A 124,705-nucleotide genomic window follows, 5' to 3' on the forward strand; every position below is an offset into this window, starting at 1 on the left:
GTTTTTGTTTGGGTTTTGTTTAGTTTAATTGTAAAAAATGTTCTTCTTCAGCTTTTTACTTTGAAACATTTTGAACCTATAGAAAAGTTGAATGACTTAGTACATTGAACACCCATGTATTCTTCACTTACATTCACCAATTGTTAACATTTTGCCATATTCATTTTTATATCTCTCTATGTGTGGAATGTATGTACACTTCTTTTTCTCTTTTCTCTTTTTGGTTAAATCTTTTGAGACTTCATAATTCTTCACCTCTGAATACATCAGCATGTATCTCCCAGGATGAAATGAAGAATATTTGCCCATGATATCACAGTGTACTCATCACAATAAATAGTTTAGCATTAAGTGAAAGAAGCCAGCCACAAGAGGTTACAAATGTATGATTTCATTTATATGGTAAGCCCAAAATATACAAACCCTTTGAGACAGAAAGGAGATTAGTGGTTATCGGAATCTGAAGGGAGAGGAATGAAAGGGTGTACTAACAGGTATGGGGTTTCTTTTGGGGATGATGAAAATGTTCTAGGATTAGTAGTGATGGTTGATGGATTTATAAATCTACTGAAAACCACTAAATTCAATACTTTAAAGGTGACTTTTATGGTGTATGAATTACAAAGGTCAATAAAAAAGGTAACTAACAAAAAAATAGTTTAGCATTGATTCAATATAGCTATCTAAAATAGGGTCCGTATTAAAAATTTTTCAATTATTATAATAATGCCATATATATGTATATATGTTTTAAACCCAGGATCCAATTGTATATCATTTTTATGGTTTTGATTCCTTTATTTAAAAAAAGATTTATTTATTAGAGAGAGAGTGCACACAAGCAGTAGGGGCAGAGGGAGAGGAAGAGTGAATCTGAAGCAGACTCTGAACTGAGCATGGAGCCTGACTTGGGGCTCAATCACAGGACCCTGAGATCACAACCTGAGCTGAAACCAAGAATCCAGGGCTTAACCGACTGCGCCCCCCAGTTGCCCCTTGATTCTTTTAAACTAGAACAGTTCCACTGCCTTTTCCCCCCCAGAAAATTTCTCAATTTCTTTTGATTATCCCCTCATGATTAGATTTAGGTTAAATGTTTTCATCAGGAATACAATATAGGTGAAGTTGATTCCTTCTCAGTGTATCACATCAACAGACATATTGTATCACCGATTATAAGTGATGTTAATTTTAATTACTTGGTGCAATAGTTTTCTGTTGCTGTGTGACAGATTACCACAAACTTCAGCAAGTTGAAACACTACCCATTTATTGTATCACAGTTCTGTAGGTCAGAAGTCTGAGTAGGCTCAGATGGGCTCTCTCTGTTCAGGGTTTTACCAGGCCAAAATCAAAGTGTTGGTCAGGCAGGCTCTTATTGGAGGCTCTAGGGAAGAATCTGTTCCTAAACCATTCAGGTTGTGGACAGGATCCTTGTGGCTGTAGGGCTGAAGTCATTGTTCCTTGGCTGGTTGTTAGCCAGGCACCACTGTTCCTAGAGGCATCCCCATTGCTTCTCATAGTGACCCCCCCCCATGTTCAAACCAGCAACCAGCATGTTGAATCCTTCTCATACTTTGAATCTCTCTGACTTCTACTCTGCCACCAGAGAAAACTCTCTGCTTTTAAAGGGTTTATCCAGATAATTTACTTTTTGATTGACTCAAAATCAACTGATTATTAGCCTTTATTACATCTGTAAAAATTTTTCCATGTAGCATAATCATGGGTATAATATATTTATAGTTGAAGGATTAGGGCAGGACAATTTGGGGCACCATTTTAGAATTTTGCCTACCGCATTTGGTGGTATCTACTAAATTTCTCCACTGTAAGGGTATCTTTTTCACATTGTGATTAATAAATAATCTGTTGGGGGCGCCTGGGTGGCTCAGTTGGTTAAGCGACTGCCTTCGGCTCAGGTCATGATCCTGGAGTCCCGGGATCGAGTCCCGCATCGGGCTCCCTGCTCAGCAGGGAGTCTGCTTCTCCCTCTGACCCTCTTCCCTCTCGTGCTCTCTATCTCTCATTCTCTCTCAAATAAATAAATAAAATCTTTAAAAATAAATAAATAAAATAAATAAATAATCTGTTGGATAAGATTGAATTTCTGTTCTCCAGCTATCTTTTTTCTTGTGGCTTTAATGATCTATTATAATTGTTGCTGTAATCAGTTATTATAAAGATGGTTGCAAAATGATTTGGTAGTTCTGTCTTTTCTTCTGTTTTTATTAGTTGGCATTCACCAGAATAGAGGAGTTCTCCCTTTCCTTCCACCTGTACCCTCCCTTTTTCTATCCCCTTTTTAGGAGGAAGTAACACTGTAGATTTATGCATTCTTTTTTTAAATTCTTTTTAAAAATTCAGCATGTCATAATCTATTGCTGAACATGATTTTTATTATATTGTGTTTTTTGTTTGTTTTTTAGCAAAGTCTACCCCCAACATGGGGCTCGAACTCAGGACCTGAGATCAAGAGTTACATGCTCAACTGACTGAGCCAGCCAGGCGCCCCTTGTTATGTTGTTAATATACCAGCTTAGTTTTGGAGGGAAAAATTGTTGAAATTAGAAGCAAGAATAATTTTTTTCTTTGTCATTAAAAACATAACATAAATTTTATCATCTTAACCATTTTTAAGTGTACAGTTTAGTAGTGTTAGGTATATCCACATTGTTGTACAAAAGATCTCTAGAACTTTCTCATCTTACAAAACTGAAAACTCTTTACCCATTAAACATTAATTCTCCCCTCCCCCTGTCCCCTAGCCTTTGGCAACCACCTTTCTACTTAGTTTCTATGATTTTGACTACTTTAGATACTTCATATTAATGGAATCATATATTTGTCTTTTTATAACTGGCTTATTTCACTTATCATAACATCCTCAAGTTTGATCCATGTTGTAGCATGTGACAGGATCTTCTTTTTAAAGGCTGCATAATGCTCCATTGTATATACCACATTTTCTTTATCCATTTGTCCATGGACATTTCCACTTAGCAAAAATAATTTTTTGAATGAGCTTCAAATGAGCTTGTAGTCAGAGGAAATTTAAGTTATATCAGAGTCAAAAACTTCTCTTTGATAACACAGGAACCAAACCCTCTTCTCTTACTGTAATGATTGTTATCTAAATCAGTTTCCCGATGGGTATCTATTGACGTTATGGGTGAGACTGTTGTGCCAGACTTTGGAATTTGAGGATGTTTTGGTGGTCCTGCCTCCAGAAGCTAGTAGTATCCTTCCTCCAACCAAAATGCCCTCCACAGTTCCTGCCCCCTACAGGGTTTGGTACCATTCCTGGTATTAATTTCACTTCTGAGAAATCTTCGGTGTAAAGCTACTTACTAGAACTTGTCATAAATATATATATTCCCAGTGTATCATTCATGATAAAACACAGAGCCAATTTATAGACCTCTTGTTTTTATACCAGTTCATTTTAGGAAGTTGCAGTGATTGTTTTTCTCTACTGTTTAGAAGACCAGGAAGGAAATTGCCTTAATAATTTTTCTTCATTTGACAAGGACACTTTGTCAGAGTCCCTGTACCTGGCAGGGACCAAGTGGCTGAGTCAGTGTTTCTCAGGCCTCAGCAGAACCCTCCCACAGTGGTGCGCTCTAGTGGCCCTTTCATCCTAAGCTTGCTCTCTGCTTCCCCCTCAGCACACCTGTAGGAAGTCTGTTGATGGCATTTCAGAAGTTCTGTGGTGAAACTGTCCAAGAGAGAACACAGAAGGATCGCAAAGCACTCCATGAGCTGAGACTGGAAGAGAGGTAAGGAGTGCGTGAAGGTGAGGGTATCTGACTTCCTTAGCCATCGTGGTGCTCTGTTAATCCAGGTCCTCCACACTGCCCCTCAACTCGAAGATGAGTTTCTGGGGCACCCGGCTGGCTCAGTCAGTGGAGCACTCTTGATCTCAGGTTTGTGAGTGCAGGTCCCACGTTGGGTGTAGAGGTTACTTTAAAAAATAAATAAATAAATAAAATCTCAAAGAAGAGTTTCCTTTTCTTCAACTTGTACCCTACCTGATCTTTTAATCTTTTTAATGAAGGAAAAATGAAAGACACTAATTTTATTTTTAATCTGATGAGGATCATTCTTTAGATACTTTTTTTTTTAAGATATTGTTAATCTCGCTTGGTTGCATATTTTTTCTTTTTCTATATTCTTGACTGCATAGGAAATTACCTAAAGGAAGTGGACAGCAATGAGTGAGTTTCATATGGTGTTATTTAAAAGGCAATATCCCCGCTTACACATGCATCTATGAACAATACAGAGCATGTTAGGTCTCTACATTCAAAGATTCCACTTCTTGCTGTGGATGCACATGATTTAGGTAGTTATAGTGGCTGTTCATGGACTGGATGCCACTGAGGAGGAGGAAAACTTTGACCTGTGCCATCTAGTCGTTCCCTGGGGTCCAGTTATCAGACTGAGAGTGGACTTTCTGATTCTTTGTAAGATCACCGTAACAGGCTGCTAGCTAGCACTCCTGGTACAAAGGATTCTCGTAGCTCGGTTTCCTGCGTACTGACGAAAGCTGCTGCTGTTTTCATAGTTGAATAGATAAATGGTCTTTTTTTTTTTTCCATGTTTTTACTTGAAACTTCCATTGGTGCTAAACACACATATGCACTTGGAAATTCTTAATATCTGTAGATCAGTTGTTCAGGGACTTGGGTTCTAGAGAAAAAGCATTGATTTTGCAGCCAATGAGACCTTGAAAACAAACCTTAAATCCCAGTTAGGCTATTGATTAATTCCATGACCTTGGATATTTTACTTAACTTCAAGCCCTCTTGTTTTCTCAGCCATTCTGAAGGCAGAATCACACCAAAATGCTCAATATATGTTTGTTTCATTCATTCCTCTTCTCCAGAGTAAGAGGGTAGGTGGGATATGTAGTTATCTAAGTTCTAGAATAAAGCACTTAAAATTCTAAATGCCAGAATAAAATGTGATGTAGAGAATTAAAAGCATGAAAGCGTTAGCTTATTTCTAGTTCTTTAGGTGTCATAAGAAACTTTTTTATTTTTTTTTAAGAAAAGGAAGCTTTGAGAAAGGAATTGGAAAGGTAAGGAAAGTATATTGGTATTTGAATTTGATCCCGAAAGTTGCAGAAGAATTAACAGTTGGAAAAATATGAACAGATAATAATTGTATCCTCCCAAAAAAAGGAAACCAGAAAAATAACTGGGGGAAGTTGATCAGTTATTTAGAGATGGAAATCTCAAAAATGGTTAAAAACAATAAGTCAAATTGAATTATAGTAATGAAATACTTTAGAAGGAAATAAGGTCAAAAATTTATAAGATATTTATATGTCTATGATATATATGTGATATTCCTGAGGAGTTAATTTAATACACAGTTAAGAACTTATTATATGCCTGCTTCTTTGTTTGAAAATAACTATAGAGAAGTCAAAAAGAGTGTGAGTATAAAAAATTGCCTTAGCAGAAAATATAGAAAACTGGCTATGGAGATATGGAAGAAGAAATGGTCAAACCCGGTTATGAAGAGTTGAGAAAAAAGTCATGGATGACCTTGATAATCACTTAAAGGAAGACACTAATACGAGATTTAGAAAAAGAACTGATCTATGTTATTTGGAAATTGGATTTTAATCTTTTGTAAATATACATCTGTAGCGTTGTCCCATCTGACTTTTCCATATTGAATTTACCATTGTTATAGCCTTTGCGCAGTTCCCGTAAGGTCTGGCAGCAGAGAGGTAATGGAGTGGCAGGGGGTTCACACCAGCCCCCCCATCCCCACCCCTAGCCCTGAGGGCAAGAGGACAGCCAGTTTGCAAGGGTCACACTTGAGCTCAGGGTGCCTTTCCTGAGTACGATACCCCTGCAGTACGATACCCCTGCAGGAACTCTGGAATATTTTAGGGATCAGAGCTGCTGCCATAGCAGTGTCCATTTTGGTGATGTGAGAATTGCAGTCGGCCCTTGAGTGGAACAGGTTAGGAGAGTGTAGAAAGTCATTGTTTTTGAAGTTCGAGGAGCAATGTTTGCTCATAAGGCACAGGGAAAATGGATAAATACTATCTTTTTTAAAAAGATCTCTCTAAGAACTAAGAAACAGCAGTACATGATATATTCTTTTCATTCTTTTATTACAGCAAAGCCAGACTACAATTTACTGAGCTCCTCCCTGAAGAAATTGAAAATAGCTTACAGAAAAATCGATCCAAAGATGATGTTAAGAAAATTGAAGCACTGCTAAATCTTCCTAGAAATGCTTCATCAACAAATAAACAAGACAAAGACTGAAAATGTTCTGGACTTAACATTCATTGGTGAATCGAAGGAATCTGTGTCCATTGAATGCCAATGGCTAGGCTTCCCCTTGGTCAGTCTGCTGACAGATTACGTGCTGGCATCTCTAGTGGCACTGACTTGCTCTTATCTTTTTTTTAACCAAGAATTGGGCTATTGTGCGCTCACTTTACTTATCCTTAAATCTAAATACACACTTACGTCTTTCCTGATTGATCTATATATTTGACATTATATCTGTAGTGATCAATCAATACATAATTCTTTCCCCTGGATTTTACGACACTAGATTTAAAATTTCCCAAGATTGGAGTTGAATTCTGTAGGTTGTATGTTTATTCTTGCAGCCCTTTAAAAGGATACTCTAGGAATCACTAGGAAGAGGAGAGGAAAGAACCAGGTGAGGCAAATGGTCTGTGATAAAACCCTTGTGCCTTTGGGTCCTGAAAACATCACAGGCCTAAGTGTGTAGGGGCACCTGGGTGGCTGTCGACTGAGTGTCCGACTCTTGATTTAGGCTCAGGTCAAGATCTCAGGGTTGTGGATTGAGCCCCTTGTGGGGCTCTGTGCTCAGCGTGGAGTCAGCTTGTCCCTCTCCTTCCCTCTCTGCCCCTCCCTCCTCACGCATGCCCTCTCTCAAATAAATAAATAAAATCTTTAAAAATAAAATAAAAAGGGAATTCCTATACCATTTGAAATACAATATAAATTTAACAAATAAGTAGATAAGCATTACTAAAAAAAGGAGCCTTTGTTTCCTCTCTTAGTGTTGCTGACAAAGTGTCTATGCTGTAATATGCAGAAGTTACTTAGAATAGATACACAGTCTCTACACTCCAGGAGCTTGCTCCTTAAGAAGGACTCTGCAATCCTGCAGATTTTAACTTTTCCTAAAGGGGGGTGGGTGGAATGAACTGTGTTAAGTGTACTAAGGGGGAAGAACTGCTAGTGCTTTGTTTTGGTGTTAGATCTCTGTTTTTAGTTCCTGCTCTGAAAGTAACTGTTTTCAGGAGCTGGTTTTATGTAGCCGAGTGATACAGTGGCTGAAAGCATGGGCTCTGGAGACAGATCGCTGGCTTAGCATCCCAGCCATGTGGCTTTGCTGCCATGTGACCTATAGCAAAGCCATTTTACTTCAGGTCTCAGTTTTCCCCTCTGTCAAATGAAATAGTATCTACCTCAGAATGCGTATTAAGTGAAATGATGCATGTGGAGCATAGCACGATGCCCTGGAGCACAGGGGATGAGAGATAGAAGAACAGATATTAGTAATTATAAGGATAGAAGAACCTCTGCACAAGTATATTATTAACATGATTTACATGTTATCACCACACTCCATAAAGCATGTTTTTCTTAATTATCCCATTCATAAACTGCTGACAAGTTGGCAGTCAATCTGTTTATTGTTTTATTCACATCCACATAATAGATTAAATTCTCCAACTAGAAATTAGAAAACTAGATGGTTGGTTTTAAAAATAATTTTATTCACATCACAAAAATATCAGAAGTACAACTCTTTGAAAAAATAGTACTAACACATTTATCAAATGTAATAAGTAATGTAATATAATTTAAGTATAAATAAGCTGTCTCTTAGGTGTGTACTATTTTCTGACTTGAGGTCTCCTTTTGATGTCTAAGGATTATTAATCTTAACTAAATGCGGCAATTCCCTTTTTTTTTTTTTGTTCTTTGCTTTAAGTTCGTGTCGGTTTCCTACTTTTATTTCCTTCAGCGATTTTGTTCTGAGAGCAACCATTTAAAAGTGTACTTCTGCTCCTTAGACTATGTAGCATAATCTGGTCCCTTTATAGCTACCAAAATTAAATGTTTTAGACCCAGCCACATGTGAGAAACTTGGTCAACTTGCTGTCCAACGTCAAATTTTCAAATGAGAATGTCTGATTGCTCCCGCTTAAGTCAGGTCCACCTCCTGATCCGTTGAGTTGTGGAAGACAACTTCAGAGAAAGAGGAGTCATGAGCAAGTAACAGGAACAGCAGTTGGCCACCTTTTCAATTCTCTGCTGGTGTCAGAGGATCAGAAATACCAAGGAGGGGGCGCCTGGGTGGCTCAGTTGGTTGGGCGACTGCCTTTGGCTCGGGTCATGATCCTGGAGTCCCGGGATCGAGTCCCACATCGGGCTCCCTGCTCAGCAGGGAGTCTGCTTCTCCCTCTGACCCTCTTCCCTCCTGTGCTCTCTATCTCTCATTCTCTCTCTCTCAAATAAATAAATCAAATCTTTAAAAAAATTTAAAAAGTAGCCTTTAAAAAAAAAAAAAAAGAAATACCAAGGAGGAAAAGCCACTTTAGGGATCTAAGGAAGGCCTATGGAATGCTGTTTTCATTACCTCGATAGATTTCTAAGGACAGCTTACTGTTTAGTAATACACCATAAAAACCTATCTCATTTTAAATGAGAACCTTCTCATATTTTATAAATGAGGTTAAACTAGCATAAAGCCATTTAAGGAGATTATTAGTCCAATATGAACCAGTAGGATATGATTCTTTAAACCCACCTATCCCTCTCCATCCTGACTATTGCTTTGAGGTGTATAAGTCATTCATCTTACATGTCACAGGATATCAGTTTTTGATAGATCTACTTTCTCCAGAACCTGATGGAGAAGTGGGAGAGCAACAGAAGAGAGCACAATGAAAAATGAAATACTGGCTAACACCACTAATGTTTCCATCGTCCTCGCATCGGTATACATACCAGCATACTACCAACACATGAACATCAGATTGCTTTTTATAACAACACAAAATCCTCCAGCGTTGCATCATATCAAGTCTCAAGAGTTGACCTGACATTGGACAAATTCTTTTTCCAGAAGCATTTTGACTGGTGTGTGTGTATATATATACAGACACACACCAGTTAATAGCACAGAGCCAGACTAATGGAAAAGAGCACCAGAGACAGGAAATCTGAGTTCTGGCTCAGGCCTCTATCATTCAGGTCACCCCCCTGGGCCTTGATGTCCTTGTCATTAATGAGACAAGTGTTTTCAAATGTCTCTTCCACGCCTGAACAATTCTTTGTTTCTAAATTCTTTGACCAAGGTTACCAGAGCTACTTATATCCCCACCATATTCCTCTGGTCACTTTTTGCAGGGCCACTGAAATGAAGAGGCTCCTAGAGAACAGATACTTGAAGTGCAAGGTGGGATAATCCTGGCCATCCGAGGAAATTCAAAGAAGAGGTCAATCTAAGTTGGAGGTGGGACCTGAGAAAACAAAAAATTAAATGAATACTTCAAACCCTAAATTCTCAAAGGGGGAAACCATTTTAAAACTTTATATTTTTTATCACAAAGGTGCTCCCAAGTTGAGGTGACATTTGTAGATATTAATCTTGATGGCCAAAGAATATAAAGGGAAGTCCAAATTATGGGAGAATTTAGGATAAGTCTGACAATTTTTATTACATGAAATATCAGGCAAATATTAAGCACCAGCTATCATCAAACAACCAAACATTAGTGATCAAGGTAATATTCTACCTATGAGGCAAACAGAGGTATCAGGCATGGTTGTTCTCAATAAGCCTACAACTCAGTAAAGAATATAAGACATGCACGTGAGAATAAACGCAGGATGGAATGTGATGTGCTGGAGATTGCACCGCTCCAGCAGCTCAAAGGCAGAGCTGCTTGAACTGGACAAGATGGCCACGTAGGAGCCTGGACCCCTGGCTTCAGTATGACATACCAGCTGGCTGAGCAGAAGACTGTTAACAAGGAAAGTCAAGGAAGTTCTAGGTAATCACAGAACTGAGGGGGACATCCTGGAAAGGGCATCCTGAAGAAGTTGAAAACAGGAAACAGAGAATGCTGTGGGGAAATGTGCATAGGCTGCTATGATGAAAGGAACCTGAGCTTTCATACCCGGTTTGAGTCCTGCTCTGCTCCTTCCCTGCCTGACCCAAGGCAAATCACAGCCTCTGGGAGGGAGACTCGGGTTTCTCTCCTATAAAATGGAGATAAAGATCTTGTTCACAGAGATTTTTATAAGACTAAATGAAATAATAAAATAATGCTTTTGTAAAACATTACCTATTACATTAAGTCTCAGGTGTTATATTTCATTTCCTTTTTTTTTTTAAGATAACTCTGCAGACTCTCATTTCTTATGCTTTCTCACCCTAACTTCATAAGTCAAAAAGGACTGTTTATGGAGGCTATAAACCACCCTGGACCTGGTATCAGTCTCTTGGATTCCAATGTTTCTCTCAACATGAAAAGGCCTGGGTAGTTTGGGATAACACAAAATTGATGTAAGTTAATAGTGTGACAAAAAACCTGCTGCTGTGTTAGGCTTTCTTAACAGAAAAAAACATTCCAGATCCCAGATATTAATTTTCCCATTGTATGTTGAATTAGACCATATCTAAAGTCTTGGACTCCATTTGTTGACATCTAGTGTATTCACATGAAGCTTCTGGAAAACTACTATGTGGAGAACAGTTCAAAGAACTGAGAATGTTTATACTGAAGAGATCAATTGAAATGTGGAAAGTTAGAAGTCTTAAAACTTTTCCTATAGGCATTGGGGGTCTTTTCTGAGTTTTTGAGTGGGAAAATGACATGGAGAAATGATTCTTTATAAAATTTGGCTGTTACTGGGTTAGTAGGATGACTCTGTTAGAGGCAGAGAGACCAATGAGGACGTTACTGAGGTGGTACAGAGTGACCAGTTAGGGACCCTAATCTGCATCCATCAGTAGTGAGGGATACAGGCAAAAAGGAATGATCAGAATAAGCAGCTGGGCCAGGAATATTACTTCAAGATGAACTTAAGGTATTTTACAGATAATGAAAGACAGTTGACTGACAAGACAGGGTGACATTTCAACACAGCAGAATGGCACAGCAAAGAAAGGGGTAACAATAAGCAAGTCATGTGGGGAGAGAGATTCCAACCATCTGTTTAGAGTAACCTGAATTAGGTTTTTGAGAAGGTGAGGTAGGGTTTAAATCTGGTACTGAGAGGAAGAAAACATTGTGCCTTGGGATCCATATATCTCATATATTCCACCCTGGTAGAGAAGAGCTAGAGGAGCTACCTCTAGATGTTCTGCTCATACGGATGCTTGGGCAGATCCTATGTTGATAGGAGTGATCTTTTCCATGTCCATGCCCTCCTCATTCCTCTTTCTCCTACATCTTGCAGCAAGTCCTTGAAGACAAGCACAAACAATAAAGATTTAGATAGGTGAGTTTCCCCTAAATTGTGCCCAAATATTTCAGGAAGCCTTCACTGGCTAAGAACTAGATTAGTGGTTCTTAAACCAGGGAGATTTCCCAGCACCCCCCACCCCCACCCTGCTCTGGGACATTTGTAATGTAATAGAGACATTTTTGGTTGTCACAACTGGGGCAGGCACGCTATTGGCATATAGTGAGTAGAGCCTAAAGATGCTGCTAAATATACTACAATGCACTGAATGAACCCTAAAACAAAGAATTATCTGGCCCTAAATGTCAGTAGTGTTAATAAGAGATCCTCAACTAGAGGGGTAAGGCTGGGCAGTCTGTATCAAAAACATCCTTGAGCCCACCAGACTTCTTCACCCTATCTGTGGGTTGAGTTGTTGGTTGCAAAGAGTCTTAGTGATTTCCCTGTGCTTTGACAGTTTTTGTGCTGAAGTTTGGGAAAATCATCAGATGTTTGTCTTCCAATTTTCTTTGCTCAATATACATGATTTCTACTCCAAGAAAGGTTGGTGCTCCTTCATGGTGACTATGGCCTCAGCTCTGGCCTAGCAGTTCCTCTTCATTTAATTACAGAGTTGGAGGGTAGCATATGTATAAGGCCAAAAATTTGAACTCCTAGGGAAAAACGTCCTAGATATCTCTTCTTTCCTCAACCACTCCTTATCTTTCAACCAAAAATGTATTCAAAGCAATTGAGAATTGGCAAAAATCACCTGTGGCCATGTAATTTCTCAGTGTCATTAGTGCATCTTACCCTCCTTTAAGAATTCTTGACCCCAAATCTTGTCCTTCTGACTTTCCTCCACTTGAAAATCAAAGATTAGAATATCACTTTGCATCAGAAATATTTTCAAATTAGTTATCAAGCCTCAGTGTCTCCAAGAAAACCCAAAGGGGAAAAAATAAATGGACTAAACTAGAATGTGTCTTGAGGACACTAATTCCTCATGTTTGTAACTCCAGTGCCTAGTAGAGAACCAGACACAGAGTAGGTGTCCAAGAAATGTCTGTCCAGTGAATGAATAGAACTTGGTGGGACAAGTAAAGAATACACTAAGGTTTTCATAAAACGAGAAGAGGCTATAACCTAGGCTAAAACCTTGGAAGGTTGCTGACACATACTGATAGAGTTTGGGCTTCCAGGAATTGAGGTCAGAATGATAGTATGATAGTATGATAGTACTTACTGTAGGCTGAGCAGATTCCTTTAATGACAGTGATCACAAAAATCCCACTTACTACTACGATGACCCAGAGCAGGAATGAATTATCAGGAGGGGGTGGCTCAACTGTGGAGGGAAAAGAATAGTGTCAGCTCTAATGTGTTTCCAGCTGCAGGATTCTATACCTGTTATATCAATACAACTGTAGAGAGTATTTTTCACTTCTTTCTCTGCTCAGCTCTCCACTAAGTAGCTGCTAGCATTTTTCTTGAATAATTCTTTGATCAGACACGTATTTGTGGGCAACTAATATCCAGATGTCAGGTATCAGATGTGAAAAAGAAATTTTGAACTTTTGCATTTACTGAATTAAGTTGGCATAAAAAAGATTCTAAGGAGATACTTTAAAAGTATTCTTGTCTTGGGGTGCCTGGGTGGTTCAGTCAGTTAAGTAGCCAACTCTTGGTTTTGGCTCAGGTCGTGATCTTGGAGACCTGGAATTGGGCCCCACATGGGGCTCTGCACTCAGTGGGGAGTCTGCTTGAGGATTCTCTCTCTCCCCCTCTGCCCCTCCCCCAGCTCATGCACACACTCTCTGTTTCTAAAATAAAAATAATAAATAAATCTTTAAAAAAATAAAGTGTTCTTGTCTTTATATCTCATTTTTATAGCTGATATTTCTATGTATTACTAAAAATTAGTTGACATCATGTTCTAGATATACCTTAGTTTTCTCTTTCTAGATCTGTCATGCCTTTTCCCTTTCTCTCATCCACACCCAAGGTTTAAAATACCATCTGATTTCTAAATCTGTATATCATATTTCTGATCTCATTTTTTTCCTTACAGCACATTTTATTTAAAATGCAAATTTTATTTACAGATTGATTTACTTTAAATATTGCACAGGCATTGTCACAAAAAAATTACTGGGTTGTTTGTTTATTTTTAAATTCTAGTTAGTTGACATACAGTTCAACATTGGTTTCAGGAGTAGAGTTCAGTGGTTCATCATTTACATAAAACACCCAGTACTCATCATAACAAACGCCTTCCTTAATACCCATCACCCATCTAGCCCACCCCCCACCCACTTCCATCCATCAACTTTTAGTTCTCTATAGTTAAGTCTCTCATGATTTGTTTTCCTCTCTCTCTCTTTTCCCCCTCCCATATGTTCATCCATTTTGTTCCTTAGATTCCACATGAGTGAAATCATACGGTATTTGTCTTTCTCTGACTTATTTCGCTTGGCATAATACATTCTAGCTCCATCCACGTCATTGCAAATGGCAAGATTTCATTCATTTTGATGGCTGAGTAGTATTCTACTATATATACATATGTGGACACCACATCTTCTTTATTCACTTATCAGTGGATGGCATTTGGGCTGTTTCCATAGTTTTGCTATTGTTGATAATGTTGCTATAAACACCGGGATGCATGTACTCCTTAGAATGTGTATTTTTGTATCCTTTGGGTAAATACCTAGCAGTGCAATTGCTAGATCATAGGGTAATTCTATTTTTAGCTTTCTGAGGACCCTCCATACTGTTCTCCAGAGTGGCTACACCAGTTTGCATTCCCACCAACAGTGCAAGAGGGTTCCCCTTTCTTTGCATCCTCACCAACACCTGTTGTCCTCCTGTGTTTCTGAACTCCAGATTTGAATTTCCAACTGCCGACTACATGGCTGGATGCCAGAATTTCCACCTGATTTAAACTGAACTCACTATAATCTTTCCAAAGCCTATCTTCCAACCATATTCTCCCATTTCAGTGAAGAGCAACACCATAGTTACCCAAATAAGAATGAAGCCTTATTTTTGTGCTCACTTCCCAGTAGGTTCCCATGGACTTCCTATTCTGTATTCAGGATACCTCTGCAGTTGGTTCCTTTTCCCAAAATCTCATGCAACAACTGCCTTAGTTCGGGTTTTTCTTCCCTCCCACCTAGTTGTCTCCATACTGGTCCCTTTGCCTCTGGTTTCCAAGGCTCTAATAATTCCTACATATTCTTCCACAGTGATTATTCTAAAATGCACATCTGACTTTAGTGAACCTACCACTTAGAGACTAGGGAAAGTTGGGTTTTGTTTTATTTTGTTTTTCTTTTCCTCTAAAACACCGGATTGCATGAAGTTGAGTGATTACCAGAATTGGCCTCTACAGACCAGAATGACAGGGAGGCTCTTGCTCTTATCCTGGGAATCTAAAAGTTCCACAGGTTCTGACTTACTCCTGGCTTCCTCTCAGAGGCCACTCCTCACTCATCCTCAAGCCTCACTCAGCCTAGAAAGAGGATGTATGTTTGAGAAAAAGAAGGAGGAACTAGTAGCAGCAAACCGGCTCTGTCATGATGCCAAGTAGGAATCTAGTAATGCACCACCAGAATCCGAATTACAGAGTCAAGTGTGGACATCGGCACATACAGCTTGTGAGCTACACCATGAGTGGGACTCCCTGACTCACCTCCTTCCACACACATATGTGCCTTCCAGTATATCAAGGGTTAACCAATTTGGCAGGCCGAGGCTAAAAGAATCATGGACCCAATCTGTTTAATTAATAAATTGGGGGATTTTTTTAGAGTGGGTATTTACATAAAGCTTTATATAAATATATTTTTAAAAGACTTTATTGATTTATTTGAGAGAGAGAGAGTGTGTATGTGTGAGTAGGGGGAGGGGCAGAGGCAGAGGGAGAGAGAATCTTAAGCAGGCTCCACACTCAGCATGGAGCCCAACGTGGGGCTCGGTCTCTCAACCCTGAGATCATGACCTGAACTGAAATCAAGAGTCAAACGCTTAACTGACCGAGCCACCCAGATGCCCCTATATAAATATTTTTATGTAAATACATTTATATAAAGCTTTACATAAATATTTTTACATAAAATAAATTATAAAAATATTTATGTAAAGCTTTGCTCACATTGACTTGTAACATTTTTAGGAACTGTACACCTAATTTTTGTTTGTTTATGTAGCCAGCCCTTGACCACCCACAAATGCATTATTTGCTTTAGACTCTAAATGATGCCTGCAGTTCAGGGGCACCTCGTTGGCTCAGGCAGTTAAGCGTCTGACTCTTGATTTCAGTGCAGGTCAGGATATCAGGGTCGTGAGATCTGAGATCAAGCCCTGTGTAGTGCTCCGTGCTGGGTGTAGAGCCTGTCTTAGATTCTCTCTTTCTCTCCCTCTGCCCCTCGCCCTTAAAAAAAATGGGGGGGAAAAAGATGCCTGCAGTTCAATTAATAGATTTGAAGTATTTATACACTAAAGCTCTCTGACAATCAAGACAACACTAGTACTTAGGAAGATGCTTGGTATCTGATAACTACTTTAATAAAGATTGAATGAACAAAGAAATGAATAAACCCATACACTTAATCATCTTTCCATTAATTGTTGTAAATGTAGGGCAAAGAGCTAGTATTTTTCATTAGACCAAAAAGGTATACTCTTCATCCTTAGCATGAGGGAAGAATTGAGAGAAGGCATATCAGGGAAAAGATTAAAGCTGGACAGTCTAAATCAACTTTAAATAAGAGCTCCCTCCTTTTATATGAATGGGCTACATTCTGTTTCCTGTAAGTTAGCAAACTACAGTACACAGACCAAACCTGGCCTACTGCCTTTTTAAAATTTTGCTGGAACACAGCCATATCCTTCATTTATGTCTTGTTTATGGCAGCTTCTAGGTTATAACAGCAAAACTGAGTGTTGCCAATGATCATCTGACCTACAAAAACTAAAATATTTATTCCCTGGCCCTTTTCTGAAAGTATTTGCCAATTCCTGTCCTAAAATATCATATACACTCATATTCCAAATATAATGTCCAAAATAAGATGATTGAAGCTGCTATTACTGTTTTGTGTGCTAATCCCTACCTTAGTCACAATAAATTAATAAACTATATAACTCAAACCTCATTTTTATAAAATCTTTAGAACACATAAAAGATGACTGAAAGAAATGAATTTGGACTATTAATAAAATCATGTCAAAATTTTGTTTGTATTTGAACTAATATTCCCAGGAAATTTTATCTCATTACCTACTGAAGAAAATAATGAACAAGTGCACTTCAAGATGGAAAGATCTAGAGTAAATCATTCACTAGAATGAGCTACTAGACCATCTAAAATATCTCCTCTACTACAAGTAAAGATCAGAGGAAGACATGCTATACATTCTATCTTATACTATATATCCATGTGCCACTATATATCAAATTCATAGTATTGTTTATTACTATGCAGCCACAAAATGTGCCATTAAGAGTGGGCCTGGGCAGTGGGAGAGAGAGCTGATGGTCTTCCATACAATCAGCCATACAAGTTAGACACTTATTTTAAGTATCTGAGTTCTGTAATAACCCATTATGGGTTTAACATGCATAAATTTATAGAAGCTCAACTTATTCCATTTTACATTTTCAAATGATTTCACGTCTTGGGGACAGAAAATTCTGTAAGTTTATGAGCTGAAGGGTAAAGTATTTGAAGGTCATGGTATTTGGGCAAAAATGACCTCTATTTTCAGTCATTGCCCTCAAGTAGTTTGTCATTTACCTTCTTTACCAGACTTAGTTGTGAATGAACCAGTAGTTCTTAAAAGGCACATTCACCCACAAAAGGCAATGATTTGATACCATGGGACAATGGGAAGGAGGTGCCCAAAAAAGAAAGTACCAAAGCCCCAAGTGCAAGTCCAAAGAAGGACAAATTTTAGTGCTTTCAATATCAACAATATTGTTACAGTAACTTCCTAGGATGACTACTTGAGGGAGAGCACTTATTTGGATGTCTCAATTTTAGAAAATTTATTAAAGAAAATAAAATTGGGGCGCCTGGGTGGCTCAGTCGTTAAGCGTCTGCCTTCGGCTCGGGTCATGATCCCAGGGTCCTGGGATCGAGCCCCGCATCAGGCTCCCTGCTCCGTGGGAAGCCTGCTTCTCCCTCTCCCACTCCCCCTGCTTGTGTTCCTGCTCTCGCTGTGTCTCTCTCTGTCAAATAAATAAATAAAAATCTTAAAAAAAAAAAAAAAAAGAAAATTAGTCTAGTAACATGCTCACACCTTGTACAGTGATCTTAACAAGTCATAATATCACTTCATTATCATTTGTGGGTATAAAAATACAAGAAATGCTATCAAAGTCAATATACACGATTCTAAAATGGATCTGGCTGAGTTTTCTTTTTTTTTTTATAAATTTTTTTTAAAGATTTATTTATTTATTTTGAGAGAGTGAGAGAGAGAGAGAGAGCGTGCACATGAGAGGGGGGAGGGCCAGAGGGAGAAGCAGACTCCCTGCTGAGCAGGGAGCACAATGCGGGACTCAATCCCGGGACTCCAGGATCATGACCTGAGCCGAAGGCAGCCGCTTAACCAACTGAGCCACCCAGGCGCCCTGAGTTTTCTTTTTTAGATTTTACACAGTAGAAACTCCCCCAGAACAATGTTACTTACATTTTTGCCAGTTGAAGATCTGTGATACTGCTAAGTCTCCATACTTGACAAGACACACAAAGCTATGGTTGTTTGTTATATTGAAATCCAGTTCACTGCTGATAGTGTAGAGCTCAGTTTCAGGATCTTGGGAAACTGTTGTGTTGATGGCATTTAATTCTTCTTCATTTTCTAACCAGGAGAGGTGAGGCTTTGGAAAACCTCCAGAGGTTGAACACATTATCCTTTTGATGTTACGGGATGGATTTCCAAGGTCAGTTATACTAGGGACAGGGAAGTCAGCTGAAGAAAGAACAAAGATATAAGTACATATCATTATGTATTGGTGCGGTGGGGGTGTGTGAGGTTTTTTTTTTAATAAATTAGCTTTAATAAGAATAATAAAATGAGATATAATTTGCAACTTCTCATAAATTATTGTTATGTATAATCCAAAGATCAACTTTGGTTTGAATTGGGTATGTCAATTCTTCATTACTTTTTTTTTTAAAGATTTTTATTTATTTAAGTAAACTCTACACCCAATGTGGGGCTCGAACTCATGGTCCTGAGATCAGGAGCCACATGCTCTTCCAACTGAGCCAGCCAGGCACCCCAATTCTTCATCACTTTTGATGGAGGTAGGAGGATACTTATAGAAAGAAGTAGATCTATGTGAATAAATACTGACATAGTATTTTGCATTTGTAAGAGATGAAGGGAAAAATAATAGACAACATTTACTGAGCTCTTAATGTTTGTTAGGTCTTAGACACTACCTCATTTCATCTTTACAACAACCCTACGAGGCAGGTGTATGTCAAGAAAGGTCAAATATCAGCAATTTCATTTGACTTAACCTAATACTATTTCCATTTTATAAATAATCAAATTGAGGTCGAGAGAAATCATGAGTAAGTGGCAAAACTGGGATGTGAATTCAAGTTTTTCTGATACCAGAAGCTTCTCTTTCCTTCTCTTCTGTTCCCTTGCCTGCTTTTTTTCCCCTTTCCTTTCCTGCCTTTCTTTTCTTGCCTTTCTTCCTAATATTTGAGGTATACAAAGTGGCTCTCTTATTTATCTATTTATGAGTTAATACTATAAAAAACACCTGTGAAACCACCATCAAACTTGAGAGCCAGCACACTGACTGTAATAACTTATGTAAATCTACTTGTATGGTCTCACCTTTGTTGTCTCCCCATTTCCCAAACTTGAGATAACCACCACTCTAAATTTTCTTTAGCATTCCCTTGCTGAATTTTCAAAAGTAGTCTTTAATAAGATAAGCCTCTGTCCAAATTGTACAATATTGAAACTGTAATCTCAACCACTCTACTTTACCGACTCCCTTGCTATTCTGATATGCATCACAAGGACACAGGGGCCTTCCTAGCATTTCTCCAAGATACTTGAGGCATTCCTGCATTTGTATAGTTGACCCCCAATAAGATACTAAAGTATATACAAAGCAAAGCATAGTGAAATGACTGCAGAGAACACAGGACAAAGCTCTCTAACTCACATTCTCCCTTTGTCTTAGGCCTAAAGAAATGTATACTTCTCAGCCTGAGTGTGGGAAACCAAGCCCCGCATACTTCATCCCATACAGTTAGATTTCTTTTCACAATTCAGAGTTCCACAGAGAGACATAGTATAGCGTAATGGTCATCAACAGCGGGTTGTTGTGTTGTTGTTTTTTTTTTAAAGAGTTTATTTAGAAAGCATCATAGTGTAAACAAATTGTACCACTTGGATTTTCTTTTAATACAAAATGTATAATGTAAAGCTGAAGCCACTCATGAGGATTGTGATTCTCTAGAAAGTTGGGGTTTTTTAAAAGAACATTTGGGAACCATACATACGTAATTAATAAAGATTTCCTTTAAGGAACAGGCTGGCCAAGATCCAACAGCAGGTTTTGAAACCAGTTTTGCCTTTTAGCCCTGGGGCCAATTACTTCACCACTTTCAGTTTTAGTTGGCTCATCTCTAAGATGGGGATAATAATACCGGCATTTCAGGGTTCTAAGAATTAAATGACATCATTAATATAAATCATGAAGCACAGGACCTGACACATAGCATATCAGTTAATAAATACATGGAGTTATGTGGGTCTTAAATTTGTACTCTCTTGGATGAGCTCCCTCATTTAAATCAAGCTGCCCAGTGAAAACTTCCAAAACCACCCAGTAGCGCCGTGAATAATAAGAGAAAGGGGAAGTTATGACAAGTGATTATAACTGCCAGGAAAAGGAAAAACTTGCATTTGGTAGGAGGTGAAGTCATCTTTTCTGCATCAACCCTGTTTCTAAATTAAGTTTGACATTTTCCTGAGCCATTTTTAGTTGACATTTCCTACTCCTGCAATTTATCTTATAAGATCAAAAAATTATAATGGTAGCTGACATCAAGAATATTCCCTTTGTAGGGCGCCTGGCTGGCTCAGTCAGTGGAGCATGCCACTCTTGATCTCGGGGTTGTGAGTTCGAGGCCCACAAAATAAAATCTTAAACAACAACAACAACAACAAATATTCCCTTTGTTTCTTACAACATCAATGTTATGTGTTATAACCTGGAATAACAAATCCAAGTAACCCATATCCTAAATTATGATTCATGTTCATTTCTGTGCTCTGCTTTTCTGAGAGATACTTAACCACAAGAATATTGAAAATATTCTGTACATCTTTGCAAGGTCTGGCTAGCCTTAGCACAGCCTCAGCTGTCTTCTATCCCTTCAGTGAGGTGATCCATCTCAAGTAACAGCACCTAAAGCCTTGCAAGACTGTGAACCATCAAAAAATTATTCCTTTGGGATAATAACTGGGTGGCTTAGTTGTTAGGCATCTGCCTTCGGCTCGGGTCAGAATCCCGGGGTCCTGGGATCGAGCCCCACATCAGGCTCCCTGCTCAGCGGGGGAAGCCTGCTTCTCCCTCTCCCACTCCCCCTGCTTGTGTTCCCTCTCTCGCTGTGTCTCTCGCTGTCAAATAAATAAATAAATAAATAACCTTAAAACAATTATTCCTTTGTATCTCGTTTTAATGCATTAACCCACATTTTCACCATTCAGAATGGGTAGGGTAAAAATATCTTATTAGGAAAGGAAGAGGTGCACACGTGTTAGAAAGGTAAACATCCGTTACCCTAGTTAATCTGTTAACTAGTACAGCTAGTTCCCCAAATGCTGGTTAATGGAGAGGCTTTTAGATATTGTAATGCCGATATTATACCATTTTGCAATCTTAGGCAAATGTAGAGAGACCAACTTGTTCAGTGCCAAACCTGAGAAAGTCTCAGGTGTCTGAGGAAACCTCTTAAGTCCCGGGCAAAATGGGACAGCTAGTCATCCTAGTCAAATAAGTGATTTAATGTCTTGTTTCTCAAACCGTGGTCCTCAGCAGCTGTACATTTGGGAATCACCTGGTGATCTCTTAGTTCCAAATCGAAGATCCAACCCCACACCTACTGAATCTGAATCTGCATTTTAACAAGATCCTATAGTGATTCATAGGAACCCTAATATAAGAGAAGCACTGTTGTAACTGATGCAAATGGAAAAATAAGAATTGATTGGTTCTGAGTCAAATGAAAATTTTCCCTTTTTGTCTTCACTCATCTGACTTTGGTGCCCTGCCCCTCCGGGCCCTTCTGAGACCCCCAGCACTCTTGTGTTGCCTTTTGAGCTGTCCCTGGTCTGCTGCTGTGGTCTGCTACTAGGTCTTGCCGTTCCTGAAATTCTGCCTCTTCTCCCTCTTGGGTTTTATTCTTTATCTTCCTATCAAAATGTATATAGTCCTGCATCTACTTCCCTTCGGGCATTCTGTGACAGGACTGACTATATCTAACGTAATTAACTACTACAGGCTAATATGTTTGTGGTGCCACCTCCCCCAGGTAACACATTTTCATTTTTAACAGAGATCTTGTAGGGGGAACAATGCTGAAACTGGCAGGAGAAGCAATAATGGTGGGAATTCTAGGAATCAGTGCAGGTCAGAACTTCGGAGAAGGTGGGCCTGGTAGAACCCCTAAAATCACACCACCATATAATCATTGCTCTCTCCATGAGTAGGGAATACACAAAGAGGGAGGTTTAAGGTAATCCCATGTAACTGGCTTATCTCCTAAGCTTTAGGTGTGATTTGGATGCTGAAGTGGAAGATTCAACATAGCTGGAGAACAGAGCAGGGAAGAATAGTGAGGAATTCACCAAGGATCCACTTACATTATCTGTTACCAAGGTGAATGATGATCTCTTATTAAGTAATAGGTTCAGTTTCCACTAAAGGCCCAAGTGTCCAGGAAGAAATAGAAACATGGCTGAATTTCAGGTATGGGGGAAAGGTCAAGGGCTATCATTTCTCAGCAAGGGGCTCAGGCTATATTAGTATCTTCTAGTACTATCACCTGTGATAAATGCAAGCCTCCTTCTTACCCAAGAAATGCTTGCCTTCACAGTAGATGTAGAAGTAGAGCTTTGATTTATGAATTAATTTTCTTCCCTGTTACATAAATTATGCATCCAGTCCTCTAATGTCTAACTTTGTAGGAATACCCATTAGATGAGAGCTTCAAATATAATAATAAATATAAATTGTACAATAGCCATAGTAATAGGCATTCAAATATTACTTGAAAAATATCTCTGCCTGCATTGTTCTTATACCTTTCAATATACTTTCACAAGAATATATTACTGGATCAAGGGCAGTTAATAGTTCAGCTACATCAAATCAAGTGAGTCCCCTTATGACTCAGAAGGCATTTTAGGTCATTCTAGTGCCTTAGGATGACTGTCATAAATCTGGATTGTCAAAATGCAAGAAACGCACACTAATAGATATTTCCAGGATGTCTTGAGAAGTCAATTAGGGCTTGTAAAACCACAGACTTACTTAACCCTAAATGAAGATACATCCCTCTTCGGTAAAATTTTCAACTAAATCAGTAGGAGTATGTCTTTAAGGGCATCAAGAATCTGCCAGCTTATCGTAAATCAGAAAAATCCCACTGACCTCTGACCAATAACATCACCGAAGTCATGTGTTTCACTTTGTAAGAGCCTTTTTCAATCTTTTGAACGATACAGGTGTATTTGCCATTGTCTGACAGGCGCAGAGCCAGGATCACAATGGAGAGGTTCTTGGTGAAGTCAGTGAAGGTACGATTCTCATACTTGGACCACACTTGCTCTTTTCCAGACATGATGGCCAACACCATTTCATCATCCTTTTGCCAATAGATTCGAACTTTCATCAGTTCTTCAGTGGAAATGTTGTAATCACAGGATAGTACTGCTACTTCTTTCACTGTCTTGTTCACCTGGATGATGCCTAAGGAGAGGTAAACAGAAGATTTTCTATTAAATATAGCCTCCTGCAGAAGCAGGAATTCAGAGTTGGCAATTCAGAGTCACTTATAATTTTGGTCCCCAGTGCTTTTCTCTCTCTCTCTCTCTCTCTATGTAGATTTTTTAAAGATTTTATTTATTTGAGAGAGAGAATGAGATAGAGAGAGAGCATGAGAGGGGGGAGGGTCAGAGGGAGAAGCAGACTCCTGGCTGAGCAGGGAGCCCGATGCGGGACTCGATCCTGGGACTCCAGGATCATGACCTGAGCCGAAGGCAGTCGCTTAACCAACTGAGCCACCCGGGCACCCTATCTCTCTCTCTTTTTTTATGGTGGTTAAAAAAATGTAAAAATATACCATCTTAACCATTTTTAAGTGTACAGTTCAGTAGTGTTAAGTGTATTCACATTGTCAGAAAACAGATCTCCAGAACTTTTTATCTTGCAAATCTGGAACTCTATGCATTACACAACTCTCCTTTCTTTGCCCCCCACTTTCTTGGTAACCACCACTCAATGTTCTGTTTCTATGAGTCTGACTACTTTAGATACTGCATATAATGAATCATAGAGTGTTTTCTTCTTGTGATTGGCTTATTTCACTTAGCATGGTGTCCTCAAGGTTCACCCATGTTTCAGCATGTGCCACAATCTCCTTCCTTTTTAAGGAATAATAAGATAATGATAATAATATTCCATTGTATGTATATACCACATTTTCTTTTCAATTCATCTGTCGATGGCCAGTGAGGGAGAAGGTCCACTAGTCCCATAAGAAGGAGGACTTTAGGAGACCTAGCATATGAATGCCAACTATGGGTAGACAATGTACTCAGCCCCATGGGGATATGGAAGTCATCGGAACGTGAGATCTTGAAGGGACTTCCATGTTCATTCATTTTGGTGTTCTTATTTATAGATGAGGAAACTAAGCCCAGGAAAGGAAGCTGTCCCAGCTCTACACTTTCTGGGGCAGACCTTTCAAGCCACTCTCCTTGTTTACTGGTTTCCCCAACTTTAGGCCCCAGTTACAGGATAAGTGGGCCAACACTGCCCACACCCCAGCTGGACCCCACTGTTAAGCTTTTTTGCTTTGAAAAACAGTCCTTTTCTTTCCAGGCCTGGACTGACCTCATAACTCAAGGCTGAATTGACTCCCCTCATCCCCACCAGACAAAGTGTAGTTTACACCTCCAGACCATTTCTCTTCAGCGACCCTAAATGATCTATATCTGGTCTCCATCTCTTTCAGCTATCTGCAATCCATGCAACAGCTGCCCTATAAGAGGGTCCCCATTTAAAACATTCTGCTCATTTTCCCATCAGTGTATTCCAGGTTTACCAACATTTCAGTATCCAAGCTCCATCTTTTTGTTAGCTCCTAAGCATTTATCAGTAGCACCAAATTCCCGTCAGGCTGTGTTTTCTGATTTTTTTTTATCATTCTTCCTATGCTGGGCTTGACCTAAAAGCAGATCCCCTAAGCCCAAGCTCTTTCACAACTAGCCACGGCCTCCCCCACCCAATGCTATTATGCATTATCTCCCAGAGCCACACAGCCTCCCCTGGGCAGGAGGGGGGGCTGCTATCTAAGGATCGAGTCTCCAATCTCTCTCTCTCCTCAGACAGCAGGATCATGGAGCACTAGCACCTCTCTATTTCAAGAGCCACTCTTCAGGCCTTCATCAGACTGGATACGGGCCCCCCAAAGCATTAGGAAGTGAGTTTTGTGATGGCAGGTATCTTCATAGCAGGGTGAAGTAACTGAGAATGATCTAAGGCACCCCTTTTGGCAATTGTGCTGAACACTGCCAACCCCAACTTTAGGGAACATATCTGAAAAAGGGGGAAGAGATGAAAAGATATACTTGAGAGGAGCATATAATAGCTAAATAACCTGAGCTCTCTTTAAAAAGATACAGCAGAGGGGCACCTGGGTGGCTCAGATGGTTAAGCGTCTGCCTTCGGCTCGGTCATGATCCCAGGGTCCCGGGATCGAGCCCCACATCGATCGGGCTCCTGGCTCAGTGGGGAGCCTGCTTCTCCCTCTCCCTCTGCCTCTCTCCCTGCTCATGCTCTCTCTCTCTCTCTCTGTATCTCTGTGTCTCAAATGAATAAATAAAAAAAATCTTTAAAAAAAATAAAATAAAAAGATACAGCAGAAGCAAACTCACAGGTATAAGGAGCATGAACTATGGGTTTCTGTTGACTTGGATTCTAGTCCCAGCTCAGCCACCTGCTAATAAATCTGTTTCCTCATCTGTAAAAAGGATATGATACCTGCCCCCCAGGATCATTGTAAAATTCAATTCAATTAAATGATATACATGGAAAGTCCCTAATACACAGCAAGTCTTCTCTAAGACTTTCCTTTCCTCTCTTTCCCAACTCTTGCTCCCACCTTCTACCCTCTGGTCCTTCCATTGCACTCAGGGGTTATGTCAGGTACTCAGGACTCTGGTCTTGCTATGGGCCAGACAGATACCATGACAGAAAGCAGCTCATTGATCTGGGATTCCAAATAGGATCTCTCCCTATGATCTGTTTGTTCCCACCCAAAAAGAATCCAGGATTTCTAACCGAGTTTGACATGTGACATTAGCAAAAGAGGAATCTGAACTGAAAACGAGCTACTTTCAATGATGACACTTAAGGAGTTTTTGTCCAGCCATCTGAGGAGAAGCGTGGGTGTCCCTCTAAAGGTCAGTAACCATCAATGGGATCCTTAATGTTCCTATGTGAAATCCTCTCACCACACACTCATGCTGAAGAAGAACCAGACTGAAAAGAGGAACCAAAAATCTTCTGAGCGATTTGGAAATTCCACGGGACCCGGCTTCCATACTCTGGCCTGCTGCATGCAGACAACTGAAAGGTCTGAAGTGTTTTGTCTGCCTCGGTGGATTTGGAGGGGAGAGTCGGGTCCCTGGATTCTGAGCATTACTGCCTAAAACCTAGTGGAATTTTGACTTTGCTTCACCATTTTACAGATGAGCAGAGCCACACTTACCTTACAAAGTGGGCATGAAGATTCTGTGAGGTAACACACATGAGACGCCCCTGCAGACCTTGGCAAGTGCCAGGTACCAGTGCCTTCCCCAGACAGCCACACAGCTCAGTGCCTTGCTTCTCTCGGGTTTCTGCTCTGGTCCCCCTTTGTCAGAGATCCCTTCTCCGACTCTCCCTAACCAGCACCTTCTTCCCAGACCCCATCCATCCTGCTGCTCATTAGTCCCTTGCCCTGATTTATTTCTCTTCAAGTTTGTTTCCAGCAGTAGTTACTTTTGAGGCTGTGAGAGCTGGGGCTTTATCTGTTTAGTTCATTGCTATATCTGCAGAATCTAGGACAGGGACTGGCCCATAGTAGGTCCTCAATAACTATTTGCTGAATGCATGGTTAGGCATTAGGAGATGAGATCTGGCTCTATTAGCTGCACATTAGAATCATAACCTTGAACAAGGTGGTTCCTTGGGAATTTCTGCAAAATAAGCATAATAATTTCTCCCCTAAAATTTCACATAATTATCACAGGGATTGTATGATACCCAGATGTAAAAGTGCTTAGTTAACTGTAAAACACTATACAGATTTTTAAATGGGGCCGTTCCTGTCATTAATAGGATGTGATTTGTTGAACCACACCCAGGACAGGCCAGAATAATCGTGGTAACTGGCTGACATCCGGACTGAGCCAAGTATCCAGAGCTGGGCAGAAGAGCTTAAGTCCCCATGTGCTGTGATGTATGCTATGTCACTGGGACTTAAGTATGCTTTTTAAATAAAGGTGTTCTCGGGGCGCCTGGGTAGGTCAGATGGTTAAGCATCTGCCTTCAGCTCAGGTCATGATCTCAGGGTCCTGGGATCTCCCCACATCTGGCTCCCTGCTCAGTGGGGAGTCTGCTTCTCCTTCTGCCCTTCCCCCACTCTCCACTTGTGCTTTCTCTCATGCGCACGTGCTCGCTCTCTCAAATAAATGAATAAAAATCTTTAGAAAAATAAAAGAATAAATAAATAAATAAAGGTGTTTCCTGACTCTAAAGGAGACACACATTAAATTTATAGAAAGAATAAAAGCATAGAAAAGCATAAAAGTCATCTATAATCCCACCATCTAGAGATTTACTGTTAATGGTCTGTGTATACCCTTCCAAAGGCAGTGACCCTTTGGGACACTGCTAAGTGCTCTTCATGAGGTGAACCAGCGCCCATGGGGCTTGTGTCGGCCTTGGGCTTGGTGCCAGGAACACAAGGAAGATAAGTGTCTGTTCTCCAGCGGCTGACAGATTTGAGACCTGTCACCTGATTTTTGCATCACTCCTGACTTTCTCTCCTCTTGAGACCCAGCTTGTACGCTCTGTATAAATCTGATCCTTTGCATCTCCAAATGGTACTTAAATCTTGAAAAAGCCCAGGGACTTTGAATATCAGGGTTGTCCCAGCCAGAACCACGGCTCATAGGAGCCCTTGGCCAGCAGCGTTCAGATGGTACCTGATGACGGGAAGAGTCCCTGTGGCACTCTGAGGGCATTCTTTTCCCTCTGGCTCAGTCTTCTTCATGCCATAGACTTACAGGCAACACCGTTCCTGTGTCCCTGGCCAACTCCTACCAAAGGCGTCTCCCCTCACCTTGGAGCTTGCTTTCCTGAAAACACCCCACCTCTGAGAGAAAGCTGCCCGTGCTGGCCCCTCTGAGAGCCACCCAGTTAGACCCTCTCCGCCTTATAACTGCCAGTTTCTGGAGTCCACGAGTCCAGTGTTTTGCCTCCACAGACCCAACCAGAAGTGGAGAGGAGTTTGGCCAGCCCCTCCCTTCTCAGGACAAAGTGGTCCCCTGTTCTGGGCAGCAATGGCCAAGCTGGGGATGGGGGCGGAGGGGTGGGGTGGGGGGTAGTGCAGCTTCCTGGCCCAGACCAGAGCAGGATGTGTGGCAAATCCCTTTCTCCGAAGCCAAAGCCTCTGTGATCTCACCCAGCCTTGCCTCCTGCGGGCCATCCGCAGCTCCCAGCTCCTCCCTGATGCTATAGCACCACACTCTCCAACCTCCACCCCCCGCCCTGACTCCAGTGTCTTCATCAAAGCTGTCCAACATAGCCTCCTGACTGGTTTTACGCCCTCACTCTGGCAGCCCTACAAGCTGCTCTTTATGCTTTAGCAACACTTCTTTTTTAAAACATCATTTCGGAGCTTTACTACCCAAACGGAAGGTCTGTGGCCCAACAGCATTGGCATCACCTGAGTCCTTGTTAGAAATGCAGAATCTTAGGCTCCTCCCTGGCCCACCTCAGCAGAAACTGTATTTTTCAAAAATATACAGACTTTATTTTAGAGCATTTTAGGTTCACAGCAAAATGAATGGAAAGTACAGAGAGTTCCCATATACTCCATCCCCTCCACGCACACAGCTTCCCCTACCATCCACATCCTATGCCAGAGGGTACATTTGTGACAATCAGTGAACCTACATTAACACCTCATTACTACCCAAAATTTGTAGTCTCCCTTAGGGATCATTCTTGACACTATACATTCAGTGGGTTTCCACAAACATAAAATGACATGCATCCATCATTATAGCATCATATGGAGTCTTTTCACTGCCCTGAAAATCCCCTGTGCTAGAAACTGTTTTGGACAAGGCCCCCAGGTGATTGGTACAGACCACGTCACTCCTTAAAACCTTCCATGGCTTCCCAGTCCCTCCAAATAACATTCAGATTCCTGACCATGGCCTTGGAGCCCTATGGAGTCTGGTCCCTCCCTCCGCCTGCCCCAACACGCTGTCTCCACTTCCTTGCTCCTCTGTTTCTTTCACATGCTGCTCTTCTGCATTCACCCAGCTCATTCTTACCACTCTCCCCTCTGGCAGAGAAAGACAGTGTTTGTCGTTTGCACATTCATTTGAGGGATTCTTTGACTGAGTTTCACGTTCTTCCTAATGACCGTAAAAAAGCCATGTCAATCTTGCTCACAACTTGTCCCCAGGACCAAGAAAAGTATCCTATACAGAGGAGATGCTCAATATTTGTTGAATTAATAGATGAGTACACAAAAGAAAGAACACTTGTGCCAGACTCATCCTTACCTTTAGCCTTTGTCTGCACTGTGGCCCCACCCAGAATTCTCCCACCATCACCCGGCGTCTGCCATAAAGTTGGCCGGGCTGCCCCAGCCCGCCATGGTCCCACCTTTCCCAGGTCTCGGGCTCTTAGGATCGGGACCAGGCACTCTACTGCTCTTCACTAGCTTGGGGGTTAGTTTTGCCTTCTTCAACTAACACACTCGAATCTCTTAGAGGGCAGGAATCCCAGGTTCAGTTTTTGAGTACATAATAAGTGTTCACACATAAGATGCTCAGGGCTTTGTTTGTTGACTCAGTACAGCAATAGTAAAATCTGAATATAGCTGTAGGACAAAGTGCTTTCCTAAATATTTTTCTTTAGCTCAAACATCGTCTCCTTCCACTTGCTTAATTGCTAAAACCCTGGTTTTCATTTTATAGTTTCTTTCCCTTTTTCATTGGTTTCCCCCCAACACACACACACATATTTCTAGGAAGCCTGTATAAATTTCCTTCTAAACATTTTTAAACTCTTTAGACTCCCCCAGAAGATTCATTAGGGAGTGCTTCCCCAGCTTCCTAGAAGAAAATTATAACTGTTGGAAATGTCATAGAACTGTCAAATATACACAATATCTGATGCATAAATTATGAAACTTAGGTCGTGGTTCTCTTGGTTCAGCAACCATGTAAAATAGCAAGTTTTCAAGCCCAGGACAGAAAATGCACGACTACCATCACGGCAGGCACGTAATCCGTGCGCCCAAACTCCTCTCCTGTCCCCTCTTCCTCCCTCCCTCACACTTAGACATTCCGATGCCTGCAGTGAACTCATGCTTTAAGTGAGCAGCTCTTAAGACAAGGACCTTTGACATTGGGCTCTTTGCAAACTGGCAGACCGTGTTGAAGCCAAAGCCTTCTCTTTACTTTGGGGAAACCAGGTGGTATGCTGTTCAGCAGAAAGAAGATCTTTTGTTTTGACTTTAAAAATAAAGTCAGAACCACTCTTCAGCAGGATGAGCCCCACTCTTCTCAACAGCCCCCCAAATCCAGCCCTTGAAGGTCAACTTGCAGAGTGACAGAAGGGGGCAGCACAGAAAACCCCACCTCCTAAACCTTGAAGCAGCAAACTCAGTCAAGCTCCTGAGAGTTCCTTACCTGAACAGAAGTAAAAAGGACTAGTTAGCATCAAGAACTGAAAGAGCTTGAGATACAGATGCTCGAGTAGTGGTGTTCTCCACTTCGCTGGGTGATCCATGGCTTCTGCTGCTTAGAGAGCAAAAACAATTTCAAACCAAGTGAGACCTGGGTACCTTCCAGCAAGCACCAGGCAGGAGCAGAAGACAATTCAGCTGTCTCACACAGAGGGTTCTCCTGTGATGTTTGCAAAAACACCGTGGATGGCGTACCTGGGTCTCCAAACTCCTGAATATAAAAGATTGTGGATTTATTTTCACAACCTGAAAGGGAAAAAAAAATTAAAGTCACCCAGGAAGAAAGGTTGGCCTAGTATGGGTCATAAAACTCCCTAGTTGCCTACCTGAAATGAGCCGGGAACCTTAATCTGAGCAACATCTAAACCACACAATCTCAAGGGTAAAGCAAAGGTCGGGGGAACTCCGAGGAGGTGATCTTGCCTGTACATGTTTCCAGAACGAACCACAGCTCCCATGGAATAGTTCTGCTTAATGGGGACAATGAGATTTCGGTCAAAGCACAGAGAACTATCAGGGCCCTCAATATCCGCTGGCCAAAATTCAGATCCTCTTCAAAACATACCAAGAAACACAGAGCACCAATGAGGTCCTATTTTGTCCAAGGCAGGACTTAAATTATGAAACGACTTCCTTCTCAATACATTAACATAAAAAAGTGTCTCCATTCTTAAACGCCCTGCACAAAGAACATGTCTTAAACCGGCAGAGGTTCTGAATCAACAGAAAAATCTGTTAGTAAAAAGGGAAAAGACGTACTACAAAAATTACTTATTTATATTATGTATTACCATGGGAGGAAATTTTTTCAGGAAATTTATCAGAATTTAGAACTGAAAATGAATGTTGCGCTCCAATGTGATCTTCTGAGCTTGTCACCACAGACACAGTCCAATGCTACTCAGAAGACATTTGGGACCCCTTTTGGGAACCATCCCAGAGCTCATTTTCTAGCCTCACTTGACTGTTTTATTAGCCACACTCCATTTTAACCAGGATTAGCTCAGATTCACTTCTTTAGAATTTTATAAGTCATAACTCTGTTGATGACTCACCAGCCATGCTGGGACCCCAGGGAGGCTCCTTTGGAAGTAAGTATGCATCTTGGAGATAGGAGTGATGGTATGTTTATTTAAAAAGGCAGTCAGGTTGTTGGTAACTATTCCTACTGAGCTATCCCATATTAAGATAGTAGTAAATGTACTTACTTGCTGAAGAACAATTCCTCTTTTTTTCTTGTGTTTAAAAAAATTAAAAAATCAAAGGATGAGGCCCCAGTTCTGAGATGTTCTTTTCTTGCCGTCTCCAAAATAATGGCAAGTTGCTCAGCTTTTCTTTGGGTGATATACCAGAGGTGGCAATCCCCCTTCCAACTTCCTTTTACTCACTAGAAGATCTATCTGATGTTCTTTCACCAGAAGCATTTAAGTCAAAGCAGGAGATGGGGAGAGTATTATGTATGATTTGAGGAAGCTTGCTCTTGCTGTCCCTTTTTGTCAGCCACCTCCTCAGAGGGTGTGGCCAGGACAAACCACACAGCACCTCCCTCACCATCTCACACAAACCAAAAGTCTCAAGGGGAGAGAAGACTGTAGAGGGCAGCCTGGGGGTGAATGGGAGGCCAGGGTGGGGAGTTGGGGGGGGCATTGGCTTTGACGGTAGATAGACTGTGAGCTTTGTGGGCCAGTAGTTTCTGAGTCTCAAGTTTTAACAACTAGTTACCCCTCTCTCCTCAACAGTCATGCCAATGCAGGGGTGAGCTGTCTACCTCATATGTCGTGGTCACTTTTTGGAGAGTGCTGGGTTCACTAGGCTGCCCTTAACTGCACTCCCACCCCCACTATCTTCACAGACAGGACTTCCGGCAGCCATGTTGGACAGGATCCCAGGCACCTCAGGTGAGCACAATGACAGAACCGAGGGGTAGGGTGAGGAAGATTTTAGTACCACCCCCTTACCCCTCACCCCACCCCCAGACTCCCTGTTTTCAACCAGCCTGTGTAGAATTCTGGAGCATTCTGTGGGTAAACAGCTGACACATGCTGGCGCAGCTGAGTGGTTTTGCACAAATAGAACCTGACAGCACTTTGCCTGGGCCTGCAACCTTTTGCAGTTGGCTCCTGGCCCTGGGGCTTCTCTTTTGCTTTGGCAGGGGTTACCCTTGCAAGTTCTGTACTTAAACATGTGCAGCCTGGGAATATGGGGGTAGTTAGTGTCCATGGGGCTACTCTTGACCAGAGGAGGTTGGAAGCTGACAGCTTCCAGGTGGGGAGTTCTGAGAGACATTTCATGAGGGTTTCCAGAAGGCCCTAGTGGGACCGAGTACCAGCTGCCTGCAGCAGAAGCCGGCATGGTAAAGTACCCTTCTACTGGCTTTTCTTTCTTCCCTGTCTAATCCTCCCGTTCTGCACCACTGGACTACATTCTCAATAAACTAGACCTTTGTTTCCAGCTTTGCTTTCTGGATACTCTAGGCTAAGAGAGGAGGGATGCTCTTATGGTAGAAATACAATAGTTTTCTATCTAAATTTGTAAAAGTAGAAAGGTGAGTCAATTCAGAGAAAAAAAAAGAAATGTAGATATGATACATGAATGTGGTAAACATTGTGAATATGGTAGAGAAGTGTCTGAACTATTGACTTCAGGCTATTAGAAAGTAGCCTCTCCTGGCAAAAATCGCAGTGTAAGCTGCCATCTATCCTAATATTTTTCAGTGTTAAGGAAGGCACTGAGGTCCCTTTAAATTAAAAGCTGATAGGGAAGGATGACTGTTGAGGCCCCTGGATGTCCACAGGGTGGGAGGAGTGACAATCATCCCAAAGGAAGAGAAGGAAAGAATAAAGCCTTTTCCACTCCATGATTGTGCTTAGGCTCTGACAAGGCCTGTGGTATGGCGGATACAGGACCTCACTAGGGGGAATATGTCCCAAGGCTCAGCTCAGACCTCAAAAAATTGCTGACTGCATTTGAGACAAATCTTAGGCACTAAGTGAGTGGCAGCTTCTCTGATGTGATCTGCCAGGTCCACTCCCACACCGGCCCTCCTGGTATAGCATCCACAGTGCTGTGCTTCCCTGCCACCCACAAGATACAGCTGTTTGGGCTACGGCAATGTCTTCAAACTGAGATAAACCCCCAAGGGCACCTGCAGATTTTCAAAGGGTATGCAGGCCTGGTAATTTTAAGAGAATCCATTTCCAGATTTCCAGTTTCTTTATGGATGCTTTTGTAAAACTTACCTGCAGTGGGAAGGACCTTGTCTTTCTCCCTATCAGAAGAAAAAAGGCTCTGACCTGACTTGAATATTACTAGGGTGCCATGTTCTGGAAAGTGAAAAAACTTTAGGGTGCCAAAGAAAGAAACAATTTGAAATAGTGGTGTCTTAATCAATGCTGCCTCCTTAAATCAAGACAATCTAAGCCCAAGGGAGGGTCTCACGTCCCTCCCATCTTGTCCACATTTCTGTAGAGATAGAAACGTGGCATTAGACACAGACGTACTGTAGAGTGGGGTGGTAGGAGAGGTGGCAGCGTTTACTAAATAAACGTGGCCTCTTCTACTTCCTGTCTCTTGGCAAAGACACCATCTCTCCGGAGGCAGCCAGAAAGAGCAAAGAGAGTGTGGGTAGGAGACAGGGAAGGCACAGGCACCTTGCCTTGCCCCAGCAACAAGTTTGTGGCAGGGTTCAGTGGATGGCTGCTCTATCTCAGATTTGGAATATTCAAGCTCTATAAAGTATGCCAGGCAAACTTTCTATGACAGGGGCCCCCTGCATTTTCATCTTCTCTGCGAGGAAAAAAAAAAGCTTGGTGAGCATTTTTATTCATCTGTGTCTTGGTCTGAGTGTCAGCTGCATATTTTGAATAATGATGAGGAAGGATGTAGCAACTTCTACCTTACAGTCGCAGCAACCTTCAGCCTGTCAGTGGAGGGGCTGAAATCCTCATCTGGCTCCTCGCCCTGCTTCATTCAAAGTGGCTTATAACCTGCGCCCCGCATGGGGTGGCCAGATCTAGCCTCTCACACCACGGTGCTCCCAAGGGGTACCACAGTCTGCTTAAGCTGGTAGAAACGTCATCAGTGTGAAGACATTGAATTCCTCTTTGAATGCTGGTTCTCTGAAATGGAAGTCACTGGAATTCTTAAAAGGAGAAGAGAAGTGGACATTCAGAGTTAACCCTTGTCCAAACTGTGCCCACTGCCCACTGCCCCTCTTCTGCCTGCATTTGGCACTATAGTCTCTCTGCATGGAAACCTTGAGGGTTCCTTAACTTTCTAGATGCCTTTACTTGTCTCTTTGCCCATCTGAACATCTTCCTTCCTAAAAGGACCAGACCAAATGCCAGTTCCTCAAGAAGCTCTCGTTAACTCTTCTAATCCCCATCTGCTCTTTCCTTTCTCTTTGCTTCTAATGCATGTACCATTCCTTTGGCATGTCAAGCCAATTCCCCTCAAATTTATTGAGTTTGCACTGTGAGCCCAGAACTGTGCCAAGCACTGGGGATGCAAAGGTGAGTAGAATGGGAGAAATAAGAACAAGGTGGAGGGACCCTGAACAAAAGAAGCAAGCAATAGCAGAAGAAAGAAGCAGAGCAATCAGCTGAATTGGAGTCTGCAGAAGGGGAAGATGCCCTCCCCACCCCGTACCTCCCCCAGAGCAGTAGCTCAACTTCTGTAAGTCACTATTTCCTAACCTTGGATTGGGAGAGCCATCCACCAGTAGATTTGGAACCCTTCTTTGGCACACTTCCTACCAGATGGCCTCAGCCTCTCTCCTTCTCCCAGTCTTGTTGGGATTTCCCACAGGGAGGGAAGCTCAGCTGCCCAGCTGACTCCCCAGGCTCCCCTCTCTGGTTTGCGATGGGTCTCTGATGCTCAGCCCTGTAGCCCTGTTCTAACAGACTTCGCTGCTCACCGGCTGGCTCTCAGTGGGTAGAAATACAGCTTCCAGAAAATGGAAAGTAACCACTCCTGTGGTGAAGCCTGGGGTGGGGAATCTAAAAAGAGTTTAGGCAGATTTCCTAGTGGTGTCAGGCTCCTAGAGAGTCCCTCAACCCTGCCCCCATCCACACCACGCTGTGGCCCCAAGAAATCAGTCCAAAGCTGGAGGGATTTAGTCTGAGAGCACTGTTAAAGCTCTTCACTCCATCAAATTCTGCCTTCATGGTGGGTACTTGCTCTCTGCAGAGGCTTCAAATAGATTCTTTCTCACATGCAAATAGCAGCTAAACGTCTGTGTAAGGTGTGCTTTAAATGGTGCTGTTTCTGGGAAGACCTGCTGAGAGATGAATTTCCCTCTCTTTTCAAGCCATGCAATGTCTCTTTAATTTTATGAATAAAATTCAACTACTACTCCTCCTCCCCCTTTGAAGTCTGATGATCTTCTGTTTTGACCTTTTGGTTTTCCCCTTCAGTTTATATTACATTGTCAATAAGAAGCAAATGGCAACCATTACTTCACTTTTCAGAAAAATATTCCACAAGGAAGAAAGAGGAGAAGGGGGAGGAAGGGAAGAGAGCGGGAGGAGGAAAAGGAAAAACTTGAAGGAGAAGGAAGGAGGAAAGTGAAGGAGGCCAATGGCTCCATTTTAGGAGTGGTAAATAGCTTGGTGTGTCTAAGCAGAGAATAACACACTACTGTTAAATCTTTAATTCCCATGACCTTTAATTCATTGAAGTTTGCTTTCATGGCACTACACTGTCCCGTTCTGAAAGCACCAAGATCATTTCTGACTTTTTCTCCTGCCTGGTGGTTGGCTCCTTATTATGTTTCTCAGGGGACAAAGAAAATGAAATAGAAAACTGAAAAGAGTGACTTTTGTAAATTTGTTAAGGGCTCTGGTGGACATTGTGGCTGGGGGAGTGGCAGCCAAAGGCTGTCTTAATTCCACCCCCCCCCCCGCCGAATCCTTAATTCCCCATCCTTAATCCCCCAATCCTTAATCTCCCCCAATTCTTAATCCCCCCCAATCCTAGAACAGGGACTGGCCAGGATCTGGGGGCAGGTCCCTACCTTCAGGCACAGAAGCCTCAAGTCTTCAGGACACAGTGTTTGTCTCTTCCTTTCTTGAAGGACTGAGCAATAAAACGCTGCAAACTCCTTCGAAAGGCACCCTTTCTAGTTTTGTTCGAAAAAAAATTCTTCCCTAAACACAACCAAACTATCTCCTGCTTTACTTTAAGCTTATTTTCTCTCGTTCAGTCATCCACAGAAGGGGGGGGCATTTATATCCATTACAAGCTCAAAACAAACAGAAACACTTTAGGGTGATAAAGAATCATTATCCAGCTCCTCAAAACCACTAGATCTGTGTGAAAAAAAATTCGCTCTTTTCTCTGAGTTACCAGTTTAGCATCCTTTTTCTTATTCCTTGTTACTTATCTCTGAATCCATTTTCTACATTTAGTTTGAACCTGAATGTAGTAATATATCAATAAGGATTTGGGCTTATTTAGAAAGAATCCACAAAAATAATTCCTGGCCATGGTATGTCATATTCCCACCCATAATTACCACAATTTCCACTCAATATTTCCACGAATATTTTGTTGGCATTTTCATCATTCTGCAGGTGCATATTTAGCCAGTTGCTCCAGGCCAAGCAACTGTGCATCATTTGGGGAGAAAATGCCAACCTAAACTTGCATTTTTGGTTTTCTTTTTTTGCTTCTCCTGTGTGCTGTTTGGGTTATTTTTGGGCTTCTGGCAACTTTAGTTTATCTTTATCTTAATTATGCTTCAAAAATCAGCCCAGGTGTAATTTTCTCTGGATGCCTTCTCTGAACATTCTAAGCTGGCTATGTCTCTCATATCTGCTGACCTTGTACCTTGAACATTCCCTCTTGTCATAGTCTCATTGCCTAATGTCATTATACTCTACCAAGTCTCCACTATTAGTATGATTTTTGCCTTACCTCTGTAACTGCAAGGAGGACCTAGCAAAGTGCCTGGCACATCTTATATGCTATATTAGTAAGCATTCTCCAGAGAAACAGAACCAATATGTATACACATGGAGAGAAACAGGTTTATTCTAAGGAACTGACTCACCTGATTGTGGAGTTTGGCAAGTTCAAATCTGCAAAGTAGGCCAGCAGGCTGGAGATCCAGGGAGGAGCAGATGCTGTAGCTGTGGATGCAAAATGAGTAACCCTTTTAGAATTTCTAAAAAAGAAAAGGAAGAGAGTTTTATCTGAGCCCAAGTTAGGACAGCTGCCTGGGATACAGTCTTCACAAAGAAGAGAGGGAACATTTGGTGTAGGGTTATGTACATTTTTACATAAAAAGTTACAAATTATTAGACAAAGAACACTTCAGAAAGTTGCAGACCTTAAGTTTCTAATATATGCAGGGCTGTAGGACTTTAATCTTATGGGAAGGAAGGAAATCTCTTGCTTTTTCTCGTCTTTTGTGTTCAGAAGACACCTTTATGGTGATTTTCTTTAACGAAGCAGATGGACAATGTGTGCTCTGGGCAGAAATAGAGCCCATGCTTTGAGGTCTTGTGGAATCAGTTTGACTTGGTAAATGTTGAAGTATAGCTTCCCTGGGAGCCCAGGAGCAGGGCGCACAAACATGAAAAGTTGAAAACTTCCTTTATATCAGGCCTGGAGACAGTCTGCTGGTAGAATTCCTCCTTCCGTGGTAGTCAGTCTTCTTTCCTATTAAGGCCTTCTACTGAATTGGTCAGGCCTGCTAATATCATGGAAGATCGTTGACTTTCCTTAATATCCACTGATTTCAGTGTTCATCTCATCTAAAAAATACCTTCACAGAAACATCTAGAAAAATGTTTGGCCAAATATCTGGGTATTACTGCCTTGCCCACAGTGATGTGCTCACCAAGTCTTCTGGATTGAATTGCTGATACAGCACAATGTGAGCAGCTGCTTTGGGCTCTTCCAATTTCTCCTGTACTAGCTTTTTTCTGTTTTCCTTCGAAGAAGCCTCTACTTCATTTTTTTCCCCCCACTTTAAGTCATTTTAACAGATGTTTATTGAAGTCCTCTTCTGTGGTATGTTTTCCTTTGAATCTTTTTGTTATTTTGTGCCTGGTTGAGAGTTCAAGGGGCCCTGCCTTATAACCATTTCCTGTTAGCTAGTGCATGAGCTTGCTTTCTCTCTTTTTTCGGTTCTCATGCTCTGACTAGATGTGGTATTATGCATTCAGGACCATGAAGTGGCAAAGATTTGTTTAATACACTATTTTTCAGTTATCTGTGCTTCTGTTTTCCTTCAAATGAACCAGCTTTGACCTACTTTGGTTGGAGAACAACTGAATGTCAGGGCCTATTTTCTTTGTATCAGTATGAACGGGAGTTTTTTCCAGAGGCATTATTTTATCTGAGCATTTGAAATCAATTATGTATCACTATATATAGTATAGTATTAGAAATAGGATATAAAGTTGTATATACAAAATGATCCAATTTTTTTTCAAAACACATGTGCATAAAATAAAGACTATATACAGTATGAGTGATGAAATATGAGTGGTTCTGTTTTTCCTATGTTTTCTAAAATTTCTTTATACACATAATATACAAAAATTCTAATTGTGGAAGATTAAAAGTTTCTACTTACTTCTGGCAAACTCTCCCATTACCGTACTCTTGAGAGATAATCATAATCATTATTAACAACTTGATATGTATCACTTCAGTCATTTCACACACACACACACACACACACACACACACACACACAGCTCTTTTTTTTCCTACCTAAGACCGTATATATTCTTCATTCTAAAATTTGATTTTTTTTACCTAACAAAATTATCTCTCAGCTCTTTCTATGTGAGCTTGATTATTTACCCATAGTCTGCTGATTTAAATGTCTACCTCATGGTTTTGAACAGTTCCATAATTATGCCATGATTTAGGAGAAGGAAATGCATACTCCCATGTAAACAGATATTGAGGTTATTTTTAACTTTCTGCTATTAGAAACAATTCTGCAAAGAACATTCAGGAACATTTATCTTCATGAACATGTGTGGTTATATATTTTAGGAGAAATTTTTAGAAGCTTTCCCAACATTTCTGCTGGAAATGTGCATTACTTTTATCATTTAAAAAATGTAAACATTTTGTTAAAAAACATTTTAAAAATAGCATCAGTCAGCAACCTAAAATAAGGTTACACGGCTGGGTCCATTCCACGACAGAGGGTCCTGGGTCAGGGCCTAGCATATACCTGGTACACAGTAGGTGTTTAATGTCTGTAGGATATATAAAGATCACTCCCGGACATTGTTAACAACTCTTTATGAAAAGTACCGTTATTTCCACCATACAGATGAAACATCTCAGAGATCAGGTCTGAGTCCCACAAGTTTGTTTCTCAGTAAAAGCCTCTAAATGACAAATACTACTGGACTGGTGAGTAATGAAATACTTGCAGTACGTCTCCTTCAGTAAAACTGGGGGCGAAGAACTAAATCTTCAATACCTCTGTCTTCCCAGCATCTACACTAATGCCTAGCACTAGTAAAATGCCAGATAAATATTAGTTCTTCTTGGCAGAACAGGATTCACTCTTTCCTTTATGAACAAAAGCTTGGTTTTTGTATAAGTATCTACCTCTAGGGGAAGATGTTAGATCCTTGATCAAAGGGGAACTCATAATCTAACTTGCCTACCAGTGATTGGTTTAGTCTTGGAGGGGGCGCAGAGAGAGGCTCTCTTAACAGTTTCTTCATCCTTGAAAGAAGATACACAGCCTTTCCCATCAGACATTGTCTGTAATTGTAATTGGATTTTGTACCTGTCAGAGAAGTCAGCCTGGGGATAAAGCTAACACAGTGAGAAGAGCAGGGCAGGAAAATGGAAGGAACTGGATCCTTGATGATAACAAATAATTAACTCTGGGGATTTCTGCTTTCTAAGATATTTTTTTGTAAGCTAATCTAGACATGTCTAGACATTTTGTTATATAAGATAATAAGTGTCTTTATTATTTAAGCCTGCTGAGTATGGGGAATGGTGGGAGGGGGGAGGGTAATGGTTATTTGCAGGTATTTGGAGCTGACAAATTGTTCTTTCGGTTTGCATGACCATGGAAATATTTCCCAGAAATATTTTCTAATTTTTGACCAAGGAGAAAAAAATGTCAGTAGGTCAAACTTAAAAATAAAATAGCCAGTTATTTTGGCAGCAAAATGAGTTTATTCAAGAATAGCAGAGGAATTGCAATTTGGGACACGTAAACTTCAGTAAAACATAGTCAAGACCCAGAGAACAAATGAGAGGGGACTGCTTTTACAGAGGAAAGGAGAAAGTTGGGCAGCGTGATTTTGAATGAAAGCTTACTGGAGGAGAGCCAGAGTTCAAGGTTGTGGCTACTTCTCAGTGGTTGAGATGTGGCCGTTTCTCATTGGCTGGGTTGTTGCTGGGCAAGGGGAAAATCTTCACTCCTCCTACTGGGGTAGTGAAGTAAGCTTCTTTCTGTCTGGGTATATAAAATAAACTGCAATGCGTGGTACGTGCATGAGAGCTTCCCTCTTCAGGGCTGCCTGACTCTGTTTTGAATGAAGCCTTCTTTTATTCATTTTCACATTTCCCCCTTTTGTTCAAGATGTTTCCTTGAAAACATCACTGATCAGGAATCAGGTTTTCTGCATTTAGTGGTTTTGTCCCTTGGTGCCAGGAAGGACCTTTCCTGGTTGTCATGACTCATGTCAGAGGGGAAGTGCACAGGTTGGAAAACACTGAGGTCACATTTGAGTAACAAGGAAGGGTAGGAGGGAGAACTCTTAGGCATCTCCCATCTAAAGTTTATATCTTATCAGGGTCATAAATAACGATTGGAGATCATCTTGAAGTATTGAGTTAGCATCACCCTGTTGGGCATGTTGCTTCTATAGAGGCTTGACAGGCAATAGGTACAAAGTTTAAAAATGTTTACACAGAACAAAATTAAAAGTAATGTGACAAATCCAGTTTGTGTGATGGCTCTAACCCAGGAGCCCAAACCTGAAGGTAACCAGAGAAAGAGGCCAAAGGATCATGGATCATTACATGAAATTTCTTGTAGCCAATGTGCTTGTTCCCTAATTTTGTGCAGTTGGGGGTCTAATTCCCCAGAAGAATTTATCCATATATGACAGGTGGTATTGCCTATTCAAACACCTCCTTGTTCAGCAAGTAAATAATCGAGGGCTATTCAATTATCCAAAACTACTTTAGGCAGCAAGTCAAGTGATTAGTTCTGGGCTGCTATTGCCTTGGCTGTGGTTGGCTAACTCTCCCAATATTAGGGAGAGATTCTTGATCATCTCTCCCTCAGCAAACCCAGAGTCCTGTATGCCTCCTAGAAATTTCTGTTTAAGATGGCCATGAGGGCTTAATGGAGTGGACCAGTGGTAGGCTTCTGATTTGTTATGAAGAGAAAACAGAATGGTAAATACAGGAAGAGCACAATGCCCTTTCATCCTCCAGCTGTCAAGACGGTGAGGTGCCCAAGTATAGGGGCCATTGCAAAACCTCCTCATATAAAGGAGTAGCCAAGTCATGTACATAGGGCTCCCTCATAAGTATTAGCATTTATGGACTCTTTGTTGCTAATAGAGGCATTAGCATCATTCAGCCAAGACTCAAACACTGTTATTATTACTTATTGAAAGACTACCCTAACACATGGATTTGACAGCAAGCCTACAATAGTCTGATTTATGCTGACTGCTCTGTAGTATCTTTTATATATATTTTTGATGCATCTCGTTCTCCCACCCCAGGATTGGGTTAAATTGAGGCAAGGAACAGGGGTATGTGGGTTTAGTATTCTGACTTTATAAAAGGGACCTGTGGAAAAATTTAGGCATACAGTGGCATCTGGGATTTCAGCAAAATTCCTTACAGGGTAAACGAAGGAGTCCCTGCTGTCAGGACAGACCGAGGTTTCTGATGACAAATCTGACAGTTGGAGAGGTTCCCCCCGTTTTACAAAGGATTGGCAAATGCAGGCAAGGGCATTGTCTCCCCATGAAAGAGAGGGTGAAGAAAGAGACAGTGAACAAGGGAAGGAAGGTTTATAGGCCTGGTCTGGTCATCATAGGAAAGTGGACTTCTTCAGCTGCCATCTGCTTCAACTCCTGGAAATTTTCAGGTCACCAGTTGATGTGCAGGCCCAACTTGGGGTTTGTTCAGTCTTTAGTGTGACACATGGATTATTCCCAGGGGTTATTCTCTGGGGTTTAGCAGCACTGGGGTTGGTTAATGGTACCTGATGGGGGTCCCTCCAATGAGGTTGAAGAGAGTCTTTCTGGAGCTGTCTTTTCCAAGAGACAAAATCTCTGGGTTATAAGGAGTGATGCTTGACGTCTTCATCCCTGGGGAGTGTACTATGGAAGGATTCTTCTACTAGAGCATGGTTATTTTCAACAGAAGCCATTAGGCCTTTACAGTATTGAAATATATCTCCTTTCATCAGCTGTAGATCAATGGAAACAGGAGCCATGTGCAGTGGGAACCCTGTGATTATCTCACAGGGTGAGAGTTTCTGGGTTCCAGAAGGTGTGGATCTGAGACTTAGAAGGACTGATGGCATTGCCTTTGGCCAGGGTATTTGAAGAGTCTCTACAAATTTTGCCAACTGAGTCTTTAACGATGCTACTAGTGCATTTAACTAGATGTGAGGATCGAGGGTGGTAAGCACAAAGTGTCATAGAACTGTCCAAATAGTACAGACCTTTTGAAGCACTTGGCCAATGAAGTGAGTTCCCCAGTCACTATGAAGTTCAAGGGGGGTTCCCCAGGTAGGGATAACACTTTCTAATAGGATTTTAGCCATAGAAGAGATAGTAGCCTGCCTACAGGGAAAAGCTTAGTCCAGTGAGAAAACATACAAACCATGACTAAAACGTAATTTTATCCCTGAAGTGGGAAAAGTTGAATGAAATCCATTTACCAAACTTCGAATGGCCCATTGGGGAATTTAAAGCGTCCAAGAGCAGCTGTATCTTGTATTTCTCTATTTTGTATTTTGGACTAGCGGGGCAAGCAAAATAGGCACTTTTTGCAGTTCTTCGTTATTTCCCCACCAGTGTGGGTTCACAAGAGTTATGATCTTATCAGTGAACCAATGAGTCAATGCATGTACAGTAGTCAGTAATGGGACTTTTAAGGCCTCCGGTAGGACTGGGTTTCTATTTGGGCCAAACCAAAGTGCTCTTTTTATTGAACAAACAGTTATTAGGTTTCCAGTTTTGTTTTCCTTTTTCTGGGGCCAATTTCTGAACATCTGTAGTAAATTTTTCCAGATTATCATTGGGGGAACATCCCCGTGGACCATGACAGAGGCTTGGTTGTTGGTTCTTCTGAGTGCAGTGTGTTCTTGGTGGAAACATCAGTGAGGTGTTTGGAATGCCCAGGGACCTGAAAATAGCCAAAGTGGCCAGTAGAAGTATGGCATCTAATAATATGGCATTTTGAAGGTGAGAGCCAAAGTGGCCAGTAGAAGTATGGCATCTAATAATATGGCATTTTGAAGGTGAGAACCATTTTAAATTTTATCTTTGTTGGAAATAAGGAAGCCTCGCTGTTTCCACAACATTCCAAAGTCATGAGCTACTCCAAAGGCCTATCTCCTGTCAGTATAGATATTTGCAGTTGGCCCTTGGCTAAATGCAGGCCTGAGTGAGAGCATACAATTCCGCCTGTAGCCAAAGCCAAAGGCCACCTCAAGAACTTCAAAAGGGAGTTGCAGTTGTATAGCTCACACAATATATATCATTTTCACCTTTTAAATAAGAAACATCAGTAAACCGTGAAAAGTCAGCATGATAAAGCAGTTTCCTGTAAGTCATTATGGGAGTCAGAAGGTGATTTGTATTAAGCAGTAGTGAGAGGTTTTTTCAGGGGAGGAAGGGAGAAGAATCGCAGGGTTAAGGTTATTACAGTGAGGAAGAATCTGAGAAGTGGTTAGCAAGATTTTGCAGGAGGTGAGGCGACTAGATGAAAGGTGTTGAGTATGGTGAGAATTTAGAAAGGCTTCTACCACATGGAGTCCCAGAATAGTTGGGGCCGTGGGGGGGGGGGCGGGAATCTTATGATTATTTCTTCAGTGGCCTTGACTAAAAGGACTGTGGCAGGAATGGTCTGAGACAAGGGAGGGTACCTTGTACAGTAGGGCCTCGCTGGTGGCTATAATAAATACCCTTTGGGTAAGTGTGGTCCCCATGTTTTTGGGTGAGTACCATAAGAGCATTCCATTCTTTTTAACATACAAAAAGGAAAAAAGAGAAATTGATCATTGGGATATCCAAGGGCGGAGGGATTTATTAAGCTTTCCTTTAAGGCTTTAAAGGCTAAGTCATGTTGATCTTCCTAAATAATATGGTCAAGTTTGTAGTTTTTTTAGTAAAACATCTAGGGGATGGGCCATAAGAGAGAAATTTGGACAATTTCCACACTCAGTAGCTAGCTAGCCCCCCAAAAACCTCATAGCTGGTACTTAGTTTTGAATTTTGGGAAATTCAAGATGTCATGAAGCCTATTTGGATCTAAATGTAGTCCTTGTTCCAAAATCAGATGCCCTAGATATCAAACCTGAGTTTGAACAAAGCACAATTTTTCCTCAGAGACTTTATGTCCCTTTAAAGCTAAAAGTTTTAACAGATGGATGCTGTCCACCTGTGAAGAGGCTTGGGAAAGCGATCAGAGATGGAAGTCATCTACATATTGTAATAGGGCAGAACCTCCAGGAAATTTTATATCATCTAGATCAGCCTTTAAAATTTGTGAGAAGTAAGAAGAGGTTTCAGTAAAACCCTGGGGCATTACTGTTCAGGTGCACTGTTGTTCTTCCCAAGTAAAGGCAGAGCCTTTGGCTGGCCTTATGCACTAGAATACTAAAGAAGGCAGTAGATAAACTAACCACAGTAAAAAAATGTGCTTTCCGGGCGCCTGGGTGGCTCAGTCGGTTAAGTGACTGCCTTCGGCTCAGGTCATGATCCTGGAGTCCCTGGATCGAGTCCTGCATCGGGCTCCCTGCTTGGCAGGGAGTCTGCTTCTCCCTCTAACCCTCCCCCCTCTCATGTGCTCTCTCTCTCTCTCTCAAATAAATAAATAAAATTTAAAAAGTCTTTTTAAAAAATGTGCTTTCAGTGGGGATGGAGGCTAATAAAGTATGGGAATTAGTAAAACAAGGTGGTGAAGGATGACAACAGTTTATGGCTCAGAGGTCCTGGACAAAACTCTATCTGCAGCCATTCAGTAGCATGAATGAGTCAGGAGTCCAAGTTATAGCAAGGTTCACAGGCACCATAAAGTAAAAGGAAACTAATGGCTAAGAACAACCCTAGTTATTATTTATATTCAAGCCAAAGAAACACTTTTTCCATGGATTCTTGTGGAAAGAGCATTATGTAATATGAACAATATCCTCAACAGACATTTTAAACTGAAACAGTTATGAGTTTGATAGGAATGCTTATTAAAAATGTCCCTCACCAGGCAACTTTGACTACACCCTCAGAGGTGGACAGTGATTTGATTTTTGCAAACAATTAAAAATCACTTTGGCTAAGGTTGAAGGTGGAGGTGGGGCCTTACTGGAAAAGAGCACAAGGGAACATTTCGGAGTAATGAAAATATTCTGTATCTTGACTATGGTTACTCAGGTATATATATTTATTAAAACTCACTGAACAGAACACCAAAGGAGTGCATTTGCATCTCAATTAAAAACAAAATTCTCAAGCCAGGTCTGGGTAATTACAGCCAGAAAGATAAGGATAGCAAATTAAAATTTTGGACAAGTATATAGAATACTTACATATGGTGATTCTCATTCTCTTCAAGGGTGACATAATTAATTTAGCCAAACAAAAATACTGTTAGTTTTTCTTTGCTTTTATTTACTATCAGGGTGCAAAAATTCTAAACTGCTACCAAATAAGAGTTAAAATTAATCCTTACAACCACCATTTAGAAGTAGGTGCCATTATTTTACCATTTTATGGGAGGGGTTCGGAACCCGGACAAAGGTCTTGCACTCAGCACCCTTTCCCCAGTATTTGGCCACACACTGGCTCACCATAACCCACAAAAGCTGGGCAGACGAAAGGCCCAGGCGTCTGCAAAGGGCTACAGGTGAGTCATCGTCACTCAGTCTGTGAGTCTGGTTCTCTGAGCCGCGACGTTCCGAAATGCCAGGCGCTGCCCGGAGCCGTGGCCAGCCCAGGTGGCCGGTGACGCAGCTCCCCTCGGCCCTGCCCGGACGCAGAGGGCCACACCGCTGCCGGGAAGTCGCGCAACACTTGTCCACGGTCCGTCGAACCTGGGCCCCCGACGGCGGCTGCGCGGCTCCGCCCTTTCCTTGTGCGCTCCGCTCGCGGCGGGGTGGCTCTGCGCCTCCACACACCGGACGCAGCCTGCCCTCTCCGCGCACCCTGAACCCCCGGCGCTCGGCCCCGCCCTCACCTCGCGCGCGCTCCAGGACCGGCCAGCAGGTACTCCTCCCCGCCGTCCTCCCACAAACCTGCGGGCGCCCGGCTCCCGGCAGTGCCCGGGTCCCGCCTGCCCTCCTCCCCGCGATCCTTGCTCGGCCCTGCCCCCGCGCGCGCCTCCGCCGGAGACCCGCGCGTTCAGCCCCGCGTCCCGCCTTACACGGCGGTGACCAGGCGCCCACCCAGCCCCTGTCCAGGCGTCTTTCCCCACCACCACTACAAAAAAAAAAAAAAAAAAAAAAAGAGAGGACCGCCGGGAAGCCGCTGCCCAGACCTTAGTTTTGAAGTTTTGAATTTGTTTGAATATATAGTTATAGTTACAGTTTGGGGCCTAGAATGTAAACGGTAGAAGAGGAGGCTAGGGAATAGTGGTGTTCTGAAAGCGGGAGGCTGAGAGCAATACGTGTAAATGTTAAAAGAGAATTTCCGAGGAAAGAAATGGTCATCGTCCCCCACCTCTGCTTGCCCTTCACAAAAACACGCTTTCGGGTAGAGCCAGAAGGAATGGCAGGACATTGGGAGAGGGGATACAGGGGGTTAAAAGTTGGTGCTTAAAAGCCAGCTAAGCTTGGGCTGCGAAGGTCTCAGCGCAAGACGGGAGCCCCCACTCTCCTATTCATAGATGGGACAGTCAAGGTCCAGAGTGGGTGGCTTGTCCACAGTCATACACCTGACTCTTGGCAGAGCCAGGTCTAGTAGCCCGGAACTCCAGTTCCTAGGTATCGTTTGTAAATCATAAAATATGTAAACAACGTTTTACAGATAGCCTTTGTGAATCAAGAAACTCAGTAAGGTCAGTATCTCTGGTTTGGTATGCTCAGCCGGTCTTCATCATTTACTCTTATCTAGGTGCTTGCCAGCCTGCACTCCCTGGCCCACAGCAGTGCAGTCCACCCGCAGGGGGGGCGTTTAAAAGCGCCTGGCCCCTGCAGGTGAAGGAGGTGGGTAGAGTTGGGACAGACGGTGGAGGGCTTTGAACATGAATGCTGCAGGCAGTAGGACACAATGGAGAATTGGAAATGCACCTCCGGGAAAACCAGCACTTCACCAGGGACTAAATTTGTGGAGGGAATATTAGCTGAGATCCTAAAACTCTAGAAGTTAAATCATTTAGCAGGAAGACAAAATTAAAATGTTGCTGTTGAAAGGAAGGTTGTGGGGAGAAAGTATTCTAGTTCAATAAGAGAAAAATCCTTTCCCCTGGTTGTGTATGAATAAAAATGGTGCTTACTATGTGCTAAGCACTGTTGTAAGTGCTTTACAAAAATTAATTTATTTACTTCTCACAACAAACCAATGAGGTTGTTACTATTTTGTCACCATTTTAGAGATGTAGAGGCTGAGGCACAAAGAGGTTGCCCAAGGTAAGTAGATCTGTGCTGAGGAGGAGTGACCTGGAGTCAGAAGATTCCGGTCTCAGTGCCTCCATCACTGCTTGTGTGAATTTACTCTCTCTGAGCCTCAGTTTTCTTATCTGTGAAATGTGTATTGTCATCCCTCCCTACTACTGAGACAGAATGTGCAGGTGCTTTGCAAACTGTGCATTGTGATGCCAGTGGAAAGTACTACTGTTTAATAAAGGAGGGGTACACTTCCAAGGCCAAATCCCAACTAAAACGAGAAAATGATGAGCTTGGTTTGACTCGCAGAATTTAATGGGCTTGCTACTCACAGAGAGGCAAAGATGGAGTCATAGTTAAAATCGTTGGCTGTAAAGTCAGATGGACCTAAGCTGGAATCCCAGCCCTGCCACTTAGTAGCTCTGTGACCTAAGATAAGGCACATCACGTTTCTGATACTGTGTTCTCTTGGTGATCCTCAATGTACTCACCTCTAGAATGGGTCTAATACATTCCTGATAGAGCAGTTGTGAGGATTAAATGAGATGCACTTAATACAATGCCCTCCAAGTAGTGAGTGCTCAGTAACATGTAGGTAGGCCTGTTAAGTTTTTCTGATTCTTCTTTTTCCTTATCCTCTGTATATCTTAATATTCCCACAGAGACAGCCTCACCATGTGTGAGGGACTGATGGAGAGGTATGTGGCTGCCATGGTGCTGAGTGCAGCTGGAGATGCCTTGGGGTACTTCAATGGGAAGTGGGAGTTTCTCCGGGATGGGGAAAAGATTCACCAGCAGCTGGCCCAGCATGGTGGGTTGGATGCCATCGATGTGGAGAGGTGGAGAGTCAGTGATGACACGGTGATGCACCTGGCCACGGCTGAAGCTCTTGTGGAAGCCGGCAAAGTCTTGGATTTGGCTCACCTATATGCCCTACTTGCTAAGCATTACCAAGACTGCATGGAAGACATGGATGGCCGGGCACCAGGTGAGTGTGGCCAGTGGAGGTCACGGGCAGGTAGAGAATAAAACAGGCCCAAGGCACTCATTAAAAATGTTGACTTAGATTTAAATATCAAGACGACAATTGTTTTTTATAGTTGCGATAAAAATAGAAACAACCTAAATGTTCTCTAATTTTTTAAAATTATGGTGATGTGTTCACAGCCATTTAAAATTATGCAGATAAATATTGACTGATATGGAAAGATATTATATATTAGTAAAAAAAGAGGCTTACAAAACCTAGGGCACCCAAAGGCACGTTGTTGCTCTGAACCCATTGCTCCTTTTCTGAGCCTGGTAGTCCTCACTCTAGAACGTGCAGCCTCTTTCTAGCATTCAGATCTCCATTGGTCAGGTTCTCATTGGGTTCTCTAAGGGCTGGGGCTCTGAATCTGATGGTTTTGATGGGGCCACTAGCTAGCTGGTTAAGTGATTTTGAGCAAGGTTTTTAAGCTCTGAGCTTTACCTTAGTCATTTAAGAAAAGACAATCATATGTTAAACCTATCTTTTTGAGTTATTATGATGTCTCAGTAATAACTGATAAAGATTCCAAGACTCTATATGAATTTGATTCTTGTATCATCAATCTTCTCATGCTGGGGGTTATATAGAAAGTAAGGAACAGTGTTGGCTTGGGGTTTGGAGTCTGGGGGCATTCATCATATTTTGGGGGCTTTCCCTGTCCATCAAAGAAACAGAGACAGAACTTGGTTGTTTCCTCCTGCGGGGGCCTTTGCTTTGGTTACACTGACCCTCTGCTCTCCCCGACTCTTCCCAGGGGGTGCTTCAGTGCAGAATGCCTTGCTGTTGAAGCCAGATGAGGCCAATGGCTGGAGGATTCCCTTTAACAGCCACGAGGGTGGCTGCGGGGCTGCCATGCGTGCCATGTGCATCGGCCTCCGGTTCCCTCACCGCAGCCAGCTGGACGCACTGATCCAGGTGAGCATCGAGAGTGGCAGGATGACCCACCATCACCCCACAGGCTACCTGGGAGCCCTTGTTTCTGCTCTTTTTACAGCCTTTGCTGTGAATGGCAAGCCTCCCAGGCAATGGGGAAAAGAACTGATGGAGGTGCTACCAGAAGCTAAAAAGTACATTATCCAATCAGGCTACTTTTTGGAGAAGAATCTTCAACACTGGTAAGTTGGTAGGTGCACGCTCCTGCTGGAAAATGATTGAATCTGGGGGGTGCCTGGGTGGCTCAGTCATTTCACCATCTGCCTTCAGTGCAGGTCATGGTCTCAGGGCTCTGGGATCGAGTCCCACATTGCGCTCCTTGCTCAGCAGGGAGCTGGCTTCTCCCTCTGCCTTTGACTCCCCCCATGCCCCCTCTTTCTCATGTGCTCTATCTAAAATAAATAAATAAAATCTTAAAAAAATGATTGAATCTGAGTGTGCACGTGCATGCACATGTATGCTTAGAATTCATAGATCAAAGCAACCATCCTGGTTTTCACCATCCATTTTTGTTATCTCCTGCATCCAGCACCGCCCTCTCCCCCCGCCACCTGCTAACGGTTTCAGGTTCAGTGCCTGCAGTGGTTGCCACCAAGTAGCCAGTGAAGACCTCAATGAGTAGTACACCTGCAGCACTTCCCTATTGTGTAGGGATCCTGTTCTTTATCCCAGCCTTCTGTCGGTTTTGTGGCTATCCTGTACTGCGAAGTTCATACTGCTGTGAACTTTCCTGCTTATTCCTGGAACTTGTTTCTTCAGTGTTTTCATGACACAGTGTTTTAAAATCCTTCGTTACAGTGCCCAAGAGATTGGTTTTTTTCACTAGTTAGTTCATAAGCAGTAAAGCCACAGTTTCCCTTTTTGGTGAGTTCGTGTCACATCACCTTTCTTAGAATAAAAAGGTCTAGAATCTTTCTATGAAATCACCTGTGGTCATGATGTTCCAAAGTTCTGTATTGAAAAAGCAATATAAGTGTATAAGGAGATGATGTGTTAATTAGCTTATCATAATCTTTTTACTATGTATTTGTATATTATATCATGCTGTATGCCTTAAATTTATACAAGTTTTAATAAGAAAATAAAGTGGGCGCATAGGTGGCTCAGTCGGTTAAGCGTCTGCCTTCAGCTCAAGTCATGATTTCAGGGTCCTGGGATCAAGCCCCTCAACAGGGCTTCCTGCTCAGTGGGGAACCTGCTTCTCCCTCTCCCTCTGCCTGCCGCTCCCCCTGCTTGTGCGCACGCGTTCTCTCTCTCTCTCTCTCTCTCTCTCTGTCAAATAAAATTTAAAAAATAAAGGGGCACCTGGGGGCTCAGTCAGTTAAGCTTCCAACTCTTGATCTCAGTTCCAGTCTTGATCTCAGGACTGTGAATTCAGAACCCGCACATTGGGCCCCACACTGGGTGTGGAGCCTACTTAAAAAAGAGAGAGAGAAAGAAAGAAGAAAAGAAAAGAGAAAGAAAGTAAAATAAATAAATTTCACCCTTGGCAGGTGACACTTGACACTATTCTCAATTCAGGAAAAATAGACCTTCATTTCTCACCTTTAACTTCCTGTGTATCTTCTTTATTTAGCAACAGGTATCAGTGCCTTGTTTATATTAATCTTTGGCAAAAACTTACTGAACAAATTCCTCTTAGAGCTCATTTTGAGTTTCTAATTACAATTTTGATATTAGCACAAGAAGTTGAAGTCATCTTTGAATTTTCCCTGTTCACACATCTATCTGGTACCTTTCCTTATGGCTCTCAAATTTGTTTTTTTAATTGACTATAGAATTTTTCCTTCCTACAGGTCCTACTTCCAAGACCAATGGGAAAAATACCTAAAACTTAGAGGGATTTTGGATGGCAAGTCAGCCCCTATGTTCCCCAAGCCCTTTGATGTGAAGGAGAGGGATCAGTTCTATGCCTCAGTGAGCTACTCTGGCTGGGGTGGCAGCAGCGGGCACGACGCCCCCATGATTGCCTACGATGCCATCCTGGGTGCAGGAGACTCCTGGAAGGAGCTTGCCCACCGAGCCTTTTTCCATGGGGGAGACAGCGATTCTACAGCTACTATTGCTGGCTGCTGGTGGGGAGTTATGTATGGTCTGAAAGGAGTGAGCCCCTCCAACTATGAGAAACTGGAATACAGAAACCGGCTGGAGAAGACAGCCAGGGCTTTGTATGCTCTGGGGTCAAAGGAAGACACTATAATCACCCTTTAGGGAGATGTGACATCATTTCTTATGGTTTTTTTCCTCTTGTGTGGTCCAGTTCTTTTCATTTTTCCCCAAGTCAAGAGTTTTAACCTTGTACTCCAGGAATTGTGAGATGACAAGTCCCTTGAGCACCCGAAGCTCATCTTTCCAAATTCATCCTGTTCCCCCCCAAATCTGTCCCTCTTTCTATCCTGAAGAATCTTTATCTCAGTTGACGGGGTCAGCGTCTCCCCAAGGTAGAAGTCTCCAAGCCTCATATTTGAGTCTTCATGTTCATTGTCTAAACTTTGAGTAAGTTTTTTCTGTTTGTTTCAGGTTGAGTTCCTCAAAATTGGGCTCTGAGACAAGGATTTAAGTACAAGTCATTTACTGGGGAGGTGATTCCAGGAAGCAATAGGAGAATGGGGAAGTGAGACAGGGAGGGGAGGGAGGCCAGTAGAAGGTACAGTACTGAGCACGTTACCACTGTGGGCAGTTGGGACTTAGTCCATTAGGTTCTCTGTGTAAGCCACTGCCCAAAGGTGTCCCACCTGAGGGGCAAGCAAACCTGAGGTATTTATCTGCCCCCCTCCATCTGACAGTGGTTGAGGACCTGTCCTCGGGATGCTAACTCCCTGGTACTTCTTGGCTTGCCTCTTGTGCCAGCCAAACCCAGATGTCTTCAGGCAAAAGACTCAGAGATGCTTGCAGTGGCAAGCCGTACAGTGCATGGGAACAGTGAGGGTGATATGTGGGGTCCCAACAGCATCTGCCAGGTGGTTCTGCCTCCTCAATATCCTTCACATCTACTCTCTCTTTTACCTTTTTGCACCAACCATCTTTCAGCTGGATTTCTGCAGTCCAAGCTACTCAGGTCTGGGGAGGTGCTACTCCGAGCTGTACCCTGTACATCACTGGACATGACACTTCACGTATTGCCAGTTTTGTTGTTGTCCATCTGTTGTCTTTATTCTCCTCCACACACAACCTAGCATGGTGCCTGGGAACACGGGAGTTACTGAGTCCATATATATGAAATGAATGTTGTTCATTGACCTGCCTGGTGCCTTAATCCAGTCTTCCTGTCCTCCTTGCCCTCCAGAGTTCTCTTTACAAATAACAAGTCAGTCATGCCGAACTTTTGCTCGTGTTCCAGTGAATGCACACCCCCTTTCTTCATTTCTTGATGCTCTTCCCTCTCCTTTTTCACCTGGTAGGTTCTTTTCTTTTTTTCTTTTTTTACTTTAATTTTATTATGTTATGTTAGTCGCCATACATTACGTCATTAGTTTTTGATGTAGTGTTCTATGATTCATTGTTTGCATATAACACCCGGTGCTCCATTCATCCCCTGGTAGATTCTTAATCATCCTTCAAGCCCCAGCTCAAGTAGAACCTTCTAGGTGAAACCTGCTCTGATTGTTTGGACACTTGGCCACTTTCTCCTCATATGCCCACAGCCTTCTGTCTCCAGCCCTGTCATCACACTGATCCTGTTGTGTGGTCATTGGGTGTCTTCTGAGGACAATCTCAGCTTCCTTGTGAGGAACTGTCTTGTTCTCTTTGTGGCCTCCCTGCCTGGCCCATGAGAGACGTTCAATAAATATTTACTTTGGAAGTTCATCATGTTGTGTGGATGTGAATGCTTTCAACATGCAGTTCCACATCTGTTTCAGACACCTGCTACTTCATGGTTGCCCGGAGTGTCCTGTGGTGCACTGGGAGAGATGGAGAGTCTGATGCTTTAACCATGCACCTGTGCCGACTCGCATGAGACAAAGCTCTCAGCTCCGTATTTGCAGCAGGACTCCAGCAAAAGCATGGGACTTATAAGTCTTTTATTCATAAAGAGAGAAGGGAATTCCAAAGTTCATTTTCTGGCTCAAAAAACTCTCCTATGTGTTTAAATATTTCAGAAAACAAACATGTTTTAAATATTACGAGTACAAAAACAGATTCTTCAGTAAGACAACCAACCAGAGTTGCAGACTTCCAAGGATGCTGGGCTACAAGTCACAGAACAATGTAATAACTTCTTAAATTCCTGTGTCTTAAAAGACTAGTTTGTATAAATATTCTGAGTACAGTTTTAGAATCATAGAAAACACATAGTATATACATTTTTATGCAAGATTCCTGAGAAGAAGATTAGTAAGTTGGAGACCCTCATGACTACTTTTGATTTCCCACTTGATAAGATCTCACTTTATAGCACAGAACAGTGGGTGCTTTTCTGCAGATGTAAGAAAAGTGGAAACATTTCTCCTTGTCTTTCTGAGGTTTCTTTTCCCAGTAGTTAGGAACCTCCACTTTCAAGGTGGAACACTAGAATTCTTTTAGCACTAACCAAACAGCAGACTTGGGTTGCTTAAATCTTAGAGTATAGGAAAGAGCAGGAGAGAATTTTAACAAGTGGAATCTGAGGCATGACCTGTTTTACCTCTGTACTGGCTTGGTAAATCATCTGAATTTAGTGAGAAACAAACATGAAATGATTTCATTTTTCCCTCATTACTGCCTTCAGAGTACCCTGTTGAAGCTGCTTCTCCTATCCCTTAGCAGATCACATAATTTTTGGTCTTTTGGTGAGGAGTAGGGAGCGTATAAAACCCATTCCAGTTGATCCCAGTCCAGTGTTTTTTTAAATTTCAGCTTTATTGAGGCCTAATTGACACATATAAGGTAATTAAGTACATCCTGGTGATTTGATGTACATATACATTGTGACTAGACTCCCCCCATCTAGTTAATGAACACATCTATCACTGCACATATTTATCTTTTTTGGAGGGGTTGCGGTGAGAACATTTAAATTCTACTCTCTTAGCAAATTTCAATTCTACAATGCAGTGTTATCAACTGTTGTCACCATGTTTTACCTCAGATCCTTGGACCTTATTCATCTTCAAGCTGAAAGTTTGTACCCTTTTACCAACCTCTCCCTATTTTCCCACCTCCCAACCCCTGGCAACCACTTTCCTACTCTGTTTCTATGAGTTTGACTTTTTTTTTTTTTTTTTTTTTTTAAGATTCCACATATAAGTGAGATACCATGCAGTATTTGTCTTTTTTTCTGTCTGGCTGTTTCACTTAGCATAATGCCTTAAAGTCCATCCCTGTCATTGCAAATGGCTGGATTTCCTTCTTTCTCAGGGTTGAATGATACTACATTGTATGTATATATATATATAACATCTTTATCCATTCATCTGTTGACACTCAGATTGTTTCCATATCTTGGCTATTGTAGATAATGCTGCAGTGAACAAGGAAGTGCAGACCATTTGAGACCCTGCTTTCCTTTGGATTTTTTTTTTTTTTTTAAAGATTTCATTCAGGGCGCCTGGGTGGCTCAGTTGGTTGAGCGACTGCCTTCGGCTCAGGTCATGATCCTGGAGTCCCAGGATTGAGTCCCACATCGGGCTCCCTGCTCAGCAGGGAGTCTGCTTCTCCCTCTGACCGTCCCCCCTCTCATGCTCTCTCTCTCTCTCTCATTCTCTCTCTCAAATAAATAAAATCTTTAAAAAAAAAGATTTCATTCATTTATTTAAGAGAGAGTGCACGTGCCACAAGTTGGGGGCAGAGAAACAAGCAGACTCCCCACTGAGCGGGGAGACCAGTGTGGGGCTAGATCCCAGGACCCTCAGATCATGACCTAAGCTGAAGGCAGACACCTAACTGACTGAGCCACCCAGGTGCCCCTGATTTCCTTTGGATTTATACCCAGAAGTAGGAATTCCAGTCCAGTTTTATCAATTCTAAAACTTTGATGTCATGCCGTCCTCCCTCCCCACCATCAATCCTGGGCCCAAGGAACTTGGAGGAGAAATGGGGACATTCCTCCCCACCCTCTTCTAGGCTCCTTGCTCCTCTCAAGTGTTGCCCTGAGATCTTTCTTACTGGTGGAGCACTGGTAGGAAAGGCTCAAGACAACTGTCTTCTGAGGAGTCCACTCAGCCCAGAGGAAGCTCGTCCTTCCTGCTCACATCCTGCAGTGGGAGTGCAGTCTTCCCACCTGCTGCTGTCTTACATTTCCGCCCAGGCCTCTCAAATAGGCCCTGAGACATCCAACTCAGAAATAGATGCCGATGTGACCTTGATGTGGTCACCTTCAATCTCGGGTAGGCCCTCACTCACAGGCTTGTTGTGAAGGATCGGAAAGAGCACCACCTCTCCTCCCCTTTCAAGAAGGTAAGGGAGAACCCCCATAGAACTGTACTGTTGTTTATTTTTCATGCAAATCACTAGTTTTCAGCTGGGGGAGGTGGGGATGGGAGGTCTGATAACAGCAGTTCTGCTACCTCCTCCTAGATCCTACTGGGATTTGCCTTTCTGAGTCCTTCCAGTCCCTTTAGAATGCAGTGGAGGAGGTGGGGGAAGGGGGTAGGAGGGTAGGGACTAAGCATTTGTTATTTCCCAGGTAGGACTTCAGCCACAACTGGGGACACCCAAGAAAGACTCTAGAGATCCTGCTATGTTTGCTTTGAGATTCTCTTCATCACAGGCCCACTTCAAAAAGAGTTCAGATTTTCAGACTCTTTTTTATCAAACCTCAAAATCTCTTCAGACTTTACTCTCAACTGGCAACCTTGCTTGCTATCTCTCTGAGAAAAAAGAAGCAAACAGAAGAGAGCAATTGCACACTCCCCTCACAACCTCTGCCCACCCACCTACATGTAACTCATGGTCTCTGCCTTTGCTCCTGAATATGAGTGCTAGTGTGTGTGTGTGGAGAAGGAGGAAAGATGAGAATGAACAGATGAAAGAGATCATAAACTTAATTATATGCATGTTCTTTTTTTTTTTTAAGATTTTATTTGTCAGAGAGAGAAGAGAGGGAGAGAGCACAAGCAGGGAGAGTGGGAGAGGGAGAAACAGACTTCCCACTGAGCAAGGAGCCTGATGCGGGGCTCAATCCCAGGACACTGGGACCATGACCTGAGCTGAAGGCAGACGCTTAACCCACTGAGCCACCCACGCGTCCTTATATGCATGTTAAAGTAAATTAAAAAACGATCTGATGCACATATGAATTTATCATGCTTATCAAGTTAATACATGTTTACTAAAACAGAATAGGTCATATGTAACATTACAGGATTAATGAAATATTTTCGACCCGCTATATGATGGTGCTTCATTTGCTTTCTTTGTTATCTAAGATTGCTAGATGTTGTCTAGAAGTCTTGGCAATATTTTTTTTAAGACCTGAAAAACTAGCATTGGGCTCAGCTACCCTTCTCCAAGCTTCTTCAGCCACCATATTCTCCATTTATTCCTCTCTCTACTTCTCCAGGGTAAAAGTGTATCTTTTTTGAGATAGCCACAGAGCTACAGGGAGTGTGGGGGAAGGAATGGAGACTGTGATGATTTCACAACCAACCAGCCTACTGAATCAGCTCCTCAAGGAATGGCTGCTGGGATCTGGTTAGGAATCCAGGGATCATCCAGATAGGGCATAGTGGGGAGCCCAGCCATCATTTTTCATCCTTAGGGTTTGGGGATTGGGAGAAGTGACACCTGGGGAGTAGGGTAGACTCTTCCCATTTGGAGAAGGAAAAAGAAGAGGAAGAAAGAGCTGCCCATCAGGACCCGTTAACAGATGAAGTAACTGGGCTCCGAGAAGCTGCCATCTGTCCAAGGTCACACATCTAGGTGAGAAGGAGCTGCGGTTTAAACCCAGGCTATGTGTCTTCAGTCCTATCACACTACAACTGTTAGCTGTAGTTAGAAAGTTTTCCTTAGACAAGGCTAAAATGAAACCCAAGAGTTCCATGGCGATGGCAGAAGCCTGTGCCCTCTGTTCACCTCCACAAGTATGAGGTGAAGTCAGGCCTTCAAATGTGGATTTGGGGGCAGGCATAGGGAGGGGCAGAACGGAGGCCAGGTCAGACTGTGAAATGGACAGAATCTTCACTCTCCTCTCAGCATCCCTCTTCTCCTTAGAGAGCCTCCTCTTCCTCTGACACCAAAGGCACCCCACCCAATCCCTGGGCCACGATTGGGACTTCTCTCTCCATACTGTGCTTGGTTACACCTGCCCCACTTAAGGGTCCTACTTAACCTTTTGTTTTTCCATATCATCATCTGTACAGGCGGGGCGGTCTCAGGCAAGTGTCCACTCTCAGAGTCTCTGGGCTTAGCGCCCATGGACTTTCAACTCTAACATCCAAAGAACGTGAGTCAAAAATGAGGTTGTCCGAAGATTGGGACAGAGTCCAATAAAGAACCCTATGGTTTCTCCTGAGCTACAGAGCTGTGGATAGAGGTTTGTGCTTTGAATAGAGGGCCATGCTTCAAACCAGGGTGTCGCCTCATTTTGGGTGGTATATGGACAACCATCTCCCATTGCTAATGCCAGCAGATGGAGGTGACACAGTCTGCTTGTCAGACCACTTCAGGAGCTAGTCTTATGTCTTCTTTTTGATATAAACTGTCCTACTAAAGTACCTTTATGAAAGCTTATTTAAATGAAAATTTGAAAGACATGTAAGCACAGGTGGTAGGTGGACATGGCAATAATAGGGAAGGTGGCAGTGAATGAATGAAATTGGGAAACATGACTTTCAGCAAACAAATGAATCTCCAGCAGGATGATGTCTACTGGAGACTGCTCTAGTGAAGGCAACATTTTGAGTTGAGATGTGCTTTCTGGTGTCCCTTATTTCACACCAGTCCTGAATCCAGGAAACTGGGAGGAAGGCCCCCTTTGAAGGCATGCATGTTTTCCTTCTTGCAGGAATGGGGTAATTAGACCTAAGAAAAGGCACATTCTGTGCTGTTTTGCAGAAAGACCTGCCACTGACACCTGGCACTGCTCCTGGGCATGATAGTTACCCCTCTGAGCCTCAGGTTATTGAGGGCTAATGTACTTTGGAACCAATAATGCCTATCTTGAAGGCTGTGGTGAGGATGAGACTAGGTGTAAGATAATAGAAAAATATATATATTGGTCTCTGTCCTTGGTTCCTGTCCCAGAGCTCCCTGTAATTTTCTACATTATAAGAGCACTAGGAGCATCTTTAGTTCTAATATTTGGTCTTTGGCCTCAGTTCCCAACACAGGGCTCCTGAAACCCTTGTAAATTCTTGGTTGATAAGAGTGTCTTATGTTCTAATGAGGTCACTCTGGGTGGGTTCCTGGATGGCTCCTGGATGAGGGCTGGTCACCAAGAAGGCCAAGCCATGATTGGAAGCTTGGATTTTTCAGCCCTGCCCCCCATTCTCTTGAAGGGAGAGGGGCTGAAAAATGGAGTTAATGATTGATCATGCCTACATGATGAAACTTCCATAAAATCTCAAAAGAACAGACTTGGAGAGCTTCTGAGTTGGTGAACGCATGGAGTCACACTTTAAAAATTAATGTGACCTCATTTTGTAGTCCTAAGCTGGTGAGACCTAGAATTATTTCCTAGAATTGGTTCATACTGGTTATTACACTAGTTTATATGCCCACGCCCCCACCCCCACAGTGAACGCAGTGATTCCACAGACACACATGGGGACACACACACAGAAATAAATAAAGGCATATTCACTTATGGAGCTGTGAGCTAGGGATCCTGACAGAAGGCAAGGGAGCAGGGAATCTGAGTTGGGAACAGGCAGACAGGGAGGGCTGCAGGGGATTCAGTGGACTCCAGGGTGGTAGCCTAGAAGTCTCCCTCTCTTTCCCCCAGCCTCTCCCTTCTCTTCCTCTTCTCTCTCTCTCTTTTTTAAGGATTTTAGTTATTTGAGAGAGAGATGGAGAGTACAGAGGGAAAGGGAGAGGGAGAAGCAGACACCCACTGAGCAGGGAGCCCGATGTGGGACTCGATCCCAGGACCCCAAGATCATGACCTGAGCCAAAGACAGATGCTTAACCATCTGAGCCACCCAGGCAACCTCTCTCTTTCCTTTTTTTCCCAAACAAATATTTTGTGAGCACCTATTGTATGCCAGACACTGTTCCAAGCACTGAGCACACAGCAGGGAACTCTGAGCCCTGGATACTGAACACCCATCCTTGGTCTCTTGTTTGCCTCCTCGTGTTTTTGGATCCTTGGCAAATAAAGCCATCTGACTGCACATGACAATGGGGTCCTAAGTGTTGTCTCAGATCTGGCCCCTTGCCACTGTCCTCTCCAGACAAGCACACTCTATCAGATGTACCATGCCTTCCCTTGGCAAATATTGAGCACCAGCTGTGCGGCAGGCACTGTGCTAGGCTCTAGGGATACCTCATTGAGCAAAAGAGACACAAATTTTGTCCTGAGGCTGACATTCTCCTTGGGGGAGACAGACCATATACACTGAATATAACTGGTGCTCCTCAGTGTCTCCTGACCTCACCTTCTAAAATCTGCCACCTCACTTTCCAGGAGGACCCCCCTTCCTTGGCCCTTTGCAGCTGGGCTCCCCACGCTGCTGGGATCTCTTTGAGCTTCAGTCTCCTCCCTGGTAAAATGGAGATGACTGTAGTAAAATTAACAGAAAACTAGTGGTTCCAGCATGTGTACAAGCATTTAAGGAACATGCTGGAACTGCAGAATCCTGGGCCCAACCCCAGAGATTCTCATTCTGCGCTTCTGGGCTCAGGTCCCCCGGATGATGCTAAGGCAGGGGGTCCTGCACGGGAGCACTCCAGCCCCACCCAGAGAGCACCATTCTAGATGATGAAGGGGAAAGGGAAGGTGCTCTCTAAATGTCAGCTGTGTTAATACTGCCCACAAGGAATACTGTGCTGGGATAACTGGAGTAACTGGTGTGACATGCCCGCTCTGGAGGTGGTGTGAGTGGCTGTGAAAATGCAGCCTTCAATCTGCTGCCATGGGGAGCCTAATTGATGATGGTCCCAGTTGTCACCTTTCTGGATCTTCCCTCATCTTTGTGCAGAGACTGACCCCAGCTAGTGACAGAGCAGGGTGGAGATGCTAATCCCCAGGTTCATGCCTAGAAGACACAGGACTGCGATAACGAGAAACTTCAGCTTGAGGATTCCCCATTTCCCTTGCCAGAACATTCCAGGAACCGTGAGGAAGTCCAAGACTTTTCAATGTCTTCCTCTTTCCTGCCTGCTCTCCTTCACAGGTGTCTGACCTGCATCTCTGTCTAAGGGCTGTCTCTAACTTCTTTAGCGCCCCTTATTCTTTGCTGGTGTTATCACCAGTAAATCTCTTTCACATCTAGTCCTGTCTTGGCATCTCTTCCCCGAGGACCTGGACTACGACCCCTGGCGTGGTCTGTGACAGCAGAACAGCCTTCGGTCGTGTCCTGTTTATGGCCCCTCGCTTCCCAGTGGCAGCCACGCTTGAGCAGTGGGATCACGTGCACGAGGGAAAGCCAGGGCTGGCCCCTCCCAAACCGTTTATCCTCAGCCTGGCCAGGCCTGGCACAGCCATGCTGACGTGCCACCAGTGCCTCTTTGGGGGCTGTTCCTGCCTGGTGCAGGGGTTCAGAGCACGGCCGCTGGGGTTAGCTTGTTCCAACGCTACATGGCCTGGTGCAAGTTATTTAACCCCTCTAGGCCCTAAAGCTGTACTCACGTCCTGGAGCCATTGTCCAAAACGTTTAGTATTGCCCTGTTGGCAGGTTCCCAGCCCCCTAGCAGCGTGCTACAATTTCAGGAATGCTGGGCAAGTACCTTGCCTTCCCCTTGCCCCTGACCTGCTCAGACTAAGCTCTCTGTGGTTTTTGCCACTCCTTTGGGTGGAGAGGCCATGTGGTACACTGGAAACGCCCTGGTTCCAGGCCAGCTCAGCCACTTCTAGCAACAGAGTTTCTATAGGCCACTTTTGTTCTCTACCGTTCAGTTTCTGTATTCGCGAATTTAAGAAGGTGAACGTCTCTTTTTAGAGGCTGGGCTTTACTTCTAGCTCCAAGAGTCTATGACAGGATAGCACTCTCAGAGGCAAACTTCGAATTCTTCCACTCTTTCTGTTAAATGTACACTAGACACATCGGTTCAGTTCTGTTCTAGGCCATGGGGATTCAAAACTGAAAGGAGGACACCTGGGTGGCTCCATGGGTTGGGCGTCTGCCTTCAGCTCAGGTCATGGCCCTGGAGTCCTGGGGCTGACCCTGCATCAGGCTCCCTAATTGATGATGGTCCCAGTTGTCGCCGGGCTCCCCACCGGTGGGGAGTCTGCTTCTCCCTCTGCCTCTGCCTCTAACCACTCCTCCCACCCCCAGCTCCTGTTCTTTCTCTCGCGCTCAAGAAAACAAAAACAAAAACTGAAAGGAGAAGGTCTTTGCCCTTAAGCTGCTCAGAGTCTTCCTAGAGAGACAAACATGTCCACAGATGATTCCAGGACGATGCGGATTTTGTCTTCACCTAGAGATGAAAGACTGCTGCCTTGGCTTTTACTAACATTTTGCAATGGGAAGTGGGAGAGGTGCAGGAAATCGCTTCCTGATGATGTTTGGCTCAGAGAGGAAGGACAATGTGTTTCAACATCCCTTGCTTTAAAAAAAAGAAAAGAAAAGTGTATTTATTTTCACTGAGAAGAAGAAACCAACTAACTGTGGAGGTTAAACAGATAGGGAGAGTTCATTTTTCTTCTACAGGTCAAGAGGCCAGTTAATGATTAGTGCCACCCAAGCGGGTGTTTGGTGTCCAAAACTTTGAGAGGCTGGCTTGTAGGAGTCGGCTTCACCCCAGCTCTGAGAATTGCAGCTCAGCGATGCCCCCAGGTCTCAGGAAGATACAGTTCTGCTCATGGGGGCTCCTTTTGTGGCTCAGCATTGGAAGTGCAGGTAATTCGGGGACTGGGCTAATTGGGTGGAATTTCTTTGTCAGAGGTTCTAGTTCCTAAGCCATCTATTTATGCAGTGCTAACCTTTGGAAGGTCCCCTAAAAGCCCTCTCTTGAGATGAATTTAAAAGAGGGAGGAAAAAAACCCTACAATCATAAAGGGACTGATGGTGACCAGGACACTCTCTCAAGCCCCCTAGTTCTTGTACTCTTTTCTCTAAAAGCTGCATTAATCCTCTTTACCTGGCACAAGCCAGGATGACTCTAAAAAAATAAGACTTGATTAATTCCAAAATATGATTTACATTCCCCCTATAAATATCCGGTGTACCAAGATATATTTAATTTTAAAATTTAAATTTTCCATGGGGCGCCTGGGTGGCTCAGTCGTTAAGCGTCTGCCTTCGGCTCAGGTCATAATCTCAGGGTCCTGGGATCGAGCCCCCTCATTGGGCTCCCCGCTCATCGGGGAGCCTGCTTCTCCCTCTCCAGCTCCCTCTGCTTGTGTTCTCTCTCCCTCTCTCTGTCAAATAAATAAATAAATCTTAAAAAAAATTTTTTTTTTTTTTTTTTTTACTTTTCCAGACTAACAGATTTTGGCGTTGTGAACGGTAGATGTCCTTGCTAATCTTACACTGACCCAACTCAGATTTAGGTTTGTCGTCTTTCCTGGTAGGACTACGCTAGCAAGTCCCTGCTAACTGCAGATGACAGGATGACCTTTAGAAAAAATTCCCGCAGGTGCTACTTGCATTTCTACCTTTCCCCAGGTAAAAACCCCCACCCACCACGCCTGCTGTCTTAATGTAGCAAATCTAAACACTCCTAAACACTGCCGTGGCCTGGAGGTTCTCTGGCTGGTGAAGATCCCTCTCTTCTGAGCACTGGTCCTTCCCCTCGGAAAGCTCCTCCCTGCCCCCAACCCTGTTCCCCACAGCAGGCCCCTATTCAGTCCTGTTCACGAGACATTTAATTGTCAGTCCCCAGGTTTAGAATGTGTCAGTCCTTCTGTCTGGAGCTGCTCATACCTTTTTGTTGATGTATGCTCTTCACATCTTCAGGAGGCCTACTGCGATTCCTCCCTCTCTTGCAACACCTCATCCCTCTCTCAGCACCCCTCCCTGCTCCAGAGTTCAGAGTGCATGAGTGCATTCACCCCCTGCATTAGCGGGTGGCTTTTAAAAGGTGCTGCTTAGCTTCATGTGCGCTTTCTCTCAAGCACTTATTTGTGTGTGTGTATAGAATGGCCTCCTTATATGTATATAAAATTTGTGTGTTCGTGTGAAATTCTGCCATATGAACACACAGAGCTATCTTGTTATTCTAAATGGCCGTTTATACATGATATACTAGATCCAAAAGAATTTCTGTCTTATGGATTTTTGATAGATGTGGGAAATATTGCCCTACAAAGAAGTAGTAGCAATGTATTAGTATGTGAGCATGACTATTTCCCTGCCCCGCCTGTCTGCCGATACTTTGTAGTATCAAACGTTTTTCATATTGTCAACTTGATAGAAAAAATAGTCATTACATTGTTGTCTTAATTCTTAGTTCTTATGATGATTTGTGCTTCTGGTGTCTTGTTTAAGCACTCTTACTGTAAAGACAATTTTTCCATATTTTCTTCTAAGCCCTATGGGCTAGCCCAATCAGACTAAGATCACCAGGAACAAACCCTTTAATCATGGTGTGTTTTTTAATACAATGCTGTTTTATTTTGCCAAAATTTATTTTTATTTTTGTATATACTTATATATATTATTTTGCATGTATGTCCATAAAAAATTATCTATCATTTTCTTGTATTACCCATGTCCTGTTGATTCTAGGATTATTATAACCTCATGAAATAAGTTTTTATTCTATAAACAGTTTATATAAGATAAAGATTAATTGTACTTTAAAGCAGTGGAGTTCTCAGATAAAACCATCTAGCTCTAGTGTACTTTAGGGCCAGAGAAGACTCTTGATTACCAATTTAATGTTTGGATGCTAGTAGTTTTTTTGGGCTTGCAATTCCTTCTTGAGTGAGTTTCACTAAATTATATTTTTCTAGAAAATTATCCATTTCTTCAAAGTTTTCCAATGCATTTGGGAATTTTTAGAAATATCTTTTTATCTGTGATGTTCTGGTGTTATACTATAATATACCTTTAGATTGATTAATTGATTGATTGAGAAAGGTTTATTTATTTATTTGAGAAAGGTGGGGCAGAGGGAGAGAGAGAATCCTGAAGCAGACTCCTCACTGAGTGCAGAGCCTGATGCAGGGCTCCACATGGGGCTCCACTTGGGGCTCAATCCCACAACCCTGAGATCATGACCTGAGCCGAAATTAAGTTGGATGCTTAATTGACTGAGCCACGCAGGTGCCCTGTTTATTTTTTATCTCGCACATTACCCTGAGTGTAATTTTTGATTGGAGAATTCATATATTTTTTCAGTTATGGAAAATTCTTAACAATTATCTTTTCAAAATATTGCTGCTTCTCCTATTCTCTTCCTTTATAGAACAGCTACTAGGTAAAAATTGGAACCTCTCCATCTATTGTCTATACTTTTTAACTATACTTTCATATTAAAAGTTTTTTTACTTCTGGGGCACCTGGGCGGCTCAGTTGGTTAAGCATCCAACTCTTGATCTCCGCTCAGGTCAAGATCTCAGGGTCATGAGATTGAGCCCCGCGTCAAGCTCTGTGCTGGGCATGGAGTTTGCTTGAGATTCTTCCTCTCCCTCTCCTTCTGTCCCTCCCCCTGCTTGTGCTCTCTCTCTTTCTCTCTCTCTAAAATAAATAAATTAATTTAAAAAAGTTTTTTACTTCTGTACTAAAAATTATAGTATTGATTCCTTTTTTATTTCAATGGTTATCTTTTTCATTTCCAATTTTTGAACTAGTTTTTTCCTATATATCTTATCATTTATGCCTGTTTTTATTTCATGATTTCTTATTCTCTGTCTTTATTTTTATCCTTGTAGATTCTCAGCATACTTATTTTAAAGTCAATGTCAAAGGCTTTTAAAATCTTATTTTACCTGGAATGAATTCATGATTCATTTATTGGCTTTTGACTATCTTTGTAAACATTTGATTTCTGTATATATTTAGGCATTTGGGTTGCAGGATTTTTTTAAGTAAATTCGTTATTAAAGTACAGCATATGTACAGACAAGTGCACAGATTATTAGTATACAGTTTAATGAATTTTCAGAGTGAATTCACCTGTGTAACCATCATCCGGATCAAGAAATAAAACATTATGAAGTTCTTAAAACTCTTTCCATGTATCCCCGTCTTAATCACTACCACCCCAAAGATAACTATTATCTTGACTTCTAACACAATAGATCAGTCTCATTTCAATGTTCAATGAGAAGCTTGTGTTTGGCCCCCCCATTCCCTCCCATCACCTCCTCCCCTTCTCATCTTTTTTTTTTTTTTTTGAAGATTTTATTTATTCATTTGAAAGAAAGAGAGCTTGAGAGCCAGGGCAGGGGATGGGCAGAGGGAGAGGGAGAGAGACAAGCAGACGCCCCGCTGAGCACAGAGCTTGATCCAAGGACACAGGGAGATCATTTCCTGAGCTGAAGTCAGACACTTAACTGGCAGGAGCAACCCAGCCGCCCCCCACACCTTCTCATCTTTAGACTGTCTCCTCCAGTTGGGGGGCAGGTTGTCTCAGCTCTCACTAGTGAGGCCTTGTCTTTCCATTCTGTCTTCCTAAATAAAGCTATAGCCCCAAGTAAAAAGACTATAGCTATTTTTTTGGTTGTATTGCTTTTGTTTTTAGCTTCCTTTACTGAGTTGGGGATCCCCTCCCCCCACTACCACAGGTGGGCCTGGTGCTGAACTTCCACACCTGACATGGAGCACTCTAGGACCCCACTTACCTCACAGAGCTGCCTTCTCCCAGACTAGGAACCCAGCACCATCCTGCAATTCTGTTCTTGTTCACAGAGATATAATCTTTATATTTGAGATTGGCTGTCTTTCTCTCTTCTCTTTTGATATTCATCTACGATTAGTCTTTGGTTGGAGTGGCAGTTGGAGAGAGGGGATATCTGAGCATGATTCAGGGCACCACCTTCCATATTCCCAAGTGATCAAAAGTTTTCTTCTATCATCTGCAAATATTGGTGATTATCTCTCCTCCTTTTCCAACTTTGTAACTTTGATCCCATTTTATTGTCTTGTATCCCTGGCTAGGACTAGACCTTCCAGGACAATATTTCATAGAAGCACTGATAGCAGACATTCTCATTTGTTTCCAGTTCTAAATGGAATGCTTCTAATGTTTCACCCATAAGTATGGTCATTGCTATAGGTTCTTGGTAAACACTTTTTCTTAGGTTAAAAGTGCTGGGTATTAAATTTTATTGAGCTTTTTTCTTCTACATCTGTTGAGATGAGCATATATCTTTTTTTTCTTTAATTTTTCATATATGCATTAGATTAATACATCTTCTAATGTTAAGCCATCTTTTCATTCCTTGGATTAAACCCTGGCCATGATGTGTGTTTAGTTCTTGTTATCCTTGATTGCCTTAGATTTGCTGATAATTAATTCAGGGTTTTTACGTCTCTGTTTAATAGTGAAATTGGCCTTTCGTCTTCCTTTCTCCTTCTGTCCCTGCCCAGTTTTGATATCTTGGTTATTTTCATAGAATGAATTTAGATTCTCTCTCCCCTTTCCTATTCTCCAGAACAGTGATAAGAATTGAGGGATTGATAGAATTTTTCTGTAAAACTGTCTGGCCCAGTAGAGTTTTTTGATGAAGAGACTGAAAACTACTGTTTCAATTCCCTAATGCTACAGTTTTACATTTGACATTCTGTTTTTTCTTTCTTGACTAAGTTTCAGTAAGCTATACTTTTCTAGGAAATTTTCCATTTTCTAGAAAGATATCTGTATTTTGAACTTTTGGGTGGGTATAAACATGCTCTTTTATGGTTTTAAAAATCTACTCTATTTATATCCCCTTTTTATTCTCTGTATTGTTTACCTGTGACTTCCCTCTTTTTTTCTTACTCTGTCTTATCGAAAGTACATCTAGTGTATTATTCTTTTCAAAGAACTAGCTTTTCATGTTTATTGTCTGTGGCAGACACTATTCTAGGCAGGAGAGTGAACAAAATGGATAAAAATTTCTGCCTTCTTGGGGCGCCTGGGTGGCTCAGACGGTTAAGCGTCTGCCTCCGGCTCAGGTCATAATCCTAGGGTCCTGGGATCGAGCCCCGCATCGGGCTCCCTGCTCCGCGGGAGGCCTGCTTCTCCCTCTCCCACTCTCCCTGCTTGTGTTCCCCCTCGCTGTCTCTCTCTCTCTCTGTCAAATAAATAATAATAAAAATAAAAAATAAATTAAAAAAATTTCTGCCTTCTTGAAAGTATATGCTAATGTAGGGAAATCAATAAACAATACACTTAATAATAAACTTGTGAATTCCATAGGAGATTAGAAGGGTATGATTTCTATAAAAGGAGATAGATCAGGATGAGGAAGATTGAGAGAACTTGGGTGAGGGGCACAGGCAGGTGACAATTCAAATGAGAAAGTTACCTTTGACAGGCAAAGACTTAAAGGAGAAGAGTGGGGTAGCCATGTGGATGTCTGTGGAAAGACACTCTGGGCAGAAGGGATGACCAGTGCAAACACCCTCAGGGGGTCTAGGACTGTGCAGAGTGAGAAAGACCTGGGAGCACATGTGTCCAGAACAGATGAAACAATAGTTGGACAGGCACAGTGCTCCTGGAGCCCGTGGTTTAGACCTTTCAGGGCTTCAATCCATTGTTAGTACCTCAGATTTCATTCTGAGGGAAATGCCTTAGAGGCTTTTTTTGCATAGAGGCATGACATTATTTGATTTAATTTTTGGCTTGCAGTTGGCCGTCTACTCCATGTGTCTTCATGTTGTCTTTCTTCTGTGTCTGTGTCTAAATTTCCTCTTACAAGGACACCAGTCATACTGGATTAGGGCCTACCCTATTGGCTTCATTTTAATATAATAATCTCTATCTCCAAATACAGTCACATTCTGAGGTCCCGGGCATTAGGACTTCAACCTATGGATTTAGAGGGGCAACCCAATTTATTTCATAACTATATTCACTTCACCATGCATGGTCTTTAATCTTTTCTGGTTGAGTAATAGTCATATCTTTTTCTGGCATTGTATCTTTAGATATGAAAACTATTTACAGATTTTGGTTACAGAAGTGATGTCTTTTTTTTTTTAAGATTTTTTTTTTTATTTATTTGACAGAGAGAGACACAGCGAGAGAGAGAACACAAGCAGGGGGAGTGGGAGAGGGAGAAGCAGACTCCCCGCTGAGCAGGGAGCCCAATGCGGGGCTCGATCCCAGGACCCTGAGATCATGACCTGAGCCGAAGGCAGACGCCTAAGGACTGAGCCACCCAGGCTCCCCAGAAGTGATGTTTTTAATAAATTAGTCTGAATATTGCACTAGCTGATTTATAATAACTGCTTGTAAGCCCCTGTTTCTTTCTTCCTCTCAAGAACACTTTTCTTCCTTCTAAGAACAGATGACCTCACCTTGGATCATTCTTGTTTTTCTTTTTGTTTTTTTCCTCCAGGAGATGCACCTCCTACCCCACAGACAAAGTGCACTAACTTCCAGAACGCTAATCTTCTCCAAGGCACCAATCTCAAAGTCCAGTTTCTCCTCTTCACCCCTTTGGCTCCCAGCTGTGGGCAGCTAGTGCAGGAAAGTAGTGACATCCAAAACTCTGGGTTCAATGCCACTCTAGGAACCAAACTACTCATCCATGGATTCAGGTGGGAGTAATCAGCTAATAGATATATCTCAGCTAGGAACTAGAGAGTGACCATAATGCCATAGGAATTTAGTGGGGAGCAAGAGGAGAAATGGATTTACTGACAGTCCCATGTTTCATCTTTCACCTACTGCTGTCTTTGAAGGTGTCTCATATCAACATGAACACACATTGTGTTGCTCATTCCTGTTGGTCATGTACATTACTCCTCTGCTCAGTCTTGTCGACACACTTTCACACAGTAAATATGTATGAACCCGAACAAGTCACCCCAGCACATGGAGTCTTGGTTTCCACATCTGAATAAAAGGGAAGTTGTATAGATGGTCTCAGTGATCCTTTTCTCCCTGAAGCATGGGTTATGTGATTCATCTCAGCCAATGAGGTCATAGGCTTTGTGCAGTCAGGGTAACAGCATGGTGTTTTATCCAGAGGTTTATTTCCTCTTCTTCATTTCTTCCCTGGTTTCATGATTTAAGAAACTTCCACTCACAGATGCTACTTCCATCATCTCCTGAGGTTAACCTCCTCAGGTGCTAGACACTTCTCTTCTTCAAGGTCTGATGCCCTACAGTCCAAATTTTGTTGTAATACTGAGTCTTAATTCAACCACCATCCATCCTTCTAATATCTCTCCAGAGCCCATTGGCAAGGCCAGAAACAGAGGAAGGTTGGTGGGAGGAAAGAAGGAGAGAATGCAGTGAAATAGTAGCAGTATTGAGCAACTAGAGCCCCCCCACCCCCACCCCCGCCGCAAGGAAGACATGGACACAAAGCCATTGCACAAAGGATCACTATTTCATGGTCTCCGGATTCTCTCTGCTTCTCAAATCACTGGACTCCAGGGACCCAGCCACATCTCTCCATAGGCATTCTTCCTCACTCTTGTGCCGAAGTCTCTCCTCCAGGAAATCTTTTATATTCAGCCACTCTCCAAGGCTGAGTGTGTACCCCCAACCCAGAGATAGCCAACAAAGCTGGAGAGAAGCACCTAGCATACTGCCTGGCTCATTGAATTAATGAAAGGATGACCGAACGAACAAGTAAATAAAAACATCCCTCAAGGAGAGTGCTTATATTATAGAATGAGAATTAAGATTGCAAATCATAACTCTAAGGTACAAAGCTATCTTTTCTCCCCCATGAGTAACACAAGCAGTGTCAGTATATATGGTTTGTGTAGTATGCACTGCACCAAGGTACCTGACTGAGGCCTGGTGGGACTGAAATCCAACCTGAGTTCTGGGCCCTGGCATGAGGCTGCATCTACCTGGAACAAAAGGCCTTTCTATAATTTACACAAAGGCTCCATATATGCAGGCTGAAGCCCTGGTGACTTTGGGATTATGCTCTCCCTAGGCTCAAAGTGGTATAAGATGTATTGCCCATATACCCCCCTTATTTGTTTGGACCTTTTTTCCCCCTGGGTTTATTCTGTTAATAGAGAGTATCATTGTCATTTCCATGACAATGGATATTGGCTTGGCAGATAATTTTCCTATCCTTTCTTGGCCCTCTGTCTAGGGCCTTAGGTACAAAGCCTTCCTGGATTGATAAATTCATTGGCACTCTTCTTCGGGCAGCAAATGCTAATGTGATTGCTGTGGACTGGGTTTATGGTTCTACAGGTGTCTACTTCTCAGCCGTGGAAAATGTGGTTAAGCTGGGACTTGAGATCTCCCGTTTCCTCAGAAAACTTCTGGTAGGTGCTGAAGGGCTTGGGGGTGAGTTTTGGCTTCTTATGGAGGAGAGAGGGGACAAAAAGAAAGAGTCAACACATGAGGAGGAGCTTTAGGGCAGAAGCAGAGCCACCCAGTAGCTTGTGGGTCTTCCCTTCTAATCTCCACTTTGCCACTTAACAGTGTTGACTTTGGGCAAGTTGTTGCCCCACTTGGAGCCTCTGCTTCTCCTCTGTAGAATGTGCCACTGACGTTAGATATGGAATCCCTCAAGAGGAAGTGGCCATGTTCATTACTCACACACTTTGGGCACCAAAGAGAAAGTGAGGCAATTGTCAAGGTGGGGTGTCTAGGAAGAGGGCAAGTAATGAATGGGATGGAAGTTCTGCCTTTTTCTCCCAAAGAAGGTGTGTGGGGGATGTCATGCCCAGGGTCCTCTGATTCTGAAGCTTCAGGGAAAAGTGTGACCCTGTGAGGCCAGAGGCTGCTGTGGCCCATGTGTAATTCCCTGTAAATGCCCCATTGTAGGTGCTGGGTGTGCCGGAGTCTTCAATCCACATCATTGGTGTTAGCCTGGGTGCCCACGTTGGGGGCATGGTGGGACATTTCTACAAAGGCCAGTTAGGACGGATCACAGGTAACAGTATTCTCTGCCCATCTTCCCGAGTTCAGACATAGAGAGAGAATGCCCTGGAAATGCCTCTGTTGAGGCAAGCAGAGGGGATCTTTGTTATTATGATTGAATTATCTACCTCCACTAAAATTTATTTATTGTGGCCCTTTTGTATGAAACGGTATTGTGTTGTTATTGTGTGATCTCTAATGTCAGTGTAAGAAGCCACGTATTTCTTCTGAGCCTCAATTACTACCTCTGTAACATGAGTTGTAATAGTTCATATCTCCTTGGCCCACTGTGGAAATCACCCTTAGACAATTATGCTAAATACTTGCAAAAGCACTAGGGACTTTATGCTTCAGAAGCTACCCTCAGTCAATAAGGGACTAGAGTTGTGTAGTAAATACCCCCACTTTCTGGCCCTTCAGTGGGATAATTCTGAGTCATGTTCTGCAGAGCCTCTCAGAAGGGTGCCAGTGGGATGAGACCCAGTTGCCCAAAGTGATAATACATCCGTTTTTCCAAACTCTGACTCATTTTTCTAATCCTTCACTATACTTTCTCTGATCTACTCCCAAATGAGCTCCTTGTGCTTTATTTTTTTTAAAGATTTTATTTATTTATTTGAGAGAGAGAGAGAGAATGAAAGATAGCACGAGAGGGAAGAGGGTCAGAGGGAGAAGCAGACTCCCCGCTGAGCAGGGAGCCTGATGTGGGACTCGATCCCAGGACTCCAGGATCATGACCTGAGCCGAAGGCAGCCGCTTAACCAACTGAGCCACCCAGGCGCCCAGCTCCTTGTACTTTAAATCCTTGTCTCAGGGTCTGCTTTTTGGGAAAGAGAGAAAAGGGCATCCAAACTAAGACACAGGGATAGTAATTTTTACTTCACTGTGTTGTTATGAGGACTAGCACAAGGACTGGCAGACAGTAACTGCTCAAAATATTATAGCTGTTGTGCTGAGTACATGAGGATTAATATTATAGCCCTTGCCAGATGGTTGATGTTATCAAGCTCATTTCAGAGCCAGAGAAGCTGGGTCGTTGAGAGTTGGAGACAACAACATGGGGTTTCCTGGGTCCAGTGGTCCTGGGCTGGCCCTCTTGCCTTTGGATCCTTGCTGGAGGACCTGACCGGGAAGGGCTGCCCTGAGACGTATATGGTGGGTCCATGAGGGTTGCTGCAGCTGAGAGGAAAGGGGCCTCTGACATCAGTCTGTCCCAGCAGGCCTGGACCCTGCTGGACCGGAGTACACCAAAGCCAGTCTGGAGGAGCGCCTGGATCCTGGAGATGCCCTCTTCGTGGAGGCCATCCACACGGACGCTGACAGTGAGTATGGGGGGTGGGTGACCCTCCTAGGGTAGGGGAATGAGCCCGGCAGGGGCTAGGTAGCCGGTATCCATTTGCGTGGCTCTGGGCAGGTTTCCTCCCTTCTGAGCTTCTGTTGCAGTAAGGAGTTTACCAGTGTCATGTTGATCTCTGATTAATACTAAACCTTGTGGGCGCCTGGGTGGCTCAGTTGGTTGGGCGACTGCCTTCGGCTCAGGTCATGATCCTGGAGTCCCGGGATCGAGTCCCACATCGGGCTTCCTGCTCAGCGGGGAGTCTGCTTCTCCCTCTGACCCTCTTCCCTCTCGCGCTTTCTATCTCTCGTTCTCTCTCTCTGTCAAATAAATAAATAAAATCTTTAAAAAAAAAATACTAAACCTTGTGATGAGGCTGTGTGGGGGAAGGCATTGCTGCCTGGCAGGCATAGGGGAAAGTCATGCTGTTTTTTCAGGGTGAATGTGCCTGGCCCCGTGGGACAGGCCCCTCTGGGGCAGATACTCAGGCCTGTCAGGACTTTCCTCCTTCCTAGGGAGGAGCCCAGCCCTTCAGTCCAGTGAAGAATGAGAATCCTCCCCTCCAACAGTGACAGGCACAGGAAGGAACCCCAACCCTGAATCCATTATGACCAAATTAAGCTATTCTGACCAGCTGGGAAAGGGGGGTGGGCATTCTTCCTCATTTCTACCCTTTATGAAATGCCTAGGTGGTAGCCAGGCCTTGTGCTCAGCATGGCAGGTACAGGAAGAAATAATGCCTATCCCTCGCCAGAAGAATGTGCAGTTCAAGTGAGAGGTGTCCAGGTCTCATTCCTTTGGGTCAGAAGCCTTCTTTTATTTATTTATTTATTTTTAAAGATTTTATTTATTTATTTGACAGAGAGAGAGAGAGAGAGAGAATACAAGCAGGGGGAGTGGGAGAAGGAGAAGCAGGCTTCCCGCGGAGCAGGGAGCCTGATGTGGGGCTTTGATCCCAGGACCCTGGGATCATGACCTGAGCCGAAGGCAGACGCTTAATGACTGAGCCACCCAGACACCCCCAGAAGCCTTCTTTTAGCACCCAACACTCACAGATTCATAATTCTGGAAAAAACCCACGCAGGCATACTATTTAACCCTCTTTTCTTCATCATCTCACAGATAGGAAAGCAAAGCCCACAGGCCTCTGCCTAGCTGTTGGGGTAACCATGTTAATTATGAAAGTTAACCCCTTCTGTCTCTAAATTTGCTAAATAGGTGACTTATTAGGTCCCCAGTTACCAGAGCGAGGCCTCTCAGTCCCCTTCAAAGTTGGAGCCTCCTCCTAATGTGATGAGAGGGGAAAAAAAAAAGCATTCCATTTTGTCTAACCAATTTTTATTGAGCTAGATAGCATTGAGAATACTGCAAGGCACAAGGCATTGAAGAAGGTCCCCACCCACGTGGAAATATAGACCAATTGAGCAGGCATTCATTCATTACTTCCTTCGATAAATATTAGGTACTCACATGTGACAGACATGGTGCTGGTATTGGGGATATAGCAGGAAAAAAAGACAGGCAAAGTCCCTGCTGTAAGTTGTAGAGCTTACAGACAAATAAGCAGACATAATTACACACTCTGAGTACCATGACTGAGGAGGTGGGACAGAGGGTGATTTGGGTGGGGGAGCCACTTCAGGTGGGGTTATGGAGGAAAGTCTGTCCAAGTTGAGTATTTGCAGGTGAGAATGAACCAGCCCTGGGAAGATCTGGGAGAACATTCGAGGTGGAAAGAGCAGTCAGAAGCAAAGCCTGGACATGGGTGGGGACAGCAAAGAAAACCACATGGTTAGAAGGCAGGGAGTGAGGCAGGAGAAGAAGGAGGGGGACCAGGCTGGCCATGGTGAGGAGTTTACATTTTATTCTGTAGTTGGTGAGAACAGGGAGGCATTAGGATTTCCTGTAAAGATGATTGCAACTGCTGTGCAGAGAATCAGCTGCAGGGGACACTAAGGGAGCCTGGAGGCTCATTAGAGGGTGTTTGCAGTAGTGGTCTGGGTGGGAGATGGGGGCAGTAGAGTCATAGAGAAGAGGTGGGGGCAGTAGAGATGTAGAGAAGTAGAAAGATTCGAAATATATTTTGTTTTGTTTTTTTTTAAAGATTTTATTTATTTATTTGACAGAGACATAGCGAGAGAGGGAACACAAGCAGGGGGAGTGGGAGAGGGAGAAGCAGGCTTCCCCGCCGGGCAGGGAGCCCAGTGTGGGACTCGATCCCAGGACCCTGGGATCACGACCTGAGCCGAAGGCAGACACTTAATGATTGAGCCACCCAGGCGCCCCCGAAATATATTTTGGAGGTAGAGCTGACCAGACAGGTGATGGGCTAAGTGTAGGGAATGAGGGAAAGGGAGAAAGTAAGGATAACTTCTAGGTCCTTGGCTAACCCCTGGATAGATGTCATTCAACAAATAACATACAACCAATCACTTACAGTAGTGATAGATGTGGGAAGGGGAAAGATTTTTGAAGAGGAAAGTTGGGGTCTTTGGCAGCTGGTTCGGACCCAGTCTCAGGGGTCAGATATGGCCACGGTGATGAAATGAGAGCTACAGGCTACAGTCTTTCAAACTAGCCAGGTTTCTGCTCCGTTCAAGACAGCACAAAAATATGAGGGACACTGTGGAAATGTGGCCCCAAATATATATCTACCTGAACTATAGCTCCAAACAAAATAAACACTTGTTCAACAAGGACATTTACCAAGCTTACAAGATTTAGTGATTTATCAGAACTGATTGATGTTAAGGGATATTTTTCTTGATTTTATTAGACAAATATGAATATCTGCTCATGGCTTTACTCTTCTTGGCTACCTTTCAGTGTAGAAAATGGAGGGCACACTCTGCTGTGTCCCAGCATTGAGGAGTGAGGTGGGTACCCATTGGGCACACAGAGTGGGTGGGCTCCCAAAGTCAGAGTTCAGGCTCTGCTGCTGGGGAGCCCTGCTGTGGGATCCAGAAAATATGCCCCTGCAGTCCGAAACAATGGGGTTCTGCCTCCTTTCAGATTTGGGTATCCGGATTCCTGTTGGACACGTGGACTACTTTGTCAATGGAGGCCAAGACCAACCCGGCTGTCCCACCTTCATTCATGCAGGTCAGAAAGCCAGAGAGAGTTGGGGTTTGGCTGCCCTGGAGGCTGGAATTCACCAACAGCCAGTGCAGACCACAGGAGGTCTTCCTTCTAGTGTCCTTTGCTATGCCCCATAATGCCTTTCCCTGCACTTATTGAATGCATGTCTTTAGGAGCCTGGGGAATTTTGGGAGGGGAGGGCCCGAAATGAAAAGCTTGCACCATACTTTTGCTGGCCTCCCCACTTCTTAGGTCCTGCAGTGATATATCATCACTCAAGCCAATAAACTCTATTCTTCCTGGGCCCCGCTTTGTGGCATGGTCCACACTAGCTACATCCCTGGCAAGAGCCTAGTTGTGGCAGAAGTAGAACGCCCAAAGCTGGCTAGCTGAAGGATCAATCCACAGATGACAATTTCCCCAAACTTATGAAATTTGGCAATTCTCCAAAACTGTTTCAAGATAATCATCTTGAATACATTCAATGAATATACATTTCTTCTTTTCTAAATACACAATTGATGCTTGAACAGCATGAGTTTGAACTGCACAGGTCCACTTATACATGGATTTTTTTGATAAATACAGTAGAGCACTGTGAATGTATTTTCTCTTCTTTATGATTTTTAACATTTTCTTTTCTCCAGCTTACTTTATTGTAAGAATACAGTATAGAATACATATAGCGTACAAAATATGTGTTAATCAACAGTTTATGTTATCAGTAAGCCTTTCTGTCAACAGTAGGCTATTAATAATTAAGTTTTGGGGGAGTGAAAAGTTATATATGGATTTTCAATTGCATGGGGGTTTCCCCTGTTGTTCAAGGGTCAGTTGTAGTCTCCTGGAATGTTCTTTTTGAATACATTCTTCTTAGCATTATTTTAAATAACTTTAAATTTGTCAAAAGCTAAGGATCAAGGTTTGTTTAATCTTTTTTTATTCTTCTTGTGAATATAGCCAACCTATCAGCATTTCTTATGAGAATTTTATCCTGGTTTCTGTTTACTTTGTTTTTAGTCTTTTCCTGCTTCACCAAATTTTTGACATTTTAAGGGCTCTTTTGACAATTTTATTGAATAACCACTCATCTAATTTACCAAATTTATTGATTTTCCAAAAACACGTTTCTTTTTCACAATTTATAGATTTTCTAGCATTTTTTATCAGATGAGATAGTTTGGATTTAATGACCTTTGAATATTTCTGTGGCATTTTAGCTGGCCACTTGTCATTTTTCTTCATAACACAATTTGAGAAGGGTTTTGTTTGTGTCCCCCAGCTCCCTGTTGCAGCTGGAAGGAGCTTGCCCATAGAGTGTCCCAAACATGGGGGAAGGCAGGTTAATATAAGCTCAGACTTGGTTGCTGGTCCCAGAGTGGGGTTCCCAAGGTGAAGGGAGAATCTGAAGACCCCAGAACGCTAGAGCTGTGACTCACTATAGACCTATTAGCCTAGCCAATTCATCCAATGTGAGTTACTTCAAATTTTTATACAGTAAACAGTAACAAGAAAACCAGGTTTTTATTAAATTGAGACATTTGGCAAATTCAGTGTATCAGTCATTTGGCCAGGTGAACTCGAAGCACATTGACTTTCAGAGACTTACCATGAACCGCTGCTGACTCCCTTGATTGTCTCATCACTAGGTTGGGTATCATGAGGTTGTAAAAAATTGGATTGTGTAGGTGATGATGAAGAAGGTAAAAAGTGCAGACAGATATTCATTGTGAGAAGTGGGTCAGGATCACCAATTCCCAGTAAGCTCCCATTTTCCAAAAGAGAATTTGCATGATCATGGAAGATAGGTCTCAAATTAAACAGCTTTTTTCATAGATTAAGCTTAGGTATCTCAGGAAAATTCAAAAGAAGAGGGAGAATATAGTAGCCATGTCCATTAACATTTTAAAATGTGGCTCAGGAGACATCCCATGCATTTATAGCCTGCTGGAATGTAAAATTCAATAGAATTACAATAAGTAGCATGAAGGGATTTTCATTTGTCTTAAACTAAAGCCTTGGTTGTGTTTCCCGCCTCCTCCCACCCCCCACAGGCTACAGTTACCTGATCTGTGATCACATGAGGGCTGTGCACCTCTACATCAGTGCCCTGGAGAATTCCTGTCCACTCGTGGCCTTTCCCTGTGTCAACTACAAGGCCTTTCTTGCTGGACAATGTCTGGATTGTTTTAACCCTTTTCTGCTTTCCTGTCCAAGAATTGGTAAATGCCACCCCTTTGGCTTCCTTTGACAATTTGGGGAAAGTCCAAGTCTTGCTAGTTGTCACCTCTGTAAGTCCTGATTTCTTATGATCAACAAGTCTATCCCCCCGGAGTAAGGAAATTCACTGATAAGGTGTTTGGTCTGTTCCCACCTGGAAGAAGGCATTTGGCCTTCCACGTCCCACCCCTCACCCTCTGTCCTGCTGCCTGATGCCATACTTGCTCTGCACACACCCTTCACACACAGCCCCTCATCTGCAAGTCCAGACTCAGGACACTTTAGAAACATTGGTACAGCCCAGAGCCTCTGCCCCCACTCCAAGACCAGATGCTTGCCCTAGGTCTTTCTAGCTAGGCCAGCCATTCTCCAACTCCTGATAGACTCTAAATCAAGGTGTTGTGGGGAATCCCCAAGAATGGCACCCATGGCCCAATTCAGAGGTGTCAGGCTGTGGTGGCCATGTGCCAACTGGAGGCCTGCCTCATTACTAGTTGGGTTGGGCACGTTCCTGGATGTTCCAGGCCAGTCTGGGGAGAAGGACTTGGGAAAGGCTGAGGGATCTGGCCTCAACTCACCCTCTGCAGGGCATTGCTGAGAACATCCTAGGGTTCTCCAAGATGAAGGATTTCAGGAAGAACTCTGGGAAATATAAATGGTTCCTTCCCCTCCCTCATTTTCTCACTTCTCACCCCCGATTGCCACTCAGAACTGTGGCAGCCTGCCATTCCTTATGAAACAGATACCAGCTTGACAAAATGTTAAAGTAGATGTAGCTTCCCACAATAAAGCAAATCTACATTACTTCTGACTCAGTAGGCATATGCCACAATGTCCCCCAGGTGTGATGTACCTGCTGATATAAACAGCCACCTCACACTATCTGCCAGCGTCACCTCTCGCCACAGTTTCCCTGGTGCTGAACACCCCAGGGATGCTGACTACCTGTACTTCCAAGAACATTTCGTCTCTTCACCCTGTGTGTCTTTGCTGAACTGTACTCTCTGCTTAGAGTGCCCTTCCCTAACTTGTCAACTACTATGCTGCAGGTCAAATGCTTCCCCGTGCCTTGTCTGCACGGGATATAAATGCCATTCAAACAACTCTCTTATAGATTATTTTGCCAATTGGAGACATAATTTCAAATTTCTGATAAATACCGGGCGCCGGGGTGGCTCAGTTGGTTAAGCGACTGCCTTCGGCTCAGGTCATGATCCTGGAGTCCCAGGATCAAGTCCCGTATCGGGCTCCCTGCTCAGCAATGAGTCTGCTTCTCCCTCTGACCTTCCTCCCTCTCATGCTCTATCTCATTCTCTCTCTCAAATAAATAAATAAAATCTTTAAAAAAAAATTTCTGATAAATACCTCTTGGAATGGGCCAGATGATTTGAAGAATGTACTTCCTGTTTACTTCTGTGTTTATCCTTGGCTGGACTGGGTTGCAGGTACCCTGGGACTCACCATAGAGCATGGCATAGAATGAGCATACAGTGTGGGTGTTTATAGAATGAATGAGTACATGAATGACTCAAAACATGGTTGGGTGCTGTGGGACACTGCAATGGCGTCCTCAGGGCTCTGCTGTCTTTGTCTTTGCCTCTCTGCTTCCAGGGCTGATGGAACAAAGTGGTGTCAAGATAGAGCCGCTTCCTAAGGAAGTGAAAGTCTTCCTCCTGACCACTGCCCGGGCTCCATACTGTGGTGAGTTGGGGGAAAGATATGTAGCTCAGTTCTGCTAGTGTGCTGTCCTGCAGAGTCCAGGGCTCTGGCTTGGGCTGTGTCTAGCACAGCATGGTGGCCGAGGTGGGAGGTGAAAAACTGGGGCAAAGATGTCATCGGAGGGGCATGGGGGGCAACAGCTACTGGTCTTAGATGCTGAACTTTCAGAGCTAGTCCAACCCATTGCTCAGCTGCAGATGAGGACTTAGGGACATCTTACTGCCTGTATACTTCTCCTAGTTCCTCCCCACCTCCCTCCAGTGTGGGTTCTCTGTAGTGTGGTATTTGGGAGGGCCCTCTGGCTCCCTCCTTCCTGCATAATTTTTTACCCCCTCCTTGGTGCCTGTCTTATGAGTCTCCCACCCTGGCAGCCCTCTTAGGTCAGGGTCTCTGAAGAATATTGAACCTTGCCCTCTGCCCTCCTTCCCCTACACATACATATTCCAATTCTTCACCATTGCTTCTAACCATGGCATTTCACTGAAGCAAAGATGCTAGTAAAAGATGTTAAATGTGAGAGGAAAGTATGTCTTAGAATCTATGAAATCCATCCCAGGTTGGAGCATCATCTTTCCCTGCGCTATTTGCATCTTAAGTAGATGGCCTATACTTCTTTTTTTATGCTTGTTATCCTGGGATCTCATCTGGTTTATTGTGGGTACAGGACAAAAGTATGCTGGTTAGGATGATAAATTATATGGCCATGCTAATTCTAACTGATTTTCAGATCAGCTTGTGTCTGGTTGGTGGAGGGATCTTAGTGTACCAGAACTCCTGGTGCCATGTGATATGGAGCCCAAAGCTCAGATTGTGGTCACATAAACGTGGATTTGAATCTCAGCTTCTGCACTTCCCAGATGTGTGATCAGGAGAATCTGACTTAACCTTTCTGAACCTCTACATCCGTATGTAGAAAATGGGAGCAATAACAGTACCTACTTCAAAGAATCAACTGTGAGGATAAAATAAAATAGTATACAGTAAGTTACTAGCACAGTGACCAGAACTTGATAAGTAATATAATTCCTTTCCCTTTATCAGTCAGAGAATTGGAAGAGACTGGATGAGGGTGTTTATCATGCTAGGAGAGAATTCCTGGCTACCTCTTAGGAACAAGTGGGTTACAAGAGTCGACTGTGGGCTTCTCACATATATCCACTCATTTGACAACCCAACTCCGAGTTAGGTGTGAGGAAGGGGAGGCTCTGGGAGACAAAGTCTTGTCCCCGAGGCTACACAGTGAGGTGGAAAAGGCAGCATTCAACTCTGGGTCTTCTGACTCCCAAATCTGTTCTCTCTCCATGCCACCACCCACTTCCACACTGGCCTCTTTGCCTCCGCTTCTGAGAGCAAATCTGCTCGTTACGGCCATGTTTCTTGGTTACTCTTCTGTCCTCACCGCCCCCTCCAGAGGTCAGCTTGAGGGAGGATGCTTTGTCCGGTGGCAGAGGTGAAGATGCCAGGACCAGAGCCTGGGGCACACTTGAGGTTAGAGGCCTTTTAAGGTCCCTGCTGAGGCAGATCTGCGGAGTGACCATTTTTGTGACTGTTTCCTATTTGTGGTGAGACACCCTCTCTGTGGCCCAGAAGCATGACCCTGTCTGTTCACCAATCTCAGAGAGGCACAGAAGGAAACAAGCCAGCATGGATACCTGCTTGCCTGTGTGCTCTGAGCCTTGCAGTTCTGAGCTTTTTGTTCTTAGCATTGCAGCTGGGACCCTCCTCCACCTGGAGGGGCGGGCCGTCCACCTGGCAGTTCAGGGGGCACCAGCAGCCCGTAGATCCCCCCTCTCACCCACCCCCCAGGCCACCACGGCACTGGGCTCCTCTTGCCTGGCTCGCTTGGCCTGTCGGGGCCACAGCAGTGTTCAGTGGTCACCCTTGACTCCTGCCAGGTATGCACCTGCTGGGCAGAGAAGTCCTCTCCAAATAACAATTTTTCTAACAATATTACTTTCCCCTTGTAGGATGTTTCCCATGAAGCGCTTTCTCCCCATTACCTCATTTCATCCTTGCCATGTTCTATGAGGTAATGTCAAGCGTTATTGTTTACAGATGAAAAGGAACTAGGACACAGAGAGGTTCGGTAACTTAGGGAAAGGGGCAGAGCGAGGAAGCAGGGCCGGGCCTTGGATCCGAGTCTCCTGGATCTCCTCCCGTCCAGGGCTCTGTGTGCTGCTTCCCATGTCTCACTCCTGCACAGACTGGTTCCCACCCACCCAACATTAGTAGACCCGACCCTCCCCGGGCTTCCAGATACTGTAAAGAGAGAAGCAGAACCTTAGGAAACTTTCTTGATGAGGTGAGACCTGCTGACAAAGGAAGGAGTGGTGTAATATATCAAACTCAGCCTAGAAAATGAAATTCCTAAAGCTTATGTAGTTTAACTTTTATTCCACATTGCAGTTACCCACTCCAATTCAGCCCTTGCCCATCACCGTAACAATCTGCATCCCCTAGCAAACAACTGAGAGAGAGACAGAAGGGGCATGGCACTGGATGTTTTCCTCTGCGGAGGAGAAACATACGGTGCTTTCTTTCTTTCCTGTGGGTTCCTGGCTTCTTAGCACCTGTCAATGAGTCTTGTTACCAGCCCCATGAGCCCAGATGGATCACAGCAATCCTCCAGCTTAGTGCCAAGTCTCCCTAAATCCACTTGATGTCCCTCCAATAACTGCCTGTTAAACATGACAAATGAAAAAGTACAAGTAGAGCAGAGCTGAGGGATTGCCTCTCCGGCTATGTCCAGAGCACCAGAGAGGTCTGTGAAAACGCCCCAAGACCGAAGATACTGCAAAATGCAGCCAACTGGGCCTCCCCCTTAATAAGGAAAGGACAGGATGTTAGAGAAGCTGTAATTCTTCTTAACTTCTCTTGCCAGAGAGATAGCAGGTCCCGGGGGTATCACCATAAGCTGGGCTCCTCATACAGTCTGTGTCAATGACACCAGCTTTGAAAGCCTCAGGATCCATGCTGCCTGGGAGGGTGGAGACGTCCTAGAGGCACCCAGGCTGCCAGAGTGGGAAAACGGTCATCTCCTACACACAAGTGGGCTTCCTGAAACTGTGTGTATGGGGAGGAGCAGAGGGGGATTGCTACATTTTATGAGTTACTTATTTAGTATATGAGACATCCTTTTCAGTTCTTTAAAAATCACACCACCAAGATAATGTCATAAAGCAGGGGGGAGTGGGACATTCTAGCATTTCAAGTAATAACAAAAACTAACAGGTATTGAATGCTTCCTAGCCACAGGCACTAAGGACTTTGTAGGTATTAACTCATTTAACTCTCATTCAGACCTATTTTTATTTCCCCCAATTTACAATGAGGAAGCTAAGGATCTGGGATGGCAGGTAATCTGTTGCTAAGAGGCAGGGCTCACATTCCTGCCCTGCGGCTCTCTGGGGCTTTGGGTGCGTTTTGCACCACTGACCTCTGGCCCAGGCGTCTGCTCTGTTTTGGTTTCCCAGTGCATCACAGCCTCGTGGAGTTTTACTTGCAGGAGCCAAGAAACAAGGACACCCTCATCTCCGTCACCTTCCTTAGCAGCAATGTTACTTCTTTGGTCAAGATCACCATGTACGTAAGTGTCCCGCATCACACGCACACACATCTCCCACGACAGGCACTGTGTGCTCACTGAGAGGTGGCCCGAGCCCACTGGGCTGGAGGTGGGGGTGAGGGCAGTACCTCCGACGGATGCACCCACAGACACATGCTGGGCCACTGTCCCAGGTTCATGATCAGTAGTGGATCCAAGGATAGTGTATTTAGGCAATTGCAGAGGAGGCGGGCGAGCAGAAGTAATGGGATGTCTCAACGGGTGGTGAGAACATGAGAATTGGGTCCCTGATAGGAAACATTAGTCAGGAATCCAGGAAGGGGGCATCAGGGATGTCAGCAAGTAGGAGGACCTCAGCCACCAGCCCAGGGAGTGCTGACCAGAGCCTGGGGAGCACCCACTCCTGGAAAGTGGGGGTGGTACTGGGTGAGTGACTAGAACTGAATCACGGACAGAGGGTCAGTTAGCAAATGAGTACAAGGGGAGGCCAGCACGGCTTGAGGCCATCTGGTGCTAATCCCTAGAACCAGGCTGAGCATTTCCTTCCCTTGTGGAGTCACATTTGGGTCTAGCAGCTGGCAGGACCAGGCTTGAGGTGGGAAGACAGAGAACAACTATAGGGAGGTTCAAGCCTGGCAAGGGAGAGGAACTCAGCAGCAGGGGTGCTTGTCTCTTTAAAAAACAACTGGTAATGGGTCACCACCCTGCCCTAGGCTTGTGGGGGATGGGGGGGGTGTCTTTATGATAATCATCTGTGACCAACAAAGAATAACCAGCCCCAAAAAAGGAAGTAAGCCATTGAAGGTGTTATCAATAGAGATGTTAAAAGGATTTAAGTTCCCTGGTTAGCTTTCTATAAAAGAGGAACCCTAAAGGCCCTCTGGAGGCTGCAGCGTTAGACATTAATTATACTATCAAGGAAGACAAATTTCTGCTGAGAGAAGCACACTTCTGGACTCCCAAACACCCTGCCACCACCCAGGACTCCAGCTGACACAGGCCACAGAGAGAGAGGGATGGCAGGCAGTCAGGATCCCAACACAGATCTTCAGGTGCCCATGTGAGTCTTGCAGATTATAGCTGAATAATTTTCATTAGATCAGTTCGAGGTCATGTTATTTCCATCAGGTGTCTTCATCCCTCTCTGTGTTTTGGTAGATGAGCTAACACTGGCTGGAGTCAAGATAATGACACGCAACTAGCTGCTGATTAAAATCACCTGGAGAGCGTTAACCACCAATGACACCCCCCCCAAACCCCACCCCAGGCCAATTAACAGCAGAGTCTCTGGGCATAACCTCAACCACTACACCTTTCAAAGCTCCCTGAGTGATTGGAATGGACATCCACAGATTCTTTCTTCCTTCTCCCAAAAGCTGTTTGCGTTTTAATCGTTTGTGGAAGATTCAGAACGTGGTTATCTTCAATTCCTTGTTTTTTTTTTTTTCCTTTTTGCAGAATAGAAATTGAAAAAAAGGAGGGGGGTTTATGTGTGGTCTTTCCTTACATTCTATAGCTTTGCGAAACCCCAAGATTTCCTTCTAATTAGAAAATTTACCCAAACCAAGTCCTTAGGTTGTTGCAGAAAAATAAAAATCAGACAGGTGAGAAACCAAGTGACGCTCAGAGAAGTAGGAGAACTCAGGTTTATTTTATGCGTACGGACCCAGACGAGCTTGCACTCGAAATTTGGAGCCTGGGGCAGCGGAGTTATAGAGTGTTTTATAGGGGAGTGCAGGGGGTCAGGTTCCAAGGGCTGTGCTGGCTGCTGGTAGGTGGGTTTAAGGTGGGGGAGTGGGGGCTGCTTTAGGCGGGAACAGCAGTGCAGGAAGGCTGTGGTGGGAAGCCTGTTGACAGAAGCAGAAATGGCTGGTTATCTCTTGCTCTACCAACAGAGCTAGTAACTTTCTATCTACTGGGGCCTGTGGGCCTGGGCCTGCTCTAGGTAATTTTCCTCTTCAAGGTCACTCACAGCATCCTTCATACCCTGCTAGTTTGCAAGCTCTTCTATCCATTCAGCTTCTTAAAAGGAAAAATCTTTTTCCCCCCTCTGATATATTTCAAAATACTTCTAAAATTAAAAAACAAAAACAAATGAGGAACAGCTTTTAAAGTCATATAGAATCTTCCACAAAAGAAAAAAACAAACGATATGACTAACCTTGGGTTAAAAAGTACACAAAGAAGACATTTTTATCACTCCACAGAGGCCAGAAAGGAAAGGAAAACCATGTGGTTGAGCCATGCGCCCCCTCTTTGATGATAACCAACGCCCATGCACAAAGGCGAAAGCCCCATCCCCCTGCTCTCCTCCTTTTTCTCCAGGCCCCACTGCTTCTGAGCCTGGAGAGGCCCCGGGCAGGGCACAGGAGGCAAGTGCCTTCCCTGCTCCCCAGGGCTTTGCCCAGCTTGGCGAAATCCCAGCAAGCCTCCTTGCTCCACACCTGAATCTTGCTTTTGTCAACTAGATTGGTCATTTCATACTCCTCCTTCCATCTTGGGCCAAGAGAGACCTGGACTCTGCTTTCACTCTGGGTCACTTAGGGTGCAGTCAAGACGTACCAAGCCCTGTGGGTCAGGCTCATGGCTAGCACGTGGGAGAGCTGGAGATTAGACCTAGGGCGTGTGACTCCAAAGCCACATAGTTGGGAAGAGACGAAACCTGGGTACCACACCAGTTCTGTCTGGTTTCAAGATCCCTTTTTTGTTTGTTTGTTTTTTCCCCATCCACACATTCATACTCAGTCTAAAATACAGTAGTCTACACAAAATTTATGGAACTGAATGCCCTAAAAGAGGCCTGTACTTCCAGTAGGTAGACCTGAAAGTGAAGATCTTCTCCAGTTAGGAATCTAAGAAACACAGACATTTTTCCCAGATATGAAAATCCAAGAGCTACTATTTTGCTGCCATGTCCACTTGTTTGCTTTCAAAAATCAACAATTATTTTCTGAACCATGTTTAAAGCTGTGAGTATGTGCACAGAGGGGCTGATGAGTGTGATACAAAGGATCGTGGTCCCCACCTTCAAGGAGTTCTTTTGTGCGTGACAGCTAACCAACACTGCCAGCAGGGCCCTGTAGGAGCCAAGGGGGAAGCAAAGGCCAAATGTGCTTGGGTAAATTAATTTCTCTTTCCCTTGCAGACCTAGACAGGAACTCCAGGGGAAAGGAGTCATAGCTCACACCAACCCTCAGTGCCAGATAAACCAAGTGAAACTCAAGTTTCACTCTTCCCACCGAGTTTGGAGAAAAGACCGGACCACCATTGTTGGGAAGTTCTGCACTGCTCCTTTGCCAGTCAATGACAAGTAAGCCCAAAATCCACCCTACTCCACCCCACTCCACCCAACCCCGATACACCCACAAGGACCAATCCTGACCTTAGATGGGACATTTGCTGAGGTGCAATCTCATCACAGTGGTGAGCTTCCTCAATGAAGAGATGACAAAGACCCAGGGTTTTCTTGAGTTTCCTGTGGTGCCATCTTGGGTTGGAGGTATTAGAAAGCCAAAGAGGGTGGAAAATAGCTGGGGTGTGGGTGAGGAACAGAGAGATCTGGCATACACCTCCACCACTTTCTCCACAGCCAGGTACTCCCTGGATTCTTCCAGACTTAATTGTTTTCTTTAACTCTTTAAAAAAATCATTTAAATTATTTTCAAGTGTATAATTCAGTAGTCTTAAGTACATCCATCCTGTTGTACAACAATTACCACTTTCAATTTCCCATTCCCACTTAAATATAAGAAACTTCATTTTATCTGTTATATAGCTGGATAATTTTATATATAAATATAGAATCTGTTTTATATATGTCTTATTTAGTATCTACATATGATTTTATTGGAATAAAGATTTCTAATTGCACAGCCTGGTCACATTCACAGGTGAGGATCCACCTGTACCTCTAGCAGGGATTTATACTAGTCTTACCCCTCTGGGCACATGGAGGGCAGGAGTAGTAAACTCCTATAATGGACGATTGTAGACTTCTTCCACCTAACACCATGGAACCACAAGAGCACACAACTCTTAGCCCTCTCTCCTGACCAATCAGGAACCTGTCCTGAGCATATACCTTCTTTTTGCTCTTCTTTTGCAGCAAAGAGATGGTCTGCTTACCTGAGCCATTGACCTTACAAGCAAGTGTGACTGTTTCTTTTGACCTGAAAATAACGTGTGTAATAGTGTAAGCCTGGACAGGATACATCTCCCTGGATTTCAGAGGAGGTTGGGCAGCTATGTTCAACTTATTCTAGGCCATTACTACTAGAAGGAAGGCAAAACTCTTGATTATTTCCCTCATAGTTAGCCACTTTAGAGGGGAGAGATAGCTCATCTAATGGAGCTTTGTCTCTATTACCAATGTGAACTGCCTTACAAAAATACCATTTCAGCTTTTCTATTCATATTTAACTGCAGTTGCCCCATATCCTTGAACATCTGTATCTAGGATTCAATAGAAACATTCACAGGAAAAATGCTTTTTAAAAAAAAAATAATAAAACACCATGGAATATCTGAATGATTTGTTTTATTGGAATGGAATTCTGTTATGTACAAAAATGTGATTGTCTATAGGATTGGAGAAAACAATGGATGCTGAATTCTCTGTACTAAAATAGCAATTGAAAAGAAGTTCTTGGAACAAGAGAGGGGATGGAGAGCAGGGAGGAAGATGGAAGACCCCTTACCATTGCCTCCTCTGGATATCTGGAAGGTTTTGGGGATCAGAGAGATCTTTTGGGGATAGAAGTGGATCTTCTTTGCATCAGTGTTTCCCCAACTTTGTTGTAAGTTACCTCACATCAGCCATAGTCCAGCAAGAAACAGATGATGTGCTCAAAATGGGTAATTTGTGGAGAATTTAATAAAAAGACTATTGACAGAGGTGTTAGTAGGAAGTGGGAAGACCAAAAGGGATAGTGCGGTTCTCCGGGGCCAGGGACCGTGGCAACCGCTACTGCGCTCGGTCTGAAGAGGCAAGAGCACCAGAACCCCGAGACTGAGAGGGGCTGCCAGACCTTCAGACAAAGGACACGGTCACCGGGCAGCAATCCTGCAGGGAGGAGGCCAGGGAAATGGATTCTGTGACCTCGCTCTTCTCTCTGCCCTCATCTCCTGCTCGTGCTCCCCACTGAATGACTCCAACCAGAAACCAGAAGGCGAGAGGCATGCTGATGTGAGCCAGGGCGTATAGCAGGACAGGGAAGGGTGGAGAGGGGCTGGGGTGGGGCTGAGGAACAGAGATCTGGCATACCCCTTCCCCGCTCTCTCCGCAGCCAGGTGCTTCCTGGATTCTTCCAGACTTAATCGTTTTCTTTAACCCTTTAAAGCATCATTTTAATCATTTTTAAGTGTACAGTTCAGTAGTCTTAAGTACATCCATCCTGTTGTACAACCATTAACCACTTTGCATCTCCAGACCTTCTTCATCTTCCCTAACTGAAACTCTTTCCCCATTGAACAGTTGTTCATTGCCTCGCCCCGCTGCCCCAGGTAATCACTATTCTGCTTTCCGTCTCTATGATTTCTACCCTTCTAGAATACCTCATACAATCATACAGTATTTGCCCTTTTGTATCTGGCTTATTTCACTTCGCATAATGTTTTCAAGGTTCGCCCATGTTATAGCATGTGTCAGAATTTCCTTTCCTTTTCAAGGGTGAATAATATTCCATTGTATGTATATTCCACATTTTGGTTATTGATTCATCCATCCGTGGACACTTGGATTACTCCAGCTTTTGGCCATTGTGAATAATGCTGCTGTGAACATAGGCGTGCAAATATCTGTTCAAGACTTTTTTTTTTTAAGATTTTATTTATTTGACAGAGAGAGAGACAGCTTCCCACTGAGCAGGGAGCCCGATGTGGGGCTCGATCCCAGGACTCAGAGTTCATGACCTGAGCTGAAGGCAGATGCTTAACGACTGAGCCACCCAGGCATCCCTGTTCAAGACTTTTTAAAATGTGCTTTGAAAGAAACTGCTGATTTGCTGATTCCTGCTTGCCAGTAAAGGCAGGAAAATGATGTAAGCCACAGGCTGCAACTGTGTCACTTGAGCCGTCACCCAGCTCACCAGACCAGAGAGCTTGGGCCTTTGGGCTGCAGAAATGCAGCAAGAGGACAGGGGACACGCTGTGAATACTGAAATACCTGCTTTATTTTCTGCACCACAGTCAGGAGGACCAATAACATGTCTGAAGAAACTTACCCCAATATGCAGGTTTGGAGTTCATTTTTATTTTTCAAAATCCAAAGCCTCTCTTTCCTTTCTTTACTCCCTCCCTTCCTCCACCCAGGAGCTGGGCAAGAACCTGCCTGGACATGGGCTTACCCAGAGCTGGGTTCAGGCTGCGCTTCCTGTAGCTCATCTGCCATCCTGGGAGACACTGCTTAGCACATAGTGCTTCCTTGGCTTTTCCTACTGCTTACCGCTTCGCGGTGTGTGCCAATTATGCTTCTGTGATCAAAATTACGTTACGGGATCCTGACTGGTGGTACACTGACCTGACCTGTTTTACCCTGTCCTCCTACCTTCAGTTTTGCTTTTGGACACACCCCTGTGTTGCTTTGCTAATAGCTTCTTACTTTCAAGTGCCGTTAGACTCTCCCACATTTGATTTTCCTCCCCATGGGAAACTTTAGATCATCACCTTAAACAACCAGTTTCCCTTATCACAACTTAGTACAATGAGAACATAATGTTCAAAATTCCAACAAGATACTGTGGCTTGCTGAGGGCTCTACGCTCCGGGCCTGTCTTTTCCTTATTAAAAAGGGAAGATCAGCAAATACGAGAGAGATGTCAAAACCGTATTAACAGTCAGAGACTTTCTTCTGTATGTAATCAGTGAATTGAAAGAAAATGAAAACAGAAATAGCAATCTCACCATGAGATTTAATGTTATTTAAAGCTGGGTCTATGTGCTACCTTAAACCATCTTGCCCAGCAGCCCACACTTTGGGAAACCCAGCTTTACGTAGGTGGGGCATGTGTGGAGTTCAAAAAAAAGGGAGAGGTAACATGGAATTCTGCTTGATGCCAAGGCAAGAGCGTGGGTCTCCCTTCCACACCCACGTTGTTCACAACCTCTTTGAAGATCTTCTCATGAACAGAGACTATTACAGAAGTAACTCACTTCAATAGTCAGCCTGTGCCCTTATGTGGCACTACAAACGTGGTTTCCAGACCCTTCTCTTCTCTGGTCACTCTACCCTAAGTATGCTCAGTTTGTGCCATGGTCCCAGAACTGGGCTCGATATTGGAGGCCTTCCTCCCACAGAATATATACCAGGAGTATATTTTCACATGTTCCTCATAGTAGTCCTCCAGTAATTCAGCCCAAGAGTCACTTCAGGGAAACTGTAGAGTCTATATTTTTATAGTCTATATTCTTATTTTATATTTTTAAAGAGTCTATATTCTTACTGCATCCAGCTTGCTTGCTTTCTTGTGGAGTTGATTTTTTGAACCTGAATGAACTTTTCATACAACCCAATTCCATTCCATATTATTGTTGTAGTATCTCCAACCTGTCAGGAATTTCTTTTTTTTTTTTCTCTCCAGACTTAACTACAGAAAAAAAACGGGGGGGTGGGGGGGGGGGGGGGGGGGGGGGGGGGGTGAAACAGGTGAAGGGGATTAAGAGTACACTTAATTTGATGAGCCCTGAGTAATATACAGAATTGCTGAATCACTATATTGTACACTGAAACCAATATAACACTGTCTGTTAACTATACTGGAATTAAAATTTTAAAAAAATTTATGGTCCCGTGGTCAGAGGCATGCTGGACATCCCCTCCAAAGAGAAAGACAAACTATTACATCTTTCACCAACTACAATGAAAATGGATGCCCAGTGCCAGGTGGGTGTCTCTGGGTTCTGGAGGCATCATGTTCTACAGCTAGCAATACGCTGATGGCCCATTTCCAGAGGGATAACAGTGGCTGGATCTGAGAGCTGTAAAACAGGAAAGGACTCTGCAGCCAGTCCAGACTGCAATGCAAGCAGCCCTCCTGTTTGAGTCACATGACTCAGTGGATCCCCTGGTGTTATCAGTGGTAGGAAAATATTCTGTGTGAAGTTTGTGGCAAACCCCATTGAAAAAATCACAACATAAGTCCCTGAGGTTCGGGAACAAGGCCATGCCTTCTGGGAAAAAAAAAAAAAAATTCCCTGTCAGGAATTTCTTATATCCTGATTTTATCCTTTTTTTTTTTTTGAAGTGAACATAACCTCATGATTTTATTGTCTTCGTAATATTAACAAAATATGAAGCTTAGAACTGGATCACTTGGCCCTTTCTCTTCTTATCTCCTCCCAGTTCAAAATGCTTGCATCTCTTAATAGCCAGCATTCTCTTAGATCTGCAATTGGGCTCAACACATTCAAGCCTCAGCACAATCTTCTTTGTAGTTTTAGCCTTTTTCCGGAAAATCGGCTTAGTCTGCCCGCCATAGCCACTCTGCTTCCTGTCATAACGCCGCTTTCCCTGGGCATAAAGAGAATCTTTGCCCTTCTTGTACTGTGTCACTTTGTGGGGCTGGTGCTTGCCACACTTCTTGCAGAAAGTCCGGCGGGTTTTAGGAACGTTCACCATGTTTGCGAGAGCGCTATCGGCACGGAAAGTTATCCTTTTTTTTATTAAAGATTTTATTTATGTATTTGACAGAGAGACACAACAAGAGAAGCAGGGGGAGTGGGAGAGGGAGAAGCAGGCTTCCAGCCAAGCAGGGAGCCCGATGCAGTGCTCGATCCCAGGACCCTGGGATCATGACCTGAGCTGAAGGCAGACGCTTAACAATTGAGCCACCCAGGCACCCCATCCTGATTTTATCCTTAAGAACATTTAGTTCTCCCTCCAAGCTTCATGTGATTTTTATATATTTATCGTAAGAATAAATATATATATACAGATAAATATATATATTTATATATATATGCACATTTATATATGACATTTTTATAGACTGCAGTTTTTATATCTATAGCCAAGAACTTGAAAGCCCTACCTCTGACCTACCTCTAGAAGCTTCCTTAAGATTAATCAATACCCTGGGGCTCACCCTTCACATATATTTCTAACTCATGTTTATCTTGACTACTTACATATTATAAGAAAAGTTTCAGTACTTTATATCGACAATGATCCCCTGATTTGAGGGAGAGAGAGAGAAAAGAGAAATAATATGATTAATTGGGTTTTAGCATGACTTAATTCCCAGGAGCCCATGTATGCTCTCCTACTAATTGCTACTTCATTTCCTAAATATATACAAGTGATGTTAGTGATTTGTTCCTGGACTTTGCTGATAACATACCAAGCTTCCTAGGAATCTCTGCTTTCCCTCTTTTTGGTCACTGGAGCAAATGTATCTACCTACCATCTTCTAACTTCTTTTCTTTGGGATTATTCAGTGATCCCCGAACAAAGAGCTCAGTTACCCTACAAGGTCTTTCTAAAGCAAGACTGTGATTCAGGATCTGGGTACCAGGATTCATTTAAAGCAGCTGGGTGATCTTTTTCCAATCTTGACCCTCAGATTAATTTCCAAACAAAACACCTCCTCTACATTATTATATATATATTTGAAACTACAAAATCAATAGATGCTCATTTTAACAAGTCAAACTGTATAGACATATAGCTGCCATGGCCCTGAGGTAATCTATGTTAATAGCCATATATACATCCTTCTACACATTTCTCCATGCAGATACAAATATATACATACAAAGCTTTTTTTTTAACAAAAATGAAATCGTAGCACACCTATTGCTCTGCAATTTTCCTTTGTCACTTAATAACCTATCCCTCCTATTAGACATAGGTCTAATTTACTCACTGGTTGTGTAAAAATCCACAGTATGGATCTGCCATAAGTTAGTCAACCATTTTCTTTGTGATGGATATTGAGGTTGTTTCAACTACAAATGATGCCACAATAGATATTTTTGTACATCTCTCTCATTTATTGGTACCCCCATTTCTATATGGTAGATTCCTGTGTGAGAATTGCTAGGTCAACAGATATATCAAAAGGTTAGTAATGGTGGATTACTTTCCAAAAATGTCATACCAATTCACAAACTCTCTGACAATAGTTCAAAGAAAATGTTTTCTTGCAATTACTTATTCAAGTATTTGTCTTCCTAAGCTAAGTTACTCAAATTCCCAAATTTCTCCTCTGGAGTTCCCATGTGGTGTTCAACTGGTTCCAAGTTGGCTGACTCATACCCATCTGTGAAACTGGAATGACACTTTCCTTCAGAACTATAGGGGCCTGAGATTTCATTACCTTTAAAAATGGCATTCATTCAGATGCCATAGTCTCTGAAGAGTGAAACCACTGGGGTGGGGGGAGCTATAAAGAACTTTAAAAAAATAAAGGCTTATTTATGATTATAAAATTCAACTCATCTAAAAAATTTCAGCCAGGGGCGCCTGGGTGGCTCAGTCGTTAAGCGTCTGCCTTCGGCTCAGGTCATGATCCCAGGGTCCTGGGATCGAGCCCTGCATCGGGCTCCCTGCTCGGCGGGAAGCCTGCTTCTCCGTCTCCCACTCCCCCTGCGTGCGTTCCCTCTCTCTCTGTGTCTCTCTCTCTGTGTCAAATAAATAAATAAAATCTTAAAAAAATAAAAAATAAAAAATTTCAGCCAATACAGAAAGTTAAGAAAGAGAAAGTGAAAAACTAAAACTTCCTGAGCATTTAGTATGGGCAAGGTAGTGGTCTAATCCTTTTATATAAATTATCTCATTAATCCTCCCAGCAATTCCATGTATTACCTCATTTTACCTATGAGGACGCAGAGGGAGAGGGAAATTAAGCACCTCGCCCCTGGTCATGCAGCTAGCAATGGGTGAAATCAGGATTCACACCAAGACACATGCCTCCAGAACCTGGGCTCTAACCACCATGTAATACAGGTTAGCCTGCTCAAGATAGTTTCTAGCACTTGCATCCAAATGTCTTATTGAAACAGAAACTTCCTCAGTCTGGCCCCACTCTGCCTAACTGAAATTACCTGCCCCATGTCCCCCATCATGCTGGAGCCAGCACTGCCCTAAAACATAGTGTGGACGATGTTGCCTCCAGCCTTTGCACCTGCTACCCCCACCATCCCTTTCAGATTCTACCAGGCGTTCAGGGTCCACGATCAGGTCTATCTCTTCCAGGAGGGCTGACCATCAATATGTCATTTCAGTCAGTAGCTCTGCTGCCTTGCAGTGGTGGTCAATAGTTTCCTGCATGTATGTCAGGCTTCTATAAAGAAATTGTAAGGTCCTTGGGGCACCTGGGTGGCTCAGTCCGTTAAGCGGCTGCCTTCGGCTCAGGTCGTGATCCCAGGGTCTTGGGATCGAGCCCCGCATTGGGCTCCTTGCTCAGCGGGGAGTCTGCTTCTCCCTCTCCATCTGCCTGGCTCTCTGCCTGCTTGTGCTCTCTCTCTCTCTCTCTCTCTCTCTCTCTCTCTCTCTCTCTCTCTGTCAAATAAATAAATAAAATCTTAAAAAAAAAAAAAAAAGAAATTGTAAGGTCCTTAACGGCAGGGTCTGTGTTTTCTCTTTCTCTGTGTCCTCCATGTTGTAAGCATGCAATAAAAGCTTCTTGAGTGGAATTCGAGACAGCCTTCTAACAATGTAGACGAAAGCAAAGAGAGATCAAGCTTAACTGACCTGAGAGGCTTAACTCCAAGAATGGGTTGGCGTCTTTTCATTTAGTGTCAGAATGGCCTTCATTTATTCATCTTGTTTTAAAATTTTGCTTGCCAGTGTTACATTTTAACCTTTAAAAATTTCTACAGGAGTGGGGTGCCTGGCAGGCTCAGTCGGTAGAACATGTGACTCTTGACCTGGGGGTTGTGCGTTTGAGCCCCACATTGGGTGTAAAGATTAGTAAAAAATCAAATATTTAAAAAAAAAAACCTCTACAGGACGAAGCTCTGGGTATATAAAAGGAATTATATTGAAACATAAATCTCGTCAAATTGCTGAACTCTCACCCAGTCCCTGCTCTCCTTGTTCGGTGGCCCTAAGTGCCCTTCTCAGAGAGATATACACTGCTGCCCCCGGCCTTAAACATGCCTCTAACCTCACTCGTGGGCACTCTCAGGCCCTGGGGTGACCATCACAGCCCCATCTTTACCCCAGAGAGGTTGGCCTCCTCCCCTCAGAGGGGAGCCTGAAGGTGATGTGACCATCCCTGTGCCTGAGTTCTTCCATTCCCCAGGCCCCCAAATCCTCCCTCTCCTCAGCATTCATCCTCTCATTTATGAAACTGTAACTGTTTGCTTTATGGGACCATTCTGTGTCCTGACAACAGCCTAAACTCAACCCATCCAAAATCAACTACACATCTCCCCCGAAGTTGTTCTTCCTCACCTCAACGGTAATAGCCACAACACCATCATCCAACATGCAGGCTTGAAGCCTGAGTCATCTTTGATTCAGAACGCTATAATGCTCAAAAAACAAAAACAAAAAAACAGTCATTATCCTCCTTTCTCCCTCCCAATACCTTATTTACACTTAGACACCATGTCTCTCAATTTCTTCAAAATGTGTCTGATATTTGTCCCTTCCTCTCTTTTCTCTCAGACATGTGGTGAGGCCCTGGATTAGTCAACAAACCACAGAGTGTCAGAGGAGGAAACCAGAGCCCAGAAAGATGGAGGGAATCACCTGAGGTCAAACAGCCACTGGAGAAACAGCACAGCCCCTCTCCTGTTCGTATAGCACTTCCAGACCTGTGCTGCACTTCTGCTGGATTTTAGGAACTCAAAGTGACTCTTCATTACCTGTGACATGTGAGCTTTAGGAACTTTTTAGAGGTTAACAAGGGACAGTGTTTGCTTGGAAGTAAATTCCTGCGGCTACCTTGAAGCTCTGGGTCTTTCCCATGTATCCAGGCCTGTGCCAGTATAAACAGTTCTTATTTTGGACAGAACCGGAGGGTGGAGAGGTAGAAAGAGATCTAGGCAAATATCCAGGGAAGGAGAGCCCATTATGTGAACACCTCTCTTCAAGGCCCTGGGGTCAGGCTGAGTCCAGTGAAAAGGTGCCTACTCTCTTGAGGTTACCAGCCCTCACAACTGTACAACTTCTGGTGTTCACTCAGCCCTCCTGGTCTGGACCCCAACCTCAAGATCATTCCTTCTCACTCTCGGCCCCGGGTTCATTTCAGAAGCTGCCCTCTGCTGTATTTCCTCTCTGGAGAGTACAGGGAAATGGGCAAAACTGGAGACAGGTGATCCCAAAACCAGAATGTCCGTTCATTCGTTCATTCATTCACTCATGTGGCAAATCTTTATTGTAAGCCAACTATGTGCCAGGCACTATTCTGATGGCAATCCTCTTAAAAATAATTGCAATGCATTGAATGCTTACTATGTGCCAGGCATAGTTTTAAGTCTCATTAAACTCCCACAGCAACACATGAGAGGTTTTTTTTTTTTTTTTTAATTATGTTATGTTAGTCACCATACAGGGCATCATTAGTTTTTGATGTAGTGTTCCATGAGGTTCTTTTTTTATTGCAAACTGAAGTGCAGAGCAGTTAGGAAACCAGACAATGAAAGTGGCGGTGCTGAAATTCAAACCCGGGTGGTCTAGCTTCAGAACTTTGTTTTCTTAACCCTACACTATGTTGATGGGGCATCCTAACTCAATCAACGTCTACTTATGTCATCCCCGTCTCCTTGTTTTTTAAACGTGATTTCCTGGCAATGGCACGGTGTCTGGCCATGATGCATTAAGGTCAGTTTTACTGGGTCAGATAAAGTAACACAGCATAAATAGGAGGGTGTAAAAAATATGTTTATGTTTGTGATGAAGAAATGACAGCTGTCAAATAATTTGAGAGCTCCTGAAGCTGAAAAAGGAGAAGAGAAATAGAAGGTATGTAGCAAATAGTGAGGAATCAGGTTACAAGAAACACAATTCAGGGAAAAGAGAAGAAACCACACCGGAGAAATTAGGGGTGACCAACGCTCTCCTGTCACACACTTCAGGGAGGGGCAGGCAAGCAGTGTGAGCTGTCCACAAGCAGGAGATGGGGGGCAGCAGGCCTGAGCTCCTCAGCCTGGCCGGGAGAAACCAAACAGAAAGGATCCTTCCTCAGTCACACATGAGTCAAAGACAAAGTACCCTAGCTCGAAAGGGGGCAGAAGCAAAAGAACACTGGTAAGTGGAACTAGAAGTTTCTAAGATCCTAATCTGACCCATGTTGAAATGTTTAGCCTCTGAGTTTAACAAAGATCTAACAATTACCAACTGAATGCCAGGCACATGGCACTGTGTAAGGTGCTGGGACCAGGGATAAGTAAGAATCTGCCCAACCCTCAGCACCGGGACAGGAAGTCTGGAGGGAGATGAGCTGAGGGAGGTGGTCCCAGAGGACTCTGAGAGTCCTGGAGGGGACAGGTTAATGCTGACAGAGGTGGGGTAGATGGCAGGGACAGTGTGGGAGGGGTGGGGACGCTTGTAGTAGCCTTGACGGATGGATAGGATTCAGAGCAGAGGGTTGGTTGGGTAGAGGGTACTTCAGGCCATTGAGCAACCATCAGCTGGCAGTCAACAGTTGGCAATCGTGTGCTGTGCAGAAGAGGACTCTTGGTAAGGATCACGTCAGAAGGGGCGCCTGGGTGGCTCAGTCGGTTAAGCGACTGCCTTCAGCTCAGGTCATGATCCCAGAGTCCTGGGATCGAGCCCCGCATCGGGCTCCCTGCTCTGTGGGAAGCCTGCTTCTCCCTCTCCCACTCCCCCAGCTTGTGTTCCTCTCTCACTGTGTCTCTGTCAAATAAATAAATTAAAAAAAAAAAAGGATCACGTCAGAGAAGTGAACTAAAAGTGAAATAAAATCCCATGATCTCTAGGGAAATTTCTGAGTGGGAGACATGTGTCAGTGTATGAATTCCATGACAATTAGAAGTGAAACCCCTGAGAGCATTGTTCACATTTTTCAGTCAAGATTTGTAGGGGAGTCTACAGGAAACCAGGGTGTCAAGAATATATAGGGAAGAAGATGCAGAACCTCTAAGATGGATTTGACCCCTCTCCCAAGCAATTCTCCCCAGGCTATCTCTCAGGTGTCTGCCTCTCTGTTGCCATCGCCATCCTACATTCTGGCCCTTGGTACCTCACAACCTCACTGACCATTTCAATGGCCAACACTGTTCTCCTGGCTTTATATTCTCAAGTCTCTCAGAACGTGAACGTTTATGAAACAGCTATACTCTGCCAGGCTCTGTGGTATGCACTCAACGCAACTTCCCTCAGCACTGCTCTGGGATGCACCATTTTCCTGCTCACTTCCTATTGCCTTTTGATTAGAGCTCAGATACCACAGCTGGTCACTAAGAACCACTGGTTCTCTTCTCTAGCCATGCTTTTCTTGTACCTTCCAGCCTTGGGTCTTTGACTCAGGTATTTCTTTCCCCTGGATTGCTTCTGCCTTGCCTAACTCTGTCCTGGAAGGCACGGCTCAAAGTCAGCTTCATCATGAATCCTTCCTGATTCCAGAAATAGGAAGTGGTATCTTCTGCTGAACTTCTGTAGGTCATATAGTGGTTTCAGCCGCTACTGTAATGTTTTCCACAATGGAGTGACATAGTGCTTATTTGTATGTACGTCAGGGATCCAGCTACATCTTAAACTATTTATGGGCCACAAGAAGCCTATTTACACAGGAACTGAGGAGTCTTCTGTGAAAAGATTAATCCTCAGAGGAGTCAGGCCTTGGTGGGGAGGGGACAGGGTGCCTATGATTCATGTCTCTCCTTTGCTAGAGCTCAAGCTCCTTCAGGACAGATACCCTGAATGATTCACCTGTTGAAGTATGTGGTGTCCAGAATAGTGTTTGACAACAAGTGGATATTTAATAAGTATTCATGAGATAAAAAAAGTATTTACTATCTTCTCCTTAGAGCAAATCTGACTATATGTCAGATTTTATTGCTGAAAATATTAAGCTATACCCCAAAGATTTTCTTTTTTTTTTTTTTAAAGATTTTATTTATTTATTTGAGAGAGAGAGAGAGAATGAGAGATAGAAAGCACGAGAGGGAAAGAGGGTCAGCGGGAGAAGCAGACTCCCTGCCGAGCAGGAAGCCCGATGCGGGACTCGATCCCGAGACTCCAGGATCATGACCTGAGCCGAAGGCAGTCGCTTAACCAACTGAGCCACCCAGGCGCCCCTACCCCAAAGATTTTCTTTTCACATGTGTAACCTCTATTGTGGGGTTAGTGTAGGAGATTCACAAATCTATATCATGTCAAGAATTTTCCATAGAGGGGCGCCTGGGTGGCTCAGTTGGTTAGGCATCTGCCTTCGGCTCAGGTCATGATCCCAGGGTCCTGGGATCGAGCCCCACACCGGGCTCCCTGCTGGGTGGGAGGCCTGCTTCTCCCTCTCCCGCTCCCCCTGCTTGTGTTCCCTCTCCCGCTGTCTCTCTCTCTGTCAAATAAATAAATAAAATCTTAAAAAAAAAGAAAAGAATTTCCATAGACTGAGTAAATAAGATACTTTGTACCAACATGTCATGCTAGATTTCAAATACATAAAGATACCATTGTGGCGAATTTTAAAAATCCACAAATTTACCTAAAAACCTTATAGGAATCCAGATATCTTTTGCCATTACATATATCATTAGATAATAAAAGCACAACTTATACCAGGTAAGGTCTGTTCCTTTTAAAAACAAAGACAGGGCGCCTGGGTGGCTCAGTCAGGTTAAGCGACCAACTCCTGATTTTGGCTCAGGTCATGATCTCGGAGTCCTGGGATCAAGCCCTGCATCAGGCTCCGTAATCAGCACAGAGTCTGCTTGTCTCTCTTCCTCTGTTCCTCCTCTCTCATGCGCTCACTCTCTCAAATAAATAAAATCTTTAAAACAAAACAAAACAAAAACCAAAGACACACACATTAAAAGAAGTTCCCATTCTGTGAAGCCTCTGGTATGCACCACATGTAACAATAGCCCTGCCTGGGTGGTCCTCTAGCTTAGGGGTGGCACCATATCCCAGATAACACTGAGTCTCAGTTTACAATGTATGAGCTTTTTTGTTGTTTGTTTATTGCTTCATTTATTCTCCACAGTAGCCCTCAAGGGTTGACAAGAGAGCCATCAAATTTCTCAAAATAGACAGGGGAGAAATATATTATGAAATATGTGGGGATGAGACAGAAATCAAACAAGAAAAGAAATACACAGTGTAATTTCAGAAAAAAAAATGAGAAAGGAAGGTAAGAGCTCTGTGGAACACACTGGCACACAGCTCTATCAAGCACATAATTGAAATCCCAAAAGGAGAAGAAGGAGAAAACAAGATTCTGAAGAGAGTCCAAGCAGAACAAGGGGACAGAAGGTGATGGTGAGGTGAGTGGGTATCTTAGCTGGAATGGTGACAGGGGCTGAGAATGGAATGGCCAGAAGAAGTCAGCCAGGAGAAGTTATGAGGGAAAAGCATTTCAGAGAGAAAAAGCATCTGTAAAGGCCCTAATATAGAAAGCAGCTAAGTATGCCTAACAGGCACCCAAAAGAACAGTATGGCTGAAACATGTTACATAAGAATGAGATCAGAATGTAAAATGGCTGAAGGACAGGCAGGTAGGGCTTTCTGGCTTATAAGTGGCCAGAAGAAAAGGACTCACCAATCATGTCTTTTGCTTCCCCCCCATTTCCCAGTCTCTTTAATCAACAAAGCACAAAGCTGATTATTAAGTGGGTCCATGTGACTGCCTTTAGTCAATGGACTCTGGGCAGAAGTGATTGGTACGTATCCTTTCGGGGCCACAGCATCGAAAAGCTAGCACCAGAACGTCAAACTGTTTCTTTCTTCAGGTGACAGAGCCAGAAGGTCAAAGTAGATTGAATCACTGAGTTGCAACATGATGACAGTTACCCTCATGAGTCATGCAGACTCTCAGTAGACTTTAAGAGAGAAAAAAACCTTTGTGCTATTAAGTCATAATAAACCGATCCTAATATCACATGGTAAGAGGTTTAGATTTTATTCTAAGTATAATTGGAAGCCATTTGAAATTTTGAGCAAGAGAGTGATGAGATCATATACATGTTTAAATGGCCACTTTGCTGTTTGTACAATAGATTATGGGGAGGAGAAACAGGAGAAATCAGGGGACCTGTTTTAAGTCTATTGAAGTTAATTTAGGTATGAAATAATGGTAGCTTGAAATTGGTGGTGGCAGTAAAGGTGGTGAAGTGAATTCAGGATACATTTTGAAGATAAGACTAAGGTGGATGGAAAGACTCCAAGGTTTTGGGCTTGGGCAACTGAGTGGAAAGAAGATAGAGTAGGAGGTAAGGTTGTTGGGGTGGTACTCAAGAGTTATAAGGCTGCTTGGTTTAAAGATCTCTTCCAAAGAATAGGAAAGAAGAGAGAAAATACTTCCTAACTCCTTTTACGAAGTCAGCATAACCCTGATATCAAACCTGACAATGATATTACAAAATACATAGATTTAAAATTCCTTAAAAAAATATTTGCAAACTAAGTTCAGAATAGGCAAAGAGGAAAATACAATTTAATACAATTGGATTTACTCCAGGATGCAAGGTTATTTTAATAGTCACATGTCTATTAATGTAATTCATTAACAGAAGGAGGGAGAAAAATAATCGCAATAAATGCAGAAAATCATTTAATACAATTCAATACTCATCCATGATTAAAAAAAAAACCCTCAGCAAATTAGGAATAGAACTTCTTTAATCTGATAGGGGTATTATAACACACATCATACTTAATGGTAAAATATTGAAAACATTTTCCTTAAGGTCAGGTATGAGAGAAGAATGTCTTCATTATCCCTTCCATTCATCCCTCTACCAGAGGTCCTACCCAGCACAACAGGCATCAAAAGTAAAAGGAGGAGAAGGGGGTGGGCGGAAGATATAGGTTAGGAAGGAAGGAATAAAACCATCATTATTTACAGATGATTTATTTGAATCTATGGAAAATCCTGAAGACTCTATGGATTGATGATTAGAATTAATACATTATATAAACATTTGATTTATAACAAAGAGGACACTGGACACTAGTGGGGATAGGATCATTATTTCAGTAAATAGTGCTCCGTCTATTGGATATCCACTGGAAAATAATTTAATCTTACTTCATACCATACACAAAAATCAAATCCATGTTGATTGTAGCTCTGTGAAATGTAAAACAATAAAACATCTAGAGGGTAACATAGAAGAATATCTTCAGGGGAAGAAAAGATTTTTTGAACATGACACAGAAAGGATGAATGATAGAGAAAAAGATTGATAAATTACTACATTGAAATTAAGAACACATGTTCAGGAGTGTCTGGGTGGCTCAGTCGGTTAAGTGTCTGACTGGTGATTTCGGTTCAGGTCATGATCTCATGGGTCATGGGATCGAGCCCTGTGTTGGGCTCCATGCTCAGTGGGGAGTCTGCTTGAGATTCTTTCCCTCTGCTCCTCCTTCACTCGTGCTCTCTCTCTCAAATAAATGAATAAATAAATAAAACTTTAAAAAAAGAACATGTTCATCAAATGACATGATTTAGAGAAAAAGAGAAGATTCACAAAGTGGGAGAATAAATTTGAATACATATAATATATATAAGCAATGAAGGACTTTTAACTTGAATATTTGAAGAATTATTTTAAGTCGATAAGCAAAAGCATACAAACAAATAGAGAAATGGGTAAGAATAAGAATAGACACTTCACAATAGAGGGTATCTATACGGCTAATAAAAACATGAAAAAATACTCAACCTTATTACTCTTCAGGGAGATGAAAATTAAAACCACAACAATATGCTGTTACCTACACCCAAATGGCTAAAATATTTTTTTAAAATGACAAGGGTCAACCATTGGGAGGATGAGAAACATCTAGAACTCTCACATACTGCTGGTGGAAATATTAATTGGTACAATCACTTAGGGAACTGTTTGGCAGTATTTACTGTAGTTGAACATACACGTACCCAATACTTGAGTAATTTCAGTCTTAGGTATATGCCGCAGAAATGTACACATATGTGTACCAAGAAATGCATTCAAGAGTGCTTATACCAGTACTACTCATAATCACCCCAAGCTAGAAACAACCCAAATGCCCATCAACAGTAGAATTGACAAATAAATTATGGTATATTCATGTAACAAGTAACTGCAACAGCAATTTTGCAAACAGCAACACAATGAACAAACTATTGAGAGAGAGAAAGAGAGAGAGAGAGAGAGATGCCCCAGGACTCCCAGCTGTTTCGGTCCTCAGCTGTTTGAGTGTCCCCAGATTAGGCCCCAAACATGAGTGAAGAAGTCTTGGAGATGACTCTAGCCCAAGCCACCATCTGAACATGACAGCATGAGAGACCTTGAGTGAGAATAGCCCAGCGGGGCCCAGTCAAGCCCCACATGCATCAGCAAAATAAACTATGGAAGTCACCATTTCAGGTATGAATGTTACACAACAATGGATAACTGGAATATATGTTGGAAAAAGTAAAATAGAATGTGTTAAATGTATAAACCCACTTTAAAATATTTAAGGAAATTTAATTAACTGAGTTTGTTAAAGTCCCCCTAAAAACTATTGTTTAATGCTAGGGTCCTAAACAGAACAAGAGATTTGTAAGTTGAACTTAAAAGCTTAAGGGAAAACTAGGTTTTTAAATTTCTACTTCCATAAATTGAATCTAACTGGAAAAAACAACAAACAAACTAGCAAACCGTGAAAACTTCTTGGCTAGCTGACTTCAGAGACCCTTTCAGACAGTTCCAAGAAACAACAAGGGAAAAAAGCCCGAGTGATTTATTGAGTGCTTACGAGGTGCCACGCCATGTCTGAGGTGCGTTACCTAAGTCATCTCATTCGATGCTCACAACAACCCTGTGAGATGGGTTTTATAAGTCCCAACTTTACAGGAGAGGCTCAGAGAGCCTCTGGAACTTGCCCAAGATTCTGCAGTTAGTGAAGGATGCAATCAGTGCTTTTGCATTTTTGGGTGCCTTCTTCTGGAAGGAATGCTGGTGAGGGCAAATCGGCACAAGCTGCTGGGGGCCCTTGGCGTAGCTATAGCACCGGCGTCTCCTGGGTCTGCTCCGACCTGGCCCAGGAGCCTTCTAGTGGGTAAGACGGGGTGTGCACTCAGGTGACCCCTCTGTGAAGATTCGTGTGGCCGGAGAAAAAGGTAGCCTGTGGATCCTTAAAGTTCAGGAGTGTGGGTTGGAGCCAAGGGGGCCTGTCCCCTGGACATAACTTGAGAGTAACTATGGAGAGGAGTTCTAGAAGCTGTGGAAAGAAAAAGAGGCAGGATTTCAGCACTGTGGCTCCAGCTAGCTTGCTTCACTTCCCAGTGTTCTTTTCTGTTTTATCTTCTTCTGCTAATTCCCACTGTTTTAGCTGGACCCAAGGCCTGACATGGTAGGGGCAGTTGTATCCTTGAATCATTTCATTCTAGAAACCAGCTTTGAAGTTATTTAGCCCAACCTCTCGTTTTATAGGGGAAGAGACCAAGAGATCAACTCCTGGTGCTTCCTACGAAAAATCTACAGAACTCTTCTTCCTATTTGGCACTACTGAATGAGTTTCCAAAAAATCTGTGTGGCAAAATGATGAGTTTGATAAGGTCCCCGTCTTTTACTTTCACACAGAGACGGGTAGGTGAACGAGGCCTGTAGGACACAAGTGGGAGGACTAGGGAGCCAGCACGGCGGCGGCGGCAGGCTGCTGTGAGCCACGGGGCGGGGAGGGAGCCACTGCTCCAGCCGAGCTGACCCAACACGGGGCCTTGGCGGGGAGAGCGGTGCTACCACCCAGACACCCAGAACCCGAGGCCCCGGGGCAGCTCCTGCCATGCCACGGTCAAGGACACGTTTTTCGCTCCCGGAGTCTTTCCAGTGGTTTCTGTGGGAAAAGTGCTGTTTAACAAACCTGACAGCTACAACAGCACCTGAGGGCCGCCGCAGAGAGAAATTGCACGCGATGGGTAGAGTGTGAATAGAGTGGGTATGGTGTGATGGTGTTCTGTCTCCCCCTGAGCCAGTGAAGGAAAAGAGGTGAGGCTCTGGCCAGTTGTTGGTTACTCAGGGGCCGAGGAGCTCATCGTCTGTGTTTTCTCTGGGTCTCCGCCTTTTTGCTGACCCTTTTGTTCTCAGAGGCCTCTGCCAGTTGCCACCTTCCCTGGAAAGCCAGACTGGGGGGAAATGAGAGGAAAAATCGTGTGCCTCTGACAGAGGGAGAGGGAGATTGCTAGACAATCCCACACACAATAGGATCATGAAATACCTTACACATTCATCCAGCACTTTACAAGTTACCAACTACTTTTGTATACATTATCTCAATTACTCCTCACAGCAACCTGCTACCTGTCTACCTATTAGTAGGTGTTAATTATCTATGAGACTATTAGTCCTGTTCTGCAGATGAGCAACTGCTCTTTATGGTGGCTGAGTGGCAGAACCAGAGTCAGATCTTAGAATCACAGAACCATAGCGTCACAGAGTTAGAAGGCACCTTACCAGCAATAACCCAGGGCATTCTTCTCTCAGAGCCTGAATCAACTTATAAGACCTCTAAGATCCCCTCTTCTTCCTGCTTGGCCTCTTCCAATGGTGAGAAACTCACAACTCTATGAGGCAACCCATTATTAACACTGAGCAAAGCCCTTCAGCCCTTACCTCATTTGCCCTCAAGAACTACACCAGATGGAGGCAAATTCTGATTCCCCTTCTTTTTGAAATGTGGGGCTATCGCTCTTGCTCATCTCTTCCAGATTAAACACCTTCAATTCTTTCTACTGTTACTCATGATCATTCATGATGTAGTTACCTGGCACAGTGCCTGAAATATACAGTAGATACTCAAATGTTTGGTGAATTGGTTCTCCGGCCCTTGGTACTATTGTCCTGGTCCTGTGCCCCTTCCCTGACCACAATTAGCCTCCATGTTGTAAGCTGCTTCTCATTTGCTTGCTTATTTATTTAATAATAGGGAGAAAGGCAGTAACATATGGTTTCTACTTTCAAATCACAGTTTTCAGAATAACTTGGAAACATAATCAAAATTGGCCAGATTTCAAACAGCTTTCAATTAATTTGTGCTAACACACTTGTGATCTGACTTCATTGCTCACTCCAGAGTTGCATTCACTGAGCATCTCCTGTAAGGAAGACACAAAATGGAACATTGTGGAGAGTGTCCCCAGAATTCAAGTGTGTTATGAAGGCCAGGTTAATGGGAAGTCTAACTGGAAGACCCTCCATGAATGCATTATGCTGCAGTGCTGCTTTGTCCGTTAAAAGAAGCAACATTCAATTCTGGGCACCACCAGATTAAAAGATGCACACCGTCTTGAGGGTTGCTGGAGTGGGGGGTGTGGGAGGGATGGGGCGGCTGGGTGAGAGACATTGGGGAGGGTATGTGCTATGGTGAGCGCTGTGAATTGTGCAAGACTGTTGAATCACAGACCTATACCTCTGAAACAAATAATACATTATATGTTAAAAAAAAAAAGAAGATAGCAGGAGGGGAAGAATGAAGGGGGGGAATCGGAGGGGGAGACGAACCCTGAGAGATGATGGACTCTGAGAAACAAACTGAGGGTTCTAGAGGGGAGGGGGTGGGGGGATGGGTGAGCCTGGTGATCGGTATTAAAGAGGGCACATATTGAATGGAGCACTGGGTGTTATATGCAAACAATGAATCATGGAACACTAATCAAAACCTAATGATGTAATGTATGGTGATTAACGTAACATAATAATAAAAAATTAAAAAAAAGAAATATAGACCAGAATAAAGCTAAAAAAAAAAAAAAAAAGATGCACCGTCTTCCAAAGAGTGCTCTAATGGAAGCCCAGACTATTTTTAGCTGGTCTTGGTGTGAGGGACAAGCACCGTGTCATTGTGATGAAGCTGTGTCATTCTCAATGAGGCTGAACTCAGCCAGCTTCTTGCCTCTTATGTAAATGCTATGCCAGGATGAACAGCACTGAGCTTATAATGCTGGTAACCGCAGGGCCAGGGAACAGAGGGTGAGTTGAGCCCTGCATTATAAAGGACAAGTAGTAAATTGCTACCAATCACAAGACACTATGCTTACTCATTAAAGGAATAGCCCTAGAAGGGGCCTAATGGCAAATTAAGTCAAACCAAGCACCCCAAAACACAAGTCCAGAAGAGGATCTCTGGTTTAAATTATCCCATGATCATAGACTGAATTGAAAGCCATCTGAAATTTGTACAACTTGACCAGGTTTTCAAGTTGCTCTCAAAACTCTGTGGTTTGGAAGTAAATAATATGTTTTTTCCTTTCTATTACCTAAATAAACAAAACATTGAAAAACCTACTCTCTTTATATTGCCAATACCACTACTTTAGAAAAGGAGTTATATGAGCAGTTTTCTCCTCTCGAGGTTCAGAAAAAGCTGGATTTGAAGGGAGGTATTTCATATGAGAGTCTTAAGGGTGGAGGAGCTTTGAGACTGAGTGGTGACCTCCTTTCACATAGAGCATCCGCACTTGTCATCACATGGTAAGGGGTAGACTCTTCACAGGTGCAGCATGGGGGGAACTTCTAATCAAGCAGGACCCTCCATTCAGCAAGCAGGACAGTCCCAAGTCAAGAGAAATAGTAGTAAAATATGGCAGAGGGTTTTGCTGAAAGACACTCGGATGTCCTGGGGCCTGTGTCCATTATATTGCTGACTGTTTCTCTTTTCCTCTTCCGAACAACTCATCCATTGCCTTCTTACATAAATTCATTAAGACCTTTGGGGTCCAGCTGGTCCAACACACTGAAGCACAGAAAGTGAGGTTTGGAAAGGTCGTGTGGTTTGCAAAAAGTAGCAGACCCAGACACAGAAGCCAGGACTGCAGGCGCCCAGTCTGGCTCTCTTTCTGGTTTATCATGCTGTGCCTCCTAATGTCTGGGAAAACTCGTGCAGGAAATGTGTAGCCACCTACGGCTGGGAATGTTCACACCTTCACTCGAATGGTTTTATCTACAGGCAGAGGGAGAGGTACTAATCTTGGAAGAGTATGGATTAAAGACCAAGATGAGGGTGCAGGGTGGTTTAGGAGAAAGAGCAAGGCAGGAAAGTGGGGGAAAAAGGAAAAGAAGGTAATAGAGAAATACATGAACGATAAAAGTGGGGGGAAATGTAAGGGACAAATATGGAGAAGAGAAATTACCTAAGAAAAAGAAAAGGACTTTCTTCTTCTCCTGAGCAGCAAATGGAGGCAACTAAGGACTGAGCAGAAGTCAGAAAGAGGGAAGAAAAAAGAGCAAATAGAACCAGAAAAAGAGAAGAAACCAGAAAAAACATGAGAACACCAAGAGCTACCGGGAGTGAAGAGTGTGTACGGGGGGGGGGGGGGGGGGAGGCGTGCTGGGCAAAGAGAGGGATCCACAGAACGTGACCCGTATGCACGGATGGGGGCGCACCGGCAGGACGGTGAGAATCAGCACAACCGCAAAGGGGCGGTGAGAGTGCTCAGTGCAAATGGAGGAAGTCAACGGGTGATCTCCAGTCCTACGTAGACCCATGGAGTTACTCCAGAATCAGCTCAACTATGGTTCTAGGGACGGGTATTGCAGGAGACGACGAATTCCATATCTATTAAACAAGACATCTAACCTCTTATCATTCACCTCCCCTGCCTCTGTCATCATCTACATAATTTGTTTTTACAAAAGAGACAAACATTCACTCATTCACCTTGTGTGCCCTGGAAACCTTCCTCCCTGGGCTAGTTTCTTGAAAAATTTGTCAGTGCTTCCCAAAGGATGACGGGTCTCGTAGGCCCCTGCATCACACACACACTTGGAAATGCCTTCCCAACTGGCAACAGTGGGATTTTCCTCAGGAAAAGCCAGGCCTCCGCCATGGCTAGGTGGAGTCCCAGAGGAAAATGTCACAGCGTTGTGAGAGCAACCAGGGGGAATATGAAAGCAATTTCCCAGAACTACTCAGGATAGTCTTTCTAGTACATTCTCCTGAGCTGTGAGGGAAATCCTGCCCTTCCTGTTAGGTCCTCCCACATTAGTGCCCATCTACCTCACACAGGTGTGGTTTGGGGGAAAGCCAGGCCATATGATTAGAGTAACAAAGCAGCACCCAGTCCTCTGCCTGAGTAAGCAAGGTACTCTCCACTGGGGAAGAGGAGAGCAAGGTGGGACATTTTCCTCCCAGGGTGATCAGCCTACATCACAAGCCTCTTTGAAATTTGTGATTTTAACAGAACTAGCTGCCAACCCAAGCTGAAGAGTGACTGCTTTCTAGAGCTGCCTCTACGCTAGGAAGAACGGATAGGAATTGGAACCATGGCAGCTTTTTTTTTCCCCTTTAAAACGCACGCCACAAATAAAATCCCCTTTAGCCCTAGCTATCTATGGCCTTAACTCTTCACACAAGCTTGCAAACAATTTCACAACCATTCGCTTGCTCAAAATGTCAACCAGCCCACTTTCCAAAATGCAATCACACTTAATAAAAATGAGTTAAAAAAAAAAATCCCCTCATGCCTTGCTTGCACCTGGAATGAGTTGCTACTGCAAGGTTGGGTTAATGCCACTTTCTGGGAGTCCTCTGAGAGGACAGGGAAAGAGTTTTTTTGCCCTTACAAGCCCAGTTAAGGCCAACTGTTGGCAGGAAGGCGTGGCAGTTGCCGTCTGAGTACTTACACAGGGTCCTGAGCCAGGTGGCTGTGCCCATGTTAGCTCTCCCTCACCTCATGTACTCCCCATCACTCCTATAATCCATGAATGATTCTGATCCCGACACCTCCTCAAAATCCTCCAGCACCAGACTGGTGGAGTCCTCACCCAGGAGGCCGCTGTCGGGCCTGGACATCCTGGCCCGGGAAGGAGGTGCAGGGGGGCCGGCAGAAGCCGGAAGAGGAGAGCGAGGGGGTGTTTGCTGGGCGGATGTGGGCATGGCTGGTTCACGGGCTTCCTCATCATCCTTCTCCGACTCTGGCCCTGTATCGGAGGCCGCAGGCCCCAGGACGTGGTAGAGGCTGGGGAGGCGGATGTCGAAGCACAGCCCAAACTTGGCAAAGAGCTTGTCATTGAGAGCGTAGAGCTTCTCTGAGATGTCATAGCCCAGCAGGGCCGAGAAGAGGTGGGAAATGTATCGCTCTTTGGTCAAAAGAAGGTGGAGACTTTTCCGGGGCCAGGAAATGTAGCTACACGGGGTCTCGGCAGTCAGAGTGACCTGAGAGGGGTCCGGAGAAGAGAGTGAAGGTTTAGATTAGACTGAATGTCCATGCTTAGCACAGAGAAACACACAGTTACTCAACAAACGGCTGCACTTTTGTTGAAGAAACTGTGGGAGCGCCCACCCTGGCCTTGCCTGGAGGAGGTCCAGTGAATGACTTTTACTTGTGTGCACTGATATGGAGGGTGTCCTTGTCAGCAGCCCTGGGTCCAGCCAACCACTCACTGGGCCTTCACGCCCTTGGAGCCTCAGCTTCCATGGCCAGTCTCCTCAGCTCTCACATTCTGTGGTCCCGTGGCTGATACCGTTAACAGCTAAGGAAGGTTCTGAGTCCGTTATGATCTCGTTAGAGAGACAGGGCCTCCTATTGCCCTGAACATAGGCTGGCGTGCTGATGACAGTTTGTTTTGAGAATAAAGAAGGAGAATATATTGCCGGAGGGATTAAGGACAAGTTGGAAAGCAATTCAGTTAGAGAAGAGCTTCTGATTAGGCATGCCAAGCTGCATCAAGTGGCAGAATGCTGGCCTGGAATTCAGGCCCGGGGAGCTACTCTTGACGTGGCCACGACAAGTAACCAAAGAGATCCGCTGGCTAAAGTCAGAAGAAGGGCAGGAAGGAAGAGGAGCTCTTAAGAGCACAAAGTCGAGGGCACCCCACTCTCCATTTATTTAGCCACGTGGGGATTTCTGAGCACTCACTGCGGGCCCATGACGCAAAGCTAAATTACACTTTCAGGGTAGGAAATGTGTGCCTGGCACGTAGCAGGTGCTTGATAAATCCTTATTAAAGCAATGAGGAGTGGTAAAGCCAGGCTTAAACTAGAATAGTTTAACTAGGATAGTAAAGGAATAGGGTGTAGAATCACAATTTTTTATAATCAGATTGGCCACAATATTTATTTTAAAAAATTTTAAAGATTTTATTTATTTATTTGAGAGAGAGAGCATGGGGGGGGGGCAGGGGCAGAGGGAGAGGGGGAAGCAGGCTTCCCACTGAGCAGGGAGCCCGACACCGGGCTCAACCCCAGGGCTCCAGGATTGTGACCTGAGGTGAAGGAGACAATTAACTGCCTGAGCCTCCCAGGCGCTGCATGGCCCCAATACTTTAGAAATGAGAAGGCCAGCAGGGCTCATGATGAAGATTTGTGAATGAGGACAGCGGAGATGATAATGATGATGACAGCAGCTAACATTTATTAGGAGGTGACTGTGTGCCAGGCATTGTGTTCAATTCTTCATGTGGATTTTCTAACTAAAGGTAGGGTTGACTTCCAACCAACCTTTATTAGGGATCTTCTATAATCCTTTTAATTCCTGCATTGTGTCCCAGAGCTCCCACTACCCTCCTCTCTGCTCCCCTTCTGCAGTACCCCGTGTCCACTTGCTTCACTCATTTCCTCCCCTCTGCTTCTTGCCCCCTAATCCCCAGCACTGAAGTCAGGCCCCGAAACTACCTCATCAAGGCTGGGAGCTGGCTGCAAGGTCCAGCTTTACCCCTTTAGCAGCTGTGTGGCATCCGACAAATTACTTAAGTGTCTCCGAGCACGCTGCCTCAGGAGAGAAAATGCTGAAAGTAGTACCCACAATCTGCCCCTTCCTAGCAGTTGAGCAAGGAGGTGCCGCTGTCTGCCAGGGCCCGTGCTGGAGGCGCACTGACTAACAATTCCCAAACAAGAAATCAGAGTCCTGACCCTGAAGTGGCTGTGTATTAGAGCCACTCTGGACGTGACCCACGTCCTTGATGTCAAATACAAAGACCATGGGCATGCTTATGAACATGATCTTACTTCCTTCCATCTTAAAATAAATCAAAATCCTTTTCCTTCAGCTCGCTTCTTTGGCTAACTACCACCTCATTAGTTTACTCCCCTTCTCAGCAACACTCCAGGAGAAGAGTAGCCTGTACTTGCTGTCTCCAGCTCCTCTCCTCTCACTGTCTCTGAAACCAGCAAGGCTTTGTCCCTTGCAGTCCACACACACTGCTCCTGGTAAGGTCACCAGTGACCTCTACGATGGCGTGTGGCATCAGTTTTCCCGGTCAGCCCTGCTGAAGCTCCCTCCTCTTTGATGCGCTTTCTCTGCGTGGCTCGCAGGGTGTCTGGCTCTCTTGGGACAATCTCCTGGCAGCTCCTTTGAGACTTCCTTTTGATCTCTAGCTCCTACACACTAGAGTATCCCAGGGTTGGTCCGTTCTTAAACGCTTTCTCTCTCTAAACACACTCACTGAGTGATCTCATCCAATCCAATGGCTTTAAATATCATCTGTATGCCAAAACTCCCAAATCTGTATCTCAGGCTCAGACCTCATTCCTTAATTCTAGACTCAAATATTCAACTGCTGGTGCAGCATCTCCATTGAAATGTCCATAGATGACACAAATCTATTATATCCAAAAGTGAACTTCCTCTCTTCCCACCTAACTGATTCTACCTGTAGGCTCCCTTGTTTCAGTTGATAGCAGCTCCATCTTTCCAGTTGCTCAGACCAAAAGCTTTAGGGGGCTGGTTAAATGGATTAAATGAAATAACATAAGGAAAGAGGGCTCAGGTCCAGTAAGACACAATGTAAATTGGAGAAATGATGATGATTTCTGTGTGATACCTTCTATGCTATGTTCTTGGTGACTAACGAGAGGGTCACAGTGCTGAATAGTCAGTAAGTTCTTATTTAATTGGATTGCTGAGAGGTGTGATGGAACATTGATTCATTTGTGGTAAACACAAGGAGAATTATGATTCAGTCATGGTGGATTGCCCTATTAGTCTGCAAAGACTGTAATTGCAAAAGGCAAGGACAGGATGAACTATAACTCAGGACAACACCTGACATTTGCAAAGAGGAAATGGGACTTTACATAGCCAATAACGAACGTGTGGATCTCATTGCTCCCAAAGGAGGTACGCACTAAAAATATAAATGGGAGGAATATGACGGTAACTACATTCCAGGCTGAGAGGCCATCTGGGGTTAGAGCCTCTCCTTTCAAGCAGAGCCTCTCCTTTCAAACAGGCTTATCCCCCACCTGTTCCTCGGTGTCGGTGTCAGAAACAGGCTGGTCTGGCTGGCTCAGGACCTGACTCGGCCCTCCTGGAGGTTCTTCGGGGCCTGAAGGAGTTCTCATAGAGGGCTGCTGGGCTGGTTGGAGAGGGTGGGGGTGTGTGTGGTGGGAAGGGAACATGATCAGTGGAGGCCTAGGGCTGGTGGCCCAGCAGTGGGATCGGGATTACCCCGCAGGGTCTGTCCTCAAGAGCCAGGAGTCAGGCTGGGGCAGAAAACAGGCCCAGCCAGGTGGCCCTGCCTGGCATGTGTCTATTCTGGGGTTAGTTCCTATGCTGGCTTGAGGGACTCCCTGATAGAAGTGGTACAAGTCACATAGAACCCAGTACTAGCGAACTATCTGGACAGGGGAGTCCCTATAATAGGGTGTGTGTGTGTGTGTGTGTGTGTGTCTGTGTGTGTGTCTGTGTGTGTGTGTACTCCACTCTACTGGTGTCCTGCTCATTTTAAAAAAAGAACAGTAATAGTAGAGCCAGGCAACTTCACTTTGTCACTTTCTAGATGAATACCTTGGGCAAACTGCTTGATTTTTTGGAACCTCAATGTCCTTACCTGTTAAATGGGATAATAATAATATCCACCCCAGAGGGTTGTTGTGAGAATCAATAAAGCAATATAATATTTAGTGCCTGACACACAGTAGCCATTCAGTAAGCGAGAGCTACAAAGCAAGGAACCAAGTTTTGAAGGACTGGCAGAGAAGAGAGCAGGGCCAAGCAGCCAGGCCCCCACTGTGGAGCATGGCAGGGACTGCCTCATAGAGTTCCCTGAGACACCAGCTGCCCACTGCCAAGCCAGGTCAGCAAACCTTTAGTGAACACCTACTGTGTTCGGGGTACTGTCCTTTGGAGCCTGGGAATAGAGAGAAGAGGAAGCCCAGATTTCTACCTCAAAGAGTCAGGAAAGGAAACCAAATCGTTAGAGCAGAGAGCAATCTGCACCCCGGTCAGTACAAGTAAAAGGAATAGAAAGGCACACAGACAGGAACCCGAAGCTGTAGGGATTAGAAGCCGATGAGGTCAATCTGGACAGGCCTCAGAGGAAGTAAGCTGCCATTGCCTCATTTGGAGGGGGCGGAAATGTATTTCAGAGAGAAGGTGCAGTAGGGGCCAAGCATGGCCATTGCAGAACACTGGGATGTGTTTAGAGAGTGCGGGTTTTTATGTTGTGGTCAGGGGGGTCTTCCCGAGTTTTCGGCCTCGGAGTGACATGGCCTCTCAGGGGTTAGCACCTCCCTGCCTCCATCCCCTGCCGGCAGCCCAGGCCCTCTTTCCACAGAAGGAGAGCCCTCCCACCCCTAGCATCACTTTGGCAGTGGTTCAGAGAAGAGATGTGAGTGGGGAAAGCTGGAGGGGGGCATATTCCTGGCTCACAGTGGGACAGGGTGGGCTAGAGCCGCCACAGGCTCTGGATTACCTGGAACACTCCCTCCTCTGAAGGCTGCAGCGATTCCCACTCAGGAGAGTCCATGAACTGGTAAGGGAAGATGTAGTGCAGAAACTGCCCATCCTGGCTCACACGAACCCTGGCAAAGGGAGAGAAGAGACCGTGTGGGAAAAGGAAAGTGGCCACCCAAACCCTCTTCAGTCGAAATTATGTATTTAGAAATGGAAAATGGTTAGGATCCAATATGGGCTTTTTCCTCTTTCCCCCGGAAAACTCAAGAGTTTCAGTTTCAATCTCTAACACTGAGTTATACCAGGAAAGGAGGTGTCTCTAGCAAACAAAGGGGGGGGGGCGCAGATAAAGGGATCTCTGAGGTACACTCTGTCCATCGGGAAGGAGCTATTGTTCCATTTTTTCCCCCTGGAGCTTTACTGGCTAAATACACATGCATGGAGTACCTCCTGTGTTCCTGGAGGTCTAGAAAAGCAGAGATGGGTATGATCTGATCCTTGTCTTTAAGGATTTCACAATTTAGTGGAAATCACAGACGTGTGCATAACTGGCTGTAAGTCAGTGTGTGCCCTTGTGGAACCGGAGACTAGAGGAGGGAGAGAGATTAGTTCTCTTCAAATGGCAGACTTCTCAGAGATGACATTTGAGCTGACTTTTGAAAAACAAATAGGAGCTGAGAAGCCGATGAGGATGGGGATAGATGGAGGCGTGGTAGTCTGTTTTCCCCTATCTGCTCTTTCCTTTCCTCCACAGTACTAGAGTTTTAGCGGGGATTGTGGCTGATCAGCTAGAGTGCATTTCCCTACCTCCCTTGCAACTAGGTATAGCCACGTGATTAAGTTCTGGCCAAATGGGATATTAGCGCTCCAAATCTTGCTCCCAATGCATGGCTGCATATATGCATGGATACAAATTACCAAAGACCATCACCATTTAATAAGCTATTGCCTTTTGTCTGACAACTTAAGATGGAAGACAGAAGGGGATGTAGCTCTCACACCAAGCCAAGGATGTGGTGTCAGCCCATAGTCTCCGATGGCAGAAACACAGGTGCTCCTACAAGACCAGGTGATACATAGAGATAGCCGGGCAAAACTTCCCGGAGTAATAAAAGATACAAGAGAAAAGGAAGTGCCATGCTCTCCTACCTCAGGGTCTCCACATAGTCTGTCCCCTCTAGTTGAACCTCTTCCCAATCCCCACTGTCTCCCCAGGTCTCAGCTTAAGCATTCCTTCTTCCAGGAAGTTTTGTTGACCTCCCCAGAAAAGTTAGCTCTACCAGGTACATGCTCTGACTGCCCTTTGCATTTTTCCTTGGAAACATCATGTCTGTGATTCACCACTATGTCAGGCATTATTGATTTTCTTGATAGACAGTAAGAACAGTATTTTTCATATTTTAACACTAGATCCTTAGTCCCTAGTGCTTTTAATAAATATTTTTGAAGGAGGAAAGTAAGAAAAGGAGGTAGGAATGGAGGGAGAAAGGAGAGAAGAAAGGAACAGATTGAATAGATTGTGTGAACTCACTTGTGTCACCATAAAAGGGGACCAACATCTCAAGGAAAAGCTTCTCGAATACAGGAAGAGAAATAGCAGGAGAGAACAAAGCTGCTGCTGGATACACCAGACCCTCTTACCAGCTCCTCAGGCAAGGGATCTGACCACTTGAGCAAACTACGAGGAGTGTCATCATTTAAAGTATAACATCTAATGAGCCCACATGGCTCCCGGAAGCCATTTACATTGGTATATTATGCCCTTTATCATTTAGGTCTCTCCTTCCTTCTTGATGCCCTGGATGACAGGTATTTCCTCCCACATGAATAGCTTAGACAGTTCTGTAGGAGAGAAACTCACCAACAGTAATTCCAGCTTAACAAGGTGACAAACTTTGGGGAAGTCACTTGGCCTGAGTCTTAAAAGGGACTGGTTGCATATATTAAAATAGAACAGAAAGGGCATCTGAGGTTTCAGCAAAGGGCTCCAGATGAGAGCCTGCACGTGATATGGGGGAGGTCCGCACAAGAAGCCCCTACTTCCTGGCACAGCGTTCTTGTACACCTTTAAGGTGTTGGGTACCTCAAATGCTACCAGCCCAAGGTACAATGACTCTCCTTTAAAACTGGAGCCTGGTCACAACAGGAAGCCTCTTCTCCCAGCTCCAACTTAGCAAAGTTGAGACAGGATGACATGGAAAGATAATAAATAAAACTCTTACTCCAAATCTTGACAAGGAAGAAAAAAACCTGTCTAATTTCTGGCTCAGGTTTTGGTGCTAAGTATACTAGGAAAAGCCACACTGAGGGGGCAAGCCCACCTCTCCCCGTCACAGGGAAGAGGTCTTCTACAAATTCATGGTAAATTCATCATATTAAAAATAGATTAAAAATATCATATAATAATCATACACCATACAAGTGCTGCGGGCCTGTCCCCCACCTGTCTCAGCTCCCTCCTCTGAACAGAAGAGCTATGGGCAGCAAATAACATCCTGGATCTCCTGAAGGAGAACATTTCTTAAATTGTCTTTATTTTATTTTGGAAGAGTTTTATTTATTTATTTGTCAGAGAGAGAGAGAGCACAAGCAGGGGGAGCGGCAGGCAGAGGGAGAGGGAGAAGCAGGCTCCCTGCTCAGCAGGGAGCCCGATGCAGGGACTCCATCCTTGGACCCTGGAATCATGACCTGAGCCTTAATCACCTGAGCCACCCGGGCATCCCAAATTGTCTTTACTTGAAGCATGGAACTGTAGGCGGCAAACATTTTGGCAACAGTGATAATGTACTTCTGTTTACACATGTATTTGTTTACAAATAATTCCATTTGTTTACACTTCAATTTATTCATAAATGAAATGAAATGTCTCCCCACAAAAATCTCATAGATCATTCAACCCAGGACTCTGAGGCCAAACAAAATCTCATGTATACCTAACACTTTTGATTCTACACAGTAGTGCAGAAATGCGCGTTACTACTACCAGTAGTCATTGTAGTACCATCATCATTCTGAAACTTTTTTCTCCCTTTTTTCCCCACCTTGGAATCAGGCCTTCTGATAAGATTACGATCTGACCTTTTCTATCACGGTCTTCTGGTCTCAAAAAAGCAGGGAAGGAAACTGAGAACAAAGCTTTTGAAATACTTTGCTTGCTTTCTATGGAGGTAGCCCAAGTGTACCGGGTTACATAGTTTACTGTTTGATGCTCAGCCCCACATGTAAGTCCCACTAGGGCAATATTTCAAAGATTCCACAACCGCCTCCCAAATGTACAGCATGGAGCCCCGTGGTATTTGTTCAGAAGATGTCAGCCAATGGCCAACACTCATGTATAGGCTGATTGGGCATACACTAATCCTGACTAAGACCACTTCTGCTAATTTCTGCTGTCACCCGTCCTAAAAGGAATCAGCCAGGTACCTCTGCCAAATCCTCAATGAGACACGTATGGGCATCACTACTCTTCCTTCACTGTGTGGTCTTCTTGGTACTTGATCACTGGTTTGTAAGAATCTCAATAGAACAAATGAGAATGGAAAAGTGGACAAGGAATATTCCCTCTCTCCACCTCGTTGTATACCAAATGGCTTTCCCACAGAGTCTATATAGGATATCCTCAACATAATTGGGGCTCTTTCCTTGATGCCCTGGCAAGGTATAGGCACTGTTCCCTGCACACAGTCAGCACTTAGGAAATACTGAATACATACGGGAGGAACAAATCAACCTTATTGTAATGTTCACTTTTTCAAAGCTTACAGAGATATTGTGGCAGCTTAAGCATGACCTGCTGATGTGTGTAATACGTGTGTGTGTGCATGTGTGTGGTCATTTTAGACCCAGGCTCAAGAAACACTCACCCCACACCTCCTAGCACCAGTGCACACACAGTCCTTCCTGCCAACCGAGAAGCTATCTCATGATCTTGTTTCCTCTTGGAAAATGCTAAGAAAGAGGAACCAAACCCATGCTTAGAAAAAAAATCCGTTTTTGTTTGTTTGACTTGCCACATCCTTCCCTCAATGGAAGGGGCCTCAGAATGGAAAGGGACACACTGGGAAACGAGAAGCATGGGCAGAGGGAGGAAATGCTGAGACATAACTGAGTAGCTTACCGGCCAGAGAGTAGCAGGGACAGGCGGTTGATGGGTGTCTCGCCCTCCACCGCGTAAGTCTGCTCAGTGGCCAAAGTCAAGACCTGCTCCTCACAGCAGTGAACAATCTCCTTGTACACCTGCAGAGGCACCTGCAGGGGTAGACACAGTGTCTTGTAGAGGACTTCGAACTCCTCAGGGAGGGTGTTCCTGCGCAGGCGGTAGATCAGGTAAGCCAGCTGGAGCAGGCAGGCCATTGCCAGCAGGAAGCTCCAGAGGATGATGTCCAGGCCGCAAGCATCAAACCAGCCCCACATCACACAGCACACGTAGCCCGTGCCCAGGAAGCCAAAGAGGTAGAAGCATCCATACACCCCGCTGCCCCCCATGAAGCCCAGGAGCAACAAGCAGTTGGCCAGATGGTAGACCGCCCCTTCCAGATCCCGCTTCCAGCCAACGCACATGGGGCCCTGCCAGAGAAGTTGGCTCACGGCGTGGCTGTTAGCACTCATCTTCGGGGCGTCTCAAAGCCTTGCCGGGGCTCTAAGACTGTCCCCACATAGGAAATTCAAAAAATGGATTAGTCCGTCCTCCCAGGAGGTCTTCTCACATCCGGCGTCTAGCCACCAACTCCACCTTTCCTGAGGGGAATGCCTCCAGGAGCTTTGGGAATAAATGGCAGAGCATAGCACACTTCGTGGAGGATTTTTAAACTTGTTTTCCTCTCTCTGTCTCCTTCAGCAAGGCTCTGGCCCTCTCCGCAGAGCTCTGGCGAGCTTCCTTGGCTCCAGGTTTCTTCTTCACATTTGGCTCTCAGCAGCAAACCTAAATTGTCCCGAGGCAAAGCTAGGACTCTGGGGCTGAAAACTTTAGCTGTGAGGGATAAAGTGGCCACATCCTGCTCTCAGTTGTGCCCACCAGAATGAGGAGAGCCCAGCACGGGAGGCCCCCTTGTGTTCCACTTGGAATGCGTCTCTCTTGGCACCGGAAGAAGGGGTGACCCCAGATGCATACCATGTTTGGAATTGGAATCCAAGAGGTACTGGCAGTGAGAAAAAACAGACCAGGCACACAGGAAGGCTGGCAGGGCACTTAACATATCTCCCCAGAGGACAAGACCTCTGAGCCAGGGAGGCAGGCAGGGGAGAACAAAGGAAAAGTGATCGCAGAATTTACCACAGTGCCTCAGGCAGGATACTGTTCAGAGTTCCTGTGGGGAGGGCTAGGGGCTCTCCTGGGGTAGGAGGACACATCAAAGTAGGAAAGTAGGGGACTATTATGAGAAAAAATCCTAACAGTGAGAACTGGAAAACCCCTCAGAGCCTGTATTAGGTCACATTATAAACATTACTAGGCATTTATTTGACATCCATTAAACAAAAATGACTATGCAAAGGAGCTTTTTGAATTCTAAGCTGACTTTCTCCTGCTTATGTCTGTATCTAATAATAGTTAATACAGTGGTAAGACATTACTCAGACCATCACCCTACCCATTTTTTGCAAATTATAATAACTGCCATCTATTAAATACCTACCAAGGGCCAGACCATGATTAGGTATTTTACACACATATTATTTAGTCATCACACAACCCTTCCAAATAAGTATTGTCCTTCTTCTAGATCTGAAGGAAACTGAGGCTCACAGAGGTAACAAGTTCCCATAGGCAGTTAAGTGATCCAGCCAGGATTTGATCTCAAGTCGGACTCACTCTGTGTGCCAAGTAGTTTGCTCAGTAAGTGGAAATAGACTAGATCCATGACTCCCAACCCCACATGCTCCCCCCTCCCGGAAGTCTGATGATGTCCATGGGACTTCTGGATGAAACTGGCATCTATTTTGGGTCATCAGAAAATAAATCTGGAATATGCAAACATTAAGACATGTCCCTCGGGCTTCCAAATGACTCCTTGATTTTTTTTCCCTTGCTGCTAGTTAATATTTATGATCAGTATTCCTATTGCCCCTGAGATGGGGGGGGGACAGGTACTCAGTAAACCATCTAGAACTATTTGAGTACTCAATCCATAGGGACTTTTATTATACTGCTGATAACCTAACTAAAATCAGTGAGAAATTAGAAATTGGCAAATATGCCGAGGAGTAGAAGTTTCAACTCAACAAATATTTACTGGTGCTTACTATGAGCCAAGCACTTAGAGAATCAGATTTCCTAAGAGCTTTCACTCTATCAAGGGAAAGATACTTCAAAAAACAATGGCAATTCAGTGTGTGAAGCACAGTAACTGAGTTAAGCTTAAGGAGAGGTGGCTGCCTGGAAGGAAGAGTGGTGTACAGGAGGGAAGACGTAAGAGCTAACACTGGATTTGAGGTGTAGGCATTGAACGAACCAGGTAGGTAGAGGGAGAAGAGCATTTTTACTGGTGAGAACGGCAGAAGCATAACCACAGAGTTGTGAAAATGCAAGGCATGTTGAAGGAAGCCAGTTTTTTCTTTTTCTTTTTAAGATTTTATTTATTTATTTAAGAGAGAGAGGGAGAGAGCAAGGAGGCGAGCATGGAGGGGGTTGCAGAGGGAGAGGGAGAAGAAGACTCCCCGCTGAGCAGGGAGCCTGATGCAATGCAATGCCATGCGATGCAGGGCTCAATCCCAGGACCCTGAGATCATGACCCGAGCCCAAAGCTGATGCTTAACCGACTGAGCCACCCAGGAGCCCTCTTTTTTTAAAAATTAAAATCAACTGACCAACAGATGTGTTGGTTGGGGTGAAAGTTGAGGGGGTGAAAATTGGTGGTAAAGAGCTGGAGCGCCTAGAGAAGGAAAGACCCTGCCCCCAGTCTTCCTCACAGCAATGATTGGGATGTCATTTGAGCAGTAGAGTTTGGGGATTTCCATATGTTGCTTTTATGTCACCTGCCTGCCTCCCAACCAACCCACTGACTTGAGCAAGCAGCAGCTGTTCATCCCTCCACCTTAGTCATGCACCCAGAGCTGCCAGAGTGGCTATTCCTGCTAGCTGTGAGCCAGGAAATCAGAAGCAGGAAAGGAGAAGCAACCAAGGCTCTGCCCAAGATAGAATTTCAAAGCAGGTCCTCTTTCTCAACAAGCCTGACGAATGGGCCGGCCCTGACCCGTTAAAGAGACAGGCAGACCCACTGACTGTTATTCTCAGCCTCCCTTCTTTGTCAATCCACATACGTGCTCATCTGAGGATGCTAGCATTTTTCAAGCAGCTAACTGTTTCCTCGTCATCCTACGGTACCTTTTTTTCTTTTCAATGGAAGAAACAAACTCAGAAAGGTTAAGGAAGGTCACAGAGCTAGTATGTGAACTAAAGCGTAGGTCATTTAAATTGTATGTTCTCTGTGTTGTCCCACCTTGCTAGGTACCCTCGGGAGTTTATATGTACCCATATACAGGTTCCTTTATTGCTCCAGGGGATTTGACTCTGCTGGTGGGGGTGGGGGGATGGCATCACCAGTGCATAAAACCCCCCAGGCTACCTGCAATGACAATGACATTGATGCCTTAAGGATGGGACCTGTGATGGGAATATAACAATGCCAAGTTGTATCTTGTTTTTAAAACCACATTTGCTAGAACAGGAAAAAAAATTGTGTAAAAATGGTATGTTCTTTTTAAAAAATCAATCAATCAACCAATCAATTTTTAAAGTAATCTCTATACCCAACATGACCCTGAAATCAAGAGTTGCATGCTCTACCGACTGAGCCAGCCAGGCGCCCCAGAGTGGTATGTTCTTATAAGGAGATCCACAAACATGCAGGTAGAAGCACAGTAGAAAATACTGGGGGAGAATAAAAGGAAACAGAGAAGTCACATCGTCACATCATTTGTTGAGTTGATTCAATTCAATAAGCATTTATTTAGGCAAAGTATGTGCGCCAAGCACAGGGGATATAAAGATGAGCAAGACAATTGTCACTTTCAAGGAACTGTTGGTCTAATGAGGGAGACTGACCCAGAAATAATTGCAATCCAATAAAATAAATATATTTGGGGGTCAAAGGAGGCACTGATCCGGGAGAAAGAATTCAGAAAAAACATCACAGGGAAGGTGACATTTAAGCTGGCCTAAAAAGATGATGAGGTGTTCCCCAACTAGAAGGGCATTCCAGGAAAGGAGAACAGAATGTGAAGTCAAGCCCAGAAGTAAAACAAAAATACACGACAGAGCATAGCCTGCTGTGGGTGAATGAAAAGGAGCAGTAGGGGGCGCCTGGGTGGCTCAGCCGGTTAAGCGTCTGCCTTCGCTCAGGTTATGATCCCAGGGTCCTGGGATTGAGCCCCACGTCGGGCTCCCTCCTCGGCAGGAAGCCTGCTTCTCCCTCTCCCACTCCCCCTGCTTGTGTTCCCTCTCTCGCTGTCTCTCTTTCTGTCAAATAAATAAAAAGAAAAAAAAGAAAAGAAAAGAAAAGGAGCAGCAGGACTTGAGGCAGGAGAGGCAAGCCA

At 43.8% G+C, this 124,705-nt stretch overlaps 6 protein-coding genes across 29 annotated transcripts in view; 3 read left to right on the plus strand and 3 right to left on the minus strand.

The window, feature by feature from the left end:
• The window catches only part of TIMMDC1 (translocase of inner mitochondrial membrane domain containing 1), a 22,160-nt gene extending 15,661 nt beyond the window's left edge, over positions 1-6,499 (plus strand). Inside the window, exons 7-8 of the mRNA XM_025874638.2 lie at positions 3,669-3,779; positions 6,143-6,499. Of these exons, the coding sequence (XP_025730423.1) occupies positions 3,669-3,779; positions 6,143-6,293 (262 nt within the window). The 3' untranslated portion in view covers positions 6,294-6,499. The remainder of the gene's footprint in view (positions 1-3,668; positions 3,780-6,142) is intronic.
• A 1,269-nt stretch (positions 6,500-7,768) lies between these two features.
• On the minus strand, positions 7,769-47,062 carry CD80 (CD80 molecule). 8 transcript variants are annotated; one of them, XM_025874677.2, is made up of 8 exons: positions 46,560-47,062; positions 37,833-37,911; positions 30,726-31,027; positions 23,176-23,493; positions 18,174-18,455; positions 12,718-12,819; positions 11,380-11,492; positions 7,769-9,541 (listed from the first exon to the last, which is right to left on the minus strand). In XM_025874677.2, the coding sequence occupies exons 3-7, from the start codon at positions 30,823-30,825 to the stop codon at positions 11,395-11,397; spliced, it is 900 nt and encodes a 299-aa protein (XP_025730462.1). In that variant the 5' UTR covers positions 30,826-31,027; positions 37,833-37,911; positions 46,560-47,062; the 3' UTR covers positions 7,769-9,541; positions 11,380-11,394. The 8 variants fall into 8 exon arrangements, with proteins under 8 accessions (XP_025730462.1, XP_025730521.1, XP_025730484.1 ...); XM_025874736.2 differs by lacking the exons at positions 37,833-37,911; positions 46,560-47,062 and adding an exon at positions 31,990-32,259 and having other exon boundaries at positions 30,726-30,833; positions 30,977-31,027; XM_025874699.2 differs by lacking the exons at positions 37,833-37,911; positions 46,560-47,062 and adding exons at positions 31,108-31,248; positions 31,990-32,259.
• Positions 47,063-47,077: 15 nt separating this feature from the next.
• Positions 47,078-54,342, plus strand: ADPRH (ADP-ribosylarginine hydrolase). 2 transcript variants are annotated; one of them, XM_025874648.2, is made up of 4 exons: positions 47,078-47,235; positions 49,235-49,560; positions 50,357-50,717; positions 52,332-54,342. In XM_025874648.2, the coding sequence occupies exons 2-4, from the start codon at positions 49,248-49,250 to the stop codon at positions 52,744-52,746; spliced, it is 1,089 nt and encodes a 362-aa protein (XP_025730433.1). In that variant the 5' UTR covers positions 47,078-47,235; positions 49,235-49,247; the 3' UTR covers positions 52,747-54,342. The 2 variants fall into 2 exon arrangements, with proteins under 2 accessions (XP_025730433.1, XP_073749953.1); XM_073893852.1 differs by lacking the exon at positions 47,078-47,235 and adding an exon at positions 47,985-48,173.
• An 8,783-nt stretch (positions 54,343-63,125) lies between these two features.
• On the plus strand, positions 63,126-99,300 carry PLA1A (phospholipase A1 member A). Of its 11 annotated transcripts, none has more exons than XR_012378566.1 (13): positions 63,136-63,452; positions 70,046-70,247; positions 71,771-71,948; positions 72,454-72,562; positions 73,770-73,871; positions 76,898-76,987; positions 79,018-79,185; positions 80,795-80,884; positions 84,376-84,484; positions 87,613-87,777; positions 89,052-89,652; positions 90,307-90,700; positions 97,078-99,300. XR_012378566.1 is itself a non-coding variant. In XM_025874743.2 (11 exons), exons 1-11 carry the CDS (start codon positions 63,380-63,382, stop codon positions 88,661-88,663), a joined length of 1,377 nt encoding a protein of 458 aa, XP_025730528.1. In that variant the 5' UTR covers positions 63,149-63,379; the 3' UTR covers positions 88,664-89,007. The 11 variants fall into 11 exon arrangements, 6 of the variants coding, with proteins under 6 accessions (XP_073750056.1, XP_025730552.1, XP_025730562.1 ...); XR_012378567.1 differs by having other exon boundaries at positions 89,052-89,263; XR_012378569.1 differs by having other exon boundaries at positions 89,052-89,263; positions 90,654-90,700.
• Positions 85,978-121,249, minus strand: POPDC2 (popeye domain cAMP effector 2). 6 transcript variants are annotated; one of them, XM_073893894.1, is made up of 4 exons: positions 120,291-121,249; positions 116,193-116,301; positions 111,230-111,714; positions 85,978-86,314 (listed from the first exon to the last, which is right to left on the minus strand). In XM_073893894.1, exons 1-4 carry the CDS (start codon positions 120,779-120,781, stop codon positions 85,978-85,980), a joined length of 1,422 nt encoding a protein of 473 aa, XP_073749995.1. In that variant the 5' UTR covers positions 120,782-121,249. The 6 variants fall into 6 exon arrangements, with proteins under 6 accessions (XP_073749995.1, XP_073750019.1, XP_073750008.1 ...); XM_073893918.1 differs by having other exon boundaries at positions 86,182-86,314; positions 111,324-111,714; positions 120,291-121,245; XM_073893907.1 differs by having other exon boundaries at positions 86,183-86,314; positions 111,183-111,714; positions 120,291-121,246.
• LOC112826603 (large ribosomal subunit protein eL42) lies at positions 92,696-93,104 on the minus strand. Its single transcript, XM_025874791.2, has one exon. It carries the CDS (start codon positions 93,079-93,081, stop codon positions 92,761-92,763), a length of 321 nt encoding a protein of 106 aa, XP_025730576.1. The 5' UTR covers positions 93,082-93,104; the 3' UTR covers positions 92,696-92,760.
• Positions 121,250-124,705: the final 3,456 nt, after the last annotated feature.

The sequence above is a fragment of the Callorhinus ursinus genome, unplaced genomic scaffold (genome assembly GCF_003265705.2).
Source record: "Callorhinus ursinus isolate GAN/ISIS: 27379988/994484 unplaced genomic scaffold, GSC_fseal_2.0 scaffold1, whole genome shotgun sequence".
Classification (NCBI taxonomy): Eukaryota; Metazoa; Chordata; class Mammalia; order Carnivora; family Otariidae; genus Callorhinus; species Callorhinus ursinus.

What these genes read in the sequence shown, in the direction of transcription:
- POPDC2 (XM_073893894.1), bottom strand. Translation starts at nt 120,781, where the DNA reads ATGAGTGCTAACAGCCACGCCGTGAGCCAACTTCTCTGGCAGGGCCCC. An exon ending in TCCCTGCTACTCTCTGGCCG is followed by an intron (nt 116,302 to 120,290) that starts GTAAGCTACTCA and finishes TCCCTTTGCCAG; the next exon opens with GGTTCGTGTGAGCCAGGATG. An exon ending in AGTGATGGGGAGTACATGAG is followed by an intron (nt 86,315 to 111,229) that starts GTGAGGGAGAGC and finishes TTCTGTCAACAG; the next exon opens with GCTTCCCACCACAGCCTTCC.
- CD80 (XM_025874677.2), bottom strand. Translation starts at nt 30,825, where the DNA reads ATGGATCACCCAGCGAAGTGGAGAACACCACTACTCGAGCATCTGTAT. An exon ending in TCCTTTTTACTTCTGTTCAG is followed by an intron (nt 23,494 to 30,725) that starts GTAAGGAACTCT and finishes ACCTCTCCTTAG; the next exon opens with GCATCATCCAGGTGAACAAG. An exon ending in AGGAATCTGCTCAGCCTACA is followed by an intron (nt 11,493 to 12,717) that starts GTAAGTACTATC and finishes CTTGTCTTCAAG; the next exon opens with GACTTGCTGCAAGATGTAGG.
- LOC112826603 (XM_025874791.2), bottom strand. Translation starts at nt 93,081, where the DNA reads ATGGTGAACGTTCCTAAAACCCGCCGGACTTTCTGCAAGAAGTGTGGC.
- ADPRH (XM_025874648.2), top strand. Translation starts at nt 49,248, where the DNA reads ATGTGTGAGGGACTGATGGAGAGGTATGTGGCTGCCATGGTGCTGAGT. An exon ending in CATGGATGGCCGGGCACCAG is followed by an intron (nt 49,561 to 50,356) that starts GTGAGTGTGGCC and finishes GACTCTTCCCAG; the next exon opens with GGGGTGCTTCAGTGCAGAAT. An exon ending in GAGAAGAATCTTCAACACTG is followed by an intron (nt 50,718 to 52,331) that starts GTAAGTTGGTAG and finishes TCCTTCCTACAG; the next exon opens with GTCCTACTTCCAAGACCAAT.
- PLA1A (XM_025874743.2), top strand. Translation starts at nt 63,380, where the DNA reads ATGCCCCCAGGTCTCAGGAAGATACAGTTCTGCTCATGGGGGCTCCTT. An exon ending in CCAGTTAGGACGGATCACAG is followed by an intron (nt 72,563 to 73,769) that starts GTAACAGTATTC and finishes CTGTCCCAGCAG; the next exon opens with GCCTGGACCCTGCTGGACCG. An exon ending in TGCCCGGGCTCCATACTGTG is followed by an intron (nt 80,885 to 84,375) that starts GTGAGTTGGGGG and finishes TTGGTTTCCCAG; the next exon opens with TGCATCACAGCCTCGTGGAG.